The 144179-nt window shown below is 46.0% G+C and overlaps 1 protein-coding gene and 1 non-coding gene across 2 annotated transcripts; one reads left to right on the top strand and one right to left on the bottom strand.

The window, feature by feature from the left end:
* The first annotated feature begins 34901 nt into the window (after window positions 1-34901).
* PPA2 (inorganic pyrophosphatase 2) lies at window positions 34902-123120 on the top strand. Its single transcript, XM_038754936.1, has 13 exons — window positions 34902-35001; window positions 48143-48207; window positions 49551-49595; window positions 53085-53138; window positions 55092-55211; window positions 70169-70255; window positions 83502-83628; window positions 102254-102381; window positions 104369-104454; window positions 106861-106930; window positions 121234-121314; window positions 121655-121694; window positions 122872-123120. The coding sequence occupies exons 1-13, from the start codon at window positions 34902-34904 to the stop codon at window positions 122898-122900; spliced, it is 1032 nt and encodes a 343-aa protein (XP_038610864.1). The 3' UTR covers window positions 122901-123120.
* Window positions 123121-126310: 3190 nt separating this feature from the next.
* Window positions 126311-126448, bottom strand: LOC119935915. Its single transcript, XR_005453512.1, has one exon. It is a non-coding gene; the product is annotated as a small nucleolar RNA SNORA7 (small nucleolar RNA).
* Between the last annotated feature and the right edge of the window lie 17731 nt (window positions 126449-144179).

Genomic DNA, 144179 nt, shown 5'->3' with positions numbered 1-144179 from the left:
TGACTTTGGGCAAGTCACTTCACTTCTCTGGGCCTCAGTTACCTCATCTGTAAAATGGGGATTAAGATTGTGAGCCCCACGTGGGACAACCTGATCGCCTTGTATCCCCCCAGCACTTAGAACAGTGCTTTGCACATAGTAAGCACTTAACAAATACCATCATTATTATTATTATTGACTTCTATTGACCCCAGTACTTAGAGCAGTGCCTAGTACATAGCAGGCACTTAGTAAGTACCACAATTACTATTATTATTCATTCCCAAGTACTCATTAGGTCATGATGGCTCCACCAATTGTCAGCTGTGTGACTTTGGGCAAGTCACTTCACTTCTCTGTGCCTCAGTTCCCTCATCTGTAAAATGGGGATTAATACTGTGAGCCCCACGTGGGACAACCTGATCGCCTTGTATCCCCCCAGCGCTTAGAACAGTGCTTTGCACATAGTAAGCGCTTAACAAATACCATTATTATTATTATTATTATTATTAACTTCTATTGACCCCAGCACTTAGAACAGTGCTTAGCACATAGCAAGCACTTAGTAAGTACCACAATTATTATTATTATTCACTTCTAAGTAATCATTAGGTCATGATGGTGGCCATGAAAGGAAAGAGGGCAGAGAGTTTGGGGTTGCTGTTGGGGAGAACTTAGTGATTGAGGAAAATGCCTCTGGTTCATTGGAATCTACTGATGATGCCATATTGACTGGAGTCACTGAGAATAATAATGATGGCATTTATTAAGCGCTTACTATGTGCAAAGCACTGTTCTAAGCACTGGAGCGGTTACAAGGTGATCAGGTTGCCCCACGGGGGGCTCACAGTCTTAATCCCCATTTTACAGATGAGGTAACTGAGGCACGGAGAAGTGAAGTGACTCACCCAAAGTCACACAGCTGAGTGGGCGGAGCGGGATTGGAACCCCCGACCTCTGACTCTAAAGCCCGGGCTCTTCCCACTGAGCCACGCTGCTTCCCAAGTTTGCCTGGCCTAGGGAAATAAGAACAGGTCTGTCTGGGAGTCAGAAGACCTGGGTTCTAATCCCGACTCCGCCGCTTTCCTGCTCCGTGACTGTGGGCAGGTCACTTCCCTCATCTGTCAAATGGGGATTCAATACTGTTCTCCCTCCTGCTTAGCATGGGAGCCCCATGTGGGACAAAGATCGTCCAACCTACTTTGCTTGTACCTATCCCAAACAGTATTATGCACCTAATTAGCACTTAACAAACACCAGAAAATATTTTACACTTTCAAGTAAAGAGGAAGGGATCAGATACCTATTTCAATGCCCTCATGTCCTTTGTCTCTAGAGGGATACCATGGTTTTCTCTTGCATGATTTGATCAGCTTTCTTCAGAAATGAGTGTGTTGACATAGGCCTCTCCCTCCTGAATATTTGGTTTTCAGGCCTGCAAACAGCCTTCTCCCTTCTACTTACAACCTTCACAGCCTTTCCCTCCATTTCTCCCACTACAACCCAACTCACACTCTTCGTTCCACTCAAATTCGTCTACTCATTCTGTCCCATTCTCGTCTCTCCCACTGTCAACAGCTTGTTCGCCCCCTCCTCTAAATTTGACAGACCAGTTTCAAAGCCCTTCCGAAATCACACCTCCTCTAGGAGACCTTCGCAGGTCTAACTGATTACTTTGCTGTGTGACCTTGGACAAGTCACTTAACTGCTCCGTGCCTCAATTACCTCATCTGTAAAATAAGACTGTGAGCCCCGGGGGCGGGGGGACAGGGACTGCATCCAACCTGATTTGCTTGTATCCACCCCAGCAGTTAGTACAGTGCCTGGCACGTAGTAAGCGTTTAACAAATACCACAGTTAATCCATTCATTTTCCCTTCTTATATCCCCTCTACTCCCTGCTCAGCACTTCTGCAGCGCCTAAGGATTAAAGTATTCAAACTCTCCAAAGGCACTTACTTACGCATTCTATGGGCTCTATTATTTCAATCAATCAATCAATCAATCGTATTTATTGAGCACTTACTGTGTGCAGAGCACTGTACTTGGGAAGTACAAGTTGGCAACATATAGAGACAGTCCGTACCCAACAGTGGGCTCACAGTCTAAAAGGGGGAGACAGAGAACAAAACCAAACATACTAGCAAAATAAAATAAATAGACTAGATATGTACAAGTAAAATAAATAAATAAATAGAGTAATAAATATGTACAAACATATATACATATATGTATATATATTATTTAAGTCCTAGCTGACATATATCATCTTTTCCTTCTTTGGATCTGAAATTGATTTTTATATTCTCTCCCCCATGAGACTGTAAGCTCCATTAGGGTAGGATTTAGGTCCGTTCCATCTCTCTTATGCTCCCAAGATCTAAGTACAGTGCTCTTCGCAGATTATGTGCCCACTACATAATATTGATTAACTAACCAATAGAGCACCAGGCTTCACGTGATCTTGGAGTTTATTGGGTAATTCATGTGACAACTACCGTACTTCCGAGAAAAATCAGGATCACAATAAGGAAAATGCTGACACTGCGTTACCAAGCAACGGTATTTGCAAGTAGCAAGGGTTATTGTGTTAGAGCCGCCCCGAGCTTTGATGGAGCAAGAAGGACTCAGACAACTCTTAAGCAAACACATTTGTTCTGTTTTCCCTTCCAGAATTTTGTTTGAGTAAAGACTTTGTACTTCAGGACATACAGTTAACTCTTAAATGCAGCGCGAGCTACGGAGTATGAAAGGTGAAGAGTGGGAAGACAAATTTGTCTACTTGGTTGGGTCTATTATTTGTATTTCATTTACGGAATTCTTTCCCCCTAGAATCTTAGATAACTTACTATTTCATTCAATTGCTTTTATTGAGCACTAACTATGTGCAGAGCACTGTACTAAGCCCTTGGAAGAGTGCAATATAACAAAAGACATATTCCTTGCCCACACAGTCTAGAGGGGGAGACAGACATTAATATAAATAAATTACAGATATGTTCATAAGTCCTGTGGGACTGGGAGGGGGGAATGAGAAGCAGCGTGGCTCGGCGGAAAGAGCACGGGCTGGGGAGCCAGGGGTCGTGGGTTCTAATCCCGCTCCGCCACTTGTCAGCTGTGTGACCTTGGGCAAGTCACTTAACTTCTCTGGGCCTCAGTTCCCTCATCTGCAAAATGGGGACGAAGACTGTGAGCCCCACGTGGGACAACCTGATTACCTTGTATCGACCCCAGCATTTAGAACAGTGCCTGGCACATAGTAAGCGCTTAACAGATACCAACATTAGAATAAAGGGAGCAATTCAGGGCGACACAGAAGGGAGTGGGAGAAGAGGAAAGGAGGGTTTAGTCTGGGAAGAGATGTGCCTTTAATAGACTTTGAACGGTGGGGGGATAGTGATTGTCGGATTTGAGGAGGAAGGGCATTCAACCAATCAATCAATCGTATTTATTGAGCGCTTACTGTGTGCAGAGCACTATACTAAGTGCTTGGGAAGTACAAGTTGGCAACATATAGAGACGGTCCCTACCCAACAGTGGGCTCACAGTCTAGAAGTTTAAATACCCGGAGAGCCCCGGACAGTAGAAGGAAAGGAACCTAAAGGCTAAGTGCCGCCCCATCTTTGTCACTCCCACTCTTTTTGGGATGAGCAAGTAATCCCCAGCCCCCGATCCCGCCTGGCCCTTCCTTCTCTTTGGAAACCACCAGGTGGGCACAGAAGGGAAGAGAGGGACGACGGATGAGTCGTCATTGATCGTCTCCCCAAAAGCCTGAAAAAAGCGCCTAAAATTCCCCACTGAGTCCTCCAGACCTGAGTCTAAGGCAAGAAACCAGGTTACCCAGTGGTTCAAGGAGCACCGGTGTCAGGTGAAAAGTAATAATAATAACAATGATGTTTGTTAAGCGCTTACTATGTGCCAAGCACTGTACTAAGCACTGGGACTAAGTACCATTAGGATGTCAGACAGGTTGGGCCATTTTATCACCAACGATCATTTGCCTTTCATATTGCTTTGTATTTAAATGATTTCATCTTTCCCCATCTATCTGTTGCCAAATCCTCCCCCACCTTATTTTTAGATATGAATTGTTAGAGAGGCTGGGACCTGCCTACTTAATTTTAAACATTTAGTATAGTACCAGCGTGAGAAGCAGTGTGGCTCAGTGGAAAGAGCCCGGGCTTTGGAGTCAGAGGTCATGGGTTCAAATCTCGGCTCTACCACTGTCAGCTGTGTGTCTTTGGACGAGTTATTTAACTTCTCTGTGCCTCAGTTACCTCATCCGTAAAATGGGGATTAAGACTGTGAGCCCCACATGGGATGACCTGATCACCCTGTACTCTCCCCAGCGCTTAGAACTGTGCTTTGCACATAGTAAGCACTTAATAAATGCCATCATTATTATTATTATTATTATGGGTTCAAATCTCGGCTCTGGCCACTGTCAGCTGTGTGACTTTGGGCAAGTCACTTAACTTCTCTGGGCCTCAGTTCCCTCATCTGTAAAATGGGGATTAAGACTCTGAGCCCCCCGTGGGACAACCTGATCACCTTGTAAGCTCCCCGGCACCTAGAACAGTGCTTTGCACATAGTAAGCGCTGAATAAATGCCATTATTATTATTACCAGGCACACAGTAAGCATTTAATATATAATTACTATTACTACTATTACTACCGCTATTACTACTACCGCTATAATGGTGAGGTCCCCAAAGACTAACCCCTCCATGTGGAGTTTAGCTGATTTCTGATTTTTCTAATTTTGAATTGTAACTTGTTTTCCTTAGTTATTAGAGTAGATCCTTATGTCCTAGATGTGTCTGCCTTCCCCCATGTAGTTTGGCCTCTTGTGAGATAGGAAGTATCTTTCTTGGTTTTTGACAGTGCTTAGAACTGAGCTTGGTACAATGTAATTATACTAATGATAATATTAGGGTGGTGGAAGAAGAGAAGAGAGGACACGTGGGCTCACATGAAGGAAGGTTGTGTTGCTGAATGGAAAGAGTCTGGTCCTGGGAGTAACCAGGCCTAGCGTGTCATCCCAGTTCCGCCGCTTGCATGCTGTGTGACCTTGGGTAAGTCGTTTCACTTCATTGTGCCTCAGTTTCCTCATCTGTCAAATAGGGATAACATATCTGTCCTCCCACACTCTTAGACTGTGAGCCCTGTGTTGGACAGGGACTGTGTATGATCTGATCCTCTTCTATCTATCCCAGAGCTTGGCACATAGTAAGTGCTTAACAAATATTATCAAGGCAGCTGAGTCATGTTTGTACATATTTATTACTCTATTTATTTTACTTGTACATATCTATTCTATTTATTTTATTTTGTTAGTATGTTTGGTTTTGTCTCCCCCTTTTAGACTGTGAGCTCACTGTTGGGTAAGGACTGTCTCTATATGTTGCCAATTTGTACTTCCCAAGCACTTAGTACAGTGCTCTGCACACAGTAAGCGCTCAATAAATACGATTGATGATGATGATGATGATGATATTTCCAGAAATGGGAGTTGCAGGGTTTTTATGGCATTTATTAAGTGCTTACTATATAGCAGCCACTGCACTAAACACCGGAGTAGATTACGAGATCATCATTTTGGACACAGTCCATGTCTCATATGGGGAATCACAGTCCTCATCCCCATTTTACAGATGAGGTAACTGAGGCACAGAGAAGTTAAGTGACTTGCCAAGGTCACACAGCAGAGAAGCGGTGAAGAAGGGATTAGAACCCAGATCCTTCTGACTCCAAGGTCTGTGCTGTATCCACTAGGCTACGTGGCTTCTGAGGAGAAGAAGGGAGCTGGGGTAGAGAATTCATACCTTGGACTCTCTTAGTTGAATGGATGATGTAGTGAAAGGGAAGGGAAGTTCTAAGGTTGCCATCATAAAAGCAAAACGTTACCATTTCCTTATTTTTCATATTAGAGAAAATGCTACACCATCTAGGCTGCTTATGCTAATTTGAAGTTGAACAAAATTCCCTACATATCTGTAACAGTGATCGCAGCTTTCAATTTTCTGAAAGCATCAAACTTGGGGAAATTTGTTTTTCTCCTGTCCAGAAACAATATTTTTCTTTTGCTTTCCTGTTGGCTTAGGTTCAAAAGGACATAAAAATACGGGTAGTACAGTAATAGTCTGTCCTTTGTTCACAGTAAAGAGTTCCTCAGTTAATCAATCAATCACCGGTATTTACTGAGCACTTACTAGGTACAACACACTGTACTAAGCGCTTGGGAGAGTACGATATAACAGACGGTAGACGTGTTTCCTGCCCAAACGGAGCTTAGTCTAGAGGGGAAACTTACATTCTAGAATAGTTTGTAAACTTGAAGCCACAAAAACAAGAAGGGATCCAGTCTTGCTTCCCTCTGCAGCCAGATGATTCAAGAATTAATAGAGGTAGAGAGAAAGTGTTAAGAATTTGGTTAATATAAAGGCATTCATTTTCCTGGTAGACAGACCAAACCGGTCTGGAATCAGGGGAACAGAGCTCAGGTGTATATCCAGGAAATTCTACAAAGACCCAGCTACAAACATCCGATAAATCGATTTTTATCGTAGAAACGCCAGGCCAGGAGCAACTTTGCCGTTCATTAAGTCCAATCCCCTTCTTTCAGGCAAAACTCCATTTAGACCGTCGTGTTTTTCAGCCCACTAGAAGGGATTCTATCCTCTTCTGTAGAGATGCAAGGTTTAGTTTCGTGTAAAAAGTTGTTCTTTATCTTTGCCACCAAAGGTGATGTTTTCAATGGGGAAAGTGTGGCTGATTAGGCTATTAAGGGGCTCGACAATCCCAGCCGCATCGTGCACACCCAAAGATTGTCCTTTGTTCATTCATTCAATCGTATTTATTAAGCACTTACTGTGTGCAGAGCACTGCACTAAGCGCTTGGATTTGTGTGCTTGTGTTTTCGCTTGTTGCCACTATTGACTCTGTTCAAAAAGAGCCTTTCATTTCTCTATTGAAGGGTTCCACTATGGTGTGACTGTCGCCATTGTTTCTCAATTGTCAGGTATGATGCCACACGACGGCTTAGGTTTCAGTTTAGGAACACCCAGATAACATTCCCTAGCATGGCTCAATGGAAAGAACCCGGGCTTTGGAGTCAGAGGTCATGGGTTCAAATCCCAGCTCTGCCAATTGTCAGCTGTGTGACTTTGGGCCAGTCACTTCACTTCTCTGGGCCTCAGTTCCCTCTTCTGTAAAATGGGGATGAAGACTGTGAGCCCCCCCGGGACAACCTGATCACCCTGTAACCTCCACAGTGCTTAGAACAGTGCTTTGCACATAGTAAGCACTTAATAAATGCCATTATTATTATTATTCCCCCTGAACCTCTTGCTTTGGCTTGCTCCATTTCAGCTCACCACAGAGCAGCTGTTTGGGTATTCTACAGTCATCCATTCTCCTCACACACCCAACCCAGGGCCGGTGTGTAGAGAAGCAGCGTGGCTCAGTGGCAAGAGCCCGGGCTTTGGAGTCAGAGGTCATGGGTTCAAATCCCGGCTCCTCCAATTGTCAGCTGTGTGACTTTGGGCCAGTCACTTCACTTCTCTGGGCCTCAGTTCCCTCTTCTGTAAAATGGGGATGAAGACTGTGAGCCCCCCCGGGACAACCTGATCACCCTGTAACCTCCCCAGTGCTTAGAACAGTGCTTTGCACATAGTAAGTGCTTAATAAATGCCATTATTATTATTATTATTATTATTATTATTATTATTATTATTATTATTATTGCCCCTGAACCTCTTGCTTTGGCTTGCTCCATTTCAGCTCACCACTGAGCAGCTGTTTGGGTATTCTACTGTCATCCATTCTCCTCACACACCCAACACAGGGCCGGTGTGTAGAGAAGCAGCGTGGCTCAGTGGCAAGAGCCCGAGCTTTGGAGTCAGAGGTCATGGGTTCAAATCCTGTCTCCGCCACTTGTCAGCTGTGTGACTTTGGGCAAGTCACTTCACTTCTCTGGGCTTCAGTTCCCTCATCTGGAAAATGGGGATGGAGACTGTGAGCCCCCCATGGGACAACCTGATCACCTTGTAACCTCCCCAGCACTTAGAACAGTGCTTTGCACATAGTAAGCACTTAATGAATGCCATTATTATTATTATTATTATTCCCCCTGAACCTCTTGCTTTGGCTTGCTCCATTTCAGCTCACTACTGAGCAGCTGTTGGGTATTCTACTGTCATCCATTCTCCTCACACACCCAACCCAGGGCCAGTGTGTTGAGGGGAGCAGAGCTTTCACGCCAGTAGATCATCCTTGCTCCAGACTTCATTTCCCACTTGTTGTTGAACGTGACCCGTAAGTGACGCTGATTTTCTTGTTCACGGACTCACATGTAATGTTTGTGAAAGGAAATGCCATATTTCTAGCACCGTATAGCTAAAGACCTAATACCACCCAACTGTCCTACAGAGAAGCAGCGTGGCTTAGTGGAAAGAGCACGGGCTTTGGAGTCAGAGGTCATGGGTTCAAATCCTGGCTCCGCCAATTGTCAGCTGTGTGACTTTGGTCAAGTCACTTAACTTCTCTGTGCCTCACTTACCTCATCTGTAAAATGGGGATTAAAAGACTGTGAGCCCCCCCCGCCCCCCGCCGTGGGACAACCTGATCACCTTGTAACCTCCCCAGCGCTTAGAACAGTGCTTTGCACATAGTAAGCACTTAATAAATGCCATCATTATTATTATTATTATTATCTGGGAGCGTCCCAAAGGACATGCATATCCCTGATCTGTCCAAACAATAATAATAATAATAATAATAATAATGGTATTTGTTAAGCACTTACTATGTCCAAGAAACTCTACTTGGGACTGGGGTGGGTACAAGCAAATCAGGTTGGATTCAGTCCCTGTCCCATGTGAGGCTCAAAGTCTCAATCCCCCTTTTACAGATGAGGCGACTGAGGCACAGAGAAGTTAAGTGACTCACCCAGGCTCACACAGCAAACAATTCGTGGAGCCAAAATCAGAACCCGTGGCTCTCTGACTCTCAGACTGGTGATCTATTCCCCACCCCATTCTGCTTCCTGTCACTTTGAGGCTGAAATCCAATAATCATGTAATAGTAATCGTATTTGTTAAGCACTTACTGTGTGCAAAGCCCTTGGAAAGAGTAGGCAGATGGGAATTCGACACCGACTCCGTCCCTCGAGGGGATTCCAATCTATGAATATAGGTCAGGGTCTGGGGGAGGACTGGAGACAGACACGTCGTGAGCGGTGAAATACCAAAACATCAAACCAGCCCAAGGGACAAGGACAAATATGTAATACACAAAATCGAAACAGAAGTCAGAAATAACTACTGCTTTAGAGAAGCAGCGTGGCTCAGTGGAAAGAGCCCGGGCTTTGGAGTCAGAGGTCATGGGTTTGAATCCCGGCTCTGCCACATGTCTGCTGTGTGACCTTGGGCAAGTCACAACTTTTCTGAGCCTCAGTCACCTCATCTGTAAAATGGGGACTGACTGTGAGCCCCACGTGGGACAACTTGATCACCTTGTATCCCCCCCAGCGCTTAGAACAGTGCTCTGCACATAGTAAGCACTTAACAAATGCTTAACAAATAATAATAATGTTATTATTATTGATAACAATAGTTAAGGTAATTGTTAAGCTCTAACTAGGTGCCAACCACTGTTTTAAGAACTGGGACGGATACAAAGTCGTCAGTCCTTCTCTGGAATGGAAGTCACAGTCTAGGTAGTAGGGAGAAGGATTTGCTCCCCACTTTACAGATGAGGAAACAGAGGCCCAGAAAAGTTAAGTGACTTGCCCAAAGTCACACAAAGAGCAACTGGCAAGACCAGGATTAGAACCCAGATCCTCCGACCCCCAGGCCTGCTTCTCACAGTAGGGAAGCTGTGACTAAAAGAGCGTAACTCAGGCTTCAGAGTCCACAGCTCAGCTAACCTTCTCAAGTTTCAGACGTGGCCGAAGAGATTTAAATCTAGCTGTGTTGAGGGTTTAATTTGCAACTGGACAGAAGGTGGTTTGCCCAAAGATCTGACCCTTTCCATGTCATTGAAAGAGCCCTTCTACAGAGTTCAGCCCCTCTGGAAGTTTCACGCGAAGCAATCCAACTAGTCCGACCAGTAAAGACTACCAGCGGAAAAACTCCTTCCTTCAGGCAACTGAACCACACAGTTTGCTCAATCGTACAACAAAGCTGACGATTTAAAAATCACCGTTGGGCAACAGTTCTGTAGTTTGACCTTTTCTAGAGTTTATCCATTGACTAGAGAACGATCTCATTTTTATTGAGTTAGACCCAAGGCCAGCTCCAGCCAGAGAAACCTACAAAAGATCTCCCACACTCAAGGCTCAGCACTCTCAAGACTGGCTGAAATGGCTACCGAGATTTCACCTATGGCAATCATCATCATCAATCGTATTTATTGAGCGCTTACTATGTGCAGAGCACTGTACTAAGCACTTGGGAAGTACAAATTGGCAACATATAGAGACAGTCCCTACCCAACAGTGGGCTCACAGTCTTAAAGGGGGAGACAGAGAACAAAACCAAACATACTAACAAAATAAAATAAATAAAATAGATATGTACAAATAAATAAATAAATAAATAAATAAATAAATAGAGTAAAAAATATGTACAAACATATATACATATATACAGGTGCTGTGGGGAAGGGAAGGAGGTAAGATGGGAGATGGAGAGGGGGACGAGGGGGAGAGGAAGGAAGGGGCTCAGTCTGGGAAGGCAATAACAATCTTTTCAAATTACTAAGGAATTTAACACCTATCTAGAGAACGATCTTATAAAAAGAGCTCCTAAAACATTTATAGCCCCCAAGTTCCCCGTTAACATTTTTCTTCAGTGTCAAAGGGAAAAGAAAATGAAGGAGAAAGTATGTTTTCCCGTGTATGCTCCATCGCAGGCTTTGATGGGAGAGAAAAAAGGAAGTCAAGAAGGTCTGGACATTATTGCAGATGGAGATATAAGGGGAGTGGAGGTGGGGCGGTGGTTTAGCCACGGACATAGTTGTAAATTGAAGGAATAGCTAAAAAAAAAAAGATAGGGCTTGAGGAATCACAGAGTTGGCCCGCAGAAACGTAAAAGGGCAGCTATAAAAGCAGCCAAGTGGCGTCGAATCCTCTAAAGAGAGTGAGGAGAATTTCAGGACCGCTCGAAAGGAAGTGGTTTTCCTTCTGACCCATTTCCAAGCCCACCCCAACGCGCGTGGTCTTTTTTTTGGACACGGACGTCAATTAGAAATACTGAAAGCAATGTGGGAACCTCAAGGAGATGCTACTGCTTCAAAGCCTTGTGATAGGCTGGGAGACAGCAGCAGCCTGGACGTCTGTTTGGGTAATTGTCTCTTAGCTGTGGTCAGGATATTAAATGCTCATCCTTTATACTTGAAGAACATCTGTAATATTATCTGCAATTTTATTTATTTATATTGATGTCAGTTTACTTGTATTGATGTAGATCTCCCCTACTCTGGACTGTGAGCTTGCTCTGGGCAGGGATTGCCTCTCTTTATGGAGAAGCAGCGTGGCGCAGTGGAAAGAGCCCGGGCTTTGGAGTCAGAAGTCACGGGTTCAAATCCAGGCTCCACCACTTATCGGCTGTGTGACTTTGGGCAAGTCAGTTAACTTTTCTGTGCCTCAGTTACCTCATCTGTAAAATGGGGATGAAGACTGTGAGCCCCCCGTGGGACAACCTGATCACCTTGTTAACCGCCCCAGCGCTTAGAACAGTGCTTTGCACATAGTAAGCGCTTAATAAATGCTATCATTATTATTATTATTTATTGCTGTACCGTACTTTCCCAAGCACTTAGGACAGTCCTCTGTCCACAGTAAGTGCTCAATAAATACAACTGAATTAACTTAGTGAAGAAGCCACTGACGGTGAAGTTCAATTCTGAGTGTGTGTATGATTAAAAAAGCCAATGTGGGATCCACAGTCCCTTCCACATTGCGTGCGACAAAGATTGTGTTGTTATGTTTGACGTTTGCAGTACCTGGGGTTATTTACTCTTTTGCCTCCTTGTCTCTTCTTCCTTATGTAACTTTTGCTCAAAAGGAATCACTTCCCTCCATGCTGATCTCTGCTCGGTAAGCGACTCCCAATACAGCAAGTCCTTAAAACATTTTCCTCCGCACTCCTTGCTTTCAGTTTCCCAATCCCAATCTTGCTGTTGTTTATTCTCCTCAAATCTCTCAATCTGAAGTGGCCACATTCTCACTGCTAGGTGGCTGACTACATTCTGACTGCAAAGATCGCTGATGGTGATCTTGTTTTGGGATTTGGTGTTCAATTGGACCTGTAAACGTCCCGGACGGAACTGCGCTTGGAACTTCAAACAGCGCTTGTGTGGGGTCCGTTTCTCACAGTCATAGAGAAGATCAGACAACAGATACTGCCTCTCCATTACTGTGAAATGGAACTTGAGCCACACGAGTTTAGTATAATAATATTATTATTATTATTATTATATCATTATATTATATTATATTATTATAATATTACTATTATTATTGTTATGTTAATTATTATTATTATACTTGTTAAATGCCAAGCACTATTCTAAGCTAATCAGATTCAAGATTCGAATCCAGTTCATCAGGTTGGGCACAGTCCCTGTCCCACGTGGGGCTCACAAGGCTAAGAGGGAGTAAATGTTTAATAAAACTCCTTCTAGAATCTACAAAATGTTATTAAACTTTTAAAACGATAATATGATTGGCCAGGTATTCTGTCACTTCGACTGATTATTTTTAATGACCCTAAGTTGGCTCAATTAGAGACTACGTGAGATGGCGGCCTCTCTGAAACCTACGGCGTATCCTTGGCATTCTGAGCGTCGAGGACAAGCCACCCAAGCCACTGGCAGATCTCCTCTGGTAAACCAACACCCCATTTCTCTCCTTCTACAATCCAGCCCGCACACTTCACACCTTAAGTTCTAACCTTCTCACTGGGCCTCATTCATCCATTCAATCATATTTATTGAGCGCTTACTGTGCGCAGAGCACTGTACTAAGCACTTGGGAAGGACAAATCGCCAACATATAGAAACGGTCCCTAATGATAATAATAATAATGATGATGATGGTATTTGTTAAGCACTTACTATGTGCAAAGCACTGTTCTAAGCACTGGGGAGGTTACAAGGTTGTCCCACGGTGGGGGGCCTCACAGTTTTAATCCCCATTTTACAGAAGAGGGAACTGAGGCCTAGAGAAGTGAAGTGACTTGCCCAAAGTCACACAGCTGACGGTTGGCAGAGCCGGGATTTGAACCCATGACACCTGACTCCAAAGCCTGGGCTCTTTCTACTAAGCCATGCTTCTTTTCCCCTACCCAACAATGGGCTCATAGTCTAGAAGGGGGAGACAGACAACGGAACAAAACAAGGAGACAGGTGTCAATACTCTGAGAATAAACAGATCACTATATACTATATCACTATATACTATATATACTATATATAGTATATATATCTACTATCTACTATATATACTATATATGCTATACTATACTATATATGTATGTATGTATATATAGTAGATATACTACTATATCTACTATATCACTATATACACATCATTAATAAAATAGAGTAATAAATGTGTACAAATAAAACAGAGTAATAAATATGTACAAATATATACAAGTGCTGTGGGGAAGGGAGTAGGGAAGAGGGAGGGAGGAGGAGGAGGAGAGGAAAGTTGCAGACCCCCGGCCCATATGCCGCCTCTGGCCTGGAACGCTCTCCCTCCTAAATCCAACAGACAATTGCTCTCCCAGCTTCAAAGCTTTATTGAAGGCACAACTCCTAAAAGAGGCCTACCCACCTTTCCTCATCTTCCACTCCCTCTGTGTCGCCCTGACTTGCCCCTTTTTCTCTCCCCCCGCCCCCGCCCCCCCCAGCCCCACACCACTTATGGACAGATCTGTAATTTTATCTATTTCGTTCATTCCTTCATTCGTATTTATTGAGCACTTAGTGCGTGCAGAGCACTGTACTAAATACTAGGGAAGTGCAATTCAGCAACAGATAGAAACAATCCCTACCCCACAACAGTCTATAAGGGGGGGGGAGACAGACATTCATTCAATCAGTCGTATTTATTGAGCACTTACTGAGTGCAGAGCACTGTACTAAGCGCTTGGGAAGTACAAATCGGCAACATGACATCAAAACAAGTAAGCAGACAATATCTGTGTTGACGGCTGCTTCTCCCACTCTCGACTAAGCTTGTGTGGGCAGAGAATGTGTCTGTTTATTGTTGTATTGTACTCCCCCCAGGTGCTTAGTGTGTTTTGTTTTGTTGTCTGTCTCCCCCTCCTAGACTGTGAGCCTGATGTTGGGTGGGGACCGTCTCTATATGTTGCCAACTTGTACTTCGCAAGCGCTTAGTACAGTGCTCTGCACACAGTACGCGCTCAATAAATATGATTGAATGAATGAATGTTTAGTACAGTGCTCTGCACACAGTAAGCGCTCAATGAATATGATTGAATGAATGAACCGATCAATCAACAGATATCGGAGGGCTTTGTCGTTCTTCAAGATTTTCAAAACAGTCATGGCTTTGTAAAGTGTTAGAGTGAAAACTATGTCTTCACGGTGATTACAGAAGCCTGTTACTTCCTCAGAAGCAGGGACTGAGGTCATGTCTCTTATATGCAGGTCATTATTTTATACTTTGAAGCTCTTCTTCAGTGGTGGAAAGCACATCCGAGGGTAAGGCCTTTGCCATCTCTAGTTTGCTAGGTTGTTTTCCTCTCTTGTTGGAGGAGGAGGACTATAGGGAAAAGGATTTTTCCTGACAACAGTAGAATTGGGCCACAATTCCCAGAGGAAAAATGCGAGGGAACAGGAAGTTTGCAGGCCTTCTGGGAAATTCTTAGCGTCTCAGGCCCAAGGTTGACTCACCTTCACACTGCTCTGGCATCTAGTCTCTACCCTGGCCCTCGAAATAGGCCTCAGTGGACCCACCCACACGGTAGGCTGACCTGCCAACACGTTGTTAATACTCTGTGGGAAAGTGTTAGTCAAAATAATGGTTTCCACTTAGTGAATTTTCTAGTTTTCCCTTTGAATTCCAATCCTCCGCAGAGAAAATTATTGCTTTTAAATGTGGTTGTGGACTTCTCCTTCCAGTGTTGACTAAAAATTTCACGGCTGCCCCACAGCCTTTCACGGAGGCATTTTCCAAGGCCGTGAAAGATTTATTAACGAGTCAGTTCATCTGGGGAAGTTTGGGTGGAATCGGAATCTTGGCGCTTAACTGAGATATTTTTACGAGATTATACAAGTCAGTCATGTAGAATGTGTCTGTGATGAGAATAGGTCATCCATTCAATGGCATTTATTGATGTGTGCAAAGCACTGTACTAAGCGCTTATCTACACACCTCAGGCGTGCGGTACAAATGCCACAATTATTAATAGGTGTATATTGCGACTCCTTCAAGCGGTCTCCTTGCTCAAAGTAACCCTGAAACCACTCAAAGGAGAGTTCTGGCACTCAGGTAGTGTTCCCCGGGCCCTAAACACATAAGGGGTGATTTCTAGAAACTCACACAAACGTAACTCCCAGAACCTACCCCGTAAATTGCCACCACCACCCCATGACTTCTAGATTAGCATCTCAGGGACCTGGGAATCCTGTGGGCAGGGCTGGCTTCAGACGGTCAGCAAGGTAAGCAATTGCCTCGGAGCGGCAGGGGAGCATTGGAACTCGCAACCCTCCCAAAATGTCCCTTTAGGACATTCGAGATGGCCACAGTACACGAGCAGAGTCACTTCCACCTCCTCCCTCCCTCTGCCACATGCTCTGCGGGCATCTTTCGTTTGGCTTCCCCAGCCCCAGAAACCAAAGGACCCTTTTTGAAGATCTGATTTTTAAAAAATCTATCCCAGGGCCCGACACACCCAGGCTCCCTGCTTCTACCAACACCAAGGTGGCAGAACTTGGGGTCGAAGAGAAGGGGTGGAAAATAAACAGTTGGGTTTAGGGGACTTCAGGCTGGGAGAGGCCAGGGTGGGAGGGTGACTGTTGGAAAAGTCCAGTACAATACAACAGAATTGGTCATTGTGATCCCTGCCCACAAAGGAGCTTAGAGTCTACAGGGAGAGACAGACATGGAAATAAATTACAGATAGAGATAAAATAAATTACACAAAAACCAGCACGACCTAGTGAATAGATCTTGGGCCTGGGAGTCGGAAGGACCTGGGTTCTAATCCCAGCTCCACAACTTCTCTGCTCTGTGACCTAGGGAACGTCACTTCACTTCTCCATATCTCTTCTGTAAAATGGGGATGAAGACTGTGAGCCCCCCGTGGGACAACCTGATCACCCTGTAAGCCCCTCCCCCAGTGCTTAGAACAGTGCTTCGCACATAGTAAGCGCTTAACAAATGCCATCACTACTATAGAAGATAATCAGGGTGGACACATTCCACGTCCCACGTGGGGATCACAGTCTTAATCCCCATTTTATAGAAGAGGTAACTGAGGCCCAGAGAAGTGCCTCAATTACGCATGAAATCCTCCTTCATGGAAGAAGTTCATCCCAGTCCCCAGGCCTCACTCTGGCTATTTCCCCTTCATCCCCTCCCCACTCTCGCCCCCTTCTCATTCATTCATTCAATCGTATTTGTTGAGCGCTTACTGTGTGCAGAGCACTGTACTAAGCTCTTTCTCCATTAGCTCTTGTCATTCAAGTAGCTCCTTTGCCCCCTTCAGAATTAAACAGAAGGAAACTCACCCCCTTCAGAATTAAACAGAAGGAAACCAATATTGGCTTCACCTGGTCTAACTTGTAATTAGAAGCCAATATCTAGTTAAAAGACAACTTAATGGTCTCTAGGGACTGAAATTTTTTTTGGTATTTTAATGTTTGGTCGACTCTCCACAAGGCCATGGGACAGGCACGGCTTCCTTGGGAACAAGCAGGATTATTTCCCTTCACATCTTTCGGCATACCCTCTTTCATTAAGCTCTAGATCAAATCAAGCAAAGACCAGCAGCGCATATGGTCGAAACCATCTCCAAAAATGACAGAACAATACGAATTCATTCAATTGTATTTATTGAGCACTTACCGTGTGCAGCGCACCATACTAAGTGCTTGGAAAGTACAATTCGGCAAAATATAGAGACGATCCCTACCTAACAACGGACTCACAGTCTAGAAGGGGGAGACAGACAGCAAAACAGAACAAGTAGACAGATGTCAATACCATCAAAATAAATAGAATTATAGCTATATACACATCATTAATAAAGTAAACTAATAAATATGTACAAATATACACAAGTGCTGTGGGGAGGTGAATGGGCAACCACTGAAGGTACTTGAGGAGTGGAGAAACATGGACTGAACATCTTTTTAGAAAAATGATTCAGGCAGCAGAGAGAAGTAAAGACTGGAGTGGGGCGAGACAGGAGGCGGGGAGGCTGATGAGGTAATCAAGGTGGAAGAGGATAAATCCTTGGATCAACATGATAGTCATCTTGCTGGAGAGGAAAAGGCCGATTTTAGAGATGTTGTAAAGGTTGAACTGACAGTATTTAGCGAAAGATTAAATATGTGGATTGAATGAGAGAGATGAGTCCAGAGAAAAGAGATTTGGCCAAAACAGAATTTTGGCAACTGACTAGTCTCCACCAAAAAAAAAAAAAAAAAAGTTGGAATGTACAAGGTGTGAGAGAAAGTTCTCGATTGGTTTGATGAGTATTTATGGTTCCATTATGTTGCAGATAAAAAATGGTTTCCTGCAGTCCGTATCAAGGCACTGAATCTACAGCTAAAAGCAATTCCTTTTTTACAACAGAAAGATCTTACAGAATGTAGAAAGATTTCAAGTCTGTGAACAGTCATAAATTCCTTGTGCGAATGCAGTAAAGAAGACTTGTAAAAAGGAAGGTGGGAACATCCTTTTTCAAAAATGCTTCCCCCAAAACACAGAAGGAATGTGAATTGCTCATGTTTTAGCAAGTGTTGGGATAATAATAATAATAATTATAATGGTATTTGTTATGCACTTATTAGTTCCAAGCACTGTTCAAAACTCCGGGGTGGATACAAGCAAATCAGGTTGGACACAATCCCTGTCCCACATGGGGCTCACAGTCGCAATCCCCCTTTTACAGATGATATCACAGGCGCAGAGAAGCAAAGTGACTTGCCCAAGGTATGTGGCTGGGCTACGATTAGAACCCATGACCACCTGAGTCCCAGGCCTATGCTCTATCTACTATGATATGATGCTTCTCCTAGTAATGAGCATGCAGCTTTAATGTTTTTCTGATATTAAGGTTGGAAGATGTTCTTAAATAAAGCATTGGTTCTACATGGGCCTCATTTGCTGTCCCTAATAAAATCGTTCACCTCTTGGCATTAGATGTTCTATAATGTCTTATAAGCCAAATTAAGGACAATAAATATTTGACTAATTTTACTTGAAGAAATGGGATATTTCCGTGCAAGAATATCTGCTTAAAAGAGGGTTTATTTTTATTTTTATTTTATTTTTTAATGGTATTTGTTCAGCACTTACTATGTGTCAAACACTTCTAAGCGCTGGAATAGGGACAAGTTAGGTCAAACACATTCATTCATTCACTCAATTGTATTTATTGAGCGCTTACTGTGTGCAGAGCACTGTACTAAGCACTTGGGAAGTACAAGTATTACTCTGTTTATTTTATTTGTACATATTTACTCTATTTTATTTTGTTAATATGTTTTGTTTTGTTGTCTGTCTCCCCCTTCTAGACTGTGAGCCCGCTGTTGGGTAGGGACCGTCTCTATATGTTACCAACTTGTACTTCCCAAATGCTTAGTACAGTGCCCTGCACACAGTGAGCGCTCAATAAATATGATTGAATGAAAGAATGAAAGTCGGACACAGTCCCTGTCCCACATGGGGCTCATAGTCTAAGTAGGAGGGAGAACCGGCATTTAATTCCCATTTTACAGTTGAGGAAATGGAGACACAAAGAAGTTAAGTGACTTGCCCAAGGTCATTCAGTAAGAAACTGGAAGAACCGAGATTACAACCCAAATCCTCTGATTCCCAGGCCCGTGCTCTTTCCACTAGGCCGAGCTGTTGCTTCTCTTTTTCAGCGTCGATCTTGAAAACTTCTATATCGAAGAATATCTTTTAGGGTAGCCAAAACAGATGTAGAGATATTATCTTGTCAGCAAATGAAACGCTCGTCAGAGCAGATTTTTCGATAAATATCTCAACAGGCCAACGTCGGCGTGGTACTAGCATCGTTCCTGATGTTCCCACGGAGTTTGAACTAAAATAAAACTCCTGAAGCTAGAAGCAACTTTTGTTCAGCGGAAGGTCCTTTGGTTAAATCGCATCCATTAGAATGGTTTGAGCAGGTTGGTGAAACCGCTTTATTCACCAACGCGTGGGTTTTACTGATGACGGGGTCTCTCGGCCTAAATGACAGATAAACCTTGCTGAATCACAGAGATTTCGGAAAGGAGAATAGGTTTAAAGAAACTGACTGTAGTGCTATTGGTTTGGGCAGGACGCTTTCATCCCAGATAATCAGGTCCTTGCTTGTGGTAAGGATGCAATGAGCCATCCTTTGCGTAGTGTGTGCAAGATTTTTAACCTACAAAACTCCTTAATAGCTAAATTTGCCACAGGATAAATCTGATGTGTGCCCCTATTAACTGATTTTAAACTCCCTCTCTAGGCTGGAATCTCCTTGAGGGCAGGGAGCTTGTACTTTCCCAAGCATTTAGCACAATGCTCTGCACACCGTAAATCGTCAATAAACACCACGGATAGATTGTTGTCTGTCTCCCCCTTCTAGACTGTGAGCCCGTTGTCGGGTAGGGATCGTCTCTATATGTTACCGACTTGTACTTCCCCAGCGCTTAGTACAGTGCTCTGCACACAGTAAGCGCTCAATAAATACGATTGAATGAATGAACAGGCATTTGCCACGGTGGCCGTTTCAGGAGCCACTGAACATTAACTGGCTGCTTTTGGGATTCCTGCTTAACTGTGCACCCAGTGAGATGTCTTAATTAGAACTTGGGTCAGAAACCGCCAGCATTTCTGGCATCGCCCGCAGCAGAGGACTCACCAGAGACCCTGGCGTGGTTTACAGCTTAATCAGAAGCCCGTCGTATAAGCAGAGTGTTAAGAATTGTTCATTTGCGTTTATCTTGGAAATAACATTCACATTTCTGGAAGGGGGTTCACTTCGGAGCCCAATCGTACGGGAATCCAAAACACATGGGTTCCTAAAGCAATTTTGAAAAGCAGATAAATCTGTTATACACTAAGTGGCAAGCAATATTTTCAAACACATAGGGAGTACAGATGTTCATCTTCATTTTGAAGATTCCATTAATATTTTTAGGGCCTTGTTTGAGACGGTGATATACATGAGAGACAAAGGTGATAAGTGGGGAGGAATAATATAGAAAAGAGACTGGTCCAACCCGTTTGGTCTATATAATAATAATAATAATAGAGTGCTTAGTACAGTGCCTGGTATTTAGTAAGTGCTTAACAAATACCATTTAAAAAAAATTAAAGCTATAGCAGAGTGAAGCATCTACACAAGACAGTCTCCCCCCATTCAGAGCCTTATTGAAGGCACATCTCCTCCAAGAAGCCTTCCCTAAGCTCCCCTTTCCTCTTCTCCAACTCCGTTTTGCATCATCCTGACTTGCTCCCTTAATTCATCCCTCCTCCCAGCCCCACAGCACTTATGTCCATATCTGTCATTTATTAATATTAATATCTGTCTCCCCCTCTAGAATATAAACTCGCTGTGGGCAGCTGATGTGTCTGTTCTATTGTAATAGTGTATTCTCCAAGTGCTTAGGACACAATAAGCACTCAGTAAATATGATTGACTTTACCACTGGACTCTGTTGGACTCGGTACTTTTATATTATCTTTTATGCAGCGTGAGTGTTGGGGCAATCACTCCAACTAGCCCTCACATAAAGGAAGGAGGCCGTTTTTCTAGTACACCAAAGTTAACTGTGAGGCCAACCAGGAAAGCACTGCAACTGAATCAGTGTCTGAGTCAGTTTCAGGGTAACTGACTCCTGATAAAGGTAAACAAGTAGAAACGCAAAGTTTTTGGTGCCCAAGGGGATTGCCCGATTTATCTGTCACAATTTAAGTGGTGGGATAATGGTTTGTGGAAAATATTACAAGTCAATCACCAATAAGAGAATTTAAAAGCAAGATCCTTTATAAAAGCGTAACTTTGCAGAACACACTGGAATGATTTTGTAAGATATAATTCCCTGGTGCTTGATGGAAAATAAGTGATAATTATTATGGTACTTATGAAGCCTTTACTATGTGCCTAGCACTGTTCTAAACACTAGGGTAGATTCAAGTTAATCAAATTGGACACGGTCCCTGTCCCACATGGGGCTCGCAGTCTTAATCCCCATTTTACAGATGAGGTAACAGGGGCCCCGAGAAGTTAAGTGACTTGCCCAGGGTCACACAACAGACACGAGATAGAGCTGGATTAGAACCCAGGCCCACGCTCTAACCACTAAGCCATCCCAGGCACATTCAATTTACCTGATAGGTTTCTAAATACTTTGAACACAGAGTAACTGTTTCAAATACATAACCAGGGAATAGACTCTGCAATATGTCACTGGTACATATTTGAACTGTTATTTTATGATTTAGTGTATGGACAGGGTGGGGAGTGTAAGAAACCTTCGATGTGGAATAGTTATCCATAAGGCCAAACTCTCCAGTTATCCAGCCTCTCTTCTTGTCTGGAGTTTCCAGCTAAGGGCGATGTGCTATGGATGCAAAGTACCTGTTGAAAAAAATCAATAGGGCTTTTATATATTTAGAAACGTATTTGAAAGAATGAAGGGACTACAGCAACCTCCCCTTCGGACGAAGAATTCAAAGAAATAAGACAGTAATAAGTTTGGCCAACATAGCCTAAATGAAGATTTACCTAAAATGAGCTTTAAAAATTCTGTACGATTCTGTATGTCAGTAATCCTCCTGTGAGAAGCGGTTTCATCTCACAGAGAGGAAACACTAAAGAAAATATGGTAACGAGTCTTTTACGGAGGTGAATAAAGAGAAGTCCAGTAAACATCTGTCTAAATGCCTAAATTAAATACCACCAGAGGAATGACTATCTTGAGAAACAATTTCAAGGTTTATATTAAGCAGGAATCAACCTACTAAAGCAGTTTTCATGCTGGTCCTCTTGTTGAAATGAAACCTTCAATGGTTGCCCTTCTACCTCGGCATTAAACAGGGAACTTCTTATCGTCAGCTTCAAGGTACTCAATCAGCTCTCTGCTTCCTATCTTACCTCACCGATGTCCTCCTATAATCCAAAATCCTGCTATAACCCGAGGTGCATATAAACTGTGATGTATTCTCCACTCCCAAGCACTTAATACAGTGCTCTGCACACAGTAAAGGCTCCATAAATACCGTTGCTGATGATGATTAAGGTCCATAACACTATTCTCCCTCCTCAGGTTCACACCTGATGAGTTTCCAGTACCGTACCAGTCTTTACTACAGGAGGGAGAGTCAAGCAGAGAGGCATAGCCGCTCCATTCCTAGCTCAGGCGGTGGTTAGCGAGTGGCAGGCCATCTGCTACAAGTGAAAACTCCCCTGTGCTGGGCAGTCATGGCAAGGGAGAGAATCACAGACAGATACTCGCTTAGTGCATGGAAGAAAGCAAATGGTGAACCACCTCCATATTCTTACCAAGAAAACTCTGTGGAGACGCCACCGGAACGATTGCAGATGGAGGTGGGGCGTTCTGGGAGGGATGTTCTAGACTGTGAGCCCGTTGTTGGGTTGGGACCGTCTCTCTATGTTGCCAACTTGTACTTCCCAAGCGCTCTGCACACAGTAAGCGCTCAATAAATACGATTGAATGAATGACTGAATGTGTCACATGGCTGTGTATAGCTATAATTCTATTTATTCTGACGGTTTTGACACCTGCCTACTTGTTTTGTTTTGTTGTCTGTCTCCCCCTTCTAGACTGTGAGCCCGTTGTTGGGTAGGGACCATTCTCTATATGTTGCCGATTTGTCCTTCCCAAGCGCTTAGTACAGTGCTCTGCACACAGTAAGCTCTCAATAAATACGATAGAATGACTGAAAGAATGTGGGTCAGAGACGACAAGACGACACCAACCTACTCTCTGTACCTCAATCAATTTTTATCCACCACTGACCACTCCTCTCCCATGCTCTCTCTGGGGCCTAGCATTCAGCGTGGCTCAGTGGAAAGAGCCCGGGCTTTGGAGTCAGAGGTCATGGGTTTGAATCCCATCTCTGCCAACTGTCAGCTGTGGGCAAGTCACTTAACATCTCTGTGCCTCAGTTACCTCATCTAGAAAATGGGGATTAAAACTGTGAGCCCCCTGTGGGAGAACCTGATCACCTTGTAACCTCCCCAGCACTTAGAACAGTGCTTTGCATGTAGTAAGCGCTTAACAAATACCATTATTATTATTATTATTATTCTCTTCCCCATCCTACCCAACAGTCTACCACTCTCCCTCAAAATCCTCCTAAAATCACATCTCCTTCAAGAGGCCTTCCCAGGATAAGTCCCTTATTTTCCCTCCCCGTCCTCCTGTCCGCTTCATCTATGCATCTGATACTTAACCAAGTTGACACCCCAACTCTACGATAGATATCAATCAATCAGCGTGCTGACTTGTACTTCCCAAGAGCTTAGTACACACAGTAAGCGCTCAATAAATACGATTTAATGAATGAATTGAACACATTGTTTGCGGAGCACTGTACTAAGCACTTAAGACGGTACCATACAATAGATTTGTGCAAATACTCTTATGCTGTACTATTTCCCTTCTCCCTAATCTATTTTAATGTCTGTTTTCCCCTGTAGACTGTACGCTCCTTTTTTATGGTATTGGTTATGTGCTTACAATGTGCCAGCCATTGTTCTAGACGCTGGGGTATGTCTCACAGTCCATGTCACCCATGGGGCTCACAGCCTTTCCCCCATTTTACAGATGAAGTCACCGAGGCACAGAGAAGTTAAGTGATTTGCCCAAGGTCACCAAGCAGACAAGTGGCGCAGCCGGGATTAGAACCCACGTCCTTCAGACTCCCAGGCGTGCTCTATCCACTGCTTCCTTCAGGGCCGGGATCAGGTCTACCACCTCCATTGAACTGTACTTTCCCAAGCGCTTAGTACAGTGCTCTGCACACCGTAAGCGCTCGACAAATTCCACGGATGGATGGATTTGTAGAATGAAAACTATTTTCATTGTTTCATTTAATTTGAGGGACCGAAAGATGCTGATTAATGTGATCAAATTGCTACTCAGTCTCGTGAAATCAGTAGCAGTCGTCTCTCTCCTCAAAGAAGAATAGCTTGAAGATATTCTGAAATAACTTTATTTTTTCATGATAAGTGAAACTACAGGATTTGGTTGGTTTCAGGTAAAAATTCGTTCTACAGGAGCAGTATGGCTTAGCAGAAACAGCAATGGCCTGGGAATTAGAAGGACCTGGGTTCTAATCCTGACTCTGCTACGTGTCTATTGTGTGACCTTGGGCAAGTCACTTAACTTCTCTAGGCCTCATCTTTAAAATGGGGATTCAATACCTATTATTTATAATGGCATTTATTAAGTACTTACTATGTGCAAAGCACTGTTTTAAGCGCTGGGGAGGTTACAAGGTGAGCAGGTTGTCCCAAGGTGGGCTCGCAGTCCTCATCCCCATTTTACAGATGAGGGAACTGAGGCCCGGAGAAGTGAAGTGACTTGCCCAAAGTCACACAGCTAAGTCCCTCCTACTTAGATTGTGAGCTCTGTGTGGGACAGAGAATGTGTCCGACCTGATTATCTTGTAGCTTCCCCAGCGTTTAGAACAACGCTTGACACATAGTGAGTGCTTAACTAATATGATTATTGTTGTATTCTTTAAAACCCTCAAACATATCCATGGTGCTGTGTCCTCAAAATCAAAAGATGTAGAACTTGCTTGCTTGCAAGCCGTATAAAGTGATGTGCCAGAGTTTTGTAAAGGTGACCTTGGCCAAAAGGGACAATAAAGCTAACGGTAGAGGCGGCTTAACAAAATAGTAAACAGACTGTCAGATTCTGGTCCTTTGTGACTCTGGTACAAAAGAAACAAGATAGGAGGATAATTTGAGGGGATAATTTTCCAAGAGAAAACTCTCCATCATCTCTAAACCAGTCCCTGAAGAGGCCTACTCTTTTATTAATGTCACAAGGATATCATATATTTGAAAAGCAGACAACTGGAACCCTTGATCTCATTTCAAGGATCCATAGATCATCGGAAATTGGCCCACAATTCAGCCTCAGCGGAAATCCGTCTCGTTGAGACATCTGATCTAGAAAGGTTAATGGAACAATTAAGCTTCCTTTCCCCCTAGAAGAATACGGAGAGATTGTGCAACCCCCGTGATATGTGCAAAAGAAGAGAAACTTTCTTTTCTTCAGAGGGGGCCTTGCAATTTGACCAGCGAGCTATTCTGACTGCTGCTGGAGTCCCCTGGAGAGGCAAGACTACGATGGCTTAGGTTAATGCCTCCTGCCATGAATAAATGGCAATTCTATGATGGGGATCAAAGTGTAAGTAGGGCAGAAAAAAATGTATCTAATCCCCAATTCACAGACGAGAAAACCGAGGCACAAAAAAGATCACACGACGGTCACGGGTCAGAGAAGGGATTAGAAGCCTGGGCCTCTGATTCCCAGGCCTGTTCTCTTTCCACTAGACCACACTGCTTCCTTTCAGAGGAAGTAAAAGGATCACGTCAGCTCTCCCTGGGGATTCTTTCTGGCCAGCAGGAAACGCTGCCCCTCCTTGGCTTCTTCCCATCAGGCCCCCTTCAGAGGTTAAGTGAAGTGAGCAGCCTCCTGATCCTCCCACGGTGGCCACAAAATGGCACTGTACAAGAGAACTTTTCACGCTGGTTGATGCAAAAATGCTGAACGCTTGTCTACCCTGACTATCGCAGGAAAATTATCTTTTATCATTGACCTATTCCTGACCCGCTCACTCTCTCTTGCTGCTCTCTCTCTAAGAGGCCTCACTTTCTCCTACTGCCAGTGGCTGCCTATCAACCTATGCATCAAACAAAAACTCCTCACCCTGGGCTTCAAGGCTGTCCATCCCCTCGCCCCCTCCTACCTCACCTCCCTTCTCTCCTTCTCCAGCCCAGCCCGCACCCTCCGCTCCTCTGCCGCTCACCTCCTCACTGTGCCTCGTTCTCGCCCGTCCCACCGTCGACCCCCGGCCCACTTCCTCCCCCTGGACCGGAATGCCCTCTCTCCGCACATCCGCCTAATTTGGCGTTAATTTACTCTCTTCCTCCCTTCAAAGCCCTACTGAGAGCTCACCTCCTCCTGGAGGCCTTCCCAGACTGAGCCCCCTTTTTCCTCTCCTCCTCCCCATCCCCCCAGCCCTACCTCCCTCCCCTCCCCACAGCACCTGCATATATGTTTGTACAAATTTATTACTCTTTTGTACTTGTACAAATTTACTATTCTATTTATTTTGTTAATGATGTGCGTTTAACCTTAATTCTATTTGTTCTGACGACTTGACACCCTTCCACATGTTTTGTTTAGTCTCCGTCTCCCCCTTCTAGACTGTGAGCCTGCTGTTGGGTAGGGATCGTCTCTATATGTTGCCAACTTGGACTTCCCAAGCGCTTAGTACAGTGCTCTGCACACAGTAAGTGCTCAATAAATACAATTGAATGAATAATAGTGGTGTTTAGGTGCCCCTGGTCTGTCCACTTGACCCGTCCAATGTCTATCCTCTCCCCTCCCACTCCAGAGATGTCTCTGCTTGCATTTTGGGGGGCTATTGGGGGGACCCCCGTGTCGTGGGAAGCGGAGCGCTACTGAACAAGGCCAAGCAAGTCCCTCACTCACGGTTTTGACAAGGAGCCTTTCACTCATTCAATCGTATTTATTGAGCGCTTACTGTGTGCAGAGCACTGTACTAAGCGCTTGGGAAGTACAGGTTGGCAACAACTAGAGACGGTCCCTACCCAACAGCAGGCTCCCAGTCTAGAAGGGGGAGACGGAGAACAAAACAAAACATATTAACAAAATAAAATAAATAGAATATGTACAAGTTAAATAAATAAATACAGTAATAAATCCGTGCAAACATATATACATATATACAGGTGCTGTGGGGAAGGGAAGGAGGTAAGGCGTGGGGGGGATGGAGTCTTTCTGACTTCCCACCCAAACTCCGGCCTCTCCCCACTCGTCATTCGTTTATTCATTCATTCACTCATTCAGTCGTATTTATTGAGCGCTTACTGTGCGCAGAGCACTGTACTAAGCGCTTGGGATGTACAGGTTGGCAGCATATAGAGACAACCCCTACCCAACAACGGGCTCACAGTCCAAAGGGGGGAGACAGACAGCAAAACGAGTAAGCAAGCATCAACAGCATCGATATAAACAGAATTATAGATAGATACACAACATTAATAAAGAGAATAATAATAATAATAATAATGGCATTCATTAAGCGCTTACTATGTCCAAAGCACTGTTCTAAGCGCTGGGGAGGTCACAAGGTGAGCAGGCGTTTATTCATTCATTCATTCATTGATTCATTCAATCGTATTTATTGAGCGCTTACTGTGTGCAGAGCACTGTACTAAGCGCTTGGGAAGTCCAAGTTGGCAACATATAGAGACGGTCCCTACCCAACAGTGGGCTCACAGTCTAGAAGCGGGAGACAGAGACAGAGACAGAGAATAAAACATATTAACGGAATAAAATAAATAGAATGAATATGTATAAATAAAATAAATAAATATATAGAGTAATAAATCCGTACAAACATATATACATATATACAGGTGCTGGGGGGAAGGGAAGGAGGTAAGGCGGGGGGATGGAGAGGGGGACGAGGGGGAGGCGCTTACTATGTGCAAAGCACTGTTCTAAGTGCTGGGGAGGTTACAAGGTGATCAGGTGTTTATTAAGCACTTACTATGTGCCCAGCACTGTTCTAAGCGCTGGGGAGGTTACAAGGTGATCAGGCGTTTATTAAGCGCTTACTATGTGCCCAGCACTGTTCTAAGCGCTGGAGAGGTTACAAGGTGATCAGGCGTTTATTAAGCACTTACTATGTGCAAAGCACTGCTCTAAGCGCCAGGGAGGTTACAAGGTGATCAGGCGTTTATTAAGCACTTACTATGTGCCCAGCACTGTTCTAAGCGCTGAGGAGGTTACAAGGTGATCAGGCATTTATTAAGCGCTTACTATGTGCCCAGCACTGTTCTAAGCCCTGGGGAGGTTACAAGGTGATGAGGTTGTCCCACGGGGGGCTCACAGTCTTCATCCCCATTTTCCAGATCAGGGAACTGAGGCCCAGAGAAGTGAAGTGACTTGCCCAAAGTCACACAGCTGACAAGCGGCGGATTCGGGATTTGAACCCCTGAATCCAAAGCCCGGGCTCTTTCCACTGAGCCATGCTGCTTCCCTGTGTGACTTTGGGCAAGTCACTTAACTTTACTGTGCCTCAGTTCCCTCATCTGGAAAATGGGGATGAAGACTGTGAGCCCCACGTGGGACAACCTGATCACCTTGTATCTTCCCCCAGCGCTTAGAACAGTGCTTGGCACATAGTAAGCGCTTAACAAATACCAAAATTATTATTATCAGGTTGTCCCACAGGGGACTCACAGTCTTAATCCCCATTTTTCAAATGAGGTCACTGAGAAGTGAAGTGACCTGCCCAAAGTCACCCAGCTGACAATTAGCGGAGTCAGGATTCGAACCCATGACCTCTGACTCCAAAGCCGGGGCTCTTTCCACTGAGCCACGCTGCTTCTCTATTGATGTCTGTCTCCCCTCACCCACCGACCCCTAGACTGTGAGCTTGTTGTGGGCAGGGATTGTCTCTATTGCTGTATTTTACTTTCCAAAGCACTTAGTACAGTGCTCCGCACACAGTAAGCGCTCAATAAATATGACTGCATGAATGAATGAATGCTATTTATTTTACCTGTACACATTTACTATTCTATTTATTTTATTTTGGTAATATGTGTTGTTTTGTTGTCTGTCTCCCCCTTCTAGACTGTGAGCCCGCTGTCGGGTAGGGACCGTCTCGATATGTTGCCAACTTGGACTTCCCAAGCGCTTAGTACAGTGCTCTGCACACAGTAAGCGCTCAATAAATACGATTGAATGAATGAATGAATACATATGATTGACTGACTGAATGAATGACTGAATGAAGGAGGGGAAGGCGCTTAGGCTGCAGCCTGGGCCTGGGGGATCAGAAGGTCGTGGGTTCTAATCCAGCACCGCCCCTTATCTGCTGTGTACCCTTGGGCAAGTCACTTAACCTCTCTGTGCCTCAGTGACCTCATCTGGAAAATGGGGTTTGAGACTTTGAGCCCCAACTTGGACAGGGATTGTGTCCAACCTGGTTTCCTTGTATCCACCCCGGCGCTTAGTGCAATGCCTGGCACACAGTAAGCGCTCAATAAATACAATTGAATGGCACATGGTAAGCGTTTAATTAACACCATTCATTCATTCAATCGTATTTATTGAGCACTTACTGTGTGCAAAGCAGTGTACTAAGCGCTTGGGAAGTACAAGTTGGCAATGTATAGAGACGGTCCCTACCCAACAGCGGGCTCACAGTCTAGAAGGGGGAGACAGACAACAAAACAACACATATTAACAAAATAAAATAAATAGAATAAATATGTATGTACAAATAAAATAGAGTAATAAATACGTACAAACAGCGTGGCTCAGTGGAAAGAGCCCGGGCTTTGGAGTCGGAGGTCGTGGGTTCAAATCCCAGCTCCACCACTTGTCAGCTGTGTGACTTTGGGCAAGTCACTTCACTTCTCTGGGCCTCAGTTCCCTCATCTGGAAAATGGGGATGAAGACTGTGAGCCCCCCGTGGGACAACCTGATCACCTTGGAACCTCCCCAGCGCTTAGAACAGTGCTTGGCACATAGTAAGCGCTTAATAAATGCCATCATCGAGAAGCAGCATGGTGTAATGGGCAGATCCTGGGGTTGGGAGTCGGAAGGCCAACGGTTCTAATCCCTTTCATTCATTCAATCGTATTTATTGAGCGCTTACTGTGTGCAGAGCACTGTACTAAGCGCTTGGGAAATACAAGTCGGATAATAATGGTATTTATTAAGTGCTTACTATGTGCCAAGCACTGTTCTAAGCGCTGGCTAATCATCATAATAATCATAATAATAACGGCACTTATTAACTTATTAACTTGTACTTCCCAAGTGCTTAGTACAGTGCTCTGCACACAGTAAACGATCAATAAATACGATTGATTGATTGATTGGGATAATAATAATGATGGCACTTATTAAGCACTTACTATGTGCTTGGGAAATACAAGTCAGATAATAATGGTATTTATTAAGTGCTTACTATGTGCCAAGCACTGTTCTAAGCACTGGGTAATAATAATAATAATAATAATAATAATAATAATAATAATGACATTTATTAAGGGTTTACTATGTGCAAAGCACTGTCCTAAGCGCTGGGGAGGTTCCAAGGTGATGAGATTGTCCCACGGGGGGCTCACAGTCTTCATCCCCATTTTCTGGATGAGGTAACTGAGGCCCAGAGAAGTGAAGTAACTTGCCCAAAGTCACACAGCTGACAAATGGCGGAGCTGGGATTTGAACCCGTGACCTCCAACTCCTGAACCCGAACCCTTTCCAATGAGCCATGCTGTTTCTCGAGCCCTTACAGTGTGCAAAGCACTGTACTAAGCGCTTGGGACGTACAAGTTGGATAATAATGGGACTTATTAAGTGCTTACTATGCACCAAGCACTGTTCTAAGCGCTGGAGTAGATACATGGTCATCTTCATCCTCATTTTACAGATGAGGGAACTGAGGCGCAGAGAAGTGAAGTGACTTGCCCAGGGTCACACAGCTGACAAGTGCCGGAGGCAGGATTAGAACCCACGTCCTCTGACTCCCAAGCCTGGGATCTTTCCACTGAGCCACGTTGCTTCTCCCAGCCCAACTCCGCCCCTTGTCTGTTATAATAATGGTAATATAATAAAATAATAATATAATGATTAAGCGCTTACTATGTGCCAAGCACTGTTCAAAGCGCTGGGCACTGTTCTAAGCGCTGGACCTTGGGCCACTCACTTCACTGGGCCTCAGCTCCCTCATCCGCAGGGTGGCTCAGTGGAAAGAGCCCGGGCTTTGGAGTCAGAGGTCATGGGTTCAAATTCTGGCTCCGCCAACTGGATGACTTTGGGCAAGTCACTTCACTTCTCTGGGCCTCAGTTCCCTCATCTGGAAAATGGGAATTAAGACCGTGAGCCCCCTGTGGGACAATCTGATTACCTTGTAACCTCCCCAGCGCTTAGAACAGTGCTTGGCACATAGGAAGCGCTTAATAAATGCCATCATTATTATTATTATTATTATCCGGAAAATGGGGATGGAGACTGTGAGCCCCACGTGGGACAGGGAGTGGATAATAATAATAATAATAATAATAATAATAATAATAATAATAATAATAATAATAATAGTGATGGCATTTGTTAAGCGCTTACTATGCGCCAAGCACTGTTCTAAGCGCTGGGGGGGGATACAAGGTGATCAGGTTGTCCCACGTGGGGCTCACAGTCTTCATCCCCATTTTATAGATGAGGTAACTGAGGCCCAGAGAAGTGAAGTGACTTGCCCAAAGTCACCCAGCTGACAAGCGGCAGAGCCTGGATTTGAACCCATGACCTCTGACTCCAAAGACCAGGCTCTTTCCACTGAGCCACGCTGCTTCTCTGACCCGATTTGTTTGTATCCTCCCCGGCGCTTAATACAGTGCCTGGCACGTTATAAGTGACTTGCCTAAAGTCACACAGCTGGTACGTGGTGGAGGTTGGATTAGAACCCACAACCTCTGACTTCCAAGCCCAGTTGTTAAGCCCTTATAATGATGACCTTGTATCTGCCCCAGCTTGCCACATAGTAAGTGCTTAACAAATACAGTTATTATTATTATTATTATTATTGTTATTATTATTATTAGTAGTAGTAGTAGTAGTATTATTATTATTATTATCCCCCGGGTGTGGGGGAAGACAGACAATAAAACAAGCAAACAGGCATCAATCGGATCAATTGATGACTCCCCCTTCTAGACTGGGAGCCCACTGTTGGGTAGGGGACCGTCTCTAGATGTTGCCGACTTGGACTTCCCAAGCGCTTAGTACAGTGCTCTGCACACAGTAAGCGCTCAATAAATGCGATTGATTGATTGATTGATTGATTGACTCCATCTATCACCCAAGACTGATGGTTCAAGCTGGGAACGTTGGGCTTGTTGAAGCTTGTGAACTGGGAGGAATTGTTCAGCCTTAATTTTCTGTAATTTAATTTTTCTGTAATTTTTTCCCTTCCTTCCTCTCCCCCTTCCCATCCCCGCCGCCTTACCTCTTTCCCCTCCCCACAGCACCTATATATATATGTATATATGTTTGTACGTATTGATTACTCTTTTTATTTATTTTATTTGTACATATGTTGCCAACTTGTACTTCCCAAGGGCTTAGTACAGTGCTCTGCACACAGTAAGCGCTCAATAAATACGACTGATTGATTGATATTTATTCTATTTATTTTCTTTAGTTAATATGTTTTGTTTTGTTGTCTGTCTCCCCCTTCTAGACTGTGAGCCCGCTGTTGGGTAGGGACCGTCTCTATATGTTGCCGACTTGGACTTCCCAAGCGCTTAGTACAGTGCTCCGCACACAGTAAGCGCGCAATAAACATGATGGAATGAATGAATGAATGAATTGAAGCAGAGAAGCAGTGTGGCTCAGTGGAAAGAGCCCGGGCTTTGGAGTCAGAGGTCATGGGTTCAAATCCCAGCTGTGCCACTTGTCAGCTGGGTGACTTTGGGCAAGTCACTTAATTTTTCTGTGCCTCAGTTACCTCATCTGTAAAATTGGGATTAAGATTGTGGGTCCCTCAGGGGACAACCTGATCACCTTGTAACCTCCCCAGTGCTTAGAACGGTGCTTTGCACATAGTAAGCGCTTAATAAATGCCATCATTATTATTATTATCAGGGTAGGGATCGTCTCTAGATGTTGCCAACTTGTACCCCCCGCGCCCCGGTGAGCGATCAGGGGGCGCCGCCCCTCAGCCGGGCCCTTAATTCATTCATTCATTTTTATTATTATTATTAATAACAATAATGATGATGACATTTATGAAGCGCTTACTATGTGCTAAGCACCGCTCTAAGCGCTGGGGAGGTTACAGGGGGATCAGGTTGTCCCACAGGGGGTTCACAGTCTTCACTTCTCTGGGCCTCAGTTCCCCCATCTGTCAAATGGGGATGAAGACTGTGAGCCCCACGTGGGACAACCTGATCGCCTTGTAACCTCTCCAGCACTTAGAACAGTGCTTGGCGCATAGTAAGCGCTTAACAAATGCCATCATTATTATTATTTTTATTATTTTTCTCTGGGCCTCAGCTCCCTCATCTGTCAAATGGGGATTAAGACTGTGAGCCCCCCGTGGGACCACACCTGATCCCCTTGTCACCTCCCCAGCGCTGAGAACAGTGCTTGGCGCCTAGTAAGCGCTAAACAAATGCCATCATTGTTATTTTTATTATTATTCTCTGGGCCTCAGTTCCCTCACCTGTCAAATGGGGATGAAGACTGTGAGCCCCCCGTGGGGCCACCTGATCGCCTTGTCATCTCCCCAGTGCTTAGAACAGTGCTTGGCACGTAGTAAGTGCTTAACAGGTGCCATCATTATTATTATTTTTATTATTATTCTCTGGGCCTCAGTTCCCTCACCTGTCAAATGGGGATGAAGACTGTGAGCCCCCCGTGGGGCCACCTGATCCCCTTGTCACCTCCTCAGCGCTTAGAACAGTGCTTGGCACATAGTAAGCACTTAACAAATGCCATTATTATTATTATTAATATCATTACTTCCCAAGCGCTTAGTCCAGTGCTCTGCATACAGTAAGCGCTCAATACATACGATTGAATGAATGAATAAATCGAATGAATAAACAAACACCATTATTATTATTAGTAGTAGTAGTAGTAGTATTTTTATTAGTAAGAGGCCTCAGCAGGGCGCGGTCGGTCCCGGTCCGGGCGGCAGGGGGCGCTGACGGGGAAGGGCCGGAGGGAAGGGGGCGGGGCCTTCGCGGGAGGCGCGCAGCCGCAGAAGGGAAGGGGCGGGGCCACAGGGGAGGCGCGCGGCCGCGGCAGGGAAGGGGCGGGGCCACTGGGGGCGGTGCGCAGGCACAGAAGTGAAGGAGCGGGGCCACTGGGGGCGGCGCGCAGGCGCAGAAGTGAAGGGGCGGGGCCACTGGGGCCGGCGCGCAGGCGCAGAAGAGAAGGGGCGGAGCCACCTCGGGCGGCACGCGGCCGCAGGACAGGGGCGGGGCCCACTGGGGGCGGTGCGCGGCTGTAGGGGGGAGGGAGGGGCTCAATAAATGCGATTGACTGAATGCACACATGTACTATTCTATTTATTTTGTTCATATGTTTTGTGTTGTCTGTCTCCCGCTGCTAGACTGCGAGCCCGTCGTTGAGTAGGGAGCGGCTCTCTGTGTTGCCGATTTGGACTTCCCAAGCGCTTAGAACGTTGCCCCGCACACAGGAAGCGCTCAATAAATAGCACCGAATGAATGAATGAATGGGGCCACCGGGGTTGGCGCGCGGCGGCGGTGGAGGGAGGTAGGGAAGGGGGCGGGGCGGCGTCGGGCGCGCGCGCGCGGCGTCCGGTGGGGGGGCGGGGCCGTGGGCGATGCGAGCGCGGCTGGTGCGCGTTTGTGGGCTGTGGCGGGCCCCTCCCGCGCGACCCGCCATGGCCCCGGCCCCGGCCCCGGCCCCAACCCCAACCCCGGCCCGCTACCGCACGGAGCCCCGGGGACGCCCCGACTCGCCCCACTACCGCCTCTACTTCAGTAAGTAGCCGCTCGGACGGGCGGGCGGACGGACGGACGGACGCCCGCCCCCCTCCTCTCCCTCTCTCCCTTTCCCCCCCTCTGTCCCCCGCCCGGAACAGGCCACCCCTTTGGCGCCCGTCGCTCTTCCCGGATCACGTGACGGGGGCGGGCCGAGGCCCCGCCCACCAGGGGTCACGTGACCGCCGCCCGGAGCTCCGCCCGCCCCCGGCTCACGTGACCGCGGAGGCCCAGGCCCCGCCCTCCCGGGGCACGTGACCGCGGCGAGTCGAGGCCCCGCCCCTCCCCGATCACGTGACCTCGGGGGAGGGCGGGGCCCGAGTTGAGGCCTCAGGTGACGGGCTTTTCGTTCATTCATTAATAATAATTAATAAGAATAAGAATAATGACGGCATTTGTTAAGCGCTGACAATGTGCAAAGCGCCATTCTAAGCGCTGGGGGGGGATACAAGGTGATCAGGTTGTCCCACGGGGGGCTCCCAGTCTTCATCCCCATTTTGCAGATGAGGGAACTGAGGCCCAGAGAAGTGAAGGGGCTTGCCCAAAGTCACCCAGCTGACAAATGGCGGAGTCGGGATTTGAACCCATGACCTTTTAGACTGTGAGCCCACTATTGGGTAGGGACCGTCTCTATATGTTGCCAACTTGTACTTCCCAAGCGCTTGGTACAGTGCTCTGCACACAGTAAGCGCTCAATAAATACGATTGATGATGATGATGATGACCTCATTCGTTCCATCGCATTTATTGAACGCTTCCTGGGTGCAGAGCACTGTACTAAGCGCTTGGGAAGGACAAGTCGGCAACATATAGAGACGGTCCCTACCCAACAGCAATGGGCTCATCAGTCTAGAAGGGGGAAGCGGATGACAAAATAAAACATGTGGACGGGTGTCAAGTCGTCAGGATAAATAGAAATAAAGCTAGATGCACATCAATAACAAAATAAATAGACTAGTATTCATTCAGTCAGTCATATTTATTGAGCGCTTACTGGGTGCAGAGCACTGTATTAAGCGCTTGGGAAGGACACGTCGGCAACATATAGACACGGTCTCTACCCAACAGCAATGGGCTCACAGTCTAGAAGGGGGAGGCGGACGACAAAATAAAACGTGGACGGGTGTCAAGTCGTGAGAATAAATAGTAAAGCTAGATGCACATCAATAACAAAATAAATAGACTAGTATTCATTCATTCAATCGTATTTATTGAGCGCTTACTGGGTGCAGAGCACTGGACTAAGCGCTTGGGAAGGACAAGTTGGCAACATCTAGAGACGGTCCCTACCCGACAGCAGGCTCGCAGTCTAGAAGGGGGAGGCGGACGATAAAATAAAACATGTGGACGGGTGTCAAGTCGTCAGAATAAATAGAAATAAAGCTAGATGCACATCAATAACAAAATAAATAGACTAGTATTCATTTATTCAATCATATTTATTGAGCGCTTACTGGGTGCAGAGCACTGTATTAAGCGCTTGGGAAGGACAAGTCGGCAACATCTAGAGACGGTCCCTACCCGACAGCAATGGGCTCACAGCGTAGAAGGGGGAGACAGATGACAAAACGAAACATGCGGACAGGTGTCAAGTTGTCAGAATAAATAGAAATAAAGCTAGATGCACATCATTGACAAAACAGATAGATAGTACATTTGTACAAGTAAAATAAATAGAATAATAAATCTGTACAAACATATATATGGGTGCTGTGGGGAGGGGAAGGAGGTAGGGCCGGGGGTGATGGGGAGGGAGAGAGGAAAAAGGGGTTTAGTATTGGTTTATGAAGGGAGTTGGAACTGCCAAACGACTTCAGTTTTCCTTTCTGGTTTTCCATCTGGTCACCAGAGGCTCCGTGTATTCCTCCTTTCTGAAGCCCTAGGACCCGAGCAAGGTGAAGCAGCGTAGCTCAGTGGAAAGAGCCCGGGCTTTGGAGTCAGAGGTCGTGGATTCGAATCCCGGCTCCGCCAACTGTCAGCTGTGTGACTTTGGGCAAGTCACTTCTCTGGGCCTCAGTTCCCTCATCTGGAAAATGGGGATGAAGACTGTGAGCCCCCCGGGGGACAACCTCATCACCTTGTAACCTCCCCAGCGCTTAGAACAGTGCTTTGCACATAGTAAGCGCTTAATAAATGCCATCGCTATAAGGTGCCACAGAGGTAGGGCCGGGGGGATGGGGAGGAGGAGAGGAAAGAGGGGGCTCAGTCTGGGAAGGCCTCCTGGAGGAGGTGAGCTCTCCCTCCCCGTGGCCGCCGTCCCGTCCCCAAGGGGCCCAGAGCCCCCCATCATGCACTCCTCCCCTCAGCCGCAGCCATTAAAGCGCCAACTTGGTGCCCAGCCCTGCACTAAGGGCTGGGGAAACTACAGCCCACCGATAATTTGTACTTCCCAAGCGCTTAGTACAGTGCTCTGCACATAGTAAGCGCTCAATAAATACTATTGATGATGATGATGATGATAAACTGCGACCATCCTTGCCCACAACCAGGGCTGTGGGGAGGAGACGGGCATCAATACCAATAAATACAATAATAGTAATGGCATTGGAATGGGAATTAGTGTCTTACCATGTGCAAAGCACTGAACTAAGTGCTTGTGAGAGTACAGTAGAACAATAAGTAGACACCTTCCCCGGTGAGTACAATACAACAGCAATGGAGGCAGCGTGGCTCAGTGGAAAGAGCATGGGCTTGAGTCAGAAGTCACGGGTTCGAATCCCTGCTCTGCCACTTGTCAGCTGTGTGACCTTGGGCAAGTCACTTAACTTCTCTGTGCCTCAGTTACCTCATCTGTAAAATGGGGATTAGGACTGTGAGCCCCACGTGGGACAACCTGATCACCTTGTATCCCCCCCAGTGCTTAGAACAGTGCTTTGCACATAGTAAGCACTTAACAAATACCAACGTTATTATTATTATTATTATTATTAATGGGAATCAGAGGACCTGGGTTTCTAATCCCAGCCCTGCCCCTTGTTTGCTGTGCGACCTTGGGCAAGTCACTTAAGGGCTCTCTGTGCCTCAGTTGCGTCATCTGTAAAATGGGGATTAGGACTGTGAACCCCCCCGTGGGACACGGACTGTAACCAATTTGATGATCTGGTCATCTACCTCAGCAGTTAATGCAGTGCCTGGCACATAGCGTTTAACAAATGCCATTAAAAGAAATAAAATAGAGTTGGTAGACATGGTCCCTGCCCACAACAAAGAGAGGGGAGGAGATAACTCAGGCCAAGGACCAGTGTAAGGGCCCCCCCGAAACCCACGTCACTTCTTGTTTGAAATCACTTCTTTTGTGCACACACATTTTATTATATCAGAAGGTCACAGAATTTTGGATAAGCAGCGTGGCTTAGTGGAATATATATATATACATATATATGTATATATATGTTTGTATGTATTTATTCTCTATTATTGATTTTACTTGTACATATTCTATTTATTTCATTTTGTTAATATGTTTTGTTTTGGTCACTGTCTCCCCCTTCTAGACTGTGAGCCCCCTGTTGGGTAGGGACCGTCTCTATATGTTGCCAACTTGTACTTCCCAAGCGCTTAGTACAGTGCTCTGCACACAGTAAGCGCTCAATAAATACGATTGAGTGAATGAATGAAGTCCTGGCCACATTGGGCAAATTGCACTTCCCAAGCGCTTAGTGCAGCGCTCCGCAAACAGTAAGCGCTCAATAAATACGATTGAATGAATGAATTGGGCACACCGCCTTGGCCCTTGGATTACACTTGCGACCGAAATGACTTAACCTTTTGGGAAAAGTGGGCCGAGTACATAGGAACAGTCATGCTTTCGTTTTACCCATTTTAAAGGAAAACAATCAATCAATCGTATTTATATATTATATGTATAATATATATACATATTAATAAATACGTATTAATAAATCATCATCATCAATCGTATTTATGGAGCGCTTACTGTGTGCAGAGCACTGTACTAAGCGCTTGGGAAGTACAAGTTTGGAACATATAGAGACAGTCCCTACCCAACAGCTGGCTCACGGTTTAGGAGGGGGAGACAGACAACAAAACAAACCATATTAACAAAAGAAAATCAATAGAATAAATATGTACAAATAAAATAACCAAGTAAATCGAGTATTAAGTACGTACACACATATATACAGGTGCTGTGGGGAGGGGAAGGAGGTAAGGTGGGGACTTTGTGGACCTTATCAGATGCAGACATACTCGTAGGCGAACCTCATCCTCAGGTCTGTCTTCTTCAAATGTGAAGGAAAACTATATATACATTTTAGTCAGATTGCAACTTCACCCGTTTCCACGTTGGTCCAGTATTTCGAGATATCCCTCCTAGTCCATGCTTAAGTATTCCACGCATATACATATACATATATAATATATATACATATACATATATAATATATAATATAAATATTATATATACATATATATAATACGTATAATATATAAATATGATTGATTGATTTCCTTTAAAATGGGTAAAACGAAAGCATGACTGTTCCTATATATATATATATATATATATATATGTTCATATATATATATATATATGTGGTAAAGATAATTTACCGTAGCGTGGTGATTCTTCAGCAAAGTCTGGAATGGGCTGAGTGGGAGTCGGCTTGCCAGGAAGAGTTGTGCATTTCTCCACAGCAAGGAGTGTGTGTCTCCTTTTGCGTCCTCTGAACTCCCTCACTTTCTACCTTCCGCTTGAAAATATGCTGCGGTACCAAGCGGGAGATAAACTTGAGGCTGTTATTGGTTTTGTTTTTATAAGTGGAGTACCATGGTGGTAGATTTTCTGAGAAGCATTTTAAGAAAAAGTTGTTGGTGATAAGGATTGTGGTGTTTGTTTAGCCCTTAAAATAGTCGATACAGTACATGGAGGTGAGACACAGAGTCTGTTCCACGTGGGGCTTTTAGTCCAAGGGTCCAGGAGAAACTCCTTAGGGTTTCTGAAAGACTAGACAGTAGGACACAGGAAATTTTGGAAGAAGCTTTGTTCTGAAGGGCTTGCAAATTAATAATAATAATAATAATAATAATAACATTTGTTAAGTGCTTACTATGCACAAAGCACCGTTCTAAGCACTGGGGGGGGATACAAGGTGATCAGGTTGTCCCACGGGGGGCTCACAGTCTTCATCCCCGTTTTTGGTTTTGTTTTTATAAGTGGAGTACCATGGTGGTAGATTTTCTGAGAAGCATTTTAAGAAAAAGTTGTTGGTGATAAGGATTGTGGTGTTTGTTTAGCCCTTAAAATAGTCGATACAGTACATGGAGGTGAGACACAGAGTCTGTTCCACGTGGGGCTTTTAGTCCAAGGGTCCAGGAGAAATTCCTTAGGGTTTCTGAAAGACTAGACAGTAGGACACAGGAAATTTTGGAGGAAGCTTTGTTCTGAAGGGCTTGTAAATTAATAATAATAATAATAATAATAACATTTGTTAAGCGCTTACTATGCACAAAGCACTGTTCTAAGCGCTGGGGGGGATACAAGGTGATCAGGTTGTCCCACGGGGGCTCACAGTCTTCATCCCCATTTTTGGTTTTATTTTTATAAGTGGAGTACCATGGTGGTAGATTTTCTGAGAAGCATTTTAAGCAAAAGTTGTTAATGATAAGGATTGTGGTGTTTGTTTAGCCCTTAAAATAGTCGATACAATACATAGAGGTGAGACACAGAGTCTGTTCCACGTGGGGCTTCTAGTCCAAGGGTCCAAGAGAAACTCCTTAGCATTTCTGAAAGACTAGACAGTAGGAAACAGGAGATTTTGGAAGAAGCTTTGTTTTGAAGGGCTTGCAAATTATTATTATTAATAATAATACTAATAACATTTGTTAAGCGCTTACTATGCACGAAGCACTGTTCTAAGCGCTGAGGGGGATACCAGGTGATCAGGTTGTCCCACGTGGGGCTCACAGTCTTCATCCCCGTTTTACAGATGAGGGAACTGAGGCTCAGAGAAGTTAAGTGACCTGCCCAAGGTCACCCAGCAGACATGTGGCAGAGCTGGGATCCGAACCCATGACCTCTGACTCTAGAGCCTGGGCTCTTTCCACTGAGCCACACTGTTTTTTTTTTTTTTTGTGGACAGGGACCGTGGCTACTGACTTACTGTATTGCACTCTCCAAGATACTTTGTCCCTTAATTTATCTGTGCCTCAGTTACCTCGTTTGTAAAATGGGGATTTAAGGTCGTGAGCCCGACATGGGAGAGAGACTAAATCCAACCTGATTATCTTGTATTTACCCCAGCCCATGGGCATCGGCTCTTAACAAATACCATTATTTTAAAAGAAAGTGTCTAAAGGGAGAGGCAGACATTAAAATAAATGACAAATAAGGGGAACAATAATAATAATAATGGTATTTGTTGAGCGCTTACTATGTGCCAAGCACTGTACTAAGCGCTGGAATGGGAGAGTACACTCAGCACCACCCTCCCCCTCCTCCGGTCTTTTACCACCGGTCTGAATCACTTCCACAGTCGGCTTACTCCCCCTCCTGTGCTCTTATAATAATAATAATGATGGTATTTGTTAAGCGCTTACTATGTGCAAAGCACTGTTCTAAGCGCTGGGGGTATACAATAATAATAATAATAATAATAATAATGATGGCATTTATTAAGCGCTTACTATGTGCAAAGCACTGTCCTAAGCGCTGGGGGTATACAATAATAATAATAATAATGGCATTTGTTAAGCGCTTACTATGTGCAAAGCACTGTTCTAAGCACTGGGGAGGTTACACGGTGATCAGGTTGTCCCATAGGGGGCTCCCAGTCTTAATCCCCATTTTCCAGATGGGGGAACTGAGGCCTAGAGAAGTGAAGTGACTTGCCCAGAGTCACACAGCTGACAATTGGTGAAGCTGAGATTTGAACCCCTGACTTCTGATGCAAAGCCTGGGCTCTTTCCATGAGCCACGCTGCTTCTTATGATAATGATAATAATAATAATAATAATGATAATAATAATAATGGTATTTGTTAAGCGCTTACTATGTGCAAAGCACTGTTGTAAGCGCTGGAGTATACAATAGTAATAATAATGATGGCATTTATTAAGTGCTTACTATGTGCAGAGCACTGTTCTAAGCACTGGGGAGGTTACAAGGTGATCAGTTTGTCCCACATGGGGCTCCCAGTCTTAATCCCCATTTTCCAAATGAGGGAACTGAGGCCCAGAGAAGTTAAGTGACGTGCCCAGAGTCACACAGCTGACAATTGGCGGAGCAGGGATTTGAACCCCTGACTTCTGACTCCAAATCCCCGGCTCTTTCCACAGAGCCACGCTGCTTCTTATAATAGTAATAATGATAATGATGGTATTTGTTAAGCGCTTACTATGTCCAAAGCACTGTTCTAAGCGCTGGGGGTATACAAGAATAATAATAATAATGATGGCATTTATTAGCGCTTACTGTGTGCAGAGCACTGTTCTAAGCGCTGGGGAGGTTACAAGGTGATCAGTTTGTCCCACGGGGGGCTCCCAGTCTTCATCCCATTTTCCAGACGAGGGAACTGAGGCCCAGAGAAGTGAAGTGACTTGCCCAGAGTGACACAGCCGACAGTTGGCGGAGCCGGGATTTGAACCCCTGACTTCTGACTCCCAAGCCCGGGCTTTTTCCACTGAGCCACGCTGCTTCTTATAATAATAATTATGATGGTATTCGTTAAGCGCTTACTATGTGCAAAGCACTGTTCTAAGCACTGGGGGTATACAATAATAATAATAATGACGGCATTTATTAGCGCTTACTATGTGCAGAGCACTGTTCTAAGCGCTGGGGAGGTTACAAGGTGATCAGTTTGTCCCACATGGGGCTCCCAGTCTTCATCCCCATTTTCCAGACGAGGGAACTGAGGCCCAGAGAAGTGAAGTGACTTGCCCAGAGTGACACAGCTGACAGTTGGCGGAGCCGGGATTTGAACCCCTGACTTCTGACTCCAAAGCCCGGGCTCTTTCCACTGAGCCCCGCTGCTTCGGATCTGCTTCGATTTGGCCCTCTCCACTGCTCAGCAACAGCAGCCTCCTTCATCGTTCGCTCCCGTCTATACCCACCGGCCCCCCACCAGCTGTTCCGGACATTTAACTCGCTCCTCAGACCTCCTGTCGTCCGCCCTCCACCCACCATCTCTTTCCCCTCGTGAGCCAATTTGTACTTCCCAAGCGCTTAGTACAGTGCTCTGCACATAGTAAGCGCTCAATAAATACGATTGATGACGATGAGCCGGCCGCGTGCTTCACCCTGTATCCCCCCCAGCGCTTAGAACAGTGCTTTGCACGTAGTAGGCGCTTAAGAAATGCCATCATTATTATGATTATTTTATTCATCAACAAAATTGAAGCCATCAGACGTGATCGCCCTAAGATCTCCCCTGCTCCTCTCCGTCACCGTCATATTCTCGCCCTATATTCCCTGCGGTAAATCAAGATGAAATCTCTCGCCGCCTCCACCTGTGCTTCTGGCCCGTCCCCTCGTACCTTTTTAAAACGCCCACCCCGTCCCTTCTTCAATCAATCAATCAATCAATCAATCGTATTTACTGAGCGCTTACTGTGTGCAGAGCACTGTACTAAGCGCTTGGGAAGTCCAAGTTGGCAACATATAGAGACGGTCCCTACCCAACAACGGGCTCACAGTCTTCCCTCCGTGACTGCCATCTTCAACTGTTCGCTTTCCAACGGCTTTCGAGTCATTCGTTCATTCATTCAGTCATATTTATTGAGCGCTTACTGTGTGCAGAGCACTGGACTAAGCGCTTGGAAAGTACAAATAGGCCACAAATAGAGATAAGGAGTAGGAGGTGGGAAGCTGGAGAGTGACTGTGCCCAATCTGATTAGCTCGGGCCTGGCGCAGTCACCATTAAAAAAAGTGCATTTTTAAAATGGTATTTATTATGCACTTACTATGTGCAAAGCACTGTTCTAAGTGCTGGGGAGGTTACAAGGTGAACAGGTTGAGTCCGAGGTCATGGGTTCAAATCCCGGCTCCGCCGACTGGCAGCTGGGTGACTTTGGGCAAGTCACTTTGCTTCTCTGGGCCTCAGTTCCCTCATTCATTTAGTCGTATTTATTGAGCGCCTACTGTGTGCAGAGCACTGTACTAAGCACCTGGGAAGTACAAGTTGGCAACATATAGAGACGGTCCCTCCCCAACAGTGGGCTCACAGTTTAGAAAATAGGGGTTAAAACTGTGAGCCCCCCGTGGGACAACCTTGTAACTTCCCCAGCGCTTAGAACAGTGCTTTGCACATAGTAAGCGCTTAACAAATCAATCAATCATATTTATGGAGCGCTTACTGTGTGCAGAGCACTGTACTAAGCGCTTGGGAAGTACAAGTCGGCAACGTATAGAGACGGTCCCTACCCAACAGTGGGCTCACAGTCTAGAAAATAGGGGTTAAAACTGTGAGCCCCCCGTGGGACAACCTTGTAACCTCCCCAGCGCTTAGCACGTAGTAAGCGCTTAACAAATGCCATCGTTATTATTATTATTATTATTCCCCATGGCTTTCAAATGTGCCTATGTCTCCCTCATCATAAAAAACCCCCTCCCTCGACCCCACGACTCCCTCTGGTTATTGTCCCACCTCCGTCCTACCCTTTCGCTCCAAACTTCCGGAGAGAGTTGTCTCCACGCGCCGTCTCCACATCCCGTCCTCCGATTCTCTCCCAGATTCCCTCCAGCTTGGCTCCTGCCCCCTTCGCTCCACAGAAACGACCCTCTCTAAGGTCACCGGTGCCCTTCTTCCCACCAAATGTGACGCCTCTACTCCACCCTGATCCTCTTAGGCCCCTCAGCTGCCTTCATTCAGTCATTCATTCATTCATTCATTCAGTCGTATTTATTGAGCGCTTACTGGGTGCAGAGCACTGTACTAAGCACTTGGAAACATATAGAGACGGTCCCTCCCCAACAGCGGGCTCACTGTCTAGAAGGGGGAGACAGACCACAAAACATATTAGCAAAATAAAATAAATAGAATAAATATGGACAAATAAAATAGAGTAATAAATCCGTACAAACATATGTACAGGTGCTGTGGGGAGGGGAAGGAGGTAAGGGGGAGGAGGGGATGGCTCACTCGCTTTCTGCTCCCGACTCCTTCAACACGACTGGAGACGCCGCGTGGCCCAGGGGCTCGAGCCGGGGCCTCGGAGTCAGAGGACCTGGGTTCCAATCCCGGCTCGCCAAGGGTCTGCTGCGTGGCCTTCGACAAGTCGCCTCATTGTGCCTCAGTTCCCTCATCTGTAGAACGAGGATTAAGAGAAGCAGCGTGGCTCAGCGGAAGGAGCACGGGCTTGAGAGTCAGAGGCCGTGGCTCTGCCAACTGTCAGCCATGTGACCCTGGGCAAGTCACCTCACTTCCCTGGGCCTCAATTCCCTCATCTGGAAAATGGGGATTCGACACTGTAAACCACCGCCCTTCTCCCTGTAACTTTATCCACCTTGGCTTCACTGACACTGTCCGCTCTTGGTTCTCCGGCCTCTGTGACCGCTCCTTCTCAGTCTCTTTTGCAGGCTCCTCCTCCGCCTCCCACCCTCTGAAAATAGGCCTCCCTCAAGGTCCATTTCTATTCTCCCCCTTCACCCACTCAATCAATCAGTCAATCTATCGTATTTATTGAGCGCTTACTGTGTGCAGAGCACTGTACTAAGCGCTTGGGAAGTACACTCCCTTGGAGAATGCATTTGCTACCAAGGCTTCAATTCCGATCTCCAGGAGGATGACTCCCAAACCTACATCTCCAGCCCTGACCTCTCTCCTTCCCCACCATCTCACATTTCTTCTGGAGCTTAGAATGGTGCTTTGCACATAGCGCTTAACAAATGTCATCATTATTATTATTATTATTATTATTATTATTAAGATATAGCTACTTGATTGTCTCACCCAAGTTAAACATGTCCCAAACTCTGTCCTTTTCCCGGCTTTCCCATCACAGTAGACAACACCACCATCCTCCCTCCCTCACAAGCCGGTAACGTTGGCTTTACCCTCGACTTCTCGCTCCCATTCCACCCACATATTCAATCCGTCACCAAATCCTGCCGGTTGTACCTTCACAGCATTGCTGAAATCCACCCTCTCCTCTCCATCCAAACAGCTCCCGTGCTGATCTAAGCGCTTATCCCGCCTTGACAAGGACTGTGAGCCCGCTGTCGGGTAGGGACCGCCTCTATATGCTGCCAACTTGTACTTCCCAAGCGCTTAGTACAGCGCTCTGCACACAGTAAGTGCTCAATAAATCGTGGCTCAGTGGAAAGAGCCCGGGCTTTGGAGTCAGAGGGCATGGGTTCGAATCCCGGCTCCGCCACATGTCTGCTGTGTGGCCTTGCGCAAGTCACTTCACTTCTCGGAGCCTCAGTTACCTCATCTGTAAAATGGGGATTACGACTGTGAGCCCCGCACAGGACAACCTGATCACCTTGTATCCCCCCCAGCGCTTAGAACAGTGCTTTGCACATAGTAAGTGCTTAATAAATGTGATTATTTGTCTCCCCCTTCTAGACTGTGGGCCCGCTGTTGGGTTGGGACTGTCTCCATATGTTGCCAACTTGTAATAATAATAATAATAATGGCATTTATTAAGTGCTTACTAAGCGTTTGTACTTCCCAAGTGCTTACTACAGTGCTGTGCACACAGTAAGCGCTCAATAAATCTTGGCTCAGTGGAAAGAGCACGGGCTTTGGAGTCAGAGGGCATGGGTTCGAATCCCGCTCCGCCACGTTTGCTGTGTGACCTTGGGCAAGTCACTTCACTTCTCTGCCTCAGTTACCTCATCTGTAAAATGGGGATGACGACTGTGAGCCCCACACGGGACAACCTGATCACCTTGTATCTCCCCCAGCGCTTCGAATGGTGCTTTGCACATAGTAAGTGCTGAACAAGTGCCATCATTATTATTATTATTATAAATATGATTGAATGAATGAATGAATGAAGACGTTTTGTATCACTCTTGAGAATATATTAAACCTTGTATCCCCCCAGCGCTTAGACCAGTGCTTTGCACATAGTAAGCACTGAACAAATGCCATCATTATTATTACTATTTTAAATATGATTGAATGAATGAATGAATTTAGACGTTTTGTATCACTCTTGAGAATATATTAAACCTTGTATCCCCCCCAGCACTTAGAACAGTGCTTTGCACATAGTATACGCTGAACAAATGCCATCATTATTATTATTATTATAAATATGATTGAATGAATGAATGAAGACGTTTTCTATCACTCTTGAGAATATATTAAACCTTGTATCCCCCCCAGCGCTTAGAACAGTGCTTTGCACATAGTAAGCACTGAACAACTGCCATCATTATTATTATTATTATAAATACAATTGAATAAATTAAGACGTTTTGTTTCACTCTTGAGAATATATTAAACCGGCTTACTTTAACTTGCTTGCCATTATTATTATTATTATTATTATAAATACGATTGAATGAATGAATGAATGAAGACGTTTTGTATCACTCTTGAGAATATATTAAACCTTGTATCTCCCCCAGCACTTAGAACAGTGCTTTGCCATAGTAAGCGCTGAACAAATGCCATCATCATCATTATAAATATGATTGAATGAATGAATGAACGAAGACATTATGTATCACTCTTGAAAATATATTAAACCTTGTATCTCCCCCAGCACTTAGAACAGTGCTTTGCACATAGTAAGCGCTGAACAAATGCCATCATCATCATTATTATTATAAATACGATTGAATGAATGAATGAATGAATAAAGACGTTTTGTATCACTCTTGAGAATATATTAAACCTTGTATCCCCCCCAGCACTTAGGACAGTGCTTTGCACATAGTAAGCGCTTAACAAATGCCATTATTATTATTATTATTATTATTATTGTAAATACGATTGAATGAATGAATGAAGATGTTTTGTTTCACTCTTGAGAATATATTAAACCTTGTATCCCCCCAGTGCTTAGAACAGTGCTTTGCACATAGTAAGCGCTGAACAAATGCCATCATTATTATTATTATTATAAATACGATTGAATGAATGAATGAATGAATGAAGACGTTTTGTATCACTCTTGAGAATATATTAAACCGGCTTACTTCAACTTGCTTTTTTGTTCTTGCAGAGAATTCAGAGGGTCACTACATCTCTCCTTTTCATGATATTCCTTTGTTGGCTGAATCAGAAGAGGTATTGTTTATCAGTCTGGTTCACTTTGGGTGGGAAGGGAATGAGGGGAGGGGGGAGCTTGAAGACACCTGACTTCCACAGAGCTGTGGAGAGGGATGGGGGAAACAAACCAGGAAAAGGGGGAAGGGGTTGGATGAGGCACGACGAAGGACGAGCACGAGGAATCAGAGTGGGTGAGAGTCCGGAGGGGATAATACATTCCGCTAGAAGAGTGGGAGCAGGACGTGGAAGTGGTTCTATGAAGGATGGGAATGAGATCCTTTCGGAGGAAAGGTTTGAAGGATAACGGCTCGAATCCGGGCCTGGGAATCAGAAGGTCACGGGTTCTAATCCCGGTTCCGCCTCTCGGGCAAGTCACTTCACTTCCCTGGGCCTCTGTGACCTCATCTGGAAAGTGGGGATGAAGACTGTGAGCCCCCCCGTGGGACGACCTGGTCACCTTGGAACCTCCTCAGCGCTTAGAACAATGCTTTGCACATAGTAAGCGCTTAGTAAATGCCATTATTATTGTACAAGGTATTAGGTTGTCCCACTTGGGGCTCACAGTCTTAATCCTCATTTTACAGATGAGGTAACCGAGGCACAGAGCAGTTTGGCACATAGAGCTTAACAAATGCCATCATTATTATTATTATTATTAAGTGGCTTGCCCAAAGTCACACAGCTGACAAGCGGCGGAGCCGGAATTAGAACCCATATCCTCTGGCTCCCAAGCCCGGGCAATTTCCACTAAGCCACGCTGCGACGGTAATAATTGTTATTATTATTACACTTTGGAATATGGGGCGTATAGCGCTGTTTTTCTACTCCCGGGCAAGAGAGACCCAGCCTGGGATTGTGCGAATGGCACGTTTTCCACCCCCAATCCCACCCAAAAGCCAAGTTTAATTTGAAGCCAGGCAGAATGCCCTAGAGAGGAATAATAATGGCACCTTGGGAGAATTATCCAGCACGAGGAGCATCGGAGCACTTTCACGTCTTGTTAGTCACCCTCCCTGGAGCTTCATTGTGATAATGAAACGGCTGTTTTATATGCAGTCACTGGGAACCACCAGTCTGAGCAGAGGGTTTGCTTACCGTGTCTAAACGTGGAAGGAAAAAAACAAATCGCACGCTGGCGAGGGAGTGAACTTGACCCATCATCAGTTTCACCTGCGTGTCGCGTTCCCAGAAAACGACGCTCCCAAGTGACACCGCCGGTCTACGCGTTTACGTAGCCCGGTTCAATTAGCAAGTCCGATTGCCATTTGCGTCTTGATTTAACGATCTACTCGTCTGTCGTACCCTAGCCGTTCATTTATAAAGAAACCGGCCAATCTTACTCGTTTCTTTTCCCCCCTTAGCAGAAGAACGTTCCTCCAAAGAGAGCCCGGATGGATGGAGACGAGGTACGCGGTGCCATTGCTGTTGTTCACGAAGGGAGCCAGCTCGCCTTTGAAAGATTCGGTCACGTAAACCAACGTGTCAAAGTAGACGCGGGGGGACCCATTTATTCAAAGGGAGGTCTTCAGTTGTGGGCAAGCCAGATTCCCCGTTGTTCGTTCGTTCAGTCGTATTTATTGAGCGCTTACTGTGTGCAGAGCACTGTACAAAGCGCTTGGGAAGTCCAGGTTGGCAACATATAGAGACGGTCCCTGCCCAACAGTGGGCTCACAGTCTAGAACCGTCATACGTGTGGTTATTGTGAAACTTGAGAAGCAGCGGGGCTCAGTGGAAAGAGCCCGGGCTTTGGAGTCAGACGTCATAGGTTCAAATCCCAGCTCTGCCCATTGTCAGCTGTGTGACTTTGGGCAAGTCACTTCACTTTTCTGCGCCTCAGTTCCCTCATCTGTAAAATGGGGATTAAGACTGTGAGCCCCCCATGGGACAACCTGATCACCTGGTAACCTCCCGAGCGCTTAGAACAGTGCTTTGCACATAGTAAGTGCTTAATAAATGCCATTATTATTATTATTATTATTATTATTATTATTATTATTATTAAAGAGCCCAGGCTTTGGAGTCAGAGGTTATGGGTTCAAATCCCGGCTCCGCCAATTGCCAGCTGTATGACTTTAGGCAAGTCACTTCACTTCTCTGCGCCTCAGTTCCCTCATCTGTAAAATAGGGATTAAGACTGTGAGCCCCCCATGGGACAACCTGATCACCTGGTAACCTCCCGAGCGCTTAGAACAGTGCTTTGCACATAGTAAGCACTTAATAAATGCCGTCATTATTATTATTATTATTAAAGAGCCCGGGATTTGGAGTCAGAGGTCATGGGTTCAAATCCCGGCTCCGCCAACTGCCAGCTGTGTGACTTTGGGCAAGTCACTTCACTTCTCTGCGCCTCAGTTACCTCATCTGTAAAATGGGGACGTGAGCCCCCCGTGGGACAACCTGATCACCCTGTAACCTCCCCAGCGCTTTGAACAGTGCTTTGCACATAGTAAGCGCTTAATAAATGCCATCATCATTATTATTATTATTGAACTTCCGAGTCGATTAACTAGCTTGAAAATGAGCTGCCAAACCAGGACGCTTCTCACACCAAGCTTTGGTATTTACTGAACGCTTACTTTGTCTCTTCCAGACTGTGAGCCCACTACTGGGTAGGGACCGTCTCTATATGTTGCCAACTTGGACTTCCCAAGCGCTTAGTACAGTGCTCTGCACACAGTAAGCGCTCAATAAATGCGATTGATTGATTGCTCTACTTCAAGCACCTAGGAGAGTTTGATAGAGTCCCCATTAGGAGCTTAAACAGTCTTTTCGGAGCAGATCAGAACGTGCTCAGGTGAAGCATGGCCTAGTGGCTGACGCCTGGGCCATGGGAGTCGGAAGGCGCCGTGTTCAAATCCCGGCTCCGCCACTTGTCTGCTGTGTGACCTTGGACAAGTCACTTCACTTCTCTGTGCCTCAGTTCCCTCATCTATAGGATGGGGATTGAGACTGGGAGCCCCATGTAGGACAGAGACTGTGTCCAACCGGATTTGCCTGTATCCATCCCAGTGCTTAGTACAGTGCCTGGCACATAGTGAGCGCTTAACGAATGCCATGATGATGATGATTATTATTTGGCTGACTCTGGTTGAAACCTGCACTTCTGGAGCTGTCCTGGGGCTGGAATTAACTCATCTGATCTGTAAAATGGGGATTAAGACTGGGAGCCCCCGTGGGACAACCTGATCACCCTGTAACCTCCCCAGCGCTTAGAACAGTGCTTTGCACATAGTAAGCGCTTAGTAAATAAGCGCAAGATTATTTCTTCTAGACTGTGAGCCCGTTGTTGGGTAAGGACCGTCTCTATATGTTGCCAACGTGTACTTCCCAGGCGCTTAGTACAGCGCTCTGCACACAGTAAGCGCTTAGTAAATACGATTGAATGAATGAATGAATAAATGCCATCATTATAATTATCTAAGCTCCCCCGCTAGACTCATTATGGGCAGGGAATGTGTCCGCTTCTTCTTTTGCATTGTACTCTTCCAAGTGCTTTAGGACAGTGTCTGCACATTGAGCGCTTACTGGATGCAGAGCACTGTATTAAGCGCTTGGGAAGTACAAGTTGGCAACATACAGAGATGGTCCCTACCCAACAGTGGGTTCACAGTCTAGAAGACACTTATTAACACTTATTGTATATGTATATGTGTATACCAGTGACTGATAGCAAATGATCACTTTATGAAAAAGATTCATCTCCCAAAATCGCAGAGTATTTTCAAGTTCTCTGCTATGTCTGTACCTTTTCCTGGCTTGAAACCCACTCTTGTGAAACATAATAATAATAATAATAATAATAATAATAATAATGGCATTTATTAAGCGCTTACTATGTGCAAAGCACTGTTCTAAGCGCTGGGAAGGTTACAAGGTGATGAGGTTGTCCCACGGTGGGCTCACAGTCTTCAACCCCATTTTACAGATGAGTTTGAAGTGACTTGCCCAAAGTCACACAGCTGACAATAAACATCACTACGTTATTTAAGTGTGTTTTAGGATTGACAAGGGATGACGCATATCATTCATTCATTCATTCAATCGTATTTATTGAGCGCTTACGGTGTGCACAGGGCGCACACACAGGGCGAATTTAGCCTAGGATTTAATAGCTGTTTAAGTTTGGAAATGCATCCAAGAGGATAAGCTCTGGCTCTTCCCAATCAGTCAATCAATAATATTTATTGAACGCTTACTCTCTTCCCTCTTCTCACGTTGAATCCTTTGACTATGAATCGCGAACCTCAGGATGGTATTTTATTCTAAAGAATGCTTTTCTAGAGGCCCAGGGGCTCTCTCACCATGTCCCACAAAAGAAATAGCAGCGTGGCTCTGTGGAAAGGAGTCAGAGGTCATGGGTTCAAATCCCAGCTCTGTCAGCTGTGTGACGCTGGGCAAGTCACTTCACTTCTCTGGGCCTCAGTTCCCTCATCTGTAAAATGGGGATTGAGACTGTGAGCCCCCTGTGGGACAACCTGATCACCTTGTAACCTCCCCAGCGCTTAAGCAGTGCTTTGCACATAGTAAATGCTTAATCAATGCCATCATCATTATTATTAATAATAAATGGCATCATAAATAGCAAATTGGAAAGTTTAGTAGTAGTGGGAATAGTATTTACTAAACACCTACTGTGTTCCTAGAACTATTCCAAGCACTGGGAAAGATGCCCACTGCAGTCTATTTGGCTCTTGTCTATTCTCAGTGTAGAGGAATCTTCAGGATTTGAAGTCAGTGACCTATTGAAATTCAAGGAAAAATTCAAGGAATAATTGATGTGGCTGTAGAAACTCAGAGAAAAAAATCGGGATTTGTGTGAAGTCGAGCTCCATGCAATGGGATTCAGAGGTTGTGAGAAGGTGTGTTTTCGGGTCCGTGTCCATTTTGTTTTGCAGATGGTGTTTAATATGGTGGTAGAAGTGCCTCGTTGGACCAACGCTAAAATGGAGGTAGGGGATCGTTTGGCTTTTAAAAGATTATTTTCTAATTAGAACTTCATTTTATTCAGGTACTGGCTCCCTGTTGTGTATACATTTGCCATTTTCAGAATTTTTCTTTCTTAAAGTAAAAAATTCCTGCTCCACTTTTTTTTCCCTATTACCTTCAAAAACCAACCTTTTTTTTGCAAATGTTAGAAAGTCAAGGCTTTGGAAGTCATCCCATTTGGATTCAGGTGACTTCATTTAATAACTTTCCTTGGTTTTCCAGGTGTCTGAACTATGGATTTGAGGGCTGAATGGATTCCTTTTGTAGGACTTAACAAGCTCACCTGGAAAATATTTCCGAGTTGTATTTTGTTCAGAGACACCACTAAAACCCCCCCTTTTTGAGATGGATGCCACATTTATCAACCAGTAGAGCCCGGGCTTTGGAGTCAGGGGTTGTGGGTTCAAATCCTGGCTCCTCCAATTGTCAGCTGTGTGACTTCGGGCAAGTCACTTCACTTCTCTGGGCCTCAGTTGCCTCATCTGTAAAATGGGGATTAAGACTGTGAGCCCCCCATGGGACAACCTGATCACCTTGTCACCTCCCCGGTGCTTAGAACGGTGCTTTGCACATAGTAAGCGCTTAATAAATGCCATTATCATTATTATTATGATTTATCGAATGCTTACTATGTGCGGAGCACCGTCCTAAGCACTTGGGAAAGTACAACAGAATTAAAGTTCTCAATTCTGTTTTTTTAGATATTTACCTCTGCAAAAATAAGATTTTCCTGGCCAGCCTTGGATTTTTGTTAGCTATATAAGAACGTTTTAGTGCGTGGTTACTGCACTACGAGTTTTTTTCTCCTGTTATACGTGAGACTGCATGTCTTTCAGGAGAATTCCCTTTTGAAGTTCAGAAATGCTGACAGTTTCCCCATATTGATCGATTTACTACCCCTTGAAGATCTAAGCAAAGTGTGTTGTTAATATTGTTACCTGAGATTTTTGTCCTTCCACTTTAGATGTTGTTAAAGGTATTATTTCTAGCTTTATTTAGAAATGTCTTTTATCCAGTTCTTAATGATTTTAATGCATTACAGTTACAGTAGGATTTTTTCCGGGGAGCTCTTGGTTAGGTTTTTAGTAGTTAAAAGAGAATAGAAAGCAGGGCGATTAGATCTTCCCTCTCCTTGTGTTCTCTGCATTTTCCAGTCCCCTTAATCCTCCCTGCCTCCCCCCAGAAGAAGAGGTTTGGGATTTGAGGGTGGGTGAAATTCTGCCCTATTTAAGCCTTTTTCTTCATCTTTCACCATTTTTAGACTCAATATTAGAGGCGGGTTTGTGTCATCAAGTGAACAGTAATTAGCGGTTGGAGAATACCTCTCGGTCACTCGACAGAAACTTTAAAACCGACCAGTTACCGATAATTAAAGAATACATTTTACTTGTTGAGATTAACTGTAACAAAGCCACCCTAAAATTAGCCACAGTCAGTTGGCTAACCCTTTAACCATTTTCACCTTTTCACTTGTTTCGAATAATAATCTTGTAACATCGTAACACTTCCTCCTTGGACCAAGACTTTATTTTATTGATTTTTTTTATGGTATTTAAGTGCTTACTAAGTGCTGGGGTAAATGCAACTTAATCAGGTGGGACATATTCCCTGTAATACATGGCCCCACTTTACAGATGAGATCACTGAGGTGCCGAGAAGTTAAGTGACTTGCCTAGGGTTACTCAGTGGAGCCGGAATTAGATAGGGTATTATTGATAGTTCATTGTTTGTAAAGTAGTGATAAGAGCAAGGGGTGTTTTTTAAAATCTATTTTTAATTGTTGAATTGAGGTAAGGCAGTTGGAATTTTAAAGATTGTGAGGACATCGTGCCTTAAAAGCATTCTTCAGCTAGTGAGCTGGAAGATCAATCGCTGTTCATTTCACTTTTCTTTTTTTTTTTCCTCGATCCGCTTAGATTGCCACGAAGGAGCCATTGAATCCTATTAAACAAGATATAAAGAAGGGCAAGCTACGATACGTGGCAAATATCTTTCCTCACAAGGGTTATATATGGAATTATGGTGCCCTCCCACAGGTAACATTTTTGTTATAATGGTGAAACTTTCCTGTTGTCGGCGTAAAATTGCCTTATTAGTCCTGAGCATTAGCTGGGTTTAAATCAACCGTAAGAAGGGTTTGTCTGTTTCCGGGGTTTGCGCATTTGGGATTTTTTATGCACCGTCTTAACTGCACTGATGGAATTAGTTAAAAACTAATTAGTTTTTAGTTAGTCTATTAGTCTATAGTTAGTTATACTAAGTCTGTTAGCTCCCACCTAATTCAGTCGGGAGTCCAGCCTTTACCGAAGCTTAAAAGTGTCATCTGCGTAAAAGTAATCATTGTGGTATTTGCGGCATTCGTTACGCGCTTACTATGTGCCAAGCACTAAGCGCTTAATAAATACCATCATTATTATTATTATTATTACTCAGCACTGGGGCGGAGACGAGATAATCAGGTTCCACGTGGGGCCTCACGGTCTATGTAGGAGGGAGAACAGGTATTGAATCCCCATTTTGGGTCTGAGGGAATTGAGGCACAGGAAAGTTAAGGGATTTTTCCCGAGCAGGTCCATAGGGGAGCTGGGATTAGAACCCAGGTCCTCTGTTTCCCAAGCCCATGGTGTTCCCTCTACACGCCGCTGCTTCCCTGTATATTGACTCTTTGGGGCTGTTTTGCCGTGCTTCTGTCAGTCGTAATAATAATAATAATGATGATGATGGCATTTATTAAGCGCTTACTATGTGCAAAGCACTGTTCTAAGCGCTGGATTGATGGCAGTTGCACGCCACCTGACCATCCAACGTGGCGGCCGGTATGGTAGCTCCCAAACCAGACCTTCCCGAGATGGCCACCTCACAAGCCCACCGTCCAAGGCAGCCCACGCCCTGCTGTCCGGTGCGGCCATAGAGAAGCAGCGTGGCTCAGTGGAAAGAGCCCGAGGTTGTGGGTTCAAATCCCGGCTCCGCCACTTATCAGCTGTGTGACTTTGGACACGTCACTTCGCTTCTCTGGGCCTCAGTTCCCTCATCTGGAAAATGGGGGTTAAGACTGTGAGCCCCCCCATGGGACAACCTGATCATCTTGTAACCTCCCCAGCGCTCAGAACAGTGCTTTGCACGTAGTAAGCGCTTAATAAATGCTATCATTATTATTATCGTTATCTCTCTCAGGGAGTGCTGTCTTTTAAGTAGCTCGATGTTGGCTGGGGGCGGGCGGTGGGTTAGAAGGGCCCGGGTGTCCTCCGAAGGAGCCGGCAGATAGGACGCGGCCGTGACATTCCCGCTGCCTCCCTTCTCCCCGCCGGGTCCTGGTAAAATCCGACGCGGGTGGACGATGGAAGTCCGGCGCTTAGAACAGTGCTTTGCACGTAGTAAGCGCTTAATAAATGTCATCATCATTATTATTAGTATTATTATTATTATTACCTGGCTGGTGGTCAGAGAGGACAAGCGCGGTGGTCTTGGCTGTTGCCGGCGGGGATCGGGCCGGGACTGGCCCTCTCATCCCCCCCTTGCCATCCCGTCCCACCCCGTGGCTAGAGTTGCAGTGGTTCGGCGGGCCCACCAGCAAGAGAGCGGACGCCCAGACCCCGGAATTCATCGCTCGCCGGCAAAAGTGCCGTCCGCTGGGGACTGCGGACTGCACAGACCTTCCCCGGTCCCGTCAGCGTGGCTCGGTTTCCCCTTGGAAGAACCCCAGGAGATGGCAGTAGAGACTGAAGCTCTCCCCGCTACGTCGGGGAGGGAGGCAGATTAGACTCGGCTGCCGGGAGAGAGGCCGGCCCGCTCCCTGGCAACGGGGGGCGGCCCCCCTTCCCGCTTCCTGCGGGAGTCTGGTGGAGACCCGCACCTGATAAGCGCTGGGAACACCCCGGAAGGATTTATCGATCGATTGAAATCAAAGGGCGTGAGCCGGGGAGCGGCAGGACCGTGGCGGAGCCATTCCGACCGGGACAACAGGGAGGAGCGTGGGATGGAACCATCTCACCCATCACATGGGGCCTGGGCGCGTCTTAATCTGAATCCTACAACGGCTCAATCAGCTCAACCAAGGGCGCATAAACGGTCATTTACATCTTTTCAGAGCGGTGTTCATTCATGCATTCATTGTCGTATTTATTGAGCTCTTACTGTGTGCAGAGCACTGGACTGAGCGCTTGGGAAGTCCAAGTTGGCAACATCCAGAGACGGTCCCTACCCAACAGCGGGCTCCCAGTCACAGGGCGACCGGTGTGTCGCCCTGGAACTAAATTCACTTTCCCCGAGTTGATTCTGATAAGCCTTAATTGCCGTGCTCGTTGACGCTCTTCAGTTTTGTCCCGTGCTTATAAAATGAAAGTGGAAGAGAGGTAGAAAAGAAGAAAATCAGGGGCAAAGTAGCCTTCCGAGCTGGGTCGGGGGGAGAGGGAGGGGAAAAAGCATTTTTCTACTTGCCCTGTCTGTCCCCTTTCCTTTGCTTCCTCGGTGTAAGGTGCGAGTAGTGAAATGAACTGAAAAGACGTGTGCCAGAGTATAACAAGAGTTGTTAGGGAGAGGAGCAGCCGCTTGTACGTTCATTTAAGCCGTTGGAACCCCCCATCTGTCTGGACGCTCGCTTTTTTTCTTTTCCAGTCTTGTATGGAATTACAAGCTACTCTTTAGCAGACAACTAAGCCTTAGGGACAGCTGCACATGCAGAATAAACACTGACTGGAAAAGAAAATAGAGGGGAAAAAAAAGTTATCTGGGGAAGATTAGGCCGTCTTTTGTAGCGGCAGACCACCCACACGGACGCCTTCTGGGAGAAGGAATGGCCAGTCTGATCCGGCCTCCTGGAAGGAATGAGAATGTTTATCCCAGTTAAGGAAATGACAGGTGGTTCCGCGGCCCCTGGGGTCGCTGGAATCCGGGCCCGGGAAGGGAGTGACGATTTGGGTGGATGGCGAGGATGAGCTGATGGGAAAATCCTCACGGCTTATCTTTTTTAAGCCTCCACCGCACATCAGCTCTTCCCTCCGCAGGAAGATAGTTAGACTTTTAAAGATCCTTTTCTGCCGCGATACTGGAGGGTGTGTGGCGGTTATCCAGAGCCTTCATTTCCAAAAGAATGAGCCGTCCACCGGCAGGGGCTAGGCGGGGAAATCAACTTCAGAGGAGCCGACTCGACGGGAAGATCCTGAAGGTGAGGAGGCAGGAAAGAAAGAATCTGAGAAAGGCGGAGAGGACTTTTGGGGCAGGTCACTGGCTTTGTAAAAAGGAAGGTTTCCACCTGACGGGTTTGGGTTATTTCGAAGGACTCTGGTGAATGGCTCCACGGGGCTGGGATGAAATCTTGAGTGTGGATGACAAGCGGGGCTTGGAGAAGTGACTCCACTTAGAAGCGATAAGGGGCTGACTTTGCTAGCATCCGACCCCCCGACTCCCCGGGAGCCGGCGTCCGCTCTCCTCCTCCGCGCCGCCGAGGAGACTCCATCCCGTCCTGCCTTCCACCTCCCTGACGGTAAAGAGAAAAGCATCCTCAGCATGAGGCTTCCACAGAAAGACCGGTGGCTACCATATTGGTCACGGCAGCTACTGCTTATCCCGAACTCCAAGTCGCTCTTTTTTCTTACGGTATTAATCAATCAATCGTATTTATTGAGCGCTTACTGTGTGCAGAGCACTGTTCTAAGCGCTTGGGAAGTACAAGTTGACAACATATAGAGACAGTCCCTACCTAACAGTGGGCTCACAGTCTAGAGCGCTTATTAATAATTAATAAATAATTAATAATTAAGTGCTTATTGTTTTCCAGGCACCATTCTAAGCGCTGGGGTAAATACAAGCTAATTAGATGGGAGAAAATCCATGCCCCATGTGGGGCTCTCAGACATAGTCCCCATTTTAATAATAATAATGATGGTGTTTGTTAAGAGCTTACTATGTGCAAAGCCCTGTTCCAAGCCCTGGGGAGGAGACAAGGCAATCAGGTTGTCCCACGTGGGGGCTCACGTCCCCATTTTACAGATGAGGTAGCTGAGGCACAGAGAAGTTAAGTGACTTGCCCAAAGTCACGCAGCGGACAATTACAGGTGAGCCCGTTCTTGGGTAGGGACCGTCTCAATATGTTGCCAACTTGTAATAATAATAATAATGGCATTTATTAAGCGCTTACTATGTGCAAAGCACTGTTCTAAGCCCTGGGGTGGTTACAAGGTGATCAGGTTGTCCCGAGGGGGCTCACGGTCTTCATCCCCATTTTACAGATGAGGTAACTGAGGCCCAGAGGAGTTAAGTGACTTGCCCAAAGTCACACAGCTGACAAGTGGTGGAGCCGGGATTTGAACCCATGACCTCTGACTCCAAAGCCCGGGCTCTTTCCATTGAGCCACGCTGCTTCTCTGTACTCGTCCTTCCCAAGCGCTTAGTACAGCGCTCCGCCCACAGTAAGTGCTCAACAAATACGATTGGATGAATTACAGGTGAGGTAACTGAGATACAGAGAACTGAAGTGACTTGCCCAGGGTGTCACAGCAGACAAGTGGCGGAGCCCGAATTTGAACCCATGACCTCTGACTCCAAAGCCCGGGCTCTTTCCATTGAGCCACGCTGCTTCTCTGTACTCATCCTTCCCAAGCGCTTAGTACAGCGCTCCGCCCACAGTAAGCGCTCAATAAATACGATTGATGATGATGATGATCCGGGTCTTTCTGAGTCCCAGGCCCGTGCTGTAGCCACTAGGCCGTTCTGCTGCTTATATGTTGCCAACTTGTACTTCCCAAGTGCTTAGTACAGTGCTCTGCACACAGTAAGCGCTCAATAAATACGATTGATTGATTCTCAAGGGATAATAATGACTCCCAGGGAATAATAATGATAATCACGGCGTTCGTTAAGCCCTTACCATATGTCAAGCCCTGTTCTAAGCACCGGGGTAGATAATTTGATCAGATTGGACACAGTCCCTGTCCCATATGGGGCTCACAGTCTAAATAGTAGGGCGAACGGGTATTTAATCCCCACTTAATACAAGAAGAAACTGAGAGCCGAAGAAGTTAAGTGATTGGGCGAACGGGTATTTAATCCCCACTTAATACATGAAGAAACTGAGAGCCGAAGAAGTTAAGTGACTTGTCCACAGTCACACAGCGGGCAGATGGCGGAGTTAAGCGCTTAGTACAGTGCTCTGCACACAGTAAGCGCTCAATAAGTATGACTGAATGAATGAAGTGGCGGAGCTGGGATTATAATAATAATATTAATGATGATGGCATTTATTAAGCGCTTACTGTGTGCAAAGCACTATTCTAAGCGCTGGGGAGGTTACAAGGTGATCAGGTTGTCCCACTGGGGGCTCACAGTCTTAATCCCCACTTTCATTCATTCAGTCGTATTGAGCACTTACTGTGTGCAGAGCACTGTACTAAGCGCTTGGGAAGTACAAGTTGTCAACATACAGAGACGGTCCCTACCCAACAGCGGGCTCATTTTCCAGATGAGGGAACTGAGGCCCAGAGAAGTGAGTCACACAGCAGGCAGAAGGTGGAATTGAGTGCTTAGTACAGTGCTCTGCACACAGTAAGCGCTCAATAAGTATGATTGAATGAATGAAGTGGCAGAGCTGGGATTATAATAATAATAATAATGATGATGGCATTTATTAAGTGCTTACTATGTGCAAAGCACTGTTCAAAGTGCTGGGGAGGTTACAAGGTGATCAGGTTGTCCCACTGGGGGCTCACAGTCTCAATCCCCACTTTCATTCATTCAGTCATATTGAGCGCTTACTGTGTGCAGAGCACTGTACTAAACGCTTAGGAAGTACAAGTTGGCAACCTACAGAGGCGGTCCCTACCCAACCGCGGACTCATTTTCCAGATGAGGGAACTGAGGCCCAGAGAAGTGTGTCACACAGCAGGCAAATGGTGGAATTGAGTGCTTAGTACAGTGCTCTGCACACAGTAAGCGCTCAATAAGTATGATTGAATGAATGAAGTGGTGGAGCTGGGATTACAATAATAATAATAATGATGATGGCATTTATTAAGCGCTTACTGTGTGCAAAGCACTGTTCTAAGCACAGGGGAGGTTACAAGGTGATCAGGTTGTCCCACTGGGGGCTCACAGTCTCAATCCCCACTTTCATTCATTCAGTCGTATTTATTGAGCGCTTACTGTGTGCAGAGCACTGTACTAAGCACTTGGGAAGTACAAGTTGGCAACATATAGAGATGGTCCCTACCCACAGTGGGCTCATTTTCCAGATGAGGGAACTGAGACCCAGAGAAAAGAGTCACACAGCAGGCAAATGGCAGAGTTAAGCGCTTAGTACAGTGCTCTGCACACAGTAAGCACTCAATAAATACGATTGAATGAATGAAGTGATGGAGCTGGGATTACAATAATAATAATAATGATGGCGTTTATTAAGCGCTTACTATGTGCAAAGCACTGTTCTAAGCGCTGGGGAGGTTACAAGGTGATCAGGTTGTCCCACTGGGGGCTCACAGACTCAATCCCCACTTTCATTCATTCAGTCGTATTTATTGAGCGCTTACTGTGTGCAGAGCACTGTACTCAGCGCTTGGGAAGTACAAGTTGGCAACATACAGAGGCGGTCCCTACCCAACCGCGGGCTCATTTTCCAGATGAGGGAACTGAGGCCCCGAGAAGTGAAGTGACTTGCCCAGAGTCACCCAGCCGACAGTGGGCAGAGCCGGGATTTGAACCTCTGATTCCAAAGCCCGGGCTCTTTCCACTGAGCCCCGCTGCTTCTCATATTTAAAAATTCACTGAGCATATCACAGTTAGTAGCCAGATCCTCCGATTCCCAGGCCGGTGCTCTTTCCACGCTGCCGCTCGGAGCCATGCTGCCTCTCAAGCAGCTGGAATCGCGCTTCTCTGGCCACAGGACTCTGTGGATTGTGCTTTAAGTTTTGTACGGTGATCCGCATTGTGTTTTAATGTTTCGTCATTTCTGACGTCCGCCTCCCGTCCCTTCTCCCCACTTATACTCTTAAGATTGTGAGGTCCCCGTGTCTAATTAGACTGTGTCTAATTTTCACCCGTGTAGTCTCTCCCAACACTTAGTGCCGTGCTTGGCACACAGTAAGTGCTTAAGAAATGCTCTCACTATTACTACCACTCTAAAAATGTATATCGATAAATCTGGCAACGCATAACTGACTCCTCGTGGTAGCCCTTAACCTCGTCTCTGCCTTTCTCTTTTCCGGTCCGCTTCCCAGCCTCAGCCTTAATGCTAACATGGATTTTTTTGCACTTTATTTTTCGACGGTTGAGGTTCGGATTTTGTCGATAAAATACAGTTTGAGGAGCGTGACCGTTAGCTCCAGGAGGAGCCAGCTGTGTGGCACGGGACCCTTTCGCCCTTTCGAACGAGAAAACAATCTCGTTTTCCCCGAGGTGTTGGCGAAGATAAGGCACTATCCGTTAGGCGTTATCCTGTCAGCTGTGTGACTTTGGGCAAGTCACTTAACTTCTCTGGGCCTCAGTGACCTCCTCTGTAAAAAATGGGGATTAAAACCGTGAGCCCACGTGGGACAACCTGGTCATCTTGTAACCTCCCCAGCGCTTAGAACAGTGCATGGCACATAGTAAGCACTTAACAAATACCATTATTATTATTATTATTATCCATACCTCCTTCATGCTTACCTTGGAAAAGTAAAGTAGGATTTCCCTCGATTTCATTCATTCAGTCAGCCATACTTATTGCGCGCTTGCCGTGTGCAAAGCACTATACGAAGAGCTTGGGAGAGTACAGTATAACAACAAACAGACATGAAATGGGTAGCAAACAGACGGATTTTGGAGCAAATTAAGCCAAAGTGGTCTTTGGAAAGCCAAATGACTTAGATGGGCGTATTTTGGAAACATCATCAGGGGGACTGATTCTCTGGCGAAGACGCTAATGCTAGGAAAAGTCCGGGGCAAACTTGGGAGAGGCGGAGCGCCGATAACGGAAGAGGTGTTAGAAAGGTTGCGGATTACGGGCAGGACGTTCTGGAGAAAGTGTATCCGTGGAGCCGCCGTGAATCGGAAGCAACTCGACGGCACTTAACCGTAATAATAATAAGTAGACTGGAAGTCCGTAAAACAGGCCTGTATTGAAGCGCCACTGGAGGGATTGGCTCCACCCTGTAACCTAAGCATTCAGTGCCGCAATCAATCAATCAATCGTATTTATTGAGCGCTTACTGTGTGCAGAGCACTGTACTAAACCGCAGTACCTAAAGAAAGCTGTCAGTGTGAATACCATTGCCAAACAGGCCAGATACGTGTTTTTCGTGAAACGTATTTGTTCCCTAGGTACGTCTGGGGAGCCATCTGCCTTCCTTCAATCCGCTGATCTACAGTTGGTCCTGGATTTTGCTGCTCTTCTCCGATTTGGCCTCTAATATAAAGAAATTCGCACAGAGCGGTTTCCAAGCCAACCGTGCTTAGAGGAATACTCAAGCAGCGAAATGCTGTTTAAGCGGCAGTCTTTCCATTTACGTTGTGATTCACCAACGTCTTGGCATTCTCTGAAACCGGCAGCTTGCCAGATCCGTAGTGTTAACCTCTCCTGCGTCAGCAAAATGCGGGACGGGGGCCTGGTTTAGCGGCAAGTTTTATTTGGTGTTACCGGGCTTAATTTTGCTCCACGTGCAGCTTAATTCAATAATAATAATGGTATTTGTTAAGCACTTACTATGTGCAAAGCACTGTTCTAAGCGCTGGGGGGATGCAAGGTGATCAGATTCATTCATTCGTTCATTCAATCGTGCTTATCGAGCGCTTACTGGGTGCAGAGCACTGTACTAAGCGCTTGGGAAGTCCAAGTCGGCAACATCTAGAGACGGTCCCGACCCAACAACGGGCTCACAGTCTAGAAGGGGGAGACAGACGACAAAACAAAGCGTAGGCAGGCATCAAAATCGTCGAAACAAATAGAATTAAAGCTCTTTGCACATCATTAAGAAAATAAATAGAATAGTAAATATGTACAAGTAAAATAGAATAATAATCATATTTATTGATGGTATTTGTTAAGCACTTACTATGTGTCAAGCACTGCTGTAAGCACTGGGGGAGATACGAGATCATCAGGCCGGACACAGTCCCTGTCCCCATCGAGCTCATAGTCTTAATCCCCATTTTAAAAAGGAGTTAACTGAGGCACGGAAAAATTGAGTGACGTGGGGCTCACAGTCTTAATCCCTATTGGATGAGGTAATTGAGGCACAGAGAAGTGAATCAATCAATCAATCGTATTTACTGAGTGCTTACTGTGTGCAGAGCACTGTACTAAGCACTTAAGTGAAGTGACTTGCCCAAGGTGGCGGAGCCAGGATTAGAACCCATGACCTCTGACTCCCAAACCCGGTATCTTTCCATTGAGCCAAGTGTTCAGAGGCCTCTTTCTCCATCACAGGAGGGTTTAAGAGGTCTCTTGTTATAATGGTGGTATTTGTTAAGCGCTTACTATGTGCAAAGCACTATTCTTATCGCTGGGGGTGGCTACAGGGTGATCAGGTTGTCCCACCTGGGGCTCACAGTCTTAATCCCCATTTTACAGATGAGGTAACTGAGGCACAGAGAAGTTAATTGGCTTGCCCAAGGTCACACAGCCGACAAGTGACGGAGCCGGGATTCGAACCCATTGTTATCAGATTCCCCGTTTTAATCCTCGGGATCGTTTTAGTTCATAGCATTAAGTAGAAAGGATGTTGGTTAGCCAACTCTTCTGCACGTGAGAACTCCTGCTCTGCTCCCTCAGAGAAGTGTAGGGGAAGGGGAGAACCAGCTTTCCAGAGAAAAAGGCGGGAAGAGCAGCAGGATGGTCAGTCTCGGAGAGGCCTGGGCCAGAGAAGTGTACTGGACTCGGCTAAGAGTTTGGTGGTTGGGTGTCTCCTTTTGTCGGACACCACGCTTCCTCCATTGGGAATAAACCCCCTGCTCTCCTCCACACCATCGAGGAGACTCCATCCGTCGTCCCGCCTTCCACTGTCCCAGCGGGAAAGAGAAAAACACCCCGGACACGAGGCTCCCAACAAAACCCCGGGAAGGCCGGTGGCTTTGGAAGTGGCTACCGGGACTGTGGTTGTACCCTGAACTCTGAGCCCCCGGAGACCGCTCTCCAGCTGATGATGTTTGTTTCTTCTTTGGGATATTTGCCCTTGTCATTTCCTTTGCTGTAGTGTTTTATTGTTGTACCACTCCTTACGGGTCCTTACGAGTCTGCCTCTTCAGTTAAGTCTTAGATTCGAAGCCCCTTGGGTTTCAAGTACCGTGTCTAATTCCCACCTCTAATAATAGTAATGATAATAATTGTGGTATCTGGTAGGTAGATGCAAGATAATCAGGTCAGACACCCTCTCTGCCAGGACACGGGGCTTGCAGTCGAAAGGGGAAGGAAAACAGGTATTAAATTCCCATTTTACAGCTGAAGAAACCGAGGCACAGAGAGGTTAAGCGACTTGGCCGAGATGAGTGGCAGAACCGGGATTAGGATCCGGGTTCTCTAAGTCCCCAGCCCACGAACTGTCCACTAGGCCATGATGCTTCTCAAGATATTGGCACGTTTCCATGTGGTTTCAACCCGGGGCCTTTCCACATGTGAGAAAAATGTGATAACTGCTGTACTGTGGAACCTCTGGATTGTTTCCCAGAGCTGAACACAGTGCTTTGCGTAGAGTAACTACTTAATGATACTATTATTACCCTTCCTATCACTTGGGTTTCTTGCCAGTCTTCTCACCTCTCTGCCCTTAAGCTCAATGAAATATCTAATCTATCGAGAGTGTGTATTAAAGATGTGTACGTAAGTATTTCAGGAGACGATAATATAATAATTATGGTATTAAGTGCTTACTACGTGCCAAGCGCTGTTCTAAGCGCTCACAGTCTTAATCCCCATTTTACAGATGAGGCAACTGAGGCACAGAGAAGTTAAGCGGCTTGCCCAAGGTCACACGGAGTCGGGATTAGGACCTACGTCCTCTGACTGCCAAGCCCGTGCTCTTTCCACTAAGCCACGCGGCACAGAAGTGCAGAGCTGAGGGCTGGGAAGATCTGAGCCGGGGTGAGGAACATTTCCATATTCACCGGCCTGTTTGTCCCACTTTAGGCCGAATTTGCGCAGCCCCAAAAGAGCGGCGGGGTTATTACATGCAGAATGAAATCTAGCAATAGCGGGGAGCAGGAGAATAAAGAGGAGGGGAAGGAAGGCCAAAGGAAGAAGAACCTTTGGCGAAGAAGGAAAATGAGAGAGTAGAAGGGCTGGGGGGGAAAAGAGCAGTGTTTTGAAATCAGAAATGGAAAGGGACACAACTGGGATGAGGGGCCCTAGGAGCAGAGAAGGAGAGTCAGGATGCTGCAGCCTGGGGAGGGTTAAATATGGGAAAATAATCTTGATAATGTACATTGTCAAACAGGAGAGAATTTGGAATCACCTCTTTTGTGTTGGGGGGGGTCTCCTACAACCTTCTAGTTCATGCAGTGGGGCAGATCTGATTTTGAGCCCGCTGTTGGGTAGGGACCGTCTCTATACGTTGCCAACTTGTACTTCCCAAGCACTTAGTACAGTGCTCTGCACACAGGAAGCGCTCAATTAATACGATTGAATGAATGAATGAATGAATTTTAAGATCACGGTTTGCTGCGTGACTTTGGGCAAGTCCCTTCACTTCTCTGAGCCTCAGTTACCTCATCTGTAAAATGGGGATCAAGACTGTGAGCCCCGTGTGGGCCTTGGACTGTGGCCAACCTGGTTATCTTGTATAGTAATAATAATGATGATGATGGCATTTATTAAGCGCTTACTATATGCAAAGCACTGTTCTAAGCGCTGGGGAGGTAACAAGGTGATCAGGTTGTCCCACGGGAGGCTCACAGTCTTCATCCCCATTTTATAGATGAGGTCACTGAGGCCCAGAGAAGTGAAGTGACTTGCCCAAAGTCACACAGCTGACAATTGGAGCCAGGATTTGAACCCATGACCTGTGACTCCAAAGCCTGGGCTCTTTCCACTGAGCCACGCTGCCGCCCCAGTGCTTAGCACAGTGCCTGCCACGTAAGAATTGTGGAACAAATACCAAAAAAAAGAGTCAATCCGACTTCTCCATTAGTGACTGCTCACCAAGCCGTTGAATGCCTCATTTTCTCTGCCCATGACCTCTTCTCCGCCTGGATCATCAATCATTCATATATGAGGTGAAAATCCGAAGAGGAGAATCCGTGAAATTGCAGTAGTTGAGCAGAAAATAGCTCAACTGGCCACCTGAGAATTTCTCCTCTTCGTTTGCCAATCTCCAGCCAGGCACGTCTTCTAAGCGGGGAGCTAGAGGCTCTGTGTTTTGGGACGATGCCACCTTCATTTCGCCTTGAGCAGGATTAAAGATGGGAAGCCCCAGGAAGACCAGGAAGGGTCTCCGAAGGAAAATTTCAGATCTATGGCCCACGTGGTCACATAAAATGTCTGAGAGATTGGAAATCTGTCAGGGTGGAGCGGCATTTTTCGGCTTGCCTTTTCTCCCGTTTGGAGGCTGTGAGTAGAACAGAAAGATTCCCCCTTCTAATAATGATAACAAGAATGGCATTTATTAAGCGCTTACTATGTGCAAAGCACTGTTCTAGGCGCTGGGGAGGTTACAAGGTGATCAGGTTGTCCCACGGGGGGCTCACAGTCTTCATCCCCATTTTACAGATGAGGTCACTGAGGTCAGGGTGGAGCGGCATTTCTCAGGTTGCCTTTTCTCCCAGTTGGAGGCTGTGAGTAGAACAGAAAGATTCCCCCTTCTAATAATAATAACAACAATGGCATTTATTAAGCGCTTACTATGTGCAAAGCATTCAGTCATTCAATCGTATTTATTGAGCGCTTACTGTGTGCAGAGCACTGTACTAAGCGCTTGGGAAGTACAAGTTGGCAACGTGTAGAGATGGTCCCTAATAATAATAATAATACTGATGGCATTTATTAAGCGCTTACTATGTGCAAAGCACTGTTCTAAGCGCTGGGGAGGTTACAGGGTGATCAGGTTGTCCCACGGGGGGCTCACAGTCAATCCCCATTTTACAGATGAGGTCACTGAGGTCAGGGTGGAGCGACATTTCTCGGGTTGACTTTTCTTCCAGTTGGAGGCTGTGAGTAGAACAGAAAGATTCCCCCTTCTAATAATAATAACAATAGTGGCATTTATTAAGTGCTTACTATGTGCAAAGCATTCAGTCATTCAATCGTATTTATTGAGCGCTTACTGTGTGCAGAGCACTGTACTAAGCGCTTGGGAAGTACAAGTTGGCAACATATAGAGATGGTCCCTAAGAATAATAATAATAATAATAATAATGGCATTTATTAAGCACTTACTATGTGCAAACAACTGTTCTAAGCACTGGGGAGGTTACAAGGTGATCAGGTTGTCCCATGGGGGGGCTCACAGTCTTCATCCCCATTTTACAGACGAGGTAGCTGAGGCCCAGAGAAGTGAAGTGACTTGCCCAAAGTCACCCAGCTGACAAGTGGCGGAGCCGGGATTTGAACCCGTGACCTCCGACTCCAAAGCCCGGGCCCTTTCCACTGATCCACGCCGCTTCTCTAGACTGTGAGCCCGTTATTGGGTAGGGACCGTCTCTAGAAGTTGCCGACTTGTGCTTCCCAAATGTTAGTACAGTGCTCTGCATGCAGTGAGCGCTCAATAAATGCGATTGAATGAATGAATGAATGAATGAATGAAAGGAGAACGTTGGGTGGGGAATGAGGTTGAACGACTTTTGTTCAGTGTGTTTTGAGCCTTCACAACCTGCTAGGTGTTGTCCAGAACATAGACACAACCCACTGTGTGCCCTCCAGTTGTTTACCTGTGAAGGATAATATAAAATTCTTGAGATCAAACGCAGTTGAACCGAGTATTACGCTCGATAAAATTAGATCTTTTTGGCCATCTTGAGTACGCCATTCCTTAGCTTCTCAGCGTTAGTTGCTGCTTTTGTCCAATTCTGCTATTTTGGGATGTTCCTTTCTGTTTGGGTGGCCAAGGGAATGAAATCTTGTCTACTCTTTCAGGCGAAAGCATTGAAGAATAACCCTAAAGCTGATGGACCTCCCTGGTGAGGGAGAGAAGGGGGCATCCATGAACAGAAGACAATGAGCGAGAAATGCAGTTGTTAGTGACAAGAGAATTGGGTTTCTTCAGTAAACTTTAAGAATTAAAGTCCTCCGTCGAGATGACATTTGCTTCAGCCCAGATACTGTGGCAGCTAAACTGGTTTGGTGACCACAGGAATGATTCAGGGACAGATCTTGGCAGGCAGCAGGAGTGTTTCACATTCTCAGAACATAAGAATCGAAACCCAGAGAGAGAGATCTTCAGTTTAGTCACTGACCAAACAAACAGGGAAGAAGGGATCTCATCCCTGTTTCAGAGGTTTGATTTCTTAGAAAAAGAAGCGTGAGAAGCAGAAAGGGCAGAGGCCTGCAGAGGTTCTACTCCCGGCTCCATCTCTTGTCTGCTGCCTGTGATCTTGGGCAAGTCACCTAACTTCTCTGTGCTTCAGTATCCTCATCTGTAAAATGGGGATTAAATCATAATTCCATATGGAGCAGGGACCGTGTCCAACCTGATTACCTTGTATCTACCCAACCTGTATCAACTTGTACTTCCCAAGCCAACTTGTACTTCCCAAGCGCTTAGTACTGTGCTCTGCACACAGTAAGCGCTCAATAAATACGATTGAATGAATCTACCCCAGCACACATGGTATGTGCTCAACAAACACCAGAAGCACGATTACTTATTATAAATGAGAGACGAGAAACAAGGACAGATAAATACAGATTCTCTTTGAGTTGTCGAGTCTTGGAGGTCTAGCGTACTGGCCTTCAGCGGGTCTGAGGAGAACTTTCCCTTTGAGATTATGGGTGTCTGTCGAATTTAATGCTTAAGTGGTCGGAGTAAAATAAAGAGGTGTAGTGAGAGGGTATCGGAGAATCTGAACTTCTTTTTTTTTGTTGTTGTTGTTGTTATAGACTTGGGAAGATCCCCACCACGAAGATCACCACACCGCCTGCTGCGGAGATAATGATCCTATTGATGTCTGTGAAATAGGCTCAAAGGTATGGCTTTATCTAGAAGAACACTTTAGCATTACTGTTGATTTATGGATGCCAAAGATGAGCGGCGGAAGGGTGGTTTTGAAAGTCATAAATTCTAAAAAGCTGGTCTGGCTGCTGAGAGCAGGCAGAGTGCCCTGACTGAAAATTCATGCAGTGGGGTTATCTATCCCTTTTTTCCCCCCCGAAAAGCCGTCCGGGAACAGGAGGCAAAGCGTCAGGTGCAGCAGTGGGTAATGCATTTCACACGGTGTATATCGAGGCCTGAGGCTCAAAGTGGGTTAGGAACCCATTGAAGTGAGTACCTCGTTAATCCAGATTTTCCCATGGCAGAAACCGCTCCGGGTTGCAAATGAGGCCCCTCCGGGAATGATCACTTTCTCATTCCGTAAGGAGGCAGAACTTTCCCATGTGGGGCTCTGCCATGAGGGCGATGGGAATCATTGCCCCTGGGGGTTTCCACCTATCGACCTGCTGTCCTTCCACCTCTTCCCCCACACCCCAGTAAGCGCTCAATAAATACGACTGAATGAATCCCGATTTTTGGAGGCTGCAAGCAAATCCATGGCTCAGTTTAGACCAGAGAGTTTCGGAACAGGGCTGAGGTTTCGAACGGCAACTGAAAAGGCCCCAAGTCAGGTCTTTCCGCCTATTATCGATCAATGGTATTTCTTGAGTGCTTCCTAAGTGCAGAGCACTGTATTAAGCGATTGGGAGAACACCTTACAATAGTAGGTAGACATGATCCCTGCCCACAAGGAGCTTACAGATTTGAGGTGACAAGCATTAAAATAAATTACAGATGGCTATTCATTCTATACAGATAGCTATTCTATCGTATTTAGTGAGTGCTTACTGTGTGCAGAGCACTGTACTAAGCGCCTGGATATGTGTATGAATGGCTGTGGGGCTGAATATTGAAGTGCCCAAGGGAAACGGGCCCAAGTGCCTAGGCAGAGTGATGATGTAAAGAGAAATAGGCAGCCACAGGAGGATTTATGAGAAGTGGGGGGAACATGTGCAGAGCGGTGTTTTAGAAAAAATGACAAATGAACTGGGCAGCAGCGTAAAGTGTGGAATAGAGGAGGGGTAGAAAGCAGGGAGGCTGAAGTAGTTGTCAAGTTGCGTTATGGAGAAGAAGGGGTCGAAACTGGAGGTGCCGAGAAGGTAGAATGACAGGACTAGGTGACCGACTGGGTGATTGAATAATAATAATAATAATAATAATAATAATAATAATAATAATAATAATGATGGTATTTGTTAAGCACTTACTATGTGCAAAGCACTGTTCTAGGCGCTGGGGAGGTTACAAGGTGATCAGGCTGTCCCACGGGAGACTCACAGTTTTAATCCCCATTTTACAGACAAGGGCACTGAGGCCCAGAGAATCAATCAATCGTATTTATTGAGCCCTTTTTTTATGGCATTTGTTAAGCGCTTACTATGTGCAAAGCACTGTTCTTAGCGCTGGGGAGATTGCAAGGTGATCAGGTTGTCCCACAGGGGGCTCACAGTCTTAATCCCCATTTTACAGTTGAGGTAACTGAGGCACAGAGAAGTTAAGTGACTTGTCCAAAGTCACCCAACAAGTGGTGGAGCCGGGATTTGAACCCATGACCTCTGACTCCAAAGCCCGGGCTCTTTCCACTGAGCCACGCTGCTTCTCCGCAGAGCACTGTACTAACAATCATATTTATTGAGCGCTTACTGTGTGCAGAGCACTGTACTAAGCGCTTGGGAAGTCCAAGTTGGCAACATATAGAGACAGTCCCTACCCAACAGCGGGCTCACGGGCTAGAAGAAGTGAAGTGACTTGCCAAGGTCACCCAGCTGATAGTTGGCGGAGCCGGGACTTGAACCCGTGACCTCTGACTCCAAAGCCTGGGCTCTTTCCCACTGAGCCCCACTGCTTCTCTGACTACTAATTGGCCGGCTGCCTGTCCCCCAATATATATCTTGAAACGGAGAAAATGCGTCTTCACCACCTGCTTTCCAAAGGAGCAGTTAACTAGACTTCTATACTGTAAGCCCACTGTTGAGTAGGGACTGTCTCTATATGTTGCCAACTTGTACTTCCCAAGCGCTTAGTACAATGCTCTGCACACAGTAAGCGCTCAATAAATACAATTGAATGAGTGAATGAATGCGATGGGTATTCTCCCCTGATTGGTACAAGCTTTATGTCGTAAAACTTAAGGGCTCATTAGGAAAAATAAAATAAACCTATGCTAAATGTGAGCCCACTGTTGGGTAGGGACCGTCTCTATATGTTGCCAACTTGTACTTCCCAAGCGCTTAATACAGTGCTCTGCACACAGTAAGCGCTCAATAAATATGATTGAATGAATGTGATGGGTAGTCTCCCCTGATTGGAACAAGCTTTATGTCATAAAACCTGAGGGCTCAGCAGGAAAAATAAAATAAACATATGCTGAATGTGAGCCCACTGGTGGGTAGGGACTGTCTCTATATATTGCCAACTTATACTTCCCAAGCGCTTAGTACAGTGCTCTGCACACAGTAAGCGCTCAATAAATATGATTGAATGAATGAATGAATGATATGGGTATTCTCCCCTGATTGGAACAAGCTTTATGTCATAAAACTTGAGGGCTCAGCAGGAAAAATAAAATAAACATATGCTAAATGTGAGCCCACTGTTGGGTAGGGACCATTTCTATATGTTGCCAACTTGTACTTCCCAAGCGCTTAGTACAGTGCTCTGCACACAGTAAGCGCTCAATAAATACAATTGAATGAATGTGATGGGTATTCTCCCCTGATTGGAACAAGCTTTATGTCATAAAACTTGAGGGCTCAGCAGGAAAAATAAAATAAACATGTGCTAAATGTGAGGCCACCATTGGGTAGGGACCGTCTCTATGTTGCCAACTTGTACTTCCCAAGCGCTTAGTACAGTGCTCTGAACACAGTAAGCGCTCAATAAATACGATTGAATGAATGAATGAATGAATGAAGTCAAAATAAATGATGCAGTTGGAAGTCTCGATGGATTTCACAGATAAGGGCAGCTAAATCGCAGGCGGGGAGGGGAAGAGACGAAAAAGAAAAAAAACTTCGAATGAGTGGAAAAGGGTTCTCAGTGAGGGGATTTTCACAGATTTGGGAAACGTGTCGACGAGTTGGGCGAGCTGGAGTTTGCCACCACTGTCTTTTCATTCCTCAAACACGCAAAGCTTCCAAAGCGACTCGGGTGCCGATTTGAGAGGCAGGGTTGCGTTTGGGCGTTCGGTGAATTCCACCTGGTATAATGATGATGATGATGATGGCATCTATTAAGCGCTTACTATGCGCAAAGCAGCGTTCTAAGCGCTGAGGAGGTTATAAGGCGATCGGGTTGTCCCACGGGGGGGCTCACAGCCTTCATCCCCATTTTATAGATGAGGTCACTGAGGCCCGAAGCGGTCTGTTTGTCAAATGCTCTTCCATCATAGGCTTGCTCTTTACCTAGATTGTTTCATTCGCAACCAAATCAGCATTTGACAGTTGGAAGGACTGTCGCCTTCACCGTTACCCAGTCGTGCCGGATTCTGTCCCCGAATCTTTGGCCCAGAGCTGTTTGTGCGATTATCCAGCAAACACGTGGCTTTCTGAGCCCGTTTCTCCCTGGCCTTAGAACAACTCTTCCCCCGGCCTGTTCTTCCAGCCTCAGAAATAGCAGTGCCGTGCGTTCATTCTTTCAGTCAGTCGTATTTATTGAGCGCTTACTGTGTGCAGAGCACTGTGCTAAGCGCTTGTGAGAGTGTAACGCCACAATAAGCAGACAAATTGCCCGTCCACGATGAGTTTATAGCCCAGAGACGAGTTTACGGTTGTGGTGATGGAGAGGGACTGGGAAAGGCCGTTCCGTCAGCACTAGCTGTCGCACCCTCAGAGCACCAGTATACCACGCTGAGAAGCAGCGTGGCTCAGTGGAAAGAGCCCGGGCTTTGGAGTCAGAGGTCACGGGTTCAAATCCCGGCTCCGCCAACTGTCAGCTGGGTGACTTTGGGCTAGTCACTTCACTTCTCTAGACGGTGAGCCCACTGTTGGGTAGGGACCGTCTCTATATGTTGCCAACTTGGACTTCCCAAGTGCTTAGTACAGTGCTCTGCACACAGTAAGTGCTCAATAAATACAATTGATTGATTGATTCTCTGTGCCTCAGTGACCTCATCTGTAAAATGGGGATGAAGGCTGTAAGCCTCCCGTGGGACAGTCTGATCGCCTTGTAACCTCCCCAACGCTTAGAATGGTGCTTTGCACATAGTAAGCGCTTAAAGGATGCCATCATCATCATCATCATTATACCAGGTGGAAAAAAGCTGCAAATGGTTTGGGGACAACTGGAGGAACCCCTCTTTTCCTCAAATCCCTATCTTTATGGTGAGGCGTTTCCAGACTGACCTGAATCCAAGAAACTCTGGAGTCGTTTTCTTAATAACTCTTTTATTTCCTCTAAACTTATGAAGTTTGAATTGCTGCCCTTCTTAGAGGATTTGTTGCACGCTCTGATGTACGCCGCCTCTGGTCTTGGTAAAGTCGTTTGCCTAATGTAGGTTTAACATAGAGTAAAATATCATCTCCCAAAATCATAGCGCTAGAAGCAAACTAGAGAGATTAACTGATTCAGTTACCTGTCTCCAAGCAAGGACTCACCTAAATTCACCTAAATTAGACACATCAGGCTGGGAAAGGATGAGCTGCTTTTGCGGGGATACTTCGATTCAATCCAAAGTATTTATCGAGCGTCTACCGTACGTGGAACATTGAAGTGTTCCCAAGCCCAGGAAAAAGTTCAAGGATGGTAATTGTGGTCCCAAGCCCAGGAAGAAGTTCAAGGATGGTAATTCAGGCGTTTTCCCTGGCTCCCAGGGGCTAATGGGGGCCTGTTGGCTCTTTCTGAGGCCAAGGAACCAGTCTACCACCTCGGTCGTATCGTGCTCTCCCGGGTGCTTAGTACAGCGCCCTGTTCTCTCTCTTTCTCTCTCTCCCTTTCTCTCCACACCCGCGACTTGTAAGTGGGAACTAACGTTCTGGCTGGGTCAATTAAACCCAAAGAAGAGCTCGTTAATCGGGCTTAAGTGACAGCAAGAAGGTTTGGTTAGAGCCAGGAACAATCTTGTGTAAATCTTGTTAAACCTCACCTATACGCCACTAATTCCCCTACCCATAATCTATTTTAATAATAATAATACTGATGGTATTTGTTAAGCGCTTACCATGTGCCAAGCTCTGTTCTAAGCGCAGGAGTAGATACAGGGTAATCAAGTTTCCGGATGAGGCAACTGAGGCCCAGAGAAGTGAAGTGACTTGCCCAAAGTCACACAGCTGACAAGCGGCGGAGCCGGGATTAGAACCCATGACCTCTGATTCCCAAGCCCGGGCTCTTTCCACTAAGCTACTAAGCCAATCTGCTTTAAGGTCTGTCTCCTATAAGCTCCTTCGTGGCAGGGATCGTGTTTTACAGACTCTGTCGTATTGTACTTTCCCAAGCACTTAGTACAGTGCACACAGTAAACACTCAGTAAATTCCATCGATAGATCTATTTTACTCCTATCTTTTGTGTTTTTTCTGGAATCCTTTTGGAAGGGTCTGCCTAGCCCAAGTAATTATCCAGTAATTGGTAATACTCCAAAAGGGCCATTGAAATGCTTCAGGAAAAAACGGACGCTTTTGTCTGGATTGCTCCATGGACAGTCCTGAATTTAGTTGCCAAATCGGACAACTTTCCGCTTCATTTAGGCCGTGTTGATTTCTCATTCCTTAAACGCATTTGCCTAGAGTAATTTAGAATAAGCCGTTTTCATTTTCCCTCTCCCCCATTATGCTCCGTGGTCAGTAAAAAACAAACTTCTGTCAATCCATCAAACCTGAATTAGAACGCTATTTTCCAAATAGGAAATAGCTCCTAGGGAAGCTTCAAAATTAAACAATCAATGGTATTTATTGAGCCCGTACTGCATGCGGAGCACTAAACTAAGCGCTTATCGAGGAAGGGCTCTGAAGGAGATGTGACTTCAGAAAGGCCGTGAAAAGGAGGAGAGTGGTTTTCCCAGTTGCACGCGGAGGAAGAAGTCCGTTGGGAAGCGAGTTGACACATTGAGAAGATTAGTTTGAGAGGAATGAAGAGAGTGGATAATAGCTGACATAATGCCCGAAAACCGTTGACCAGGAGCGTCTGCTGGATACGAAGCGGAACGGGTACCTGTCGCGGGTTTTCGAGGAGTGGAAAGACGTAGGCGGGATGTCGCTTTAGGAAAATGATCGAGGCAGGAGATAAGTATGGATTGGAGAGGGGAGAAACTGGAAACCAGAGAGGTGTTGATGAGTGATCAGGTTGGGATGTGCCAGGTGCCTCCGTTGATGTGAATTTAGGTTCTTAGCGACCTGAACTCGAACGTGTTTTCAGTAAACGGCGAAGCTCCCGGAAGGCATTTTCAGAACTTGCCTCAGTCGCATCCGGATTTCTGTTGTTAGGAGAAAAGTCTGGGCATCTGAGAGTCTGGTTTAGCTAGCTGGCTTACACCCTAAAGCAGTTAGATTTTTATTTTCATATTTACATCGCACCCTAGTTGGTGATAGAAACCGCCGCAAATTAAAGTGGGTTTGGGGAAGGTTCTTAGTAATCGTTTTGCAAATGTAAACATTGTGGATATTAGTGAAAGAAGATAGTTTATTTTATGGAGAAAACCGCCTGAAAGGGGTTTTTCCCCCCCAAAAATGAATCATTTAAAGATACATAAATGTGGATATTATTGAAAGAAGATAGTTTATTTTATGGAGAAAACCATCTGAAAGGGGTTTTCCCCCCCAAAAAATGAATCATTTAAAGATACATAAATGACTTTCTTTTCCATATCCGTGTTTTCAAAATGACCATATAGATTTTGATTTTGAAAAAGTGTTTGGAAATTTAGGCCCAATCGTATGTTTAAACTCTACTGTGAGCCAAACTTTATAGCCGAGTTGGAACCATTAAAAATAGGATATTTTAAAAAGTGTGGATGTAAACCCGGCATCGAGAGCCCGAAAGAACCGCTGTAAAAACTTCCCGAAGAACATAAAACATCTGTTTTTACGTCTTTGCCATTCCTGTGATTTTCTTAAAAGATATTTCTCGAAAGCTGCTTTGTTTACTGATTTTAAGATCTCTTAATTTACTGCTATCCTTTAAAGTTAGCCCTCAAACGCTGGTGTCAGCCGTCCAGTTCCGATTTTTGAAACGATTTGAATTTACGTTAGCGTTTTTTATTTTCTACTAGAAGGCAATCAACTTAGTCCTTAAACCACATGTTGTAAAGTTAAATATAGTTAAAGACTTTCCTTCCCTGGCGCGAGAGCTATGTTGGGATTATATCGTGACCTATATAGATAGCTCTTCTCTAGTTCAGAGTCAATTTCTGGCACTATTATAAATCTTGGATTTCAGTCTCTATAAATAACTCGCTCCTTTTGGTCCCTGGTGTGCCAGTTTGAAACTTGCTTAGGTTGTCAGTTTCCCTGGGCCCCCAAAGTCAAAGCTGAAATGGATTAGGATTTGGTTTTCCTTAAGCGTTTGATTTGAGGAAATTCAGATTTCCCTTCGGGCCATCAGTGGCTCCCGGAATCTTTCCATTTGGTTTAGAAAAGCCAAATTCAGAGCAGAGCGAGTCTGTGTTTTTCTTCCACACTGCTAGGCCCTGGACCTGTGTGCAGAACACTTTAATAGTAATAATTATGATATTGTTAAGCGCTTACTACGTGCCAAGCACTGTTCTAAGCGCTGGGGTAGATGCAGGGTAATCAGGCTGTCCCACGTGGGGCTCATACTTTTAATCCCTATTTTCCAGATGAGGTAACTCAGGCCCAGAGAAGTTAAGTGACTTGTCCAGGGTCGCACAGCAGCCGAGTGGCGGAGGTGGGATCAGAACCCACGTCCTCTGACTCCAATATAACGGAGTTGGGGGACGTTCCCTGCCCACAATGAGCTTACAGTCTAGAGAGGGAGACAGACGTTAGTATAAATAAAGCCGTATATAAGTGCTGTGAGACTGAGAAAGAGGTGAATAAAGGGTGAAAACCCAAGTGCTGTCGCGACACAGAAGGGAGTGGCAGCAGAGGAAGTGAGAGGGCTTAGTTGGGGAAGGCCTCTTGGAGTCAGTAAGTCGCATTTATTAATAATAATAATAATGATGGCATTTGTTAAGCTCTTACAATGTGCAAAGCACCATTCCAAGCACAGGGGAGGTTACAAGGTGATCAGGTTGTCCCACGGGGGGCTCACAGGCTCGATCCCCGCCTTACAGATGAGGTAACTGAGGCACAGAGAAGTCAAGTGACTTGCCCAAAGCCACACAGCTGACAATTGGCGGAGCCGGGATTCGAACCCACGACCTCTGACTCCCAAGCCCGGGCTCTTTCCAGTGAGCCACGCCGAGTTACATAAAAGGGTCGTTAAAAATGTGCGTTTGAAAAGAAAAATCAATGAAAATATTTCCAGGCCACACTAAAGTTCTTCAGAGATGGAGTGTTGTCTGACCTTCTCTCCAGCTTTGAACCCCAGAACGCATAAAGACACTACATAATAATAATAATAATAATAGTAATGACAATAATAACTGGTGTTTGTTTAAGTGTCATGGGCCAGGCACTGTACTGAGCGTTGTGGTAGACACAAGGTAATCAGGTGGTACACAGTCCCTGTCCCACGTGGGGCCCACAGTCTCAATCCCCCCTCCACAGATGAGGAAACTGAGGCCCAGAAGAATTTCCCCGTGTCTCAGTATCACTCCTTCATTCATTTGGTCGTATTTATTGAGTGCTTACTGTGTGCAGAGCACTGTACTAAGCGCTTGGGAAGTCCAAGTCGGCAACGTATGGAGAGGGTCCCTACCCATCAAGGGGCTCATAGCCTAGAAGGGGGAGACGGACAACAAAACAAAACATGTGGACAAGTGTCAAGTCGTCAGAACAAGTAGAATTTAAGCTAAACACACATCATTAACAAAATAAATAGAGTAGTAAATATGTACAAGTAAAATAGAGTAATAAATCCGTACAGACGTATATCCAGGTGCGGTGGGGAGGGGAAGGAGGGAAGGCTGGGGGGATGGGGAGGAGGAGAGGAAAAAGGGGTTTAGTATTGGCTTATGAACGGAGTTGGAACTGCCAAACGACTTCAGTTTTCCCTTCTGGTTTTCCATCCGGTCACCAGAGGCTCCGTGTATTCGTCCTTTCTGAAGCCCTATAACCCGAGCAAGGTGAAGCAGCGTGGCTCAGTGGAAAGAGCCCGGGCTTTGGAGTCAGAGGTCATGGGTTCGAATTCCGACTCCGCCAACTGTCAGCTGTGGGACTTTGGGCCAGTCACTTCACTTCTGTGGACCTCAGTTCCCTCATCTGTAAAATGGGGATGAAAACCGTGAGCCCCCCGTGGGACAACCTCATCACCTTGTAACCTCCCCAGCGCTTAGAACAGTGCTTTGCACATAGCGCTTAATAAATGCCATCATTATCATTGTTATAAATAGGGGGCTCAATCTGTGTCCTTCTTTCACCACTCCTTCCTGACCTCACCTTGAAGTTCCCTCTCGGGCTCGGCCCTGACGTCTTAATCTTGGACCGTCATTTGGAGGAAGGAAAGGGGGAAAGTGGGACCCCGGCAGAAGGGTTGAAACCGATTGTTTCAAAATTGTTTCAGCCCCCTTCTAGACTGTGAGCCCACTGTTGGGTAGGGACCGTCTCTAGATGTTGCCAACTTGGACTTCCCAAGCACTTAGTACAGTGCTCTGCACACAGTAAGAGCTTAATAAATACGATTGATTGATTGATTGTGTTGAGATGTGACCCTCCCCCAGAAAGTCAACCCTGGCCAGGCTCCCAAACTTTGGGTGGCCAGTGTGCCCGGTGAAGGTGTGGGCTTGGGTTTGCCCACTCCCGGACCACTCCGTCGAAATGGCAGGCGTCCCACCGAGTTGCAAGACGAAAGAGCCCTATTACGAGGCTGCTTAATCGAAACCACATTTGCGTGTCAAATTGTCTCCCCTTTTTGCATCCTTTTCGCAAGCAGCGTGAAGGAGAAGCAGCGTGGCTCAAGGGAAAGAGCCCGGGCTTTGGAGTTCACGGGTTCAAATCCCGGCTCCGCCAACTGTCAGCGGCGTGACTCTGGGCAAGTCACTTCACTTCTCCGTGCCTCAGTTGCCTCATCTGGAAAATGGGGATTAAAACTGTGAGCCCCCCGTGGGACGACCTGATCACCTTGTAACCTTCAAAGCCCTACTGAGAGCCCACCTCCTCCTGGAGGCCTTCCCAGACTGAGTCCCCTCCTTCCTCTCTCCCTCCTTCCCCTCCCCACAGCACCTGTATATATGTATATATGTTTGTATGTATTTATTACTCTATTCATTTTATTTGTACATATTCTATTAATTTTATTTTGTTAATATGTTTTGTTTTGTTGGCCGTCTCCCCCTTCTAGACTGTGAGCCCGCTGTTGGGTAGGGATCGTCTCTATATGTTGCCGACTTGGACTTCCCAAGCACTTAGTACAGTGCTCTGCACACAGTAAGCGCTCAATAAATACGATTGAATGAATGAATGAACCTCCCCAGCGCTTAGAAGAGTGCTTTGCACATAGTAAACGCTTAACAAATACCATTATTATGATTGACCCCCAAACAGGGAAGGTGCCATTATGTGGGGAATTAAGTCAAGCAGTAATGAAGAGTAGGAAGAGAAATTTAAGAGGGCCCTTGAGGCTGCCTTTCTTACTTTTATTGTACTCTCACAAATGCTGCATTCAGCAGAGGACCTGGGTTCTAATCCCGGCTCCGCCACTTGTCTGCTCTGTGACCTTGGGCAAGCCACTTAACTTCCCTGTGCCTCAGTTCCCTCATCTGTAAAATCGGGATTAAGACTGTGAGCCCCACGTGGGACCACCTGATTACCTTTCATTCATTCATTCAATCGTATTTATTGAGCGCTTACTGTGTGCAGAGCACTGTACTAAGCACTTGGGAAGTACAAGTTGGCAACATATAGAGACGGTCCCTACTCAACAGTGGGCTCACAGTCTAGAAGATACCTTGTATCTCCCCCAGCGCTTAGAAGAGTGCTTGGCACACAGTAAGTGCTTAACAAATACCATTATTTTTATCTTCAATTATGGCAATTCCCCCTTCTTAACTGGAAAGTTTCCTGGATGGAGCCTGTATAATAATAATAATAATAATAATAATGATGGCATTTATTAAGCGCTTACTATGTGCAAAGCACTGTTCTAAGCGCTGGGGAGGTTACAAGATGATCAGGTTGCCCCACAGGGGGCTCACAAGGTATGCTGACCCTACCATAATAATAATAATAATAGTGGTAATTGTTAAGCGCTTACTATGTGCAAAACACTGTTCTAAGCGCTGGGAGGATACAAGGTGATCAGGTTGTCCCACGTGGGGCTCACCGTCTTAATCCCCATTCTACAAATGAGGGAACTGAAGCACAGAGAAGTGAAGTGACTTGCCCAAAGTCACACAGCCGACAAGTGGCGGAGCCGGGATTTGAACCCACGACCTCTGGCTCCCAAGCCCGGGCTCTTTCCACTGAGCCACGCTGCACCCCACCCAGCACAAGCTGCTGTCACGATTGAAAAAATGAAACATATCCTACGCAAAAATCTGAGTGCTTCAGGGACGGGGGAATTGCGTGGTGGAGCCAATTATGTGAGGAAATCGGTTATTTAAAATCTCAGTGTCACATGTGGAGAAAAAGATGCCTTGCTTTGATCTTGAGCTTCAGTTTTGAAACTTTCTGAGGTCACAACCTCCCCACAGATGCTTCTTCTCCCCACAATAGTCATCTTACTGTGAGCCTGCTGTTGGGTAGGGACCGTCTCTATACGTTGCCAACTTGTACTTCCCAAGCGCTTAGTCCAGTGCTCTGCACACAGTAAGCGCTCAATAAATACGATTGAATGAATGAATGAATCTTACCTCCACCACGCCTTTCCATTGACCCAAAGAGCAGCCGAACTGCGGGCATGTGAAGGTTGGGGCTACGTGGATTTGGAAAGAAGCGGTCAGGCTGCATCTTCACCGCTTCCTAGGAACTTCTTCATCCTTTGAGGGCTGAAGTCGGAGAAACACGGTTCCGTGTTAGCCTTCTTTCTCCCTCGTCTTTGTTTTTAAACTCCTGGTGGGCAGGGATGGTGTCTGCCTAATCAATTTTCCCCCCCCGAGCTCTTCACACAGTGCCCTGCTCACGGGAAGCACTCAATAAATACCGCCGTTGGATCGGTTGGATTTTTTAAGCCTGAATATTTTGAGCCCTGCCTTCTGTAGGGTAAAGCATCTTCCGTGGTCACGCATAAACACACCGTGAGTAGCGTTGCCCTGCCGACGGGCGTCTCTGAAGCCGAAGCAGCTGCAACCCTAATCCTTCGCCTCTGTGAGAAAACAAAGGATAGATTTAGCGTGCAATCTCCTGCGCAGAGTTGCAGCTTTAGGATGTCATTTAGGTCACGAGCAGTCAAAAGGAGGAAAATGGAAGGACGCTGTCGGCACAGTTAGTGGGGAAATGATGGTCTTTGTGGAAAGCATCCCTTCTGCCAAATCCCCGGGCTGGCAGGAGTAGAGTTTGGGGTTAAAAGACGTGTCCCACGGATTCCACACCAAGGCAGGCTTTTGAAAGTCCCAGGATTGTAACTAATTCGAAGGCCTTGAAAAAAAATAACACCTTGTTGTACTGGGAATGCAAGAGGGAAGGAAGGAATGAGGTTATTCTGCTGGAATACGTTATATATTTCAGGGACACCGGAGCGCTGTCAACAAGAGTGGAATTGGGAAATAAATTCTTGTAGCAAATACCACTCTGCGTTAAAAGACGGGAAAGACCGCAAATACAGTCGTGAAGTTTTTTGTTGGGTTTTTTTTCTTTTCAGTCTTATCTGGTGATACAGACCCCCTAATCCTGAGAACGCACTCAAGCCACAGAGTTCAACAGTTCAAGGACTGTTCCGAACTCCAGTCAGCTGTAGCAATGAGAGCAACATTTTACTAATTGTTAGGCCCCTTTAGTAAATATGTCACCAGAGCATTTAATTCTACGAGGGATATGGCCGTGAGACCGCCTGCTATCCTTTCATTTGTTTTGAATCCTTATACCGGGCCTACCTTCCTGTCTAATTTCCACCTTTATAAAGGCTGCAGTGGAAGCCTTCGTGGACTTACCTGTGACTTTTTCGATGCTGAAATTCTTCCTCTGTGTCTTGAGGTTCATTCTCGGGGCGACATTGTCCCAGTGAAGATCCTCGGTGTTTTGGCCCTGATTGACGAGAGCGAGACAGATTGGAAGTTAATTGCCATCAACGTGACGGACCCTGATGCCCCCAAGCTCCACAGTAAGTCTCTTTACCTTCCCAAGCAATCCGAAATCTCGGGGCTGAAATGTCAAGATTATAACCGATCCATTTAATTGAGAGCTAAATGTGCATCCGCTGCTTTTTATTGGTTTGGCAGGAGACTCGATCGGCATTCTGAGAAGTCGCCATCTGACTTGCGTCACTGGGACGGGGGAAGCGACAGGCAGAGGAGGAAATAGACAAGGAAATAATAGCTTAGGCTCAAAGCGGACGTGCCGCGGGGCATTGGCGCGGGTTGGAAGGATTTTTTTTTAGCTTTTAAAAGATCCGAGAGTGGCGCGGGGGGCGTTGGAAATAATGTCAGAAGTGGTGCTGAGATGGCTTACTGGCACTTTGACAAGATTGTGAAATCTGCCTGGTGTTTGTGTGCATCTGTGTATGTTTACACACGTGCGGGTGAAGAAAGCAGCCGAGACTGGGTGGGGAGGGAAAGGGAGAGAACTCTTGCGCATATCTCCCCCCTACCACATTTCTCTTTTCCTCTCTCCTGATTCCTCTGCTTTTCCCCTTTCTTGCCTTTCCTCCCTTCCTCGTACCTCCCCTTTTTCGCTCAGCCCTTCTCCCGAGAGCCAAGGCCCAGGTTTGTGGAGAGCCCAGGCTAACACTGGGCATTTGACATTGATCCAGAGCCCTGGATCACTGCCACTGTCCGCCTCCTTCGCTCTTATGCTCAAGCTGCCGAACGCTGCTGGCGAAAGTCTAAACACCATGCCGACCTCGTTCACTTCAAGTTTATCCTTTCCTGCCTTAACTCAGCCCTCTCTTCTGCCAGACAAAACTATTTCTCCTCCCTTATTGACACCCATGCCCATCACCCCCGCCAGCTCTTCCGTACATTCAACTCCCTTCTCAGGCCCCCGGTTCCTCCCCCTCCTCCTTCCCTCACCCCCAACGATCTGGCCTCCTACTTCATTAACAAAATTAAATCCATCAGGTCCGACCTCCCCAAAGTCTCTTCCCCCCTTTCTCCAACCCCCCGGCTCTCAACACTCTCTGCTACTCTCCCATCCTTCCCAGCGGTATCCTCAGAGGAACTCTCCTCCCTCCTCTCAAGTGCTACTCCGGCCACCTGTGCTTCTGACCCCATTCCCTCTCATCTTATGAAATCTCTCGCTCCATCCCTTCTCCCCTCCTTAACTTCCATCTTCAACCACTCACTCTCCACTGGTTCCTTCCCCTCTGCCTTCAAACATGCCCATGTCTCTCCCATCCTAAAAAAACCCTCTCTTGACCCCACCTCACCTTCTAGTTATCGTCCCATATCCCTCCTACCATTCCTTTCCAAACTCCTTGAACGAGTTGTCTACACGCGCTGCCTAGAATTCCTCAACAACAACTCTCTCCTCGACCCCCTCCAGTCTGGCTTCCGTCCCCTTCATTCCACGGAAACTGCCCTCTCAAAGGTCACCAATGACCTCCTGCTTGCCAAATCCAATGGCTCATACTCTGTCCTAATCCTCCTCGACCTCTCAGCTGCCTTTGACACTGTGGACCACCCCCTTCTCCTGAACACGCTATCTGACCTTGGCTTCACAGACTCCGTCCTCTCCTGGTTCTCCTCTTATCTCTCCGGTCGTTCTTTCTCAGTCTCTTTTGCAGGCTCCTCCTCCCGCTCCCATCCTCTTACTGTGGGGGTTCCCCAAGGTTCAGTGCTTGATCCCCTTCTGTTCTCAATCTACACTCACTCCCTTGGTGACCTCATTCGCTCCCACGGCTTCAACTATCATCTCTACGCTGATGACACCCAGATCTACATCTCTGCCCCTGCTCTCTCCCCCTCTCTCCAGGCTCGCATCTCCTCCTGCCTTCAGGACATCTCCATCTGGATGTCCGCCCGCCACCTAAAGCTCAACATGTCAAAAACTGAGCTCCTTGTCTTCCCTCCCAAACCTTGTCCTCTCCCTGACTTTCCCATCTCTGTTGACGGCACTACCATCCTTCCCGTCTCACAAGCCCGCAACCTTGGTGTCATCCTCGACTCCGCTCTCTCGTTCACCCCTCACATCCAAGCCGTCACCAAAACCTGCCGGTCTCAGCTCCGCAACATTGCCAAGATCCGCCCTTTCCTCTCCATCCAAACCGCTACCCTGCTCATTCAAGCTCTCATCCTATCCCGTCTGGACTACTGCACCAGCCTTCTCTCTGATCTCCCATCCTCGTGTCTCTCTCCACTTCAATCCATACTTCATGCTGCTGCCCGGATTGTCTTTGTCCAGAAACGCTCTGGGCATATTACTCCCCTCCTCAAAAATCTCCAGTGGCTACCAATCAATCTGCGCATCAGGCAGAAACTCCTCACCCTGGGCTTCAAGGCTGTCCATCCCCTCGCCCCCTCCTACCTCACCTCCCTTCTCTCCTTCTCCAGCCCAGCCCTCACCCTCCGCTCCTCTGCCACTAATCTCCTCACTGTACCTCGTTCTCGCCTGTCCCGCCGTCGACCCCCGGCCCACGTCATCCCCCGGGCCTGGAATGCCCTCCCTCTGCCCCTCCGCCAAGCTAGCTCTCTTCCTCCCTTCAAGGCCCTGCTGAGAGCTCACCTCCTCCAGGAGGCCTTCCCAGACTGAGCCCCTTCCTTCCTCTCCCCCTCGTCCCCCTCTCCATCCCCCCGTCTTACCTCCTTCCCTTCCCCACAGCACCTGTATATATGTATATATGGTTGTACATATTTATTACTCTATTTATTTACTTATTTATTTATTTATTTTACTTGTACATTTTTATCCTATTTATTTTATTTTGTTGGTATGTTTGGTTCTGTTCTCTGTCTCCCCCCTTTTAGACTGTGAGCCCACTGTTGGGTAGGGACTGTCTCTATGTGTTGCCAATTTGTACTTCCCAAGCGCTTAGTACAGTGCTCTGCACATAGTAAGCGCTCAATAAATACGATTGATTGATTTGAAGATGACGAATAATAATAATAATAATAATAATTTTGGTATATGTTAAGCGCTTAACTCTGTGCCGGGCACTGTCCTAAGCGCTCCCCACAGCACCTGTATTTCTGTATATATGTTTGTACGTATTTATAACTCTATTTATTTGTACATATTTATTCTATTTATTTTATTTTGTTAATATGTTTGGTTTTGTTGTCTGTCTCCCCCTTCTAGACTGCGAGCCCGCTGTTGGGTAGGGACCGTCTCTAGATGTTGCCAACTTGGACTTCCCAAGCGCTTAGTACAGTGCTCTGCACGCAGTAAGCACTCAGTAAATACGATTGAATGAATGAATAAGTGTGGTCTGCTGGAAAAACCCGGGATCAGGAATTCAGAGACCTCAATTTTACTCCTGGCTTGGCCATTAGCCCCAGGCAGGCTGAAACTGCGGTCTGTTGAATTCTGTTACTAACAATAATGATGACGGTATTTGTGAAGCGCTTACTATGCGTCAAGCACTGTTTCTGAGCACTAGGGTAGCTACAGGCTAATCGGGTTGGACAAAGTCCCGGTCCCACGTGGGGCTCGCAGTCTTCACCCCCATTTTACAGATGAGGCAACTGAGCCACAGAGGAGCTCGGAGACTGGCACGAGGCAGGATTTGAACCCAGGTCATTTATTCATTCAATCGTATTTATCGAGCGCCTACTGTGTGCAGAGCACTGTATTAAGCGCTTGGGAAGTATATATGTTTGTAGGTATTACCTTATTTTATTTGTATGTATTTATTCTATTTATTTTATTTTGTTATGTTTTGTTGTCTGTCTCCCCCTTCTAGACTGTGAGCCCACTGTTGGGTAGGGACCATCTCTATATGTTGCCAACTTGGACTTCCCAAGCGCTTAGTACAGTGCTCTGCACACAGTAAGCGCTCAATAAATACAATTGAATGAATGAATGAATATATGTATTATTTAATTTTGTTAATATGTTTTGTTCTGTTGTCTGTCTCCCTCTTCTAGACTGTGAGCCCGCTGTTGGGTAGGGACCGTCTCTAGATGTTGTTTATTCATTCAGTTGTATTTATTGAGCGCTTACCGTGTGCAGAGCACTGTACTAAGCGCTTGGGAAGTCCAAGTTGGCAACATCTAGAGACGGTCCCTACCCAACAGCGGGCTCACAGTCTAGAAGGGGGAGACAGACAACAAAACAAAACATATTAACAAAATGAAATAAGTAGAATAGTAATCCCAAGTAATCGGAATCCCAAGCCCCGGGCTCTATCCACTCCGCCACGCTGCTTCCGCTTCCAGCTCTGTCGGAAAGAGAGCTGTCGGGTGGGGCCTGGCGGGAGTCAAGGGTACAAAATGTGTTAGTTTAATTCATTCATTCATTCAATCATATTTATTGAGCGCTTACTGTGTGCAGAGCACTGTACTAAGCGCTTGGGAAGTCCAAGTTGGCAACATACAGAGACGGTCCCTACCCAACAGCAGGCTCACAGTCTAGAAGGGGGAGACAGACAACAAAACAAAACATATTAACAAAAGAAAATAAATAGAATAAATATGTACAAATAAATAGAGTAATAAATTCGTGCAAACATTTATACATATATACAGGTTTAATATCATCTACGCACGCATTCTTTATGTTCTGCCTGTCAGACATTTGAAAACCTTTCAGAGAACCTGTGGACGTACAAGTTATTGAAAGAAAATGAATTCTCTGGTTTGGTACCTCCATTACTGAATGCAGCAGTGAAGCAGTGGAAAGAGCCCGGGCTTTGGAGTCAGAGGTCATGGGTTCAAATCCCGGCTCTGCCAATTGTCAGCTGGGTGACTTTGGGCAAGTCACTTCACTTCTCTGAGCCTCATCTGTAAAATGGGGATGAAGACTGTGAGCCCCCCGTGGGACAGCCTGATCACCTTGTCACCTCCCCAGCGCTTAGAACAGTGCTTTGCACATAGTAAGCGCTTAATAAATGCTATTATTATTATTATTATTATTATTATTATTATTATTATTATTATTACTGATGCAGAAAATACAGGCCGTGCCTTTATATGGATCTGAACTGCCGCTGCCTTTGAATGTTTGGAAGATGTTATTAAAAACATATGTCCTCGCTTCCCACGGACTTTGTTTGAAGCGTCTGTTGCGATCCTGTTTAGCTGTGCAAGAAACAGTGGCTATAGCTCCGAACTGGGAGTTTGTACAAGGTTTTTCAGTGGCTTCCTTTAGCCAGGCTCCGTCGAAGTTGAAGCCCTGGTTTCAGTGATTACAAAAAGACCCGAGAGTCTAAAACAGCGCTGTTCGAGGGTGGATCAATGTCTGTCCAGTTTCCCCCCGAGAGCGGCACCGAATATTCCTTCTTTTGACCAGAAGCTAGCGGTAGCCGTGAAGTCAGCCCCCAAAGACAATCTTCTTCGAGCAATGGATGAGTAAAACGAAGGTAATAATTTAAGGGCAGCCTTGCCTTCTTAGTTTTGAAAAGCCGTCACCTGTTTTCATCACCCTGCGGTGAGTTGTGGTGGAAACGAGCAGCAGCGTGGCTCAGTGGTTCAAATCCCGGCTCTGCCAATTGTCAGCTGTGTGACTTCGGGCAAGTCACTTCACTTCTCTGGGCCTCACCTGGAAAATGGGGATTAAGACTGGGAGCCCCCCCGTGGGACAACCCGATCACCTTGTAACCTCCCCAGCGCTTTCAACAGTGCTTTGCACATAGTAAATGCCTTCATTATTATTATTATTATAAATTGACCTGGCTGGGGCTGAGAGGAGCACCGTCCGGGGAGAAAAGAAATGTTTCCCGTTGTCCTTGCCAGGGTACATTTATCCTCCTTTCATCAGCCGCCTCATACGGAGAAGCGGCGTGGCTCAGTGGAAAGAGCCCGGGCTTTGGAGTCAGAGGTCATGGGTTCAAATCCCGGCTCCGCCAACTGTCAGCTGTGCGACTTTGGGCACGTCACTTCACTTCTCTGGGCCTCAGTTCCCTCATCTGGAAAATGGGGATTAAGACTGTGAGCCCCCCAGGGGACAACCTGATCACCTTGTAACCTCCCCAGCGCTTAGAACAGTGCTTTGCACATAGTAAGCGCTTAATAAATGCCATCATTAATTAATTAATTAAGAAGCACCATGGCTCAGTGGAAAAAGCCCGGGCTTTGGAGTCAGAGGTCATGGGTTCAAATCCCAGCTCCGCCAATTGTCAGATGTGTGACTTTGGGCAAGTCACTTCACTTCTCTGGGCCTCAGTTGCCTCAACTGTAAAATGGGGATTAAGATTGTGAGCCCCCTGTGGGACAACCTGATGGCCTCTAATCCCCCCAGTGCTTAGAATAGTGCTTTGCACATAGTAAGCGCTTAACAAATACCATTATTATTATTAGAGAAGCAGTGTAGCTCAACGGAAAGAGCCCGGGCTTGGGAGTCAGAGGTTGTGGGTTCTAATCCTGGCTCCGCCACTTGTCTGCTGTGTGACTTTGGCTAAATCACTTCACTTCTCCGGGCCTCAGTTCCCTCATCTGTAAAATGAGGATTAAGACTGTGAGCCCCATGTGGGACCACCTGATTACCTTGTATCCTCCCCAGCGTTTACCACAGTGCTTGCCACATAGTAAGCGCTTAACAAATGTCATTATTATTATTATTATTATTATTATTATTATTATTATTATTATAATACACTGGCTCAGTCTTGGAATCTCCACTGAGCAGAAATGGATGTTTGCCTTAAGTGGAGAAGCCTAGTGGCTTACTGGGAGTCCCAAGGACCAGAGTTCAAATCCCGGCTCCACCTCCTGTCTGCTGTGTGACCTGGGATGAGGCATCTCACTTCTCTGTGCCCCAGTTTCCTCATCTGAGAATGGGGATTAAGCGTCCAACCTGAGTGGCGTCTCTACCTCAGCGCTCGGGTCAGCGCCTAGCTCGTAATAAGCGCTTAACAAATACCGTAAAAAGAAAAAAGCCGAGATTGATAGGGATTTTCCCATAGTCAATCAATCAATCAATCGTATTTATTGAGCGCTTCCTGTGTGCAGAGCACTGTACTAAGCACTTGGGAAGTACAAGTTGGCAACATATAGAGACGGTCGCTACCCAGCAGTGGGCTCACAGTCTAGAAGGGGGAGACAGAGACAAAACAAAACATATTAACAAAATAAAATAAATAGAATAGATATGTACAAGTAAAATAAATAAATAAATAGAGTAATAAATACATACAAAAATATATACATATATATATATATATATATATATATATATATATATATATATATATATATATATATATATATATATATAGTCTTCCTTGGGCCAGATTTGAAGAGCTTGGATTGCTTGCTGCCCCACTGCCGGGCATTTCTCTCTGTAGGGCGCACTGAAACCGCTTTCGCATCACTTTCTTTTTTCCCGTTTATCATTCCAAGCGCTCAGTACAGCGCTCTGCACACAGTAAACGCTCAATAAATATGATTGAATGAATTCCCACTAAGCCCTCTGCGGAATCCTTTTTCCCTTTGGCTGAGGAAAACCTTTCTTGAGTGTCAGCTAAGGGGGTCACCCTGAGAGTTGAGAGAACTCCTCTTTCTGATGAGGGAAGGAATGCCTTTTTTCAGCGAATCCATCAGTGACATTTATTGAGCTCTTCCTGTGTGCAGGGCACTGTACTAAACTCCTGGGGGAATAATAAATGCTATTATTGTTATTATTATTATTATTATTATAACCACAGTAGAGTAAGTAGATAGACCCAATGCCTGCTCTCAAGGCTTCTTGAAATCTAGCCAGAGACAATCGTTAAAATAAATTACAGGTAATAATAGTAGTAATAATAATAATAATAATAATGGCATTTATTAAGCGCTTACTATGTGCAAAGCACTGTTCTAAGCGCTGGGGAGGTTACCAGGTGATCAGGTTGTCCCACGGGGGGCTCACAGTCTTAATCCCCATTTTACAGATGAGGTAAACTAAGGCCCAGAGAAGTGAAGTGACTTGCCCAAAGTCACACAGCTGACAGGTGGCGGAGCCGGCATTTGAACCCATGACCTCTGACTCCAAAGCCCGGGCTCTTTCCACTGAGCCACGCTGCTTCTCTTGCCAACCTACTCACTGTGCCTCGATCTCGTCTATTTTGTAATAATAGTAATAATAATATTGTATTATTAGATTATATATTATCACGTGTGAGTATTATAATAATAATATAATAATAACAGTGGTTATTATCATATTATATAATTATATATTATATATTATATTACATGTAATATATAATATATTTATATCATATATCATACTGTAGTATGCATATATGATATATGATCATATATTTTATATTGTGTTATAGTATATATTACATTATATATAATATTATATATAATATTATATTATATATAATATTATATATTACATATATTATATTATTATATTAAGTACCTAACTGTGGGCCAGACACCGTCCTAAGCGCTGGGGTGGATACAAGCAGATCAGATTGGACACAGTCCCCGTCTCACATGGGGCTCCCAGTCTCAATCCCCATTTTGCAGATGGAGGTGACTGAGGCCCAGAGAAGTGAAGTGCCTTGCCCACGGCCACACAGCAGACAAGTGGCGGAGCCAGGATTCGAACCCATGGCCTTGTAACTCCCAAGCTCGTGTTCCGTCCGCTATTCCACACTGCTCCTGGAACTCGACTGTGAGCCCGCTGTTGGGTAGGGACCGTCTCTATATGTGGCCGACTTGGACTTCCCAAGCGCTTAGTACAGTGCTCAGCACACAGTAAGCGCTCAATAAATACGATTGACTGAATGAACTCGCTCCTTCTTCAGAGCCAACGGACAGTCACTCCCCTCCCCTTCAAAGCGTTATTAAAATCACACCTCCAAGAGGCCTTCCCTCATTTCCTCTTCTCCCACTCCCTCCTCACTGCCCCTGTAGTTGGATTTGCACACTTGATCCACCTTTCTTTTCCCCCAACAGCACCTATGTACTGGACACAACTTGTTCATTCATTCATTCAATCCTATTTATTGAGCGCTTCCTGTGCTCAGAGCACTGTACTAAGCGCTTGGGAAGTACAAGTTGGCAACAAATAGGGATGGTCCCCATGATCTTCGGAGAATCAATCAATCAGTCATATTTATTGAGCGCTTACTGTGTGCAGAGCACTGTGCTAAGCGCTTGGGAAGTACAAGTTGGCAACATGTAGAGGCGGTCCCTACCCAACAGTGGGCTCACAGTCTAGAAGGGGGAAGCAGCGTGGCTCAGTGGAAAGAGCCCGGGCTTGGGAGTCAGAGGTCATGGGTTCAAATCCCGGCTCCATCAGCTGGGTGACTTTGGGCAAGTCACTTCGCTTCTCTGGGCCTCAGTTCCCTCATCTGGAAAATGGGGACGAAAACCGTGAGCCCCGCCGTGGGACGACCTGATCACCTTGTAACCTCCCCAGCGCTTAGAACAGTGCTTTAATAATAATAATGATGGCATTTATTAAGTGCTTACTATGTGCAAAGCACTGTTCTAAGTGCTTTGCACATAGTAAGCGCTTAATAAATGCCATTATTATTATTATTATTATCTTACTGTCTCTTCCCACTCTAGATTATAAGCTCCTAGTGGGAGGGACATGTGTCTAGCACCTCTCCCAAGTGCTTAGTACAGCGGTCTGCACATAGTAAGCGCATAATAGAGAGGCAGCGTAGCTCAGTGGAAAGAGCCCGGGCTTTGGAGTCAGAGGTCATGGGTTCAAATCCCGGCTCCTCCAATTGTCAGCTGTGTGACTTTGGGCAAGTCACTTAGCTTCTCTGGGCCTCAGTTCCCTCATCTGGAAAATGGGGATGAAAACCGTGAGCCCCGCCGTGGGACAACCTGATCACCTTGTAACCTCCCCAGCGCTTAGAATAGTGCTTTAATAATAATAATGATGGCATTTATTAAGTGCTTACTATGTGCAAAGCACTGTTCTAAGTGCCGGAGCACTGTTCTAAGTGCTTTGCACATAGTAAGCGCTTAATAAATGCCATCATTATTATTATTATTATTATCTTAATGTCTCTTCCCACTCTAGATTATAAGCTCCTAGTGGGAGGGGCATGTGTCTAGCACCTCTCCCAAGTGCTTAGTACAGCAGTCTGCACATAGTAAGCGCATAATAGGCAGCATAGCTCAGCGGAAAGAGCCCGGGCTTTGGAGTCAGAGGTTATGGGTTCAAATCCCGGCTCCGCCAATTGTCAGCTGTGTGACTTTGGGCAAGTCACTTCACTTCTCTGGGCCTCAGTTCCCTCATCTGGAAAATGGGGATGAAAACCGTGAGCCCCCTGTGGGACAACCTGATCATCTTGTAACCTCCCCAGCGCTTAGAACAGTGCTTTAATAATAATAATGGTGGCATTTATTAAGCACTTACTATGTGCAAAGCACTGTTCTAAGCGCTGGAGCACTGTTCTAAGTGCTTTGCGCATAGTAAGCGCTTAGTAAATGCCATTATTATTATTATTATTATTATTATCTTACTGTCTCTTCCCACTCTAGATTGTAAGCTCCTAGTGGGAGGGGCATGTGTCTAGCACCTCTCCCAAGTGCTTAGTACAGTGGTCTGCACACAGTAAGCGCACAATAGAGAAGCAGCGTGGCTCAGCAGAAAGAGCCCGGGCTTTGGAGTTCAAATCCCGGCTCCGCCAATTGTCAGCTGTGTGACTTTGGGCAAGCCACTTCACTTCTCCGTGCCTCAGTTACCTCATCTGGAAAATGGGGATTAAAACTGCGAGCCCCCCGTGGGACAACCTGATCACCTTGTAACCTCCCCAGCGCTTAGAACAGTAAGCACCTAACAAACACCATTATCATTATTATTATTAATCCTGGCTCTTCCACTTGTCTGCTGTGTGACCTTGGGCAAGTCACGTCACTTCTCTGTGCCTCCACTACTTCATCTGTAAAATGGGGATTTAAATCCCCCTCCCTGCCACTTCGACTGTGGTACAGGGACTCTGCCCAACCTCGTCTCCACCCCAGAGCTCAGAACAGGACTTGACATAGAGCACTCAGCAAACCCAATTAAAAAACCCCTCCTTTTTAGGAAATTACAGAATTCCAAATGACCTTATGTCGTTTGCTGATAATTTGTAAAATAATCTACCCTCGGTTTTTCATGAAAGGCCTTTAATTTTCTCTCTCATTGATTGTTTCAGAAAAATCCCGCAAGTTTGAAAATGTGTTTTATCACAGAATCTCAGTGATGACTCAGAACTGTTTGAAGTGGGCTGTTGACTGTGACACATTTTTCAACGGATTCTTTTAAAGAACATTAATTAACATGCCAGTCTAGCTGGCCACTTTGAGCATGACCGGTTGAAACTGTTATTTAGCGATGCCAAACAATTTTCTTATAATGATCCTTTCCAGGGTCATTTTCCTCCTTTGTCTTTGAAACTTAGAGTGCAGTTTTAAGTCTATCTTTGCCTCGAATGGTTTCTTCTTTTCTTACAAAGGTACCCTTTTTTCAGAAGCGGGTTGATATTTTTACCATCTTTTATTAAGAAGAATTCCCTTAAGTCGTGAGAATGAAAAAGTTAATGAATATCCTAAGCTAGTGTCCGCAGAATAAAAAAGTTAATGAATATCCTAAGTTGGTGTCCGGCAAAAAGCACAAAGCATTTCCCTTTTTGCATGTTTATTGCAGTAATAAAGGGACATTTAAAAATATGGCCCCAAAGCTAATTGTTCTGAAATTCCTTTTTTAAAAAATTTAAGTCCATGCTTGAGCGGCCTGTGGGGTGATTAACACGTAAAAGCTTAACGTGTGATATCCCTTATCGCTAGTGACACTGATGCGAAAAGACACCGAAAGAGGGAAGCCCTAACTCCCCCTGTGACTTATTCAGATGAAAAGGAAAAGTTCGGACGCGTTCCGGAGACAGCAACGCTGAGGATCCTCCGGGCCCGTCGCCCAGCGTGGTCAGGGCTGCAGCCCGGGGTTTTAATTCGCGTTGGGTGTGAAGTTTCAACCACGTAACTCGCGTCTGTGTCTGTCGAAGGCGGACAATGTAATGCTCTCTCGCTGTTCTGAAACTACGCCCACCGAGATGAAGTTTCCCACCCCAGTTAATTAGCCGTCTCTCCTCCCACGGAAGACCCAGTGAGGCAGCCCTGGCAGAGTTCCCCATTCATGCAGTCAAACCATCCCCCCTGTTCTTTCGGATTTGCGTCACTTAAGCGTAGTCGATCAACCGCTAGACGTTTCCATCGTTTAACAAACGCCGCACGCCGAGTTAACATTTGAACGCGGCAGGAAATGCTTATTTTTAAGAGGACGCGGTCAGCGGAGCTTCAGATATAAAGTAACCAAATGATGTTCAAATATACGTAGGTTCCTTTGTGTGCTGGCGTGTGCCAGGACGGCTCTGGGAGAAACCGAAATCCCCGTCACAGCCTACAGCTTCGGCCAATGCTAACTTTTCCCTCGGCGGCCTCCTGACGTGTTTATTTTCATAAGGCTCAGGAATGTTTATTCACATCCCAGCTACTTTTCTTCGGTCAGTTGCCAGGCATTCAAGCATTGTCTCCTTGGCTACTGCTTGGCGTCTTTTATTATCCCCTGCTCCTTGCTGTTGAAATTGAAATTCCGGATGAACCAAAAAAATAATAATCTGTGCTTTGGTCCGAGAAGCAGCGTGGCCCAGCGGAAAGAGTACGGGCCTGGGAATCAGAAGACCTGGGTTCTAGTCCCGCCGCCGCCACTCGTCTGCCCTGTGAACTTGGACGAGTCACTTAACTTTCATTCATTCAGTCGTATTTATTGAGCGCTTACTGTGTGCAGAGCGCTGTACTAAGCGCTTGGGAAGTACAACTTCTCTCTGCTTCCGTTCCCTCACCTGCAGAATGGGGATTCGATCCCTGTTCTCTCGCTTACTTAGACTGTGAGCCCCATGCTGGATCTGATGACGTTGTCTCCGTCCCAGCACTTGGCACATAGTAATAGTAATAATGATGGTATTTGTTAAGCGCTTACTATGTGCCAAGCACTGTTGTAAGCACTGAAGCATAAGCACTTAACAGATACCACAATTATCATTATTATTATTATTATTTGCTCATCTCTGAACCTAGACTACCACTATCTGAAATTTCCTTTCTGCTCTCCCAACTTCTCCAACTCCACAAAGCTATCCAAAGGAAAACTGTGTAGTCCCAGGGGAATAAGAACGTGACGTTGCTCATCCAAAAAGACTGTGATTGTGAAAATGGAGCAAAGAAATGTTCAAAAGAAGTGATAAATTGTGATAAATCGTAAATTAAGGCAAAATAGAGAAAGGCCAACTCAAGCTGAAGTTGTGGAAATAGATTCAGAGTCGTAAAACTTTAACAACTGTCCCAAGATTCAGTTCTTACTGGCTTTGGGGCCATGATAAATGAGTTGAGAGAGGATTGAAATGTATCCTATGAAACATCTTTAGTTCACTAAAGCTTCTTGAGACTCAAAAAGCTAAGACCCTCTTCCTAGAACTCGAACAGCCTTCTGTGTGAAGTCTGAAAAGCCGATCCCCTTTCTTCCCGAGGGGTTTCGGAATGACTCGCTGTCAGAAAACGGCTCTAACTCCACCCTCTCCTCCGCCCAGCAACGATATTGCTCCTTCCTTATTCGCTTCCGTGCCTGTTACCTGGCAGCTGTTTCAGACTTTTAACTCCCTCTTCAAAACCCTCTGTCCCCCCCCAGCCTCACTCAGCTCCTGCCCCTAGATGACCTTGCCATCTATTTCGGTGATAAAATTGAAACCCTTAGACGTGACCTCCCTAAAATCTCCCCGGCTCTTCTCCAGTCCCATCCTCCTCCTGCCCCCTCTTCCTCTCTCCCGTCCTTCCCAGCAGTATAAGAAGTGATCTATCCTCTCCACTGGCACATCCAACCCCGTCTCTCTACACCTCCACACTGGCCCCTTCCCTTCTTCCTTCTCTGACGGTCCTCTTCAACCGCTCACTCCAATGGCTCCTGCCCCACTGCTTTCAAACGTGCCCATGTATTCCCCCATCCTATCCTAAGAATACCCCTCCCTTGACCCCACGGCTCCATCCTGTTAACGCCCTATCACCCCCCCAGCCATTCCTCTCCAAAATCCTGTAGTGAGTTGTCTATACTCACTGCCTCCCGTCCTCTAACTGTGGGAGTTCCTCAAGGCTCAGTTCTAGATGCCCTTCAATTCTCTGTCTACACCCACTCACTGCCTCCCATCATCTAACTGTGGGAATTCCTCAAGGCTCAGTTGTAGATCCCCTTCAGTTCTCCGTCTACACAATTCTTCGTCTACACCCACTCACTCGGTGAACTCATTCACTCCCACGGCTTCAACGGTCTCTATGTTGATGATTCCCAAATCCACCCCTCCAGCCCTGACCTTATTCCTTCCATGAAGTCTCACATTTCCTCTTGTTTTCAAGACATCTCTACTAGGATATCCTGCCGGCATCTCACACTTAACATGTCCAAAACAGAATTTCTCATCTTCCCACCCAAACTCTGTCCTCCCTGTGACTTTTCCGTCACTACAGACGGGACCATCACCGTCCCTGTCTCATAAGCCCTTAACCTTGGCGTTATCCTCGACTCATCTCTCTCATTCAACCCACATCTTCAGCCTGTCACCAAATCCCATTGGTTCAACCTTCACAACTTCGCTAAAATCCACCCTTTCCTCTCCATCCACACTGTTGTCACCCTGGAATGGAATCGCTTACATTCCAGCCTTGACAAATGCATCAGCCTCCTCTCTGACCTCCTGCCTCCTGTCTCTCCCAATTCCAGTCCGTACTTCACTCTGCTGCCCCGATCATTTTCTGAAGAGAGTTCAGTCTGCATCTCCCCGCTCCTCAGAGACCTCCAGCGGGTGTCCTTCCACCTCCACGTCAAACGGAAACTCCGTACCGTCGGCTTTAAAGCACTGACTTTAGCTAACCTCACCTCGCTGCTCTTCTGTTACAACCCATCCTGAGCACTTCGCTCTTCTCACCCCAATTTATTCACTGTACCCGGCTCATCTGGCTCGTCGTCAACTCTTCACCCCCGTCTTTCCTCTGTCTCCGAACTCTCTTCGTTCATATATGACAGACCGCAACTCTTCTACTTTCAAAGCCTTATTAAAACCCCATCTCCTCCAAGAAGCCTTCCCCCACCAAGTCCTCATTTCCCCAATTTAGCCCTCCCTTGTATTTCCTATGCACTTAATTCTAAACCCTCTAGGCACTTGCTATTCATCCAGCTGTCATCCCCAGAGCACTTTCATTCCTTCATTCAGTTGTATTTATTGAGCACCTACTGTGTGCAGAGCACTGACCTAAGCGCTTGGGAAGTACAAGTTGGCACTTATATTAATGTCGGTGTCTCCCCCTAGACCGTAAGCTCCTTGCGGGCAGGAATCATGTCTACCTACTCTATTGCATTGTAATTCTCTAAGCGCTTAGTACAGTGTTCTTTACCAAGTGTTCACTAAATACCATTGATTGAACCCCTGTGACTCTGTCACCCAGTGACCCTGCCAGAGGTTGAATTAGTCTATCCACAAAAGCGGTGTGTGTTTGTGTGTCAGGGGGCCGGGGGGATTATTAAGGCGAAGTCATTCCTAGTGGGTGCGTGATTGGTGGAACTCTTCATTTTTTGAAAAGAAAAACTAACGAAAAGTGAACCCACAGTCTTGCTCTGTTTTTGAAGAGGGGAGCAGAGCGTATAATTAAATGACCCATAGAGAATAAAAGCAAGTTGGGAAACGCAGGGGGATGACTACCTTCTTACAAAACTGTAGCCGTGTGCCACAAATCCTTTTGGTTCCTTTTGTTGTCCGTATATCCTATTAATAGGAAAGAGGAATACACACCTTGGTGAAATATAGAAAGCGAAAATAGAAGAAGGCTCACCTCCTCCAAGAGGCCTTCCCCGACTAAGCCCCCCATTTAATAATAATAACAATTAATAATGGCATTTATTAAGTGCTTACTGTGTGCAAAGCACTATTCTAAGCGCTGGGGAGGTTACAAGGTGATCAGGTTGTCCCACGGGGGGCTCACAGTCTTCATCCCCATTTTACAGATGAGGTAACTGAGGCACAGAGAAGTGAAGTGATTTGCCCAAAGTCACACAGCTGACAATTTGAACCCGTGACCTCTGACTCCAAAGCCCAGGCTCTTTCCACTGAGCCACGCTGCTTCTCCTGGCTCCCCTTCCCCTCCGCGTCGCCCCGACTCGCTCCCTTTTCTCTACCCCATCTCCTCACCCCACAGCACTTGTGTATACATATGTATAAATCTATTTTTTTACATTGATGCCTGTTTACTTGTTTTTATGTATATAGATTATAATTCTATTTATTATATTATTATATTATAAGTAAATATTTATATTGATGCCTCTTGTTTTGATGTCTGCCTCCCCCCTTCTAGTCTGTAAGCCTGGTGTGGGCAGGGATTGTCTCTATTTTTGAATTGTGCTTTCCAAGAGCTTAGTACAGTGCTCTGCACACGGTAAGCACCCAATAAATACGATTGAATGAATAACAATAATAATGATGGCATTTATTAAGCGCTTACTATGTGCAAAGCACTGTTCTAAGCACTGGGGAGGTTACAGGGTGATCAGGTTATCCCATGGGGGGCTCACAGTCTACATCCCCATTTTACAGATGAGGTTACTGAAGCACAGGGAAGTTAAGCGACTTGCCCATAGCCACACAGCTCACAATTGGCGGAGTAATAATAATGATAATAATGATAATAATAATAATGGTATTTATTAAGCGCTTACTATGTGCAAAGCACTGTTCTAAGCTCTGGGGAGGTTACAAGTTGATCAGGTTGTCCCACACGGGGCTCGCAGTCTTTATCCTCATTTTACAGGGAGTAGGGATTTGAACCCATGACTTCTGCCCCCAAAGCCCGTGCCGAATGAATGGCCTACTAACACTGAAGGCAATTCCGCCTTCCTCTTTTTCTCATGTATCTTTCCAGCTGTTTTCCAGCTCTCCGAGTCTCACGCTGGCTGGATTTCATCAGTCTTCTGGGCATCATCATTGAGCTGGGCGAGCTCAGACCTCCCAGCTTTGTCTAGACTTGCGGTAGATTGTCCCAGAATAGGAAAGAATATTCTTAGAAGGCTCAAAATGTTCTGGCTTTAATGCCTCTTTAATGTCCCTCCTTCCCTCCCTCTCTTCCTTCCTTTTCGTTTCCATCCCACGTATCCATTCATTCGTTCAGTCGTATTTATTGAGCGCTTACTGTGTGCGGAGCTCTGTACTAAGCGCTTGGGCAGTACAAGTCGGCAACATATAGAGGCGGTCCCTACCCAACAGCGGGCTCGCAGACATGTAGTTAATGCAGAGGTTGCACACAGAGGTGATGGAGAGGTGATTAATTGCGTCTGGCAGCCCGTGAGCAAACCGTAGGTTGAGACTGAGGAGACGGCGGGGGAACCGTCAATATTTTTTGAGTTTGGGAGCGAACGCAGGGCCGCCGCGAGGGAGTTTAAATGGGGAGGTGGCAAAAAAGTCAGCATCTCTTCTCCCATCCCACCTCAGCTCCCACACTTACAACGTCTGGAGGCAGACTGTTGGGTAGGGACCGTCTCTATATGTTGCCAACTTGGACTTCCCAAGCGCTCAGTACAGTGCTGTGCACACAGTAAGTGCTCAATAAATACAACTGAATGAATGAATGAATGGATGGAAAGGAAGCATTCCGGGTTTTTCACAAATTACGGTCCATAGGGTGATCGTGAACTGAGATGTCCGTTTCCAGCCACTTGTTTCTTAATTGCCGTGAAGCAGCATGGCTCAGTGGAAAGAGCCCGGGGCTTTGGAGTCGGGGTCGTGGGTTCAAATCCTGGCTCCGCCACTTGTCAGCTGGGTGACTTTGGGCAAGTCACTTCACTTCTCTGGGCCTCGGTTCCCTCGTCTGTAAAATGGGGATGCCCGTGGGACAACCTCATCACCTTGTAACCTCCCCAGCGTTTAGAACAGTGCTTGGCACATAGTAAGCGCTTAATAAATGCCATCACCATCATTATTATTATTAGTAAAGCACTTCTTTCTTCTAGGAGTGACGTTATTCTGTGTCTGTATCCCCTGTTAGGTTGTAAGCTCTTCATGGGCTTCTAGACTGTGAGCCTGCTGTTGGGTAGGGACCATCTCTATATGTTGCCAACTTGTACTTCCCAAGCGCTTAGTACAGTGCTCTGCACACAGTAAGCGCTCAGTAAATACTATTGAATGAATGAATGGGCAAGAAGAGTGCATAGCGCTTAATACAGTGCTCTGCGCTCAGTAAATGCGATTGAATGAATGAATGTTGTTTTGTTTTGTTTTAATGGCATTTATTAAGCGCCTACTATGTGCAAAGCACTCTAAATCTACGAAACTCTCCCGAGATCTTAGCTCATGGTTCTGCTCACAGTTCTGTTGACTGACTGACTTCTCACATTGATGTTCAGAAGGAAGGAAACTATTCCCCAAGAGGTCTGTTTGTCAGTTTATGGTAAAAGATTGATAGGCAAGCCCTTTGTATCACAATAAATGACAAGGGAAGATAACCGTTCGGTAGAGTTTGGGAGTAGAATTATTTCTGTAGCTCTGAGTATTGGAAACAAAACAGAAAAAAAAAAAAGGAGACCACCCTGCCAAACTGTCTCACAGGACCGATTAAACTGATGTTAACAATGCCTGCACTTTGTCTTTTTTTAATATACAGATATCGATGATGTCAGGAAGTACAAGCCAGGATACCTTGAAGCCACGCTGAACTGGTTCCGATTTTATAAAGTGCCCGATGGAAAGCCAGAAAATCAGTTTGCTTTTAATGGAGAGTTCAAAGACAAGGTAAGGATGATGCAGACTTTAAAATGCAGCTTGCTGACATATGTGCATCTTGGAAACACAGACAAATAGAACATTTTGGTGTCCGTCTTAAGAGAAGATAACAGAAAATAAGTCAACTGTCAGGCTCTCTATCTCTCCCACCCATTCCCACCTCTCCCTTTCCCCTCCGATGCAGGGAATGTTTGTTATGTTATATTGTACTCTCCCAAGCGCTTAGTACAGTACTCTGTTCACAGTAAGCGCTCAATAAATACGATGGAATGACTGTCTGACCTCCGTGCTAATGAGAAGCAGGGCATTGAAGCTTCACTCTATCGCTTCCACATTGAAAATGAATGTTAACTGAACTGTGTTTTCCTGGCCAGAGTCAGTGGCTTCCATTGGCTCATACCCAGAAAATGTGCAAGAGCTGAGCAACAGATGAGGCATAACTTTAAAACTACGTGATAATTTGGTGGGTTTTCTTTGCCCCTGTGTCGACCCTACAGAAACATCCATTTAGGCCGCCTTTCCTTTTAGGGGTATGAGTTTGTGCTCACGGAGTATGTGGAAAATTGCTTTTGGCCTAGGTCGTCTCAGTCAACGTTCCCCACCGCTGCAGTTTAAAATTTTGGACTTGAACTCTCTACACCGACTTTTTTAATGCAGGTGTAGACGTACCTTCCTTTTTTCTAGGAATACCTTCTCCCTGGCCATAGTCTAATAACCACTGAAATAAGAGTCTGTTCCGCAATTTGGGTTTGGGTATTCCTGTCATCCCCTCCGGCTCCCTACTAAAAATAGATTATTTTTCAACTCACTTTTTCCTGACTAAAAACACACCATACACACGGTGTGTTCAAACCCAGATTGGCCACCCAAGCCGTCCTGATCCACAAATAATTGCTGGCTGTTTTCCTTCAGTGCGGAAAAAAGCTTGGAACTGGGTGGCGGGAGACCAGAGTCGTAGGCCTGGTTTAGCCACCTGCCTGCTGGGAAACCTTGGACGAGTCATTCGAGTTCTCCGTGACTCAATTTCCTCATCTGTGAAATGGGGATAAAATACAAGCTCCTTAGATTGTGTGACCCGTGTGGGATAGCCCTTGCATCCAATCTGATTATCTGTATCTTCCAAAGGAGTTGGCACCAGAAAGCACATAATAAATACCATCACTATTATTCTTTTTGTGCCAAATACAACTGGCAAGAGGGTTCTGTTGCAACCTGCCTTTCCCGGCCAGAATTATTCGATTTGCTGCCAGGGCGTTTTGTTCGGTGTTACTTGATTTGTTTGGACTGGGGGCGAGGGCGGGGAGTGGTGGGAATCTGGAGACAAGGTAGAGTGAAACAGAGATGTGCAAAACGCATCATAGGGAAAAATCAAGAGACTTTTTCAACCACCGTGTAAAAAGCGTGCCGGCTAGTTTGCCGAGATCGATCTTGGAGATTCCCCAAGTCTCCAATATTTTAATAACATTTTCAACGCAAATCTGCCATGTTACGATCTTGTGTGACAATAAGGCTTAGCTGCCTCGAGAAGCGGCGCGACTCAGTGGAAAGAGCCCAGGCTTTGGAATCAGAGGTCATGGGTTCAAATCCCGGCTCCGCCAAGTGTCAGCTGTGTGACTTTGGGCAAGTCACTTCACTTCTCTGGGCCTCAGTTCCCTCATCTGTAAAATGGGGATTAAGACCGTGAGCCCCCCTTGGGACAACCTGATCACCTTGTAACCTCCCCAGTGCTTAGAACAGTGCTTTGCACATAGTAAGCGCTTAATAAATGCCATCATCATCATTATTATTATTATTATCCTAAGGAAAAGAAATGAATCCTCTATATTAGATTTCTTAAGATTTCTTAACCTCTGAATTTGGAGTTTTGAAGAATTTGTGCAAGAGGGATTCACATTTTAAAATGAACACAGGATGCTTTAAAAATATTTTTGGCTTTTGTTTTTTCCATTTCAACAGACTATTTCAGAGTGTTGACTTTTTTCTCCCCACAATCTAGGATTTTGCTCTTGACGTCATCAAATCCACACACGAGTATTGGAAAGCTTTGCTCCACAAAAAGGTTGACGGAGGGGCTATAAATTGGTAAGGAGTTGATCAAATCCAGTTTCATTTTTCCTCCTTTCATTTCTCCATTCTTCCCACCCAGGACAGTCGTTTATATCCCTTGTGATTTTTTGTGTGTGTTAAAGTTAAATGAGGTACTAAGTGAGAAAAATACAGTCAGCTAATTCACATGCTACCTCACAAATCTATTCCTGGAATCAATCAATCAATCAATCAATCGTATTTATTGAGCGCTTACTATGTGCAGAGCACTGTACTAAGCGCTTGGGAAGTACAAATTGGCATCACATAGAGACAGTCCCTACCCAACAGTGGGCTTACAGTCTAAAAGGAAAGGAAGGAAAATAATGGGGAGACACAGTAACTAGATCTTTCGATAAGAGCTAATCCATTTGGTGTTTTTTTTTAATTTACAAAAACTGAGCTCCACTTTAGAAATCATTAATGACCATTTATGGCTCTTGTATCATTAAGTATTGATGGTCAGAATTATAACTGTACTTGGTCGTGTGTTCATCGAGGACGTTCTGTCTGACTCAGAACCTTTTGATGATTACTGGTTAGATAAATTTAAATGCAGAAAATTATGAAATTCAATTAAAATTAATAAATGACGTGTTGACGGTAATTATGAACAACAATAATTAATTATTATTAACAAATAAATTAATTAAAATTAAACATTAAATATCTTTGAAGACCGGATTGGATATTGGATATGGGAAGTTGTGGAGCCCTTCTCCGTGCTGCCATTATGCAGAATATTCCAGGATCTTCATGTCCTATCGCCATGCCCATTCCTTGCTCCAAGCAGATTCCCTCTCCTCTGCCTGCTTAGCCAATCTGTTCCGGGATACAACTCGGCAGAGTAGGCCTTTTCAGTTCAACAAACCATTATGAAAACCTCCAGTAGATATCAGTCCAGAAGCAGCGTGGCTCAGTGGAAAGAGCCCGGGCTTTGGAGTCAGAGGTCACGGGTTCAAATCCCGGCTCCGCCACTTGTCAGCTGTGTGACTTTGGGCAAGTCACTTCACTCTCTGGTCCTCGGTTACCTCATCTGGAAAATGGGGATGAAGACGTGAGCCCCACGTGGGACAACCTGATCACCTTGTATCCCCCCGCAGTGCTTTGCACATAATAAGCGCTTAACAAATGCCATCATTAATATTATTATTATATCACCCAATTACACCAGTGATATTTGAATTGTTCACTCCTAATGAACACAGTGAAGGATTTTAATCAAGTTTTCAGCATTAATTTCTACCACATATATGTTCTACAGATATATACTTGTAATGGGCAATCTAGAGAAAAGCAGTTGGTACATTTGCAAAATCTAATAGCTTGCAGGATTATTTTCAATCAAGTTAATTTCAAGTTTCACTGGGACAGGCGTCTGAAACTCAGGCATCTCTAACAGTCCCTGTGCACTTTCTAGATGTGTGGTCAAAATAATGATACAATGAATAAAGAATTTGTGAGGGGGGGAAAAAAGGCTGATGTGTGTGAATAACTGTGAGCTACTTAAAAGTTTTGTCCTACAGCAGAACTTGATTATAAAGGTAGTCAAGAGACCGAGGAATTACCTATGCTCTGGCCAGATGTTATCCAAAGAGGGATTGAGTCACCAAGTTTACGTTGCCTGAGCAATTTTCCGGGTCTGGGATGTGCATGTTGTCATAACAAGCGTAAGAGGGATTTCACAACTAGATTCTACTGTATGTTTATAGAAGTATCTCTTCTGTAGACTTGGCTGATTTGACTCTGATTCCTGTTCCCTCATTTTAAGAGTGCTTCCCTCTCCCACCAAATTTTATCAGCGTGGCCTAGTGGAAAGAGCCCGGGCTTGGGAGTCAGAGGACGTGGGTTCTAATCCCGGCTCCGCCACGTGTCTGCTGTGTGACCCTGGGCAAGTCACTTCACTTCTCTGTGCCTCACTTACCTCGTCTGTACAGTGGGGATTAAGACTGTGAGTCCCCCACGTGGGACAACCTGATTTCCTTGTATCTCCCAGTGCTTAGAACAGTGCTTGGCACATAGTAAGCACTTAATAAATGCCATTATTATTATTATTATAGTAAATCTTAACAGATACCACAGTTATTACTATTATGTTACAATTTGTTTTCCTCATATTCTGCATTCAGTGCTATAGTCACGTTCCTGGGTGTAAGAACCCTTCATATGTGATGCCAAATGCTGAAGAGTCCAATAAAGGACTTATATTCAGATCATACTGTACGATATTTTTTCAGCTTTGCCTGAAAGCCTGAAAATCTTCTTTTCAGTGGGCAGCCGTAATGATAAACGGGCTTCCACTTGCGGAGATTAAGAGACTGTGGGTTGTTTTTTTTTTTCTTTGAGAGTTGTTGTTCTCATTCATCTTTCTCCTAGTCTAATAATCACGTTCTTATTTTTCAGTTTAAATGTGCAGGTACAAGATAGCCCGTTCTGCTGCAGCGCTGAGGAAGCCAAATCCATAATACAGTCGGTAAGGACAAAGCCGTGTAGTAATAGTGATACTAAGTGTAGCAGTAGCAATACTTAGACCGTGAGTCCGATTTGAGACCGAGACTGTGTCCGCCGTGAGTATCTTGTACTTACCCAAAGGATTTAGTACAGTGCTTAACAATTCCCTCCATTAGTATTATTTGCAATATTTGTGAAGTGCTTATTGTGTGTCATGCACTGGAGTAGATACAAGATACAAGATAATCACGTCTCACATTGGGCGCTCGGTCTAAATATGGAAACAGGTATTGAATCCCCATTTTCCAGATGATTAGTATTATTGTTATTAGGGTATTTGTTAAGCACTTCTACCTACCAAGCACTGTTCTAAGCACTGGGGAGGTGATCACGTTGTCCCACGTGGGGCTCACAGTCTCAATCCCCGTTTTACAGATGAGGGAGCTGAGGCCCAGAGAAGTGAAGTGACTTGTGCAAGGTCACACAGCAGACAGGCGGCCAAGCCGGGATTAGAAGCCATGACCTCTACTTAGGAAGTGCTCGGCTAATACCACTGAATGATTGATTGATGGGGGAATCGAGGATAACGTATTTTAGCTGCTTTAATGATCCAGGGGCAACATGGCCTAATGGAAAGAGCATTGGAAGTCAGGAGACCTAGATTCTAATCCCACCCGGTCACCGGCCAGCTCTGTGACTTTGGTCAAGTCGCTTAACCTCTCTGGGCCTCGGTTTCCTCCTCTGTAAAACGGAGATAAACTCAGAGCGCCTTCCTCTGCATCCCGGCTCCGCCACTTGTCTGCCAGGTGACCTTGGGCAAGTCACTTCACTTCTCTGGGCCTCAGTTATCTCATCTGTAAAATGGGGATTGAGACTGGGAACCCGGTGTGGGACAGGGATTGTGTCCAAGCCGATTTGGTTGTGTTCACCCCAGGGCTTAGGACAGCGCTTAACAAATACCACAATTATTATTGTTATTGTTATCTTATATTGTGAACCCTGTGTGGGAAAGAAACTGCCTCATCTCGTCATACCCCAGCTCTTGGCACAGTGCTTAGCACTTTGCGTCAAATAAATACCATGATTATGACAGGAGAGAGAAACAGAAATTGTAGACATCCAGCCGGGAAGTGTGTTTAAATACAAGTCAGTGCTGTTCGGAAAAGAAGAGGTTAAAAATATAACATTATGGCCCCCGAAGAACTCAGGGAAACTTTAATCAGGTAATCACACAGGCCTTTTGAGAGGAGAGTTTTAATTGTATTTTCTACAAGGCTCATTACCTTTAAGTGTCCCAATTCCAGGTAGCAAGATGAAGTATTATTTCTATCTAGACTGTGGTCTTTTCTGCTGCCCTGTTTTTGTTTTTTTTAATGGCATTTATTAAGCACTTACTATGTGCACAGCACTGTTCTAAGTGCTGGGGAGGTTACAAGCTGATCAGGTTGTCCCACGGGGGGCTCACAGTCTTAATCCCCATTTCCAGATGAGGTAACTGAGGCCCAGAGAAGTGAAGTGACTGGCCCAAAGTCACACAGCTGACAATTGGCGGAGCCGGGATTTGAACCCATGACCTCTGACTCCAAAGCCCGGGCTCTTTCCACTGAGCCACGCCGCTTCTGTTCCATGCGTTACTCCCCAGTGCTTCAACATAGGCTAGCTGTCTGCATATCCACCGACAAATCCATTGCTGGCGTACATCATTAATGAGTCGGGTGTCTTTGAGGACAAGTTGAAGCATTTAAATGGGTTTTCTTTTCCTCTGTTTTTTCTAAGAATGGTTGGGCTTCACATTAAATTTAAAAATCCCCAATTTTCCCTTCATTCCGTAAAGATATGCTACCTTCATCTCCGGCAGACCACAGCTTCTGAGCCCTCCTGAAGTCACATCTCCACGGAAAGGACTTCAGTGACTCATTTTTTACTTCCCAGTTTAGGAATGCCACTTCAACTCTTCAACTCCCTGCTTCCTTAAGTACTTCTGTACTCGCAACCACTGTCGTTCTTAAGGTTCTCCATCGCTTCTTCCCATCAGTAATTTAGGGCTTTTCTCCCCTGCTCAACTGTAAGCTCCTTGAGGGCGGGGATTAGTCATGTTTACTAATTCTGTTGTAATAGTACTAGCACTAATGATGGCATTTATTAAGCGCTTACTATGTGCAAAGCACTGTTCTAAGCGCTGGGGAGGTTACAAGGTGATCAGGTTGTCCCACGGGGGGCTCACAGTCTTAATCCCCATTTTTTACAGATGAGGGAACTGAGGCCCAGAGAAGTGAAGTGACTTGCCCAAAGTCACCCAGCTGACAATTGGCAGAGCTGGGATTTGAACCCATGATCTCTGACTCCAAAGCCCGGGCTCTTTCCAGTGAGCCACGCTGCTTCTCAGAACCAGTACTAGTTCTGGTAATAATAATAATAATGGCATTTATTAAGGACTTACTATGTGCAAAGCACTGTTCTAAGCGCTGGGGAGGTTACAAGGTGATGAGGTTGTCCCACGGGGGGCTCACTGTCTTAATCCCCATTTTACAGTTGAGGTAGCAGAGGCCCAGAGAAGTGAAGTGACTTGCCCAAAGTCACCCAGCTGACAATTGGCAGAGCCGGGATTTGAACCCATGACCTCTGACTCCAAAGCCTGGGCTCTTTCCACTGAGCCACGCTGCTTCTCAATACTAGTACTAATACTAATTAGTAATTACTAATACTAATAGTAGTACGATACTAATTAGTAATTACTAATACTAATAATAGTACAATACTAATACTACTAGGTAGTACTAGTATTACGTATCTATTCTATTTATTTTATTTTGTTAGTATGTTTGGTTTTGTTCTTTGTCTCCCCCTTTTAGACTGTGAGCCCACTGTTGGGTAGGGACTGTCTCTATATGTTGCCAACTTGTACTTCCCAAGCACTTAGTACAGTGCTCTGCACACGGTAAGCGCTCAATAAATGCGATTGATGATGATGATGATAGTATTTATGAAGCGCTTACTTAGGCAAAGCACTGTTCTAAGCACTGTGAGACACGACAGCGGGGGATTAGATGTAGCTTCTGTCCCTAGGCATTCTCCCAAGCACTTGGTAAAGAGCTCTGCACCCAATGGTAATAAATACTGTTGATTAATCCATTTTTTTTTTCATGGGGTTGGCTTGTATCAATCCAGGAATCAGTTGGAAGCAGCTTGGCCAGGCCCAGGGAGTCAGAGGACCTGTGTTATTAATAATAACAACAATAATAATAATGGTATTTGTTAAGCGCTCCCTATGTGCCAAGCACTGTTCTAAGCGCTGGGGTAAATACAAGGTAATCAGGTCGTCCCGTGAGAGGCTCACAGTCTTCGCCCCCATTTTATAGAAGAGATAACAGGCACGGAGAAGTGAAGTGGCTTGCCCAAGGTCACACAGCAGACAGGTGGCGGAGGTGGGATTAGAACCCATGACCTCCGACTCCCAACCCACTGAGCCACGCTGCTTCTCTAATACTGGCTCGAGAAGCATGGTGGTTCATTCATTCATTCATTCAACCGTATTTATTGAGCGCTTACTGTGTGCAGAGCACTGTACTAAGCGCTTGGGAAGTACAATTTGGCAACGTAGAGAGACGGTCCCAAACCAATAGTGGGATCACAGTCTAGGCTCACAGTCTCACAGGTTCAGTGGAAAGAGCCCGGGCTTTGGAGTCAGAGGTCATGGGTTTGAATCCCGGCTCTGCCACATGTCTGCTGTGTGACCTTAGGAAAGTCACTTAACTTCTCTGAGCCTCAGTTACCTCATATGGAAAATGGGGATTAAAACTGTGAGCCCCACGTGGGACAACTTGATTACCTTGTACCCCCCCAGTGCTTAGAACAGTGCTTTGCACATAGTAAGCGCTTAACAAATGCCATTATTATTATTATTATTATACAGGCTCTGCCATTTGCCTGCTGACCTGAGGCAAGCTACTTCACTTTTTTGTTTTTTCCCCTTTTTGAATGGTATTTGTTAAGCGCTCACTGGGTGCCAGACACTGTGCTAAGCACCGGGGTCGATACCAGCTACTCAGGTTGGACTCTGGCCCTGTCCCACAGCCTTTCCCATCAGCTTTAAAGCACGCTCTCACCTTGCCCGCTCCCACCTCGCCAAGAAGCAGCGTGGCTAAGTGGAAAGAGCCCGGGCTTTGGAGTCAGAGGTCATGGGTTCAAATCCCGGCTCCGCCAATTGTCAGCTGTGTGACTTTGGGCAAGTCGCTTCACTTCTCTGGGCCTCAGTTACCTCGTCTGTAAAATGGGGATTAAGACTGTGAGCCCCACGTGGAACAACCTAATCACCTTGTAACCTCCCCAGTGCTTAGACCAGTGCTTTGCACATAGTAAGGGCTTAGTAAATGCCATCATTATTATTATTGGAGAAGCAGCGTGGCTCAGTGGAAAGAGCCCGGGCTTTGGAGTAAGAGGTCATGGGTTTGAATCCCGGCTCCGCCAACTGTTAGTTGTGTGACTTTGGGCAAGTCGCTTCACTTCTCTGGGCCTCAGTTACCTCGTCTGTAAAATGGGGATTAAGACTGTGAGCCCCCCGTGGAACAACCTAATCACCTTGTAACCTCCCCAGTGCTTAGACCAGTGCTTTGCACATAGTAAGGGCTTAGTAAATGCCATCGTTATTATTATTGGAGAAGCAGCGTGGCTCAGTGGAAAGAGCCCAGGCTTTGGAGTCAGAGGTCATGGGTTTGAATCCCGGCTCCGCCAACTGTCAGTTGTGTGACTTTGGGCAAGTCACTTCACTTCTCTAGGCCTCAGTTCCCTCATCTGGGAAATGGGGATTAAAACTGTGAGCCCCCCGTGGGACAACCTGATCACCTCGTAACCTCTCCAGCACTTAAAACAGTGCTTTGCACATAGTAAGCGCTTAATAAATGCCATTATTATTATTATTATTATTACCTTGCTGCTCTCCTGCTACAACCCAGCCCACACGCTTCGCTCCTTCTTACTGCGTATTGATCTCGTTTATCTTGCTGCCAACCTCTCGCCCACGGCCCGCTTCTGGCCTGGGACACCCTCCGTCTTCCTATCCGACAGACACTGACTCTCCCCCCTCATGGCCGTACTGAAGGCACATCTCCTTCCCGACTAAACCCTCTTTTCCTTCTCCTCCAATCAATCAATCAATCAATCAGTCATATTGATTGAGCACTTACTGTGTGCAGAGCACTGTACTAAGCACTTGGGAAGTACAAGTTGGCAACATATAGAGACAGTCGCTACCCAACAGTGGGCTCACAGTCTAGAAGAGGGAGACAGAGAACAAAACCAAACATATTAACAAAATAAAATAAATACCCCCAACTCACTCCCTTTATTCATCCCCCTTCCCAGCCCCAGAGCACTTATCATCATCATCATCATCATCAATCATATTTATTGAGCGCTTACTGTGTGCAGAGCACTGTACTAAGCGCTTGGGAAGTACAAATTGGCAACATATAGAGACAGTCCCTGCCCAACAGTGGGCTCACAGTCCAAAATGTACATAGCTGTAATTTTATTTATTTATATTAATGTCCGTCTCCCCCTCTAGACTGTAGTCTCACTGTGGGCAAGGAGTGTGTTTGTTCTGTTGTTATATTATACTCTCCCTTGCTCTTAGTACAGTGCTTTGCACACAGTAAGCACTCAATAAATATGATGGACTGACTGGTTTTTGCTAGTGTTCCTTCCAGTCACGTTCCCCCCGAGGCCCCAAATGCAACAAGCGAGGAAGGCTGCAGGAGCGCAGCAAGTTGGAAAATCCCCACGAGCATTTTACAGGCAAACCCATTTTCAGTGCAGCGACAGCAGCATAGAGCCACCTCAGCGCCTTACACCAGCGGGAGGTTGCCAAACTAGCCACCTCCGTGGCCACCGTGCTCCTCACTGCCCACGTTGGCCAGCTCTTTCCAGGATTACTGAAGCCCAGATGTACCAGGATAAAATAATAATAATAATAATAATAAAAATAATAATGGCATTTGTTATGCGCTTACTATGTGCAAGTAACTGAATATGCGCCGAAGCTAGAAATGAAACGGATCTGTCTACATATTTTGTTTTGGTGTCCGTCTCGCCCTTCTAGACTGTGAGTCCGTTGTTGAGTAGGGACCGTCTCTATATGTTGCCGACTTGGACTTCCCAAGCGCTTAGTCCAGTGCTCTGCACACAGTAAGCGCTCAATAAATACGGCTGAATGAATGAATAAATTACAGATATTGCTGTGGGGCTGAGGGTAGGGTGACTAGCAAGCACTTTAAGGTGCAGATTATCATTGTGTCTTGTCTTTTTCTTTGTTTGCTGTCCTCGGAGAAAACCTTGGTCACACCTGGCTCTGACATTCTTATTATTCAGATGGCTAAGGTTGGGCAACTATTCCGTTCGTGATTTTTTAAAAAACGTATTATTTGTTGTCTTTTCATAGTCCTGACCTGGAGCCCTTTAGCCATTTCATGTCTTTTGAACCATAGAGATGTCTTCGAGTGCAATTTTTACAAGAGTATAATTCCCAACTTTCCCATCTCTTTTCAAAAAAAAAATCACTTGGTTCTTCTGGGACAGAATTACGAACTTAAAGAATCCCTGGCCGTAGTTGGCCATCATAAAATTGTCCATTAGCAAGCGTGACCTGTCCCCTGACTCCGCCGGATAATTCATTCATTCATTCAATCGTATTTATTGAGCGCTTACTGCGTGCAGAGCACCGTACTAAGCGCTTGGGAAGTACAAGTCAGCAACATATAGAGACGGTCCCTACCCAACAGCGGGCTCACGGTCTAGAAGTGCCATCAGATGGCTTTTAGCTCCCGAGTAAAAGTGAGCCATTCATTAGTCGCCACGCAAAGATTCCGATGGACACCAACTGCTACACAAACAAATCTGAAACGGGGGTGCTTTACGCTCCCGTCCAGTTGACATGGGTGAGCACAGGTGTCATTTCCCTGGGAGGGGGTCATTCCAAGCCCCCCTCCCGTATAGGAGGCACTGAAGCAACCACAGGGGCTCAGTGTCTGTTTCTACGGTGTCTTGAATCCCACACCTGCCCCTTCAGCTGTGCTTACTGGCGGTAACCCCCTCCTCCTGTGCATGGGATCGCACTTAACTCACAACGACAACAGTAACAGCTGCTCTCTCCCTCTCTCCCCCGGTTCTTGGGACAGGCAGCTAGTGGGAAGGCTGGAGAGTTAGGCCGGACACGGAGCCTTGGGAAACCGTTTACGTATTTGTGAAGTCCCCGTTCGTGTAGACGAAGGAGAAAGGTAACAGGACCGTTCGCCCCGACAACGGAAAAACAGAGGGTCTCCATATGTTCTCTTTCAGAAGAGGAGGAAGAGGACTGATGGGCAGATAATGAGACAACTTCACCACACCCCATCTGAAAACAGATGCACACACACACTCGCTTTGTGAGCCAAAATCCCCCCCTTTGGGCCTGGACTCCCACTTTCTAAGTGTTGGTATTTCCAGAGGCGATAAAAAAGCTTAGATGATGAGGAGAGAAGTGTTTCGGATTAACCGCCCCACACTCCGTAATAATAATAATCATAATAATGATGGCATTTGTTAAGCGCTTCCTATGTACAAAGCACTGTTCTAAGCGCTGGGGGGGGCTACAAGGTGATGACGTTGTCCCACAGTCTTAATCCCCATTTTACAGATGAGCAACCGAGGTTCAGAGAAGTTAAGTGACTTGTCCAAGGTCACACAGCAGACATGTGAGGGACCCTGGATTCGAACCCATGACCTCTGACTCCCAAGTCCGGGCTCTTTCCACTGAGCCACGCTGCTTCTCTATCAGCCCAGACGAGCAAGTGCCGACTTTATGATACAGATAGGCTGCTAAAACTGAAATGAGGAAAAGAAAATAATTGTCAAAACCCCCTATTAGAATGGAAGTGTTGGGCTGTGTAATATTTTTGCCCATACAGTAGCTTCTTTTTAGTAACACTTTAAGCTAATGAGGAGCTGCTCAATTATTCTATTTTTACACCCTCTCCACCCGCCTCCGAAATGTTTGGCATCTCCAACGAGAAACAGCTGCTGGTTTCGAGCAGGAAATCTAAACAAGCTAACTTTCCTTCCAGCTTAGCAATGGGAGCCCATCCACAACTTAAAGGGACCGGGAAATAAGCAACCTTAGTCACGCATTATGGTGGTATTGGTTTTATTTTGTTTCATTCATTCAGTCGCATTTATTGAGCGCTTAACTGTGTGCAGAGCACTGTATTAAATGTGTATGTGGGTCATCGGTATTTCCGGGCCCGTGTTTGAGTCTCCCTGGGCCCAGATTTTGCTTTTCCAGGACTATGTGGGCCAGATAATAATAATAATGATGGCATTTGTTAAGTGCTTACTATGTGCTGTTCTATGCACTGGGGGCGGGGGGTACAAGGTAATCAGGTTGTCCTACATGGGGCTCCCAGTCTTCATCCCCATTTTCCAGATGAGGGAACTGAGGCCCAGGGAAGTGAAGTGACTTGCCCAAAGTTACACAGCTGACCAGTGGTGGAGCCGGGATTAGAACCCATGACCTCCGACTCCCAAGCCCGGGCTCTTTCCACGGAGCAACTCTGCTTCTCTTTAGTGATGCCCTCCTCCCTCTGTCTCCTGAGGGGCACCATTGTAGGTCCCACCTGCATTCTGCCCGTCTGTGGATTTTTCCGCAATTCTCTCCTCCAGACTTCTCCCGGAATGGGTTCGTGAAGCCACGTCTGGGAGGTTGCTCAATAAAATAAGATCGGGGGGTCATGGGAGGCGTCCGGTTAGAGAAAAAATGAGCAGGATGTGAGGAACGTGCTTTGTGTGGAAGGTTGCACTGGGGGTGGTTCTGTGTGAGGGAAAGCCCTCCTCCATAGAACCCCTCTGCAGGGTTTCGGATTCACTTTAATGCAGTTATACACCCCACTCCCACGGACATTTTGTCTTTAAACGCTATTGTTCTCCCTACCTGTAATTTACGTCAATAGCCGTCCCCCCAAATAGATTGTAAGCTCCTCCAGGGGAGGGATCGGGTCTGCCCACTAATGTTCTCTCCGCGGCACAGAATAAGCACTCAAGAAATACCGCTGATTGACCGATTGGGCATATAATACTGTATTATTCGTTTGGTTTTTTTTCGGCATTGAAGAACCCCTCTGAACAGTGGCTATAGTAATTGTGGCCTTTAAGCAGTGGCCGTGAGCCAAGCTCTGGGGTAGATACAAAATAACCAGATGGAGCACAGTTCCTGTCCCTCCTGGCGCTCCCAATCAAGGAGGGAGGGAGAACAGGTCAATTAATCAATCAGTCGTATTTATTGAGTGCTTACTGTGTGCAGAGCACTGCACTCAGTGCTAGGGAAAGTACAGTAGGGTTGAATAGGAAAACTTAGGCGTTTTAATCCCCATTTTACAGAAGAGGAAACTGAGGCAGAGACCAGTAAACGGACACAGCAGACAAATGATGGAACTGGAATTAGAAACTGGCTCTCCAGACTCTCAGGCCTGTGCTCTCTCCATTAGGCCGCACTGCTTTTCTAAGATAAACCCCCCCACGCCAGAAGTTTAAAAACCTATTGACCCTTTATTGATATCACATTGATCAGACAATCTGTCTCTGTATGTTGCCAACTTGTACTTCCCAAGCGCTTAGTACAGTGCTCTGCACACAGCAAGCACTCAATAAATACGATTGAATGAATGAAATCCACAACATAAGACACATTCAAGTGTAAAAGGAGAACTAATTAGAAATAGAAATTCTAAATGTTCTCTCCTGGAGTCTGGACACATCTTACTACGTCTTTATTAGAGAAGTGGCGTGGCTCAGTGAAAAGAGCCCGGGCTTTGGAGTCAGAGGTCATGGGTTCAAATCCCGGCTCCACAATCGTCAGCTGTGTGACTTTGGGCAAGTCACTTCACTTCTCTGGGCTTCAGTTACCCCATCTGTAAAATGGGGATTAAGACTTTGAGCCCTCCGTGGGACCACCTGATCACCTTGTAACTTCCCCAGCGCTTAGAACACTGCTTTGCACATACTAAGTGCTTAATAAATGCCATCATTATTATTCATTCACTCATTCAATCGTATTTATTGAGCGCTTACTGTGTGCAGAGCACTGTACTAAGGGCTTGGGAATTCCAAGTTGGCAACATATAGAGACGGCCCCTACCTAACAGTGGGCTCACAGTCTAGAAGGGGGAGACAGGCAACAAGACAAAACACATTAACAAAATAAAATAAATAGAACAAATATGTACAAATAAAATAAATAAGTGCATAGAGTAATAAATACGTACAAACATATATACATATATACAGGTAATAATATAATGTACAGGTAATAATAATTATTATTATCTTTGCAGCTCCAAGAATAGGGTTGTTTCTGCCTGTTTTCACCCTTTTCCTATGGACATCATTTCATCCACAACCTTGCACTATTTTCCTCTCCCACCCCTTCTCTCCCGCTTAATGGTTCTAAATGATTAGGATAGCATCCACCGAGGTATTAGTACAATTTCTTATCTTGAAAAAGCTGTTCGTTATTTCTCGATTACCGCAGTGGGCAGCAGCGTGGCTTGTAAGTGGTTCTGTCTGCTTTCCTTTGGCCTGCTTGAATCAGAGGAAATGATGGAATAGTCAGAGTTACTATGCTCCGTTATGAGTTTCCCCTCTATTGTGTCAGTGCTTTAACGCATTGTTTACTTCACTTATTTCTCTTTTTTTAAGTGATACCATCTGTAAAACTGTCAAGGACAGCCAAACCTTTATTAGACACCCCTCCCAAGAATAGCTAATTTGCTTGGCAAGGAAGCCACAAACAACTTTTTTTAATTTTCCCTCCAGTTTGACCTCCCAGGAGCGCCTGTATTCAGCTAGTCCGCTGGGTAGCCATCCTAAAATTTGGGAAGAGCCAAAATCCCTGACAGCCCCCCAACCCTCACCTTCCTCAGCCCCCACACTGAGAAGCAGCGTGGCCTAGAAGAAGCAGCATGAGCCTGGAGTCAGAGGACCTGGCTTCTAATCCTGTCGCCGCCCCTTGTCTGCTGTGTGACCTTGGTCAAGTCACTTAACTTCTCTAGGCTTCAGTTCTCTCCTCTGAAAAATGAGGATTCAATATCTATTCTCCCCTGTGAAGTGGGACCTGACTAGCTTGCGTTTACCCCAGTGCTTAGCAAATAGTAAACGCTTCACAAATACCATGATTATTATTGTTGTTGTTGTTATTGTTGTAGTTATTCCCTGCTGAGTTTCCAGAGAGGCAGCGGCTCACTGGTGGAGGGCCCCGAGACTCTCGCTGAAATCAACTTCCCTTCATGGGAGAGACCCCCATTTAGGCCAGTTCCAGGGGCTGTGATTGTTCCTCCGCACCCCAGAATCTCCTCCACCCCCCTGGAATTTCCAGCAAGGAAATTTAAAGGAATTAAAATTAAAGGAAATTTAGCCACGTGCTACGGGGTGATGGGAGCCTGGATTCCCAGCCTCATTGAGAGGAGGGGAATGATGATCTTCAGCCTGCCCCACTAATTAGGATAATTGATTCCTCTGACCATTTTTAGGGTGGGCTTTCCCCTTCCTGGTCATTTATTTATCCTTTTTGGCTTAAACATGAACAAATCACCCCCCAGTTTATGAGAGACGGCCAGGCCTCGAGAGAGAGCACGGAACTGGGAGTCAGGAGACCCAGGCCTGAGGCCTTTGGCAGGTGGCGAGACCTTGGGCAAGTCACTTAACCTCTCTGGACCTCAGTGTCCACATCCGTAAAAAGGGGAGGAGGGAAATGGTGAGCCCCATGCGGGACAGGGATTGTCCGACTGCCCCTGATCTCACGAACCTTGTATCCACCCCAGCCCCTAACACATAAGGACTTCGTAGATACCGTTAACCTAATTAGCAAAGGCATTTCCAGAGAGTTTGGCCCCTGAGGCAAGTTTCAGCTGAGGCAGCGCCTAATCTAGTCGGTTCCCCAACCTCTAGCATCCTTGGAGTGAAAAAGGAGGGAAAAGCAGCTAATGAAGGTCTTCCTCCGTACAGCTAAACTCCAACAGTCTGTCTGCAGCCCTCCAGGATTGCCTGAACCAGCAAATTAATATTCCTTCCTTAGAGCATTTTCAGAGAAGCAGCGTGGCATAGCGGAAAAATCCCGGGCTCGGGAGTCAGAGGTCGTGGATTCTAATCCCTGCTCCGCCACTTGTCAGCTGGGTGACTCTGGGCAACTCACTTCAATTCTCCATTTCTCAGTGGAAAAGAGCCCGGGCTTTGGAGTCAGAGGTCGTGGGTTCAAATCCCGGCTCCGCCAATTGTCAGCTGTGTGACTCTGGGCAAGTCACTTAACTCCTCTGGGCCTCAGTTTCCTCATCTGTAAAATGGGGATGAAAACTGTGAGCCCCCCGTGGGACAACTGGATCACCTTGTAAACTTCCCAGCCCTCAGAACAGTGCTTTACACATAGTAAGCGCTTAATAAATGGCATCGTTATTATTATTATTATTATTCTCGATACCTCAGTTACATCATCTGTAAAATGGGGATTAAGACTGTAAGCCCCACATGGGACAACCTGATAACCGCGTATCTACCCCAAAGCTTAGAAGAGTGCTTGGAGTGTAGTAAGCACTTAACAAATACCATTATTATTATTAGTATTATTATCCCATCCCTACTCCCAGAGTACCTATATATATTTTTTTTATATACTCTGTTGCTTCCCCTGTTTGTAACTTATTTTACTGACCGCCTCCCTCACTAGATTGTAAGCACTTGTGATCAGGGCTACCCCATTAATCCAAGAATAAATATTTATTTATCCTATCCCACCTTGATTACTCTTTCAGCCTCCTTGCTGACCTCCCAGCCTCCTGTCTCTCCGCACTCCAGGCCATACTTAACTGTGCTACCGAGATAATTTTTCCACAAAAACGTTCAGGCCATCTTTCCCCTCTTCTCAAGAACCTCCAGCCGTTGCCCCTCCACCTCCACATCATAACAGAAACTCCTCACCATTGGCTTTAAAACAATCACCTCGTCCCTTCTTACCTCACCTCGCTAATCTCCTACTACAATCCAGCCTGCACACTTGGCTCCTCTAATTCCAGCCTTCTCACTGGATCTCGTCTCTCTTGCCGCCGATCTCTCGCCCGCGTCCTGCCTCTCGCCCTCCCTCCTCAAATCTGACAATTACTCTCTCCCCCTTCAAAGCCTCATTGAAGGCCCACCTCCTCCAAGAAGCCTTCCCAGACTAAGCCCCCCTTTCCTCTTCTCCCACTCCCTTCTGCGTCCCCCTGTCTAACTCTCTTTATTAATCTCCCCGTCTCTTAGCCCCACAACACCTATGTACATAAATGTAATTTATTACTTCTGTTGATGTCTGTTTCCCCCTCTACACTGTAAGCTCGCTGTGGACAGGGAATGCCTCTGTTTTCTGTGATATCGTACTCTCCCCAGCTCTTAGGGCAGTGCTCTGCACACAGTAAGCGCTCACTAAATTTGATTGACTGACTGTTGTACTTTTCCAAGGTACGGTGCTCTGAGAAGCCCAGAAAGTACGTCCAAGGGCCGCATTTCCCGACTTTTGAGGGCCGCGGTTTCGCCCATTTAGGACTTTGGACCCTCCCCCTTGAGCAGCTGACGGGGGGTTTCAGCCTCTGCTGCTCTGAGAACCCCAGAAAGTACATCCAAGGGCAGCATTTCCCGACTTTTGAGGGCTGTAGTTTCACCCGTTTAGGACTCTGCATCCTCCCCCTTGAGCAGCTGACCACCCCCTTAGCCTCTACTGATCAGTTATCTCTTTCAGAGACAGAAAGAGAGCAGAAGGAAGAAGTGTGTGTTAATGTCTGTCCTTTTTGTGGATTTATTCCCTTCTTGCCGAATTCATGGGGAGCGATCTACTTGGCTCGAGTCCCAAGTGGAAAAGACAAAGTTTGTCAGGAAGCCATTCTTCCTTGTTTGGTGCTTACTGATCTCCCTCTCTCTATCCCTCTCCCTCTTCCTCCCTCTCCCCTTGACTTGCCTTGGCCCACCCACCTCAACAAGTTTCCGTCCTTTAGTTATTTATTTTACTCATTACTCTTTATTTATTTATTTTACTTGTACATATTTATTCTATTTATTTTATGTTGTTACTATGTTTTGTTTTGTTCTCTGTCTCCCCCTTCTAGACCGTGAGCCCGCTGTTCGGTAGGGACCGTCTCTATATGTTGCCAACTTGTACTTCCCAAGCGCTTAGTACAGTGCTCTGCACACAGTAAGCGCTCAATAAATACGATTTATTGAATGAATGAATGAATCCTTGAAATAACAAACGCCAATGACCCGCTGTTCTTATTACGCCAGTTTTCTAAGGGTCCCTTAGGAGAAGCAGTCGAAGACATCCAAACTGCTCACAGAGACAGCAAAACCTTTCAAAACTGTCAGGTACTACCTTTTAGTTTCAAGTTTTGACCATTAAAAGGTATGATGGGGAAAACGATAATAGGGAGATTTATTTAGACCTCTAAAGGTGGCAAAAATCTCTTTTTTCCTCCGTACCTCGTCTTCTTTTTCTTAATTCTAAAATCTGATGCCTGTGCTCACAAAGCTCCTGAGGGAAGGACCAACACGTCGACAGATGTATGTAAAATCAGTGGGTCGTCCTGCTGCAGGGTCGTGTGGGGTTTCTCCTGTTTGTTGGATGTGTTCGTGCTAAAATAGTTTGGATGTGAGTTCCTCTCATGGAGCCTTCATTAAAAGCAGGACTGGCGTTTTTGTCTCATAGACATCTTCTTCAATGGACCAAGATCCCATCTCCCAAGAAGGTATGATACGTGTTTACTCCATATGGCCACGGGGACTAAATCGCTTGCATTCGTGGAAACATAATAAAGGCATAAAAATAGATGTTAGGAAAGGTTTTTATATAAACCAAGCGTACCAAACTGTAAAATATTTATATCAATTCCCTAGCTGAGAAAACTTAGTAATAGTCCTCTGTTTCAGAAAACGGGGAGGAACATATGGTTAGCATTTTCAACCCAGGAAATGTTGTTTTGATTATTCTGGGACTTTTTCCCTTCCAACCCCTTCAGTGGCAGCCAATCAACGATGGTAGTTTTAAAGTGATGCCAAGTTTCGTTGTGCCCCGGAAGTATTCTGGGGTTGTTTTTTTTTGCTTCTCTCCTTCCATTTCTCACGTTAGTGAACGAGGAGCCTGAGGTGAAGAATCACAATCCAAGGAAGGTTTTAAAAAAGCAAAAGCCATTTTTTATGAGAAAAATATCTATCGAAGACAAGAAAAATCTGGAGTGGGAACAGAGGACACTGTACTTAGAAGTGAAGAAAAAAACTCAATACAAAACAGACAGCTAAGGGCTAAAACCATGAGTCAAGCTCCAAAATGTTTGCAAAAAGGAACGTATCCATCAACATGATTTCATGGGAAAGCAAGTTGAACTCCTTACTTGGTATATTTCCAAAAAAAGTCGTTCCTCCACAGAACTTTCCCATTTTGGGTATCTGGCAGTAGGGTGCAGTTGGCTAATCCTCCCGTGTTGATTCTAGAGCTGGTAACTGGAGGGCTTTTCGTGGAGGTCAATCAGTAATTTAAGCATTTAAGCTCTTACTCTGTGCAGGACGCTGTACTGAGCATTTGGCAGAGTACCGTACAACAGACATGGTAGAATTGGTAGACATATTCTACGCCCACAGGGAGCTTACAGTCTAGAAGGGGAGGTGGACACTCATATGGACAAATAAATTAGAGTCCCATGCGATTGTCTCTAGAGATGCCATTAAATTGAAGCATGAGGATTTGAGCTCTGTGTCCGCTCTCATCCCATGACCTGATAGAAAGTTTGAGAAATTCAAAGGGGCCAAGAGCGTAGCCTCTACGGTAGTGGGGAAAGCAGAAGCAGTTGAAAAAGGAGAAAGGAGAGCTACCTTTCTCCACTTGCTTGCGTCGGTCACACTTCCTGTCTCTTTCTTTTTTCAACCTAGATGATGGGTGGCACTTTCTCAGCAAGTGATGGAAGCGTCTCTTCATCAAGCCTCCAGTTGGCAGCCTCCTCCGGCCTCCAGTGCTGCCCGTAGGATTCGCTGGCTCCCCCGAATCAAGAGCGGAGAATCGGATTCTCGGAACGGCGTGGCTTGTAAATAAACCCATGCATTTTCGGCCACCGCGCTTTCAGTGCTACTTAACGATGGGCGAGGATTTTCATGGAAGGGTGGCCGATTTCCAGTGAATGTCAAAACTCTTGTGTGCCTAACCGTCTCTGATACCGAGAAAGCTTTTAGCAGGTTATTGATCAATCAGTGGTCTTCACTGAGCACTTTCCGAGCGTTAAACCCTTGGGAGTTTACGGTACAATATTGTTGGTAAACACAGTCCCTGCTCACAAGAAGCTTACGGTCTAGAGGGGAAGACAGACATTTGAAATAGGGTGTGAATGTAGAGTCTGGAAGTATGTGTGGCTAAAGTTGGAATGGTGATAGATGGTAGGAAACCAATTGTCAGCTGTATGACATTGGGCAAGTCTCTGTGCCTCAGTTACTTCATCTCTAAAATGGGGATTAAGACTGTGAGCCCCCCATGGGACAACCTGATCACCTTGTAACCTCCCCCAGCGCTTAGAACAGTGCTTTGCACATAGTAAGCACTTAATAAATGCCATCAAAAAATAAAAGTAATGAGGAGGCACAATTGAAATGTAGAAAATCTTGAAGATAGCGGACGGGGCAAACCAAAAAATCGGTATTCACCAAATTCCTCATCACTGGGAAGAAGCACCTCCCATCTGAACCTGCGGGTTCAGAAACAAACCCACGGACGTAGCTCTTCCCAGAGCGGGTGGGGAATCTGTGGGATCTGTTTCCATGGAAAGTCTACTAGCAGACACGTTAAAGGGCCTTCAGCAGATATTGAGAGGGAACCAGGATGGCCTACTGGATAGAGCCTGGCTCCACCATTTTTCCGCTGCGGGAATCTTGTTCAAGTCACTTAAAGCCCATTGTTCGGTAGGGACCGTCCCTATATGTTGTCGATTTGTACTTCCCAAGCGCTTAGTACAGTGCTCTGCACAGAGTACGCACTCGATAAATACGATTGAACGAATGAAAGAATGGACTTCTCTGCACCTCAGTTATTTCATCTGTAAAATGGGGATTAGGAATGAGCCCCAGCTCTTAGTCCAGTGCCTGGCACCTAGTAAGTGCTCGGCTAATACCATTTTTTTTAAAAAAAAAGCATAACAAAGGAAAGGTATTGGAGATATCGCTAGACTGTAAACTCCTTGTAATAATAATAATGATAATGATGGCATTTATTGAGTGCTTACTATGTGCAAAGCACTGTTCTAAGTGCTGGGGAGGTTCCAAGGTGTTCAGGTTGTCCCAGGGGGGGCTCACAGTCTTAATCCCCATTTTACAGATGAGGTAACTGAGGCCCAGAGAAGTGAAGTGACTTGCCCAAAGTCACACAGCCGACAGTTGGCGGAGCCGAGATTTGAACCCATGACCTCTGACTCCAAAGCCCGGGCTCTTTCCACTGAGCCTTGCTGCTTCTCCGGAAGGTCATGACTTCTAATCCCGGCTCCGCCACATGTCTGCTGTGTGACCTTGGGCAAGTCACTTTCCTTCTCTCTGCCTCAGTTTCCTCATTGGCAAAATGGGGATTGAGACTTTGAACCCCACATGGGACAGGTGAGCCTGTTGTTGGGTAGGGACCGTCTCTATATGTTGCCAACTTGTACTTCCCAAGCGCTTAGTACAGTGCTCTGCACACAGTAAGCGCTCAGTAAATACGATTGAATGAATGAATGAATCTTCTCCCTTTCCCCGGCTCCCAGGGAAGGGGGGAGAAGTCAGTCTACTTCCCACCCTTCGCTGTTACTTTCACACCACCTATTCCCGCCAACCCCCAACCAAATCTTCCTTCTCTACCACCCTCCGCGTGACTGGTCACTGATATCTGCTGCCTGCCTGTTCCCCCTTCTGCGTTTCTTTCCGATTTTGATGGTTTTCCCACATTGCTTTCCCTTCTCCTCCTCTGATCCCCTGGGAACTCATCCCTGGGGGAGCAGGACAGAGTACAGGCCTGGGAATCGGAGGGACCTGGGTTCTAGTCCTGGCTCCACCACTTCACTTTTCAGTGCCTCGGTTCTCTCATCTGTAAAATGGGGATTATGACCGTGAGCCCCCTGTGGGACATGAACTGTGTCCAATTTTGTATGAACCAGGGCTCAGAACAGTGCATAGCATGTAGTAAGCATTTAATACCAAAAAAAACCTGGAGCCTCCTTGTTTATGATCGGACTGACCCCCCCCCCCCGCCAGCCACCCACTCCTCTCCCACCCCAGTACTGCCGACATCTCTAAACCCCTCACACCCCCTTAGATCTGACCATCTGGAAACAATCCCTCGTCTCTATTCTACACCTGTCGCCTCTGTCTCCTCTCTTCTTTCTTCCTGACCCAATCCGGTCTGGCTTTTGACCCCTTCATTCCACCAAGGCTGCTTCAAAGCTCACCAATTATCTCCTTACAGCCCAATTCAAAGAGCTGAACTCTGTCCTGATCCTCGCCGACCTTCCGGTTGCCTTGGATACCGGACTTCTCCCTCTTCCCTCACACACCACCAGGCCTTGGTTTTGTACCAGCCTGGCTCTCCGTCCTCTCCGGCTACTCCTCGATGTGGTTCATCTGCTCGTCTTCTGCGTGACTCTAGAGTCCCCTCCTATTCTCACTCTCCACTCACCCTCTCGGGGAGCTCATCCGCTCACACGGTTACAGCTACCATCTCCCAAACCTGCCTCGCTAGCCCTGATCTCTCATCTTCCCTGCAGGCCCGCGTTTCCTCTCGCTTCCAGGACACCTCCGCTTGGTTGTCCCCCTGACAGCTCAAACCCCGTACGTTGGAAGTAGAAGTACTGACCTTCCCTCTTAAACCCAATCTTCCCACTGATTTTCCCAATTCCGTCCACCCTCCTCCCTTCCCAGAAGCCCGCAACCCCAGAGTCATCCTCAACTCCTCGCGGTTTTTCAACTTTCCCATTCAGTCGACGGGCAGTTCCTGCCGATTCTTCGTACGTGACATCTCTCAGATCCACTCCTTCAGAAACATTGTGGCTAGACTATCGTATCAGTCTCCTTGCTGGTCTCCCTGCCACTCACCAATCTGCGCTCTTATCATATCTCGGAATATCATTTGGCCCGCGTCTCCCTACTTCTCAAAAACCTTCCCTTCACATCTAATGCTGTTGAGTCGTCTCCGACCCATGGTGACATCATGGTCACATCTCTCCCAGAACGCCCCACCTCCATCTGCAGTCGTTCTGGATCCAGAGAGTTTTCTTGCTAAAAATACAGAAGTGGTTTTCCATTGCCGCTTTCGGCGCCGTAATCCTGAGTCTCTGCTTTCAATTCTCTCCCGGGAGTCTTGACTTGTAGCGGATTGCCTTCCACTTCCTAACTACTGGCCAAGCTGGGAATGGAATGGTTAGGCCTCTGCTTGACTCTCCCTCCCGTAGTCGAGGCTGGTAGAGTATTGGAAACTCTCCAGGTGTGACCCTGAGAGGCTACTTAACACGTACCGTAAGTATTATTAGTAGTATCAAACAGAAACTCGTCCTTGGTAACTTAGGAACTTTAAATCTTTTGCCAGAAAACGAGGGGAAGGGGAACGGAGTGGGTCTCTCTGTGGGGGTATAAATTTGGTCATGTTTTTCCTAGATAAAACTAACCTAAAAAGGTCAAATCTAAAAGACTGCCAAAGCCCAAGGAGCGTGGGTCACCAAGGACTGAAAAGAGATCATTCGATAGTCAATCAGTGGTATTTGTTGAGTTCTTCACTGTACCGAGTGACTGAGAAAGTAGAATACTTCACTTCTCTATGCCTCAGTCTCCTCACCCGTAAAATGGAGATCTAAATCCTCCCCCCTCCGATTTAGACTGATTCGCTCCTATCTACCCCGGTGCTTAGAACAGGTCTTAATGCATAGTAAGTGCTTAACAGACACTAGACAGATACTAAACAGATACCAGACTGTGAGACCACTGTTGGGTAGGGACTGTCTCTATATGTTGCCAACTTGTACTACCCAAGCGCTTAGTACAGTGCTCTGCACACAGTAAGCACTCAATAAATACGATTGATTGATTGATTGATACCAGAAGTGCTGTCTGTCTCCCCCTTCTAGATTGTGAGCCAGTTGTTGGGTAGGGAACTGTTCCTATCTGTTGCCGAATTGTACTTTCCAAGCGCTTAGTACAGTGCTCTGCACACAGTAAGCGCTCAATAAATACGATTGGATGAATAATACAATAGAATAGGGAGATAAGAACCTCTGCCCACGAGGAGCTTACAATCTAGAGGGAGAAAGACTTTAAAATAAATTATAGATAAGGGGAAATGACGGAGTGAAAGGATATGAATGTAAGTGCCGTGGGGCTCGGGTGAATATCATAATGATGGCATTTGTTAAGCGCTTACTATGTACAAAGCACAGTTCTAAGCGCTGGAATAACAGCGTTTGTTAAGCGCTTACTATGTGCCAAGAACTGTTCTGTGTGCTGGGGTAGATACAGGGTAATCATGTTGTCCCACGTGCTTAATCCCCATTTTACAGGTGAGGTAACTGAGGCACAGTGAAGTGACTTGCCCACGGTCACACAGCAGACAAGTGGCGGAGGCGGGATTAGAAGCCACGACCTCTGACTCCCAAGCCTAAGAGGTACAGATCTGTAAAATGGGGATTCAATTCCTGTACTTAGACTATGACCCTCATGTGGGACAGGGGTTGTATCCAACCTGATTAACTTGTACCTAACGCAGTGCTTTGAACAGTGCTTGGCACACAATAAGTGCTTAACAAACACAGTTATTATTATTATGTTTTTGATTATCATTATCCGAGTGCCTAGAGAAGTAGTGAGGCTTAGTGGAAAGAGCCCGGGCTTGGCAATCAGAGGACGTGGGTTCTAATCCTGGCTCCGCCACTTGTCTGCTGTGTGACCTTGGGCAAGCCACTTCACTTCTCTGCGCCTCAGTTCCCTCATCTGTAAAATGGGGATTAAGACTGTGAAACCACATGGGACAACCTGATTACCTTGTATCTACCCCAGCACTTAGAACGGTACTTGGCACATAGTAAGCGCTTAACAAATACCATAATGATTCTTATTATTATAGGCAAAGAGGAGGGTGGGTCGGGGAAATGAGGGCTTAGGGAAGGCTTTGGATGAGATCAATCAATCGTATTTATTGAGCACTTACTGTGTGCACAGCACTGTACTAAGCGCTTGGGAAGTACAAGTTGGCAACATAGAGACAGTCCCTACCCAACAGTGGGCTCACAGTCTAGAAGGGGGAGACAGAGAACCAAACCAAACATATTAACAAAATAAAATAGAATAGATATGTACAAGTAAAATAAATAGAGTAATAAATATGTACAAACATATATACATATATATGAGATGTGATTTTAGGAGGGTTTTGAAATGGGGGAGAGCGGCAGCCCATTGATGGGTAGGGACTGTCTCTGTATGTTGCCAACTTGTACTTCCCAAGCGCTTAGTACAGTGCTCTGCACACAGTAAGCGCTCAATAAATACGATTGAATGAATGAACGGAGAGGGAGGGAGTTCCAAACCAAAGGCAAGCATGTATTAAGCACTGAACACTGTATTCATGAGCTCCGAATGATCCCAAGTGGAAGAGAGAATCAGCAAACACCAGGCAAAGGAACTGAAACCGGTATCTCCTCTGCCCCTTCGATCCAGTGAGGTTCTGTCAGACAGACCTGACGGGGTCTGACAGTAACAACCACGGAGAGAACAGCCTCCTGAAGAAAACAGCGCAAGATGGCCAGTTACGAATTCACCATCCTCTACCCTCTTCACATATTGAGGAGGAGACAACTTGTACTGAAAATGTTATTTTCACGGGCACGCAATGGGTGGTTGTTTGCCGGCACACATACACGCCCGTCAGTTAAAAACCAATCCCCAAATCAGATGACTTCTTCTTGGAAAAAAGACATTGAATACCTAGGTGCAATAAATACTTATCTTTCCAGGAAATAAATAGCAGTCCGATCCAGGGTTTCATTTTGTAATTGAGAATTGTTTTTGTGGGGCGCCACTGGTGACTGCTCCTTTGTTCGAGAGTCACCCTGGGTTTGCACAGAGCAGCCTTTCTCCCTGCTCCGCTCCGTGCTGACCCCATCCAGATAAAAATCCTTCTCCTTGGAGGAAGCAGGCGGCTCCCGTTGCCTTAAAATCTGTTGCAGAGCCGACCCGACTCAGCCCTCACCTGTTTGCTCTGGATTGGAAACTGCCCCTTTTACATCCCAGTCCCGCCTGTTAAGAAAGAAAAGTCCAGAGAAAATGTAAACTTCCTCCGTTGCCCACTTTCTTCCCACCGCAGGAGAAAATTCCTCTACAGGCAGATGTTCACGGAGGGAAAAAGACGGTGTCTAAGAGAAGCAGCGTGGCTCAGTGGGAAAGAGCCCGGGCTTTGGAGTCAGAGGTCAGGGGTTTGAATCCCGGCCCCGCCAATTGTCAGCTGGGTGACTTTGGGCAAGTTACTTCACTTCTCTGGGCCTCAGTTACCTCATCTGTAAAATGGGGATGAAGACTGTGAGCCCCCCGTGGGACAACCTGATCACCTTGTAACCTCCCCAGCGCTTAGAACAGTGCTTTGCACATAGTAAGCGCTTAATAAATGCCATCATTATTATTATTATTAAAGGGGGAGATGGGATTTCTGCTTCATATGCCTGAAGTTCTTTCAAATCATCAACGTTCGTTCCAGGGTATCCCGGACTGACTGTCATTTTAGTTGCAGGGAATTCTCACATGCTCAGCCGCGTTGGACTGAGGCAATCACAAAAGTGTCTCATTTCGTAATATTAACACGTTCCTGGCAAATCCTCTTCTAGGAGAGCCCTCAGCCAACTTCTACCTCCCAATATTGCTCCAGATGAAGCATGCAACTTCAATTGTGAAGCCAATTGACGGGGAAGGATCCCAGTAAATACCTGGGAAAAGGGTAGAATTCCCAGGAATTTACAAAATAGCCATAGCATAGTAGTAGTAATAGTAGTATTTATTTACAGTATTTATACAGTACAGTATTTATTTATTTAGTAGTATTTACAGTGCTCTGCACATAGTAAGCGCTCAATAAATACGATTGATTTATTGAGCACCCATTAAGTGCAGTGCACTTGGGAAGGACAAAGCAAAGAAGTGACACGTTCCCTGCCCACGGGAAGGTTACGCTCTAATGGGTTGTCAGACATTAAAATATTGAGAGCCAAAATAATGACTCGAATAATGACTTCTTATTGCATGCTGTCGAGTCGTGTCCGACATAGCGACGTCATAGACACATCTCTCCCAGAATGTCCCACTTATAATAATAATAATGATGACATTTATTAAGCGCCTACTATGTGCAAAGCACTGTTCTAAGCGCTGGGGAGGTTACAAGGTGATCAGGTTGTCCCACTGGGGGCTCATAGTCTTAATCCCCATTTTCCAGATGAGGGAACTGAGGCCCAGAGAAGTGAAGTGACTCGCCCAAAGTCACACAGCTGACAAATGGCGGAGCGGGGATTTGAATCCATGACCTCTGACTCCAAAGCCCGGGCTCTTTCCATTGAGCCACGCTGCTTCGCCTTCCATCTGCGATTGTTCTGGTAGCATATCTACAGAGTTTTTCTTGGTAAAAATCCGGACGTGGTTTACCATCGCCTCTTTCCGCGCAGTCAACGAGTCTCTGCCCTCGAACTTCTCCCAGGTCGCTGCTGCCCAGCACGGGTGAGTTTTGACTCATCGCAGATGGCCTTCCACTCGCTAGCCACTGGCCAAACTGGGAATGGACTGGGTGGGCCTCTGCTTGACTCTCCCTCCCGTAGTTGCGACTTGTCGAGGACTGGAAACTCTCCAGGTGTGACCCAGAGAGGGGAGACTTGAATCTACAGTAGAATAAATGTATATACCAGAGAACTGTGGACAGGTAACAGAAACAATATTTTAAGCTCACCTGCCATTGGTTGGGGCACTGAGCCAGACGGAAAGTCCTTAATGGCATTTATTAAGCACTTACTATGTTCAAAGCACTGTTTTAAGCTCTGGGGAGGTTACAAGGTGATCAGGTTGTCCCATTGGGGGCTCACAGTCTTAATCCCCATTTTCCAGATGAGGGAACTGAGGCACAGAAAAGTAAAGTGACTTGCCTAAAGTCACACAGCTAACAATTGGCAGAGCTGGGATTTGAACCCATGACCTCTGACTCCAAAGCCTGGGCTCTTTCCACTTGGCCACAGTCCAAAGCGGTCAAGAGAAAATACACCAACTTTAACAGGATCATTGGCTGTGAGCCCATTGTTGGGTAGGGACCATCTCTATATGTTGCCAACTTTACTTCCCAAGCGCTTAGTACAATGCTCTGCACACAGTAAGCGCTCAATAAATATGATTGAATGAATGAGCCAGACAGAAAGTCCTTAATGGCATTTATTAAGCGCTTCTAAGCACTGGGGAGGTTACAAGGTGATCAGGTTGTCCCCACTGGGGACTCACAGTCTTAATCCCCATTTTCCAGATGAGGTAACTGAGGCACAGAAAAGTGAAGTGACTTGCCCAAAGTCACACAGCTGACAATTGGCGGAGGCAGGATTTGAACCCATTGCTTCTGACTCCAAAGCCCCGGGCTCTTTCCACTGAGCCACAGTCTACAGCGGCCAAGAGAAAATACACCAACTTTAACAGGATCATTGGCTGTGAGCCCGTTGTTGGGTAGGGACCGTCTCTATATGTTGCCAACTCTTACTTCCCAAGCGCTTAGTACAGCGCTCTGTACACAGTAAGCGCTCAATAAATACGATTGAATGAATGAATTGGCATGTGGCATCTCTTAGGCCAGAAGACTAGCAGCTAAGCCCTGAAACAGGAGGTGTTAAGGGGGTCCAGGCTGCTTAGAAGAGAGGAAATATAGATGGATTTCTCCGGGGAAGCAGAGCATGACGATGAGCAGGTTTAATGATGATGAATCGTACGGAGAAAATTAAGCTGTGAGAATGGAAACCAACTGGAAAGAGGCAGAACCAGATGACTAGGGCACTGTAAAAGCATTCAGGATCTGGTTCCCAGCAGCGTGGCTTAGTGGAAAGAGCCCGGGTTTAGGAGTCAGAGGACATGGGTTCTAATCCCACTCCGCCACTTGTCGGCTGTGTGACCCTGGGGGAGCCACTTAACTTCTCCGTGCCTCATTTATTTATCTGGAAAATGGGGATTAAGACTGTGGGACGACCTGATGACCTTGTATCTACCCCAGCACTTAGAACACTAAGTAAGCGCTTAACAAATGCTATTATTATTAATATTATTATTATTAAGGAAGGTCTGGATGCGGAGAAAGACCAGAGAGACCCTGGTCCTGCTGATCAAGATGCTAGAGCAAGAAGGCCCAGCCGAAATCTGCCCGATTCCTCCCTTTTAAATCCATCATTAGGTTAATCCGTTGGGTTAGGATTAGGGTTACAGTGAAGGTTAAGTTTAGGATTAGGGTGAGGGTTAAAGAGAAGGGCTCCAAACTCATCGGCCATACTCTTTTTAACACATTTCCTGAATTAATGTGGAATATTTACGGGGACTCCGTGTTCTTCAGTCTCCTCTCCCTTAGTGCTTTACAAATGCCACGAGGAAAGGCCCGCGTGTTTTACTGTGTTCTTGAGTCCCTGTTGCAGCTCAGCTGCCCCTCAGCAGTCAGGCAATCAATCCACCAATGGCACTTACTGAGCGCTTCCTGTGCGCAGAGCACTGTGCTCAGCGTTGGGGAGACTGCACTACAACAGACTCGGGAAATACATTTCCTGACTTCAAGGAGTTTACAGTCCAGAACGGTGCCTGGCACATAGTAAGCGCTGAATACGTACCATCACTATTATTATTATCCAGCACTATGATTATTATTATAGATGGGAAGACAGACAGTCATATAAACATATACATTATTATTTATTAATATTATTAATTACGGATGTTATTGAATAATAAATTAATTGTTAATCAATATCAATATTAATTATCAGTATTATCAATATTACTATTAATCGGCATCAATATTATTAAATAAATAAGTGCTGTGGGGGATGAGGGTGGAGGTGAACATCAAACGTTTCAAAGAGTAAGGGAAAGGGAGCAGGGGAAAAGAGGGCTTAATACGGTATTTTACACACAGTAAGCGCTCAGTAAATATGCTCAATAAATATGAGTAAATGGATGAATAATGAGAGGCCTCTTGCAGTCTTGTACTACAGGCCATCCCCACCCTACAACCAGGAGGACACGGAAAACAGTGATTTATTTATTGAGCAGCACTGACTGCAATTGCAGGAACTCAAATCCCTCAGTGGAAAGAGCCCGGACTTTGGAGTCAGAGGTCATGGGTTCAAATCCCGGCTCTGCCAATTGTCAGCTGTGTGACTTTGGGCAAGTCACTTCACTTCTCTGGGCCTCAGTTCCCTCATCTGTAAAATGGGGATGAAGACTGTGAGCCCCACATGGGACAACCTGATCACCTTTGTAACCTCCCCAGCGCTTAGAACTGTGCTTTGCACATAGTAAGTGCTTAATAAATGCCATTATTATTATTATTATTATTATTATTATTATTATTATTATTATCCAACTGGTCATTCCCAAATTTCCAGAGGTACTGAGAGGAAGAGGAAGAGAGACAGATTCCATATGCGCTCTGAACTTCAATCATAATGTCCTATCCATCGAAGCCATGCTTGACTGCTAGATTGCAAACTAGATCGTAAATTCTTCAAAGTGTAAACTCTATGAGGGCAGGGCTCCTGTCTAGAAACCCTATTGTATTGCGAGAAGCAGCGTGGCTCAGCGGATAGAGCACGGGCCTGAGAAGCCGAAGGACCTGGGTTCTAATACTGGCACTGCCACTTGGCTGCTGTGTGACCCTGGGGAAATCACTTAACTTCTCTGGGTCTCAGTTACCTCATCTGTAAAATGGGGATTAGGGCGGTGAGCCCCATGTAGGTCAGGGGCAGTGTCTGACCTGATTAGCTTATATCTACGCCAGCACTCAGAACCATAATAAACACTTAACAAGTAAGCATTAACAAACAAATAAAACAAATAACAAATAAAAACACTTAAACACTTCGCAAATGCCATCAGTATCATCATTATTATTGATCTGCCAAGTGCTTAGTACAGTGCTCCTCACACAATTAAATGCTCAGTAAGTAGCACTGATTGACTGCATGTCTGGCATTAACTCCACCAAGGAAATCATTTCACTAGAAGAGTCTTTTAGGAAAAATAGGCCCTCGAAGCGAGTCTGGAGACGGAGGGATGGGAGAGGGAAGAGAGTTGGTGATTCTGTGGGTAGTCTTCCCCATAGAAATAGCGTGGCTCAGTGGAAAAGAGCCCGGGCTTTAGAGCCAGAGGTCATGGGTTCAAATCCCGACTCCACCAATTGTCAGCTGTGCGACTTTGGGCAAGTCACTTCACTTCTCTGGGCCTCAGTTCCCACATCTGTAAAATGGGAATGATGACTGTGAGCCCCTCATGGGACAACCTGATCACCTTGTAACCTCCCCAGTGCTTAGAACAGTGCTTTGCACATAGTAAGTGCTTAATAAATGCTATCATTATTATTATTATTACTATTACTCTGTTCCTTGTGCTCTACAGAAACACCCTAAAATAGCCCCAGGGAGACGAAGTTGTCTGCCAATGCAGGCTATTTGTGCATGGGAAGGGGTGAACTGGAGATTCCCCTTTTTCACACACGCACCCCACTCCCCCAGGGAACTGTTTAGTGGACTGCCATCCCTGGCTTCTTCTTTTCCTGCTGGGCTAATGGCCTCTGTGGGACTGGTCAGTCCGTCAATCAGTGGTATCTGTTGAGCGCTTACTGTGCACAGGCACTATAGTAAGCTCTCGGGAAAGAGTCCTCAAAACTGTGAGCCTGTTGTGGGCAGGGATTGTCTCTCTTTATTGCTGTATTGTACTTTCCAAGCACTGAGTGCAGTGCTCTGCACACAGTAAGCGCTCAATAAATACGATTGAAAGACTAAAATGAACGAACCGTCTTTGAACCGGCCCAGCTGCTGCCTGCTTGCCCCGGGACGATTTTCTACCGGCCCGCCCAGCCTGCCATTAGGCACTCTGGCTTTGGGAAAGGAACCCTCTGCAAATCTGCTTAGGACAATTTAAAAATGAATTCATTCATTCAATCGTATTTATTGAGCGCTTACTGTGTGCTGTAGTACAGTTAGCACTGTACTAAGCGCTTGGGAAGTCCAAGTCAGCAACATATAGAGATGGTCCCTACCCAACAGTGGGCTCACAGTCTAGAAGGGGGAGACAGACAACAAAACATATTAACAAAATAAAATAAATAGAATAAATATGTACAAGTAAAGTAAATAATAATAATAATAATAATGGCATTTATTAAGCACTTACTATGTGAAAAGCACTGTTCTAAGCACTGGGGAGGATACAAGGTGATCAGGTTGTCTCACGGGGGGCTCACAGTCTTCATCCCCATTTTACAGATGAGGTAACTGAGGCACAAAGAAGTTAAGTGACTTGCCCAAAGTCACACAGCTGACAGTTGGCGGAGTTAATGGAGTAATAAATATGTACAAACATATATACATATATGTATGTATATATGGGGAAGCAGCGTGACTCATTGGAAAGAGCCCGGGCTTTGGAGTCAGAGGTCATGCGTTCAAATCCCGGCTCCGCCAGTTGTCAGCTGCGTGACTTTGGACAAGTCACTTAACTTCTCTGGGCCTCAGTTACCTCATCTGAAAAATGGAGATTAAGATTGTGAGCCCCCCGTGGGACGACCTGTTCACCATGTAACCTCCCCAGCGCTTAGAACAGTGCTTTGCACATAGTAAGCGCTTAATAAATGCCTTCATTATTATTATATCTATATATACATATATATACAGGTGCTGTGGGGAGGGGAATGGGAAGGGGGAGGATGGGGAGGGGGAGGAGGGGGAGAGAAAGGAGGGGGCTCAATCTGGGTGACCATCAGAAAAAAAAAACAAATAAATTCAGGACTTTCTTGGTTTTGAAAGAAAGATTTTTATGGCATTCTGGGAGGGAATCCATCAATTCTTTTCTTTTCTTGCCAATTATTATGTTGTTAAGCGCTTACTACGTGTCAAGCACTGAAAATCTAAGGGTCTCATGGTCTTTCTACCATTGGTGTCAGTGGAGTACTTGGGACACCTGAGACACGTAGGCCTATCTCTCTAAGTCACCGACAACCGTCATGAGCCAAGCTCCTTCGTTTCCCAGTGGAGAAAGTCCTACCGTCAAAATAAAAAAGATGCTGTCGCTGAAAAGGACCCAGCTCAGCTAAAATACAAACTGCAATCCAACAGGGGTGGTTTCGCTCCCCTTTAAATCGAGTTGGGGTTAAATTCGGAATTTAAATCTCTCTTTCATTAAAGGAGGGTGATGAAACGGACATGAAAGTGGCCCAGTGCTTAGAACGGTGCTTTGCACATAGTAAGTGTTTAATAAATGCTATTATTATTATTATTATTATTATCATTATTTTAACGTATGCACTTGTCGCAGATTGGTGGTGTTGCTGTCTAAGGAACAATGATCCAGATAAACTTCGAAAGTCTTTAATAATGATGGTATTTGCTAAGTGCTTACTATGTGCAAAGCACTGTTCTAAGCTCTGGGGGGGATACAAGGTGATCAGGTTGTTCCACCTCGGGCTCACGGTCTTCATCCCCATTTGACAGATGAGGGAACTGAGGCCCAGAGAAGTGAAGTGACTTGTCCAAAGTCACACAGCCGATAAGCGGCGGAGTCGGGATTAGAACCCATGACCTCTGACTCCCAAGGCCGGGCTCTTTCCTCTGAGCCACGCTGCTTCTCTACACAATACAATGTGCCAATATAACTGATTAAAAGTTACAAGGCTCTCCCCCTTCTAGACTGTGAGCCCGTTGTTGGGTAGTTACCATCTCTATATGTTGCTGATTTGGACTTCCCAAGCACACAGTAAGCGCTCAATAAATGCGATTGAATGAATGAATGAATGAAGATGGGCCCTCTAAGAATGCAATTTAAATATCAGTAAAGTTTTGCTGCTTCCTACACAGTAAGATTTTCTCCGGGATGTGTCATTCGTAGAAAGTATTCAGTGAGCACTGACCGAATGAAGGACAAAAGGGAGCAATGAGCTAAATCAAAGTACAAAAGGAGCACTGGTTAAATTCTCCACTCAGAAAGAGTTTACGACTTGGGAAAGAAGGGAGTTCCAGCTTCTTGGAGCCAGGAGATGGGTTTGGGTCGAGCAAAAAGTGGGAGCAGGGATTATGGGAGCGTGGGGTGAGGAGAACCTGGAGGAAAGGTGGAGAGTCTTTGAGCCAGTGGGAAAGAGTCTTGGGCAGGGAATGTGCCTGTTGTATTGTGTTGTAGTCTTCCAAGTGCCCTGCACACAATACGCACTCAATAACTGCGACTGATTGATTGGGAGATTTGCATGATGCCTAGGAAACTGGGCATCTGGTGGAGAGTTTTGAGGAGAGGCAAGGCTTCAGGAGAGGACCCAGGCAGCAGCGTGGAGTATGGCCCGAAGGAGGAGAGGCCAGAGGCAGGGAGGCCGACAGAGGAGTGCGATGTCGGCATGACGAGAGTTGGAATGAGACAATTGAGCTTGACGGCCCGATGACGAGGACGCAGAACAATTTCTCTGTTGTCGTATGCTGGCGGCTTTCCCGAGTCTTGTTCTTCAGGGCTAAGTTAATAATAGTAATAATAATAATGGCATTTATTGAGCGCTTACTATGTGCAAAGCACTGTTCTAAGCGCTGGGGAGGTTACAGGGTGATCAGGCTGTCCCACCTGGGGCTCACAGTCTTAATCCCCATTTTACAGATGAGGGAACTGAGGCCCAGAGAAGTGAAGTGACTCGCCCAAAGTCACACAGCTGACAATTGGCGGAGCTGGGATTTGAACCCATGACCTCTGACCCCAAAGCCTGGGCTCTTTCCACTGAGCCACGCTGCTTCTCTAAGTTCCACTCTGTCTCCAGAGGTGATTTTTCCACCAGCCTCTGGAAAAAAGCAAGGCCCAGGTGAGCGGCAGACCCTGACGGTTGTGTGACTGAGTGGTCACGGGGCATCTCAGAGAGTCCATGTGTCTCAGTGAGGAGTGACGTCCCGTCAGGTCTCGAGGATAACTCAGGGCCCGATCCGGCCTTTATTCCAGTCCCACACTAGGCTAGCAAACAGCCCACCTGGTGACAAGCCCTCTTCTACTTTCAGCTTTCAAGCGCTTAGTACAGAGCTCTGCACACAGTAAGCGCTCAATAAATACGATTGATTGATTGATTGATTGATTGACAAGCCCTCTTGGGCAGTCTCAGATCTGCCTGGAGCAAACTTTTGGGGGGTCCCCTGATGCTGGGGAGCAGAAGCGACCACTTCCCTCACTGGTATCCCCGGGACACCTCAGTGGGACGGTCAGGCTCTTGTCCCTTGAGGCGACCCTGTCCTGGACCGGGCAAAACCGCCATCTTTCCTGCACTGGCCAGGATTGCTTCCGTCTTTAAATGAGCGAGAGGGATGTCGGAGGATGGAGCAACTAAGTGGAAGGGAAGGGCGGCTCTTTCAGGCCCCGCAGTTCTAGGAGCCCCAAGCCCTCTAGATAGGCCTCGGTCAACCTGATAAGGTCCTGGCCATCATTTCAGGCTCCTGTGGCCCCCGCCCTCATCCAACACTGTACCAAAGCTCCACACCAGCTGCCCCCCAACCTCAGAGCCACCGGACCCGTTCCTTGGTCTGGCTCCTCCGACAGAGCTCCAATTCCCGGTCTGGGCTTCCCTCACGTTTTCCCACTCTGTTTTCCCCCACCGGTTCTCAATAACAGTAAGGGATTTGTTAAGCACTTACCGTGTGCCAAGCACTGAACTAAGAGCTGGGATAGCTACAAGATAATCAGGTTGGGCACAGTTCCCATCCCACAAGGGGCTTCCTCGTTCTCAAAGAGCTGGTTCCCCGACCTGGGCAGCCTGATTCCCCCCTGCCAGGTGATAGTTTGTCCTAGAAATACCTTCCAAACTGTTGTGGTCCAGGTTTAGAGCCCGAGTCGCCCCAGGACCTGCGTGGTTCTGAACTCGTTCCCGCCTCCTCTCTGGTGTTGCAGACGATTGTGTGTTTAGCGGGAGAAAAAGACGCCTCTGCTTCTTGTTCAGTTGTCTGCCTGCCCAGTTTTGCTAGCTGGATTTCCATGCCCTTCCTCTTCAAGAGGGCTGATAATAATAATAATAATTATGATGGCATTTATTAAGCGCTTACGAGGTGCAAAGCACCATTCTAAGCTCCTGGGAGATTACAAGGTGATCAGGTTGTCCCACGGGGGGCTCCCAGTCTTAATCCCCATTTTCCAGATGAGGTCACTGAGGCCCAGAGAAGTCAAGTGACTTGCCAAAAGGCACACAGCTGACAATGGGCGGAGCTGGGATTTGAACCCATGACCTCTGACTCCAAAGCCCAGGCTCTTTCCACTGAGCCATGCTGCTTCCGTGCTGCTGCTGATGAAGGTCAGTGGGATGAGACTTCTAGACTGTGAACCCACTGTTGGGTAGGGACCGTCTCTATATGTTGCCAACATGTACTTCCCAACCGCTTAGTACAGTGCTCTGCACACAGTAAGCACTCAATAAATATGATTGATTGATTGATTGATTAATGAGACGCCCTCCGGCTCGTCTCTTCCCACAGCAGGCAAGCCCAGAGCCAATCATCCGGTCGCCAACACCTGGTGCCCAGTTTTTTTTCTCTACTCAACTCATCCTGGTTTAATCTTTTAAAATGTCAATCCCTGCAGCAGAGGATGCGTGTCAGGGGCACCTAGGCCTGGCAGAGAGCAGGGAAGCCACGTAGAGAAGCGTGGCTCAGTGGAAAGAGCCCGGGCTTCGGAGTCAGAGGTCAAGGGTTCAAATCCCTGTTCCGCCAACTGTCAGCCATGTGACTTCGGGCAAGTCACTTCACTTCTCTGGGCCTCAGTGACCTCATCTGTAAAATGGGGATGAAGACTGTGAGCCCCTCGTGGGACAACCTGATCACCTTGTAACCTCCCCCAGCGCTTAAAACAGTGCTTTGCACATAGTAAGCGCTTAATAAATGCCATTATTATTGTTATTATCATTAGGGAGTGGTAAAAAATTAAATGGGGAGGCAACAAGGGGATTTGGGAAGGGGACGCAGAGGGTCAGTAAAGAATAAAATGATCTACCTGCGGATCAGGTGATTTGGTTCGGCTCTCCTGGTACAGCAGGATGAAGGCAGCGTCTCGTCCCGGGCTGCCGTTGGCAATCGGAGGCGTTTCCCATCCTCGGGGGGCTGATCAGTGTCAGAGAGGCCTGAGGCCTGCCTGGTCAGTGGGGGTGTCCGGGAGTCGCTACCTTCCCTCCAGGGGAAGAGCAGGCCGAGGGGCAGAAATAGCGTGGTCCACTGGAGAGAGCACGGGCCGGGAGTCTGACGGACCTGGGTTCTAATCCCAGCTAGGCTACTTGTCTGCTGTGTGACCTTGAGCCAGTCACTTCACCTCTCTGGCCCTCAGTTACCTCATCTGGAAAATGGGGATTAAGACTATGGCACAGGGACCTTGTATCTACCCTAGCGCTTAGTACAGTTCCCGGCATATAGCAAGCACTTAACAAATACCCCAATTATTATTACTACTATCCTGTTTTATAAATACTGCTACGTGCCTGGCTATAACTCCCTTGGCTCATGAGAATGAAGAGCCTTAAGCAAAAGATCTCCAACTGAAGTTTAGTTCAAATATTCCCAAGGTCCAAATATTTAACCGAAACAATAGCACAACTTTAAAAACTGTGTCACGATCAACAGCTACATGATCGAAAAGAAGCAGCGTGGCTCGATGGAAAGAGCACGGGCTTTGAGGTCACGGGTTCAAACCCCTGCTCCGCCAATTGTCAGCTGTGTGACTTTGGGCAAGTCACTTCACTTCTCTGGGCCTCAGTTCCCTCATCTGGAAAATGGGGATGAAGACCGTGAGCCCCCCGTGGGACAACCTGATCACCTTGTAACCTCCCCAGCGCTTAGAACAGTGCTTTGCACATAGTAAGCGCTTAATAAATGCCATTATTATTATTATTATGTACCAGTAGTAACAGATTCAAGGTACAAAGGTAAATACTTAATATTCTGAGTGTTCTCTGTCTAATCTGAGACGGCAAAGATTCCTTGTGCTAATATACTAGGGTTCTATTATATATGCTAAATGTCTCTGCCATTCTGGAATGCCAAATTGGATTGACCTTAATTCTCTCTATCACTTTAACCTTTCTATCCATTCTAGGCTTCAAAGGTTAAGGAACAGGTGATTTGTTAAGCTGTTATTATATGTCAAGCAGGCATGAAGCAGAAACAGCATCTTTAGGTGGATGATTTCCAAGTCGACCTCTCCAGCCCTGACCAATCTCCTTCTCCGCTCTCCCTTAAAGCAGGGTTTAACTGTGGGGGCAAATCTCAGACCCGAAATCGGACTCTGGGGCTGGGAAAGGAGGAGTTTGGGAGGCCAGAGATGGGGAATCAGCTCCTTCTACCCTTAAGCCGAAGCACAGTGGCCTCCCAACCAGAATTATTCGATTTGCTGCCAGGGCTTTTTGCTCAGTGTTACTTGATTTGTTTGGATTGGGGGCGAGGGCGGGGAGTGGTGGGAATCTGGAGACTAGGTAGAGCGAAACAGAGATGTGCAGAACGCATCATAGGGAAAAATCAAGAGACTTTTTCAACCGCCGTGTAACAAAGCGTGCCGGCTAGTTTGCCGAGATCGATCTTGGAGATTCCCCAAGTCTCCAATATTTTAATAACATTTTCAACACAAATCTGCCGTGTTACGATCTTGTGTGACAATAAGGCTTAGCTGCCTCGAGAAGCAGCGCGACTCAGTGGAAAGAGGCCGGGCTTTGGAATCAGAGGTCATGGGTTCAAATGCCGGCTCCGCCAAGTGTCAGCTGTGTGACTTTGGGCAAGTCACTTCACTTCTCTGGGCCTCAGTTTCCTCATCTGTAAAATGGGGATTAAGACCGTGAGCCCCCCATGGGACAACCTGATCACCTTGTAACCTCCCCAGCGCTTAGAACAGCGCTTTGCACACAGTAAGCGCTTAATAAATGCCATCATCATCATCAATTCAGGCCGAGTTTCCTCCTCCTTCCCTGGGGTCTTATTAATTCAGGCCAAGTCAGAGGTTTGAGCTTCAGCAGGCCTACTCTGAGCACCAGAATCTAGTTTGTCAAGACCCAATCTCCTCAGGAATAATAATAGTGGCATTTATTAAGCGTTTACTATGTGCAAAGCACTGTTCTAAGCGCGGATACTGCTGGTGGGGCATTAAGGGAAGTTGAGGAAGCACAGGCACATAGTGTTCTGCATTTGGTTTAGGCCTTCTTCTCTGTTGTGGAGATCACCCACAGGCTGGGCTGATGTAGAGTATGCTGGGCTCCCCTGGGTTCTCCTTAATGAGCCAATAAAGCGCATCAAGCATCACTGGCCCGGGGAACCTCCACTTCACCAGGCTAAAAGCCGATGATAATTGAGTTTCCGGGCCAGCTGAGTCCCGGAGCGTTCCTTCGAATGAACGCCAGCTATTTTTTCCTTCTTCCACCCCCCGACCCCCGTCCAACGAGCAGCCACCTCTGGAGAGAGCGGGGGCTCTTGGGGGAGTTTGCCTCTCTCACTGAAATTGTTCCGATTAACCCCAGGCTCTGGAGAGCTAGGTTTGCTGGCGGGCTCCGGGAAAGGGGAATGTCCCAGGGCAGGTGAGGGCAAAGAGAAGAGATGAACCAGGGCGATGGTCAAGTTCAGAGATTCTTTTCAGCTGGAAATGGAGCTGTAACCGGGCCGCCTTCAAGCAGCACCCAGCGGAGAAGAGGTCGGAGATGGAGATGGGTTTGGTAGTTTCATTTAGAGCTAATCTGTGCCGTCGGTGGGAGGGCTGAAGGTGAGCACTATGCCGGGTTTCTTAAACAGGGCTGGAGCAAGGCTCTGTTTGAGGGAGCTCTTTCTGTTCATGTGAGACGAAGCAATTTCCCAACGCTCGACATTCCTTCATTTTCCACGGGCTCATCCCCATTGGATGTGACAGCCGGGAGAACGCCCGAAGACGCACTCATTCAGGTGAGCTTTTGGGAAGGGAAAGGGGATGGAATTCATGGGGCTTTGAAATGGAGCAAAGTGGCGGGGGAAGTGATTCCAATGGTTGTTAATTTTGCTCTTTGAGTGTCAGCTACCAGTGGAAATCCGAAATTGCCACAGAACAATGTATGGAGGTTGAGGTGTTGTAATCCAACTGTCTTCTGCCGTGTGTCAGCTGTGTGACCTTGGAAAAGTCACTTACCTTCTCTGGGCCTCAGTTTCCTCATCTGTTAAATGGGGATTAAGCCTGTGAGCCATAAGTGGGATAGGGACTATGTCCAACCTGACTATCTTGTAACTACCCCAGTGCTTAGTACAGTGCCTGGAACGTAGTAAGCACTTAACAAATACCACAATTATTATTATTATTATTATTAGATCTCTGAAGATCATGCCAATCAATAAACCCGTGGTATTTGTTGAGTGCTTATAATAATAATGATGGCATTTGTTAGGCACTTACTATGTGCCGAGCACTGTTCTAAGCGCTGGGGTAGATAATAATAATAATACTAATAACGGTATTTGTTAAGCGCTTACTATGCACTGAGCACTGTTCTAAGTGCTGGGGTAGATAATAATAATAATGGTATTTGTTAAGCGCTTACTATGTGCTGAGCACTGTTCTAAGTGCTGGGGTAGGTAGTAATAATAATAATAATAATAATAATCATGGTATTTGTTAAGCGCTTACTATGTGCCGAGTACTGTTCTAAGCTCTGGGGTAGGTAATAATAATAATAATAATCATGGTATTTGTTAAGCGCTTACTATGTGCCGAGCACTGTTCTAAGCACTGGGGTAGGTAATAATAATAATAATAATAATGGTATTTGTTAAGCGCTTACTATGTGCCGAGCACTGTTCTAAGTGCTGGGGTAGGTAATGATAATTATTATTATTATAATAATGGTATTTGTTAAGAACTTACTATGTGCAAAGCACTGTTCTAAGCACTGGGGAGGATACAGGGTGATCAAGTTGTCCCATGTGGAGCTTACAGTCTTAATCCCCATTTTACAGATGAGGGAACTGAGGCCCAGAGAAGTG

Source organism: Tachyglossus aculeatus, chromosome 12 (genome assembly GCF_015852505.1).
Source record: "Tachyglossus aculeatus isolate mTacAcu1 chromosome 12, mTacAcu1.pri, whole genome shotgun sequence".
Lineage (NCBI taxonomy): Eukaryota > Metazoa > Chordata > Mammalia > Monotremata > Tachyglossidae > Tachyglossus > Tachyglossus aculeatus.
This window is presented reverse-complemented; position numbering and strand designations above follow the sequence as displayed.

Coding starts and splice junctions, on each gene's coding strand:
- PPA2 (XM_038754936.1), top strand. CDS start 34,902: ATGGCCCCGGCCCCGGCCCCGGCCCCAACCCCAACCCCGGCCCGCTAC. Junction 48,208..49,550: donor TGTTGGCTGAATCAGAAGAG/GTATTGTTTATC, acceptor TTCCCCCCTTAG/CAGAAGAACGTTCCTCCAAA. Junction 102,382..104,368: donor ATGGAGAGTTCAAAGACAAG/GTAAGGATGATG, acceptor CCCACAATCTAG/GATTTTGCTCTTGACGTCAT.